A 121,067-nucleotide genomic window follows, 5' to 3' on the forward strand; every position below is an offset into this window, starting at 1 on the left:
CAGACCGAGTAAAAAACCAAAATTGACTATGATTGGACAAGAAAAGAAAACAAAGGAAAAGAAAAAGTAAAAACGAAAATTACAAAAGAAAGAAAAAGAGCCTGTACGCAAAATATTTATTCTTCAAGGCTATATTTCTTTGATGTGTCCCATTATTCACGTAACTGCGCTCATCTACAAAGTTACAGCTTTGGGGTACGTTGAAATTGAGTTGCTACGTGTACAAAATGAGCAATATTTGGTTGAGTTGTGATTAGATACATGAGTACTTTAACGAATTGTTTATATACATCAGATTCTACATAGACACTTTCAATTTTCATTTTCAATATCATTTTTTTATATGTAGAAGCACATCTAGCAAAAAACAAAATTTGAGATAAACATAACCTCTATCAAGATAACCTCTACAAGAATGAGCAACTTAAAAAAAAAAAAATCATGTGTCTCAAATCAATCCTGTCAAATTGGTTTTCCAAAAAGAAATATATACGCCCTTTTCATATAATCAACATATTATGGTAAAATAACAACTCTTGTTTATATTATTCACAAATAGAAGCATTGTTATTAAACATGGTTTAACTATCATAGTACTATTCATGGATCATGTCATGCTTTTGGTGATTGTTTGAGCTTAACAAAAATTTGAAAGGAAAGTAACTTAAATTAATGAACTAGTAAGTGGAATTCTCATAAAGTTTTTCATAATTTATAAGTATATCTTTTGATATCCATTTGTTAAATATTTCACTTTCTAGTTGAAATCTGACAATTATATTTGGGTGGATGAAAAGAAAAAGAAAAAGAACTAAAGAATGGAAGGGAAACAAAAAGAAAGGGAAGTAAAATGAAGGAGAGGCAAAGGAAAGGAAATATAAGAAACTATCATAAAAGCTTGTTTTCAGGTGAGTGACAGGTATTAATCCTACCACCCAAACAAGCCCCGAAAGCACCCCCCCTCCCCCCCCTACATTCCCCTTACCTTCGGAGTCCTGAGCTGCGTCGATGTCAACGATAGCAACGGTGCACCCTTCAACTTGGATGCCGCCCCCTACCACCTTAAGACACAGGAACATAGCGCCCATGGGAATCGAACTAGAGACCTGCCTTTATATAGGCCCCTAACTCGACTAGCTACCGTATGCCCCTTGAAGCATCATAAAAGCTTGTCTGGGAAAAAAAGAAATAAAAGGAAAAAATGGAAGCCAGATCTAACTTGAGCCATCTCTAACTTGAGCCGTCTGATCTATTTTGATAGACTGGTAAAAGATAAAGATAGAGAAAAAAGGTGATGATCATTTTCATTTTTTATTATTAGTTCTTTTTTTTTTCTATGTTTTTCTTTCAACCACCTATCTGCATTAACATGATTGGGTGATTTTGTTACACTTATGCCCTAGAACAACCAATACAATGCTCATTTTTTCCTATAAAAAAAATGAGTGGATCTTTCCCCGACCGACTGCGATTGACTATGAGTTGCACGAAGGAGGCTATCGCCTCCCCTCCACGGCACCAATGATGCCCTTCGGTCCTCGATAGTGGTCCAAATTTGATTTTAATCTTTCTCTACCAAATTATTTTCTTTATTTACTGTAATAATTTGATTGTACATATATTTTTTGTTCATTGTCATAATTTGATTGCATATATTTTTCCAAATAATTTTGACCAGTTTTAAACTAGAATTAGATGTATATAACTCTCTCTTTCTCTACTAAATAATTTATTTATTAATTGTAATAAACAAAATTTTAGTTTTTCATTTTTAGCAATTCAAGTAGCTGAAATGAAACAAGATTACAAGAGAAAGAAATATATAAAAGAAAATATATAATCTCACTATATATAAGAAAATATAAATTAACAATATATTTACTGGGCGGAGATAGGTGAGGCCTACATGGGACAGCCATATGAAACTTTGAATTTACATGTTTGACATCAGTCCAGTAATATGAGGCAGCCCACGAGACCCAAGTCATTGCCCCAATGCCAATTGAAAATTGGTTACCTATATATTATTTAGTGTGGTATGGAACAAAATTTTTGGCTCCGCCCATGTACCTACTACTAAATAAATAAGACTAAGAAAGAATGGTATAGGTAGAAACTGTGAAGTGGGGAGTCAAATTTCGAAGTAAAACTCCACGACCATCCAACAATTTAACAAATAAAGGAATGTCTCTCCCAAACCAGCAAAAACTATTCCTTCGAGAACTCTTACAAGCACTAGAAATGGAGGGCAACAGGCGCTTTAGAAAAAAAAAAGGCTCAAATGGGGACATTGTGCAACTTTTTTTAAAAATTGCACTGCATCGTAAAATGCTGATCGTATTGGCTGTACCTTACATACACCTGTGATACCTAAAAAAAACGCATATCATACATGTATCGTATAAGATTTGCTAACCAAAATTTCATTCATCTACAACTTAGAGGAGCAAAACAAAGAAATAAAAGAAGAAAGAGTAGCCCCTCAATCAAACAACCTGAATCCCAAAAACACAAAAGAAATTATCAAATCTTCTGCTCAAACAATTAAAAGCCCGAAACTGAAAACAGAAAAAAACAAAGTGTAGTCTGAAATTCGTACCTGCAAACTCACAAAATTTTCAATGCGCTAATTTTCAGTCATTTCCCTCTCTTTTAAGTCATATTCAAGTCATTTTTCTGGTAATTTTCCAGTTATTTCCCAGTTGTTTCCAAACTGTTTTTCAACAATTTTCCAATCATTAAACTATTTTCGCAGCCATTTCACGCAAATGGATTTATGGACTAACCAATTTAGGTTCCCTTTCGTGGCAGTTTAGAAAGAGGAGCACTTTCCATGTATATTCCCTAAAACGTGGGGCAAATTCAATGAACATTTGTACCTTAATTTTTGGGGCTGATGCATGCAACAACAACAAGTTGTTCCTCTTGCCAGACAGCCCCTTAAGTTTCACTTGAATTCTGGGTACTTTATTTCCATTAAAATATAATCAATATTAATTGTCAAAAAAAATCAAATTCAATGAATTTTTCAAAATTTTCAAATAAATTCCACGAATTTTCAAAGTCAATTCACACAGATTTTCAAATGATTGTATTCAATTTCTGAAGATTTGCCAACAAAATTTTTATCGATGTTCATGTCAATTTCAAAGGGATATTCAAATCAAATTCAACAAGATTGCTTGGCTTGAGCTCAGCTCCATTTTATAGGCCAAGTTGAAGCTTGAGCTCGACTCGTTTAAGCTTAAGTAGCAAATTATTCATTCATTGACATGCTCATTTTCATTTTTCAAACATGCCTCATTCCCAATATAAGCATGTCAATAATAAACCTACTTCCATTTCTAGTAAGTTGACCGTAAAACAATCTATAAAAGTTTGAATGACAATAATTTTTTGTCCAATAAGTATGGTCTTGTAATAAACAATTAACTAAGATGAACTAACGCCTGCCACTGAAAATATAAACACCATTACTATAAATTTTAGAGTAACAGTATAAAAATTTAAGTAAAACCCGATCAAAATATATAAAAATATGATTCGTTGATCCTTATGTTAGACATTACATCCATATACCAAAAAATGGGGATCCCCACAAAATTTGGGATCAGGCCAAACTCTTTACGTCAAAATCTAGGCACATGAGCCCAATAGACCATCCTAGAGAAGCCAAAAATCACATGATCAAAGGAAGTCAAAATTCATGAACTGGTTAGCTAGCTCTTAGGCTGGAGAGAATAGGCAGCGACATTGACAAACCTCCATTGCTGGACCGCTCCGCCCAAGGGACATCCTATCAAGATCAGGACAGAAGCAAGGGAACCGTCACATATGCTTCTTGATTACCTTGTTGAAAATATTCTTCCACCAGGGAAAATAAGATCAGCAACACTTCAACCGACTAGGTACTATTGTAATGCCACTTTTGAAAAAAATTTAGCCAGGAATCTTGAGACTGAGAGACTTATAAAACTATAAAAGAGGTTGTTAAATGGTTGGCTGGCGCTGTTCCTAACCTTCATAAAGTTAGAACCAAAGCTGGTAAAGGGCTGTTGGAATCCATAACCATATCGTTACACTTAGCCAGATGGTAAAATGAACTACTCTCTTCTCACCCAGAAATTCCCAGCTTTGGAGATCAAGTGGGTAACATGATGGCATCACTTCAGTCCTGCCAAGAAGATGAGTGTGGAAATCGGAAACTCTGCAAGCTTTGATTGTTCCACCTTCAAAACAAATGTTTCCTTTATGTGCATTTCTCATAAATATCCTTATTTCTCTTAGGATGTATTGGCCTGTCAGCTAGGTTATTAGTTCTTGTTTGACTGCGCTAAGTTTTACATCAATGGGCCTCAACCATATACTATATTATTCCATGAGATCCCGCTGACTCATATTTCAGACCTAAGTCACATGAACTGTTCCATTTAATAATTTCTATTGCTATGATTTGGGTATTGATTGGATATGTTGCTTTGATAATAGGTCCAAAATATGTTTAATATATGTTGAAGTTCCTAGTAGCAGTGTTGTTAATTGCTTCACCTTGAGCGCATCATCCTGTTCGACGCTTCGTGCTGTGGATGAGGCAGAAACTTGCCTGATATTTGCATTTCACCCTTGCGAAGCATACGCATCAGATTGATGCACCTCTGACACTTGATGCCCAGGGTTCAGGCAAAGTCTTTTTCATTTTTTTAAAAATTCTAAAAAAAACATTTTTTTTTTTTTTTGCAAATTGCACCTCTTTAATAAAGAGAAAGGATTAAGCTTGGTTCATTTTATTTTTCAAAAATCTCTCTCTCTCTTTCTCTTACTAATGGTGGCAGTACCCCTTTTTGTCATCTTGTGAATGCCGCTATTCTCCTGCTAGGCACTTATCTCTTTCTATTTTTCTCTCTCACCAAATGATGGGTAGTGCAATCGATTGAGTTGGGTGACATGTTGTAGTCACATCTTTAATTTGAATGTTAGAAGGTTATGGTATTGAAGAGTGCTGATCATGTCCCCCTCTCATCTTTTCTCTCTCTCTCTCTCTCTCTCTCTCTCTCTCTCTCTCTCTCTCTCTCTCTGCTACGTAGCTAGAGCAATCATTCGTCCCTTCACTGCCAGAGCTGCCGTGTTTCTCATTCGAAGGGGATGCTGCTGATCGTGGCTGCCTCGTTCAACGATTGTTTTTGCTGGAGCTGGTGATTGTGGCGAACAAAAATCTACCGGGAGAAGGGGTCCTTCGTCGCTTGTTGCCTGTCGTTCCACTTGCCAGGTGTCCATACATCATTGAGAGCAGCCAGGCGAACTACCGGTTTAAGTGCCGGAAGACGCTGAGGATGACGCTCATTTTGCCGGAGAGTTTGATTGTGTCCTTGCAAGAGGAAGAGTGGGGGGAGCAGGCCTTCGTGTTTGAAGGTGTCTTTGGAGAGAAGGATGACAATCCCATTGCTCTCAACTGTTTGATGAAATAACTAATACACCTTGTGCTCCCCATACTTACCTTTGGAGCTTTTTCCTGGCTGCCTGGTCCTCCTTTGGTGCATTGCCCTCACGTTGTGCTAAGTTGTGTCTCACCAGCCTACAGGGCCGTATTCAGCTTAGAGTTTGAGTGGGTCCGGACGTAGCTGCCCTCTGCAGTGGGTGGACACACATATGTACTTGGCATTGTTGCTTTTGACCGACCTCTTTATTCTTACACACGGTTGTGCAGACTGTCTGGAGGCTTCTCCTTATTCACGGCAGTGCGACTTTCCTCTATCATTGCCTCGAGAGGGGCCGGGTGGGACTCAGCAAGTCTGGTGTCATGGCTACCCTCCCTCATCCTCTGCCATTGTGACCGTCGCACGAGGCTTGGGTTTGTGGTCCCAGTCTTTGTGGTATCTGGCTGGATAACCCCCTCCCCCTTATTCGCTTGCTTTGTCGTGTTGTTGTCAATTTTCTCTGCTTGGCTGAAGGGGCCTATCAGGCTTTCTCATTGTCATTCAGTTGGCAATCTACCATCTTCAATTGGGTTTTCGCTGGCTCGTTTTAGCTACTAGACGCTCGCGGCCTCCTCCAGGCATTCTTCCCACCCGCACACTATGAGTTTCTCCTCTTGCATATGAGTGACTATTTCTTGCGGCCGAGGCACCCCAAGGTAGTCTCTGTTGGTCGGCCGTCCCCCCCCCCCCCCACACACCCTAGTTTGGTGTGTCCCCTCTTCCCGTCATGCTTCCAGGCTTGGCCACCTACTTTGGTATGTGTCTTTTATCCGCGTAAGATGGGGTCAATAGTGGTGTCAGAAGTGTACTAGCTTGAACAACCGCCGGGCTGCCACGTGTTTGCACTGCCGCTTTCATGCTTGCCAGAATAATTAGCGACTTATCGGTCGGTGGCATGGCTTTGCCGAAATCACTTCCTCCTTGTGGGTCCAGGTTCATCTGCTAGCTGCCCCTAAGTCACCTGCTTTTGATGCTAGCTCTATTTTCTTCGGCTCTATCCGACTTCCTTGACTAGGGCCTACTTTTTCTGATGCACGGGGTACGCCATTCTCGATAGAGGTTTCGCAGGTCATCAGCCCAAGTGAACAGCCGCACCAGTTCTCCTCATGTGCCAAGCTCCCCCCCTTGCTTCCCTCACTGCTAAAGTCGACCTTGCCTCCTCGGTGGTGCCTTGTCTGCTCTCCGTCGCGCTCCCTTGAGGTACCTTACTTGCATGTTCCTTTTTCTTCTTTGCAAGCTGAGGGTTCATGCTAGACTGCCTTGGGCTGCCCCGACCCAATGCTGGTAGCCGCTCTGTCTACTTTTCGCGACATCCAGTCTTTAGCGCCTTCACAGTTGGCTGCCCATCCGTTGGATGATTTGCCACCCTATGCATCGGAGGACCCACCTTCTTAGGTTTCTCCCGCTTATTTGTGTGCCCCTATGCTCCCGTGGACTAAGGGTCACCCCCTTGAGGTCATTGTGTTGGTCACTCTTCTTCAACTGCAACTTCAGTTGCTTTGGCCTCTGTCGATATATCACTTCCAATCAGCTCATCTCCCTCTATTGCCTTTACCATACTCTTTACCCTTGTTACCCCCCCCCCCCCCCCAAACCCTTCCCCCTTCCCCTCTACCAACCGGGACCACCTCTTTTCTTCACCTGCTCTAGTTTTTTTTTGTTTCCCTTTACTGTATTATTGTCACCTACTTACCCTCCCTGCATGCACTACTCCCTACACTCAATCGTAGCTCCCCCCTCCCCCCTTTTGCTTGCCTTGCCCTCCCCCACATCCTTGTTTTCTCCGCTCACTATTCTAATTCTGCATCTACCCCTGCCTCCCCATCCTCCCTTCCCTCTCCTGCTCAGTTGCCTGCTCCCACCACTAGACCATCTGTTTGTTCCTTCCCGACCGATAGGTTGCCACCTGTTTCTCTCTTGTTAGATGTTGAGTTGGGCATTCCCCTTCGGATGCTCTTGCCTCTCTTAGGGTCTCACTTCCACAAGGTCAACTCGATTTCTTGCGTTCATCATTTGTTTCCACTGTCGCACTGGCATCCCCTCCAGCCTTGCTAGGTTGCCGCAGAAATTATGAAGGATTGGGGCTCCGCAGCCTCCATTCTCCCTCCCGGTGCTGACAGGATGGCCAGGCATGCATCGCTTCACATGGTTTTCCCATGAGGGTTGCATGTTCGAATGTGCATGGCCTTATTGCTCGTTATTAGCATAGATGTCTCTCTTCTTAGGTCCATGAGCATGGGTCTTCCTTATTCATCATGGTGGAGACCAAGTTGTCTGTGGTCTCTCATGCATGCGTTTGTACCTTATTGCGTCAACCGTCCTTTAGATACCTTCTGTCTAATGGTGCTGCTAGCGGCATTCTGTTGGCATGGTCTCCGCCTTTTATGGTGGTTGTTGTGCATGTTGGTAAGTACTCTATCTTGGTCATCCTCAATGGTCTCTGGCCCAATGGCCCAGTTTTAGTTACTGCGGTTTATTGCTGTTGCGTTGGGGCCTTACATGACTAGCTGTGGTTGAGCTTTATCATGCTTTTGGCATAGGATTTCAATTGTCTGCTTAGCCCTGCTGACTCCTCATCCCCTACCACTTTTAGTCTGTCTATGTCTGTCTTTCGCTTTCTCATTGATGACTTCGGCATTTTTTTTGTGTCTTTGAATAATGGGATATTTACTTGGTCCAACAATAAGAATTCTCCCATTCTCCAAAGGTTTGATCGTGTCTTCCTCTTACCTGAGCTATTCTTTGCTTTTCCATCGTGATCCTTGGTTCTCAGGCCAAGGCACTTGTTTGATCATGCCCTGCTGCTCCTTTCACTTCTTTGAGGTAGGGTTGGAATCGGGCGTACTCGATTCCGCTTTGAGCTTTGGTGGCTTCAGGACGAGTCCTTTGTGGCTATCATCCCTAGGTGGTGGGCTGGCACCAACAATGGTAGAATGTCTACTTTTAGGCTCTCGCGTAAGATGCATTGCATTAAGAATGAGATTATTTCTTAAAAACACATATTAAGAGGGAGGTTATCCCCTTCTTTCTTTGTCACCTTCTATCAGGGTTGTCTGTTATCGCCATTGCTTTTCAACTTAGTTGTTGAATGCTTTTTTACCTTATTTCGTTACGCTGCAGTCGTTGGCTTCCTTACATCACATTTACTCCCTTACTTATAGACCTTCTCCACCCTCCAATATGCTGACAACTCCTATTTGGCAATGTTTATTGCCAACAGATTGTGAGAACTTGGCTCATTCTTTGAGTTTTTGAACTCATCTTGAGTTTTTCTATTAATTCCTCTAAATGTCACATTTCTCTCATTCATGAGGATCGTCACAATACTTCTTGTGGAAGCTTGTTTTGGGTGTAAGGCTGTTGGCATGCCAATGGACTACTTGGGTCTTCAGATTATGTTGTCACCTCCCGCACCCTCCTTTTGGGATGGAGTGGAGCATGAGCTTTTGGATCGCCTCTATTGTTAGTAGGGAAAGCTATTTTTCCTCATAGGTCGTATTACCCTTGCTAAGCATTGTCTTGCTTCTGTCCCCCTCCATGCTCTGGCAGTTTTTCGACCTCCTGTGGTTGTACTGAGAATGTTTGATAAGATTATTCGTAACTTTCTCTGTGATGGTAATTGGCCTTTGGATTGCCTTGCACATTGGGAATAGTTGCCCTTTCGCATCATCTTGGGGGTATCGAGGTTACCAACCTTACTCGGGCTTGTGAGTCTTTATTGTGTTCTTGGTGATGGCGTCTGACTACTAAGCATTTACTCATCACCCTTTTCATATGTTTCAAATATGACCTATCATCCCATAGTGATTGGAATATTTCCATCTCACACACTTCTCCCTCCTGGTATGGCCTACTTTCTGCCCTTCCCCTTTTCATCTGCCTTGTTGACCTTCCATCGCTCCCTCCCCCCCCCCCCCATCTTGGCCTCTTTCATCTTGTTGCGACGCTCCCACCTTGGTCCCTTTGGTCCTCCTGCCCCTCTTCTTATGCCATTGCTTTTGACTACCTTTTTCTTGCTTGCAACATCAATACCTTTGACCACCTACAGCACCTTGGCATTAGTTTAGTTAACCAGTGTCCCCTCTGTCTTGTCGCTGCTGAGTTTCAGGTTCACTTTTTACCTTATGCTCTTTCTTTAATAGTGTTATTGCCTCTGTTTTGTCTTCTTTTGTTAGTGGCCTTTCAGACCCACTCTCCATTTGCTTTGTTTTTCTCTTTTGTCCTTCTCCCCACCTGCCCTTTTCTTTTGTCCTTCCCCCCACCTACCCTTTTCCTGGGGTTGTGTCTAGAGGTTGTAGCTCATATCCTCTTGATGGTACATTTGGGAGGAGCGCAACAACAGGGTCTTTAGGGGGGACCTACTCATAGCCAGATTTTGTGGCACGCCTTGTGCAAAGGATTATCTACTTTGCTATTCGGCTACGGCACCATCTTTTGTTTGCTGCTAGGTGACTTTGCCACTTCGTCTATCCATTGGCTCACCACCCCTCTTATTCTATTTTATTATGTTGTTGTCTTATATATTTTGTTCCTCTATTTTGTTTTTATTGTTTGTTCTTGTATATAAGAGACTCCTTGTCTCCAAATTTTGTTATGCATTCTCATTTTATCGGCTCTATCTCTCCAATGAGCGCAAGCATCACTTGATTTTCTTGTCATCTTTTTCTTGATCTAGTGAGTTCCGGTCACCAGGTTTAGGCAGCCAATGGTCGCCATTTACTAGCAGCCAATACATGCATCATCATATAGTGTTGTTTTTCTTCAAATCGTACTATCATTTTCTGATCTCATAAAGTTTGAAAAAATTTACCCCACTTGTGAGTGTTCCTTCTTTCCAATTGGAGATCGACACTCTAAAGTTAATGTCCAGCTCTCAACAAGCTGTTGTCTTAGCCTATGCTCCAAAGTTAATTTCCAGCTCTCATTTTCAAGTGGTGGGTTGGTAATCACCTAATCAAACATTTATTCTTGGTATTTCCAAGTGTTGTGGAGGTCAGCATCTTCTTGCCAACATCTTATGTCTAATAGTTATCGACGGCTCCCGTCACCGTCAAGAGGTGAAACCCTGAACTGAACATAGTGCATGGGAAGAAAAGGCCATGCTCGAAAGACACCAACATCCAGCGAAAAGATAAGCCTACAGGTCAAACCAGATACAAAACACAATCGGATGGAAGTTTCACTGGGTCATATGAGCACGTTCATAGTTCAATACCATGAGTTCCTTCAACTAGATTTGATTGCTGGAAATAACTTAAAAACTAACGTGTGCCTAACTAAGCTTTTTGAATATTATAAATATTTTCTGCAGGTCCTGAAAGGAATGACGGTTAACAGCACAATATATGATAAGGATGCCAACATTATGGAAAGGATCGTTAGCATATGGTGGCAAAGATCAAGACGATGGATTATGAGAATAGTTATTAACAAGCAGTTGCTAATGCGGATAATGAATATCTCGTAACAACTTCTCAAAATAAGGATTTGTCTCAGTTGTCATGCCTATATATAAGATATTGGCATACTCTATCAATTCTAAGGCCAATGGCCTTCTATGGATAAATAAAACTACTCCACGTTAAAATTTCTTATGTTTTATGTTTTTCTTCACCAACACCACAAACATGAATTCATTTAGGAAGAAATAGACACTCGAGCAACCATTTTTTTTATGAATGATGTAAATATTTTGGTTCTAAAATGTACTCAACCATTGAAGACCATCAATTTGAAATCTTTGAAGAAATTTCCTATGCATGACAACCAATCAACCTAACCTAAAGGATAAGGGTTGAATGGGAGCTTCAGCTCTCTACCTGTGGTGGACAGGTTTGAACACCAGGTCGGGCCATCGATGGGTACCCAATACCCAACCCAGCGCAGGCCCAGGCCCGAGCAGTACTATAGCAAGTCGGATGAGCTTCACCATGGATCCCAACCCCGCTCGGCCTGACAACATAACAGGCCGGGCCTAGGTAGCCTAGCTTGGCCCATCATGGGCCCATCAGGCCCTTTTGAATTTCCTCTTAAGTTAGGAATGCTACTACCTCAGCGACCGAGTCCTGACAACCAACTCCGAACCTCTCTCCCTTTGTATTTAGTTGACTCAGTCCTCAGTCCTGACTCCCTCACTTGTGGCATTGGCCTCAAGCCTAACACCAAAAATCAATCACCTGTGGCATTGACGGTTGGCATCACGCCCGATGCCAGGAATCTACCTGCTGCTCTACTTTTCTTTCAACAATGCAGGGAGTCCCTTCTCTCTCTCTCTCTCTCTCTCTCTCTCTCTCTCTCTTTCTCTCTCTCTCTCTATTGGTAACCTTAGCTGGCTAGTGCTAGCAATTTGGGGTTTTCCTTTCTTATAAATCTTCTTCACAATTTGGTCTCTTTCCTTTAATCTCATGAGTACGTGGAGTGAATTTGGGGTTTTACTTATTGACTGCTTTTTAGATGAATGATGCTTCCTCTTCTTATGAGACCACCTATTTTCATTTTCTATTTTTATGTCCATCGACTCTATTGATTTTGCGTAATCTCTTTTTTCGAGAGCTAAAGCATGAGAAAATTTATACAGTTCAAGGAATATCAGAAAGCCACCTAGTGCAAGATCATGTAAAGGGTGTCGAATAACTGGAGTTGCAGCTTGGTAATTAATGGTTGTTGATGGGCATGATGGTCCTAAAAGTTTAATATAACAAGTAAAGAAGTCTACATGACCAAGTAAAGAAGTCTATATATTTTGGTCGAAGGCAAATTAAAACAAATATAAAATTTTAGCCAAAATGGCTCGAGATATATTAGCAATCCCTGCATGTACAACTACTTCAGAGTCTGCATTCAATATATCATGAAGCATTCTTAATGAATATTGTTGTTCAACCACTCGTAAAAATGTTTTGAATCATTAATTTGCACACAGAGCTGGATTCATGATGAACACAAATTATGTGAAGTGTATGATGTTCATCATTCAATCTAATTTGTTTTACACATTAACATAATAATATGCTTACATTGATATGTGTTATAGTTATCTCATCATGAAGGAGCAAAATTGTGATGAAAAATGATGACCAATGCATGATTATTGTGGTAAATTTTTTCAATTTATAGTGTTCAGTATTTTATTTATGGATTAACTATTGAAACTCTTTAGCAAATAATATCTTTTGTGATGCAGAGGAAGCTTGGTGATTTCTTTGATATGGAGCAAGTCTTCTTAATGTTATTATGTGTTGATTATAATATGCAAAACTATTGAAACTCTTGGTGATATCTTTGATGTAGAAGAAGTCTCCAAATTAATGTTATTATTGAACTTAAGATTTTGAATTTGTCTTTTGTATTGTTGGAGATGATGTTATATATTGATGCTCATTCATGTTGACATTTGTTGATGTTAGTAACTTAGTATTTGTTATTTTGATTGATGGCATGTTATATATGAATTTGACTGATAGCCTGATAGTAGGTTACTTTGATGATGTAATTGTGAATTAGACCGAGTCTGTAGACTTTGGTGTCACTCTAGGCATTTTGAGTATTTGACTCCACGAATAAGTTGTGTTATGTTCTATTGTTCATTAGTCAACATTTTGAGTTTTATTTATTGTTGGATTTGTTATACTTATACAACTCTTTTTGGAATATTTGAGAGCAAAAGTGGGAAATCATGTATTATATAATATATCCCGGCCCGGCCTGACCCGTCCCATTTAGGCCTCCTCTGCCATTTACGCATGGACAGGGCTGGGCTCCCATCTAGTGGCTTGAGGCCCAGTCCAGCCCATTTAAAAGTGGGCCAGGTAGTAGACCAGCCCAGTTCGAACCGGCATAGATTTTTCAAGCCAGCATGACCCAGCCTGGTGCCTAGGCCTAGCAGTGGATTGCCTTTACTCATCTGTCGATGAAAGGCTGCTGGGAGATAGGCTCCCCTCCATTTATTAGAAAGAATATTCTCTACAAAGCTTGAAAAAAAAATGTATACAAGATGCATTGCATCAAACCAGCCAAAACAAACCCTAGCTAACAAATACTCTGTTGCACCGACATCCAAAAACAAAAAAGAACTCTGGAGGAACCAGCAAAAGAGTGGTAACTAGAAACAACTTCAACCATTGTAATCTCAACATTCCTGCTCCCCTATTTTGTTAATTTGCCTACCGGCTTCCACAAAAGGCAAACAAGTTGAGAAGGTAATGTCCATGTTGCGTCTGATAAGCTTCTTTCTTTACCCACTCAAGGCAATCTTCCTTCAAGTCGACCTTTCATATGTCTTCTCCATCTATAATTGTTGGTGATAATAATGATCTTATCCTCCTTCATCTCCCTAAAGCACAACCTGTCTCCCAAAAGCTTCAATTTTGCCTCCGCTTTTCCTTCCACCCCCATTAATGGATTCACTATGGAGGAGTTCTCTTCGTGTTCGCATCCCCAAAATTTTTGGTTGGTTTTGGAGTTCTCCAAAAAAATGAGGTTTTTATTTTGAAATAGGAAAGAAAGGGACTCGCCCGTCGGTACGAGGGTCGACCGTTCTCGACGCCTTTACCGGGGGTAATCAACCCAAGGGCTATGTTTATTATTGATGCATTTCGTTTCAACTTGAACATCTCTTTGATTCTATATGCGGTGTAGAAAAATATTGAAAGTTTGATGTTTCAAACTTTTGAAAAGGTTCTTGAAGAGTTGCTTGAGAATGTGAAATGTTTTGGAAAAACTAGAAGGAAATCCTTGTGAATATCATTGGGAAGCTTGAAAAGTTATTTTGAAATCATTTTAGTGTTCTCTTAAGACATTAAGTAGGTTTGAGATTTTTCTCTAATTCGGTTACCACCTAGTTAGAGCTTCATCTCATCTTGCTTAAGTTTTTTTGGAGAGGCGCTTGTGATCATACGTGACATTAAGTGAGTGAAAATGAATGGATGCATTGATCCTATATGATTGAAAGAGAAAATCATTCATTCATACCGTAACATACATCTAAGATTTTTGTTTTTGTAAATATCACATATATGAAGGAAAAGTTTTTGAAAATGGATTGGGATTGTAGACCATCAAGCATGAATCCAATATTGGGTCTTTACTTAGTTTGTAGTCTTGATGAAGTCGGCAAATGAAAAATTAAAATCTTAAATGGTAAGATATTGAAAGAATAGAAAAGATGAAGGACTACATCCCAAGAGAGATATAGGAAAAGAAAAAGATCTTGAAAATCATAAAATCATATGTTTTGAAAAAAAAAAGATATGTATTTGTATACATATATGAAAGCTTATGAAAATGATGTTTATATCAAGTAGAGAAGAAAAGATCATTTTAGAAAGAGAAAGAGAAATTTTAAAATGGAATACACGTACATATATATATTTATATATACGTATATGAGAGTTTATAAAAGTATGTTAAATCATAGAAAGAGAAACAACAAAGAAAGATATTCATGTGCATACATACGTATATAACATGTATATACGCATACGTTTTCATGAATATGAAAATCAAAGAATGATTTGAAAATAGCCGACTTCAAATTTTGATATAGGCCGAAAGGGAGCTTGGACTCATGCAAGAGCCTAAGCTAAGTCTCCAAGGCCACATTAGAGAGATTTCTTTTGAAAATGTTTTGAAAAATATGATTTATATAAAAACATAGAATGTTATGATTTAGTTTGCCATAAGGGATATATTTATTCCACCGTTGGGTATGGAAGAAAATCTAGCAACACATCAAGGCACTCTTTAGGGTTCTTAATGGGATGATTAAAAGAAAACTAAAGCGAAATGTCATGCAAATGCATATTAACATGTACATATTCGTGAGGGTTTCCCCGGTTGGACAAGCCCCAACCTCAAAAATCAATATGAAGATAAAGAATCCCCAAACCACACTCTCATTCCCACCATACATTCACATATAAATGGAAGACCAAACAACTATGCATGGATAATATATAGACAATATTCAATGAAGGAAAGAGAGAGAGAGAGAGATGGAAAGAGAAAGATTCAACTAGGAGGGAGGGCATGAAGTAACTATGAAATGAAAGATCATCTCATCTTTCCATGCTCCCGGTGCACTTGAGCATAGCATCTTGTCTTTAAAAAGAAATTGAGTGTTATCTCCTTTGGCCATGGGGAGAGGAAGATGAGAAGAAAATGAAGAAAGCAAAAGAAGTCTATATTCAAGAAAGAAAAGAGCAAAAACAACAAGATTATATTTGAGAAAATGAATAACATGATTTAATCGTAGATTGAAAGATTATCTCATCTTTTCATGCTCCGGTGCTCTCGAGTATAACCTCTTTACTCTAAAATATAGAGTGAGAGCTATCTCGTATGGCCATGGGGAGATGAAGAAGAGAGGAAATTAAAATAAAGAATGGAGTGACGTTTGGATTACATACCTCTAAATGAGAAAGGCTTAGAGAAAATGAACACCGTAAGGGGCTTGTAACTTACTCCAAGTTGGAGAAGAAAAGAAATGAAAAGAGGAAGAGGGAGAGAGAAAGAACTCAAGAGAAACTCTACGTCTTCAAGTGAGAATACTCTAGGGTTTCTCCTAAGAACCACTCTTACCCAAGAGGGGAGAAGTGGGAGGTATTTATTGAAGATTTTGGAGCCAAAACCCAAAATTTGAATTTTTTTTTTTTGTAAAAGACCAAAATCACCCTCTAAAAGGAGGTTCTTTGTCAAAAAAGAGGGGCAAATAGGTCTTGTTTACAAAAAAAAAAACCAAAATTGCCCTCTAAAAGGAGGTTCTTTATAAAAAAGGAGGGACAAATGGGTCTTGTTTACCAAAAAGACCAAAATTGCCCTTAAAAGGAGGTTCTTTATAAAAAAAAGAAAGGCAAATGAGTCTTGTTTACTAAAAAAACCAAAATTTCCCTCTAAAAGAAGGTTCTTTATAAAAATAATGAGGGGTAAATGGGTCTTGTTTACTAAAAAGACCAAAATTACCCTATAAAAGAATGCTCTTTATAAAAAAAAGAGGGGCAAATGGGTCTTGTTTATCAAAAAGACTAAAATTACCCTCTAAAAGGAGGTTCTTTATAAAAAAGAAGGGGCAAATGAATCTTGTTCACCAAAAAAACTAAAATTACCTTCTAAAAGGAGGTTCTTTGTCAAAAAGGAGGGGCAAATGTGTCTTGTTTACCAAAAAGACCAAAATCACCCTCTAAAAGGAGGCCTTTTTGTTAAAAGAAAATGCAAATGGGTCTCAAATGCTTGATTTGGATTTGAACTTGGGTTTTTGGACCTAATTTGGATTTGGATTGTGGCTTTGGACCAATTTAGATCCAAAAATTAGGTTTTGTGTTTTTGATAAAAGAGGGCATTCTTTTTGAAAAAATTTGGGGTGATTACACTTCGTCATTCCACCAAACAGAAAGGATGATTATTCACTTCTTAGTCCTGAAGTTAAGGATTTGAATAATTCAAGCAGCCTCATGATCATTTGCTACTCTATCTTGGCATATAATGCCTATCTTACCCATATTTTCAGCAACTTTACTACTTTGGTCTTGCATATACTGTTGTAATTATCCTTGCATGTTCTCCAAAGTTCAGCAAAGACTTGTGGACACTTCAGAGCATACATGTTTTCATGGCAGACATGATTCCTTATGCTCCAAAGTTTCCAAATGACCAAATTGAATGTAACATCCCAATTTTTTCAACCATCTTAACTTAAATCTAGCTTGCTGCCAATATTGAAACTCGTTGTAAATGTTCTGCCAGGAAGTTCTTTCTTGCCAAAGGTATAAACAACTCTCTTCCATGGGTTATGGGTTACTTTGCAATTGATAAGAATGTGATTTATTGCTCTCTTCAGCTTTTTCACAGAGGAAACTTCTATTAATAATTTGAATGTCAGATTTCTTGAGCCTGTATTGGGTGATCAGCTTTGAGTGACTCGCTAGGTACATTACCCAGCTTGCTTCCGCATGGGAATTCTTAGTCCAAATTCTGTCTCCCACCTTTCAGAGTGATTTTTAGGTCTGATGCAGTCCCAAATATGTCTAGCGCTCAAACTTATTCATGTGGATAGAGCAGCTCATAAGTTGGTTATCTACAATTGGTTAGACGAGTCTGATCCACTTCTCTATGAACTGTAAGATTGGCTCCCCTGAGGGCTTGACCTAGGCTCCTCGCAGCAGCATGAGAAATGTTAAATTGATCTCCAATGCTGTTGTATTCTTCGCCACAGACTATTTGGATGAGAATGTCTTCCCTCCAGCGATCTAGCTACATTCTTATGTGTGTCCCATTGTCGAGCTTCCACTTGACTTTGTCTTTGATTTTTTCTCCAGGCCCAACCAAAGCTATACCCACCATGAGCCATGCCTCGGACTCTTTGAGAATCCATAAGCTTTTGCCCTTACTGAAGTACATTTTTTCTATCCAGTTTGCAAGAAATGTGATTGTTGGAGGAGGCATACAAACTGCTAGCTAACATGCCAGCATTGAAGACCTCCGTAGACTTTAATCCAGCACCTCATTCATCAGTGGCTTTGCCTAACAACTTCCAAGAAACTTTCCTAATACTTCTTTTATGTTTCTTGTCAGCCCACAAAAAAGTGACTATGCTTTTTCTCGATTTTATCAATGACTCTCTTCGGCAGCTTAAAAGCCATCATCCAATATATGGCCAATGCTCCCAAATTGTGGTTGATGAGACATGACTGCCCCACATATGATAGAAGGAGCCCTTTCTACTGACTCGGTTTCTTCTCAAATGTGAACACTAAAGTGGAGGAAAGATCATCAATCAAGTTACCAGTGAAAAGGGGAACTCCCATGTACACCACTGAAAGCTTAGCAACTCCCCATCCTCTGATTTGAGCCAGCATATCCTCCTTTGCTGCATTGTTAAAGCTAAAAGAAAGGATTTAGAATAATTAATGACAAGGCCAGAGTTCTCAATGGAATCCAAAAATCTCCTTACGTTACTCAATGAATTTCAAGTTGTTGCACTAAAGACCAAGAAGTCATAAACAAACATGAGGCATTTCAGGCCATAGATGCAATTCAAACATTTTGGAACTTGAATCAAGCGATTGTGGTTCCATTGAAGCAGGCTCCTATTCACGACCTCCAGGATGAGGAGATAGGGAGAGATTAGATTTCCCTGCCACAAGCCCCTCTTAGCCACAAAGTTATGCCATGTGTCGTCATTTAGCATGACATCAAAAGATGTGGATGAGATCCAAGTTTCCATCAACTGAACCCGTCTTGGTTGGAATCCAGGCTAAATCATGTTGTGTTTGAGAACTCCCAAGAACATCTATCGTATGCCTAGAAATGTCTAGTTTTAGGCAAACAGATTCCTCCTTTTGCTTGTTCAAGGTGGACCTATCCAAAGCAATTTGCTCTTGTATGAGTCGGGCTTTAACAAAAGCCCCTTATGATCTGTCTATGATGCAAAGTTAAGATCTTCTGCATGTGAACCATTACCTTGACAACAACCTTATATGAGCTGTCACAAAGTGTGATCGACCAAAAATCCTCGATCCTAGTGGCTCCTCTCTTCTTGGGGATGATCATAAGAGTGGTCTTATTAACAGATCTCACTAGCTTACCTATTCTATGAAAAGTTGAGACAACTGCCCACAAGTCTATTATAATCACTTCCCACATAACCTTGAAAAATGCATTCAAAAATCCATCTGAACCCGGAGACTATCTTAACGTTGGCTTTCAACTGCTTTTTTTTGCTTCTAACAGAGTGACTTCACTGAGGAGCATCCTATTTTCATCATCCGATATGGTTGCCCCATCGGCAATATTCCCCAAGAGTTCTCCAGTCGCTCCATTTTCATTCATGGACCTCTCATAGAACTGGGTGGCAGCCTCAAGGGAACTCTTTGTGGTCGTGTGGACATTTCCATCCACTTTTAGGTGAGAAGTCTGATTTTTTTTTCCCTCATATTGTTCACCACTATTTGAAAGAATCAGGTGTTTTTGTCCCCTTTTTTGAAGCCATTTGACCCTAGACTTCTCTCTCCACTTCACTTCCTCCAAACAGAGTTTGAAGCTTTGGCCTCAGCCACTCCTCTTCCTTTACTGCATCATGATCACCTCTCTCACCGGCCATCTGAATCTCATTCAATCTTTCAGACATAATTTCATATTACTGCCAGTTTTGCCAAAAGCTTGTTTGTTCCACTCTAGCGAGCAAATTTTTGCACTTCTCATCTTTTTGAGGAAACGAATCATCAGCTATCCATCCAAAGTAGCCAACCAGTCCCTCGAGATCAATTGTCTCACTTCAGGGACCAGTATGATAACACACGAAAGGAGGATGCTAACGCACGAAATCAGCAACCAATGCCAGCTCTTTCCATCTCTCACGAACCAGCTCATCAGCAACTGATGCCCCCTTCAACCGTTGTCGCTCTTTCCATTGATAAGGCGTCAGCTCACGCACAAGAGAAACTGACACCCTCCATCTCTCATGCACAAGAGAAACCGTTCGTCTCTCCAGCTCATAATGTTCCCACATCATTACGTGCAAGAGATAAAGATGATGACAATGGAAAGAAGATCCGTCGGTTTCAACAAGAGAGATTTAAGGAATCAAAATTGTAGATGGAAAGGAGCACAGAAAATGGCATGTGCATTGGATTCAAATTCATTTGTAAAATCTATATAAGCCCCATATGAAAGGGAACCAGTCCATTGAGAAAAAATTCAAGGACTGAGATCGTGGAGTAGGATTATTCCAAACCACGTTAAACTTTCTTTCTCATCCCCTTTCTTTATCATGGTATCAGAGCTATGAAAGATGAAATAACTGCTTTACAGGCTAATCACACTTGGGATCTTGTGCCTCGTACTTCAGACATGCATGTGATCGGTAGTCGTTGGGTCTTCAAAACTAAAGTCAAAGGAGATGGGCAGCTTGAAAGACTCAAGGCACGTCTTGTAGCGCAAGGATACACTCAAATTCAAGGTCTGGATTTCTTGGAAACTTTCTCACCAGTGGTAAAGTTTGCAACTATACAGTTAGTACTCAGTCTAGCACTTGCATTTGATTGGCCTCTCACACAATTAGACGTCAAAAATGTCTTTCTCAATGGTTATCTATGAGAGCTAGTATATATTGAGCAACCTCCCAGGTTTAAAGATCCTTCCAAGCCACATCATGTATGTCGCTTAAATCGAGCTCTCTATGATTGAAACAAGCTCCCAGGGCATGGTATGATATATTTGCTCTATTCTTATCCTCTATGGAATTTGTTGCTAGCATCACTGATCCATCTCTCTTTGTTCGACGGCAAGACAAAACAGTCACTATTTTATTTATGTATGTTGATGACATCATTCTTACAAGAAATTCTTCCTCATTTATGACATCCTTCCTTGCAACCGTCAGCCAACAGTTTGCCATGACAGATCTTGGGGATCTTAAATACTTCTTGGGGATTCAAGTTGATCAGACTTCATTAGGCTTATTTATGCATCACTCCAACTATGCTCTCGTCATTCTCTCTGGAGCATAGAGGCAAATGTGTAACACTACGAGCACACCCATTTCAGCCCATCCTAAATCTGACAATGCTCTCAACCCTACTCAGACCCGAAAGAATATCGAAGTCTTGCATGAGCTCTTTAGTATCTCACCCTCACTAGGCCGGATCTCACTTATGTTGTCAATTATGCATGTCAATTCATGCATGCACCAACAATGAAACACTTTCAGCTTTTGAAGCGTATTCTTCGATATGTTAGAGGCACTTTGACATATGGAATTCAATTTTCGAAATCCAAAGATTTGACCTTAAGAGCCTTTTCTGAAGCCGACTGGGCTGGCTGTGTCCTACTACCAGACGCTCCACGTCTGGATACTGTACATTCCTTGGTCCAAATTGTATCTCTTGGAGCTCTAAGAAGCAACCCACAGTGGTTCACTCATCGTGTGAGGTAGAATATCATGCACTTGTTGGAGTTGCTGCAGAGATTAAATGGATTACATTTATTCTTCAAGACGTTGGTGTATATCTCTCCAAAGCTCCAATTCTTCTTTGCGATAATATTTCTGCTATATATACTACCATCAAACCTGCCTTTCATTCTCGCATGAAACATTTGGAGTTTGATTATCATTTTGTTCGTGAGCAAGTAGCATTGGGCAACATGGAAACTCAATTTGTTACAACCGAAGGCCAGCTCGCTGATCTCTTCACTAAGCTGCTGCCACAACACTGTCTCCACTTTCTCATTCGGCATCTCAGAGTTCATCAGCCACCTTCCCTTCGGTTGAGGGAGAATGATAACACACGAAAGGAGGATGCTAACGCACGAAATCAGCAACCAACGCCAGCTCTTTCCATCTCTCACAAAACAGCTCATCAGCAACCGACGCCCCCTCCAACAGTTGTTGCTCTTTCCATTGATAAGGCACCAGCTCACGCACAAGAGAAACTGATGCCCTCCACGCCTCACGCGCAAGAGAAACCTTTGTCTCTCCAGCTCATAACCTTCCCACATCATTAGGTGCAAGAGATAAAGATGATGACAATGGAAAGAAGATCCATCGGTTTCAACAAGAGAGAGATTTAAGGAATCAAAATTGTAGATGGAAAGGAGGGAAAGGAGCACAGAAAATGGCATGTGCATTGAACTCGAATTCATTTGTAAAATCTATATAAGCCCCATATGTAAGGAACCAGTCCATTGAAAAAAAAAAAACAATGACTGAGATCGTGGAGTAGGATTATTCCGAACCACGTTAAACTTTCTTTCTCATCTTCTTTCTTTGTCACAGTAACCAAGGAGTAAAGAGTCGAAAGGATCTCTTTCTCGTAGCTGCATAAATGGTGCGGCTCATGCAAATGACTAGGGCATTGTGCCTCTTGTTATCACCCTCTCCTGAGCTCTCTCTCTCTCTCTCTCTCTCTCTCTCGCTCTCTCTCTTCCCCACTCTCTCACAGTTCCTTACTCTTCCCAATCTCTCGCTCTCATTCTCACCCTCACTCGCACTCTCATGTTCTCCCTCTCATTGTCTTCTTTACTGGTTGATGTCAGGCTTGTGAGAATTGATTTTTTTCCCTTCTCAAGGATGCTAGTTTTGGGTGCTGGAGTGCAGCAGAAATTGGGAACAGCAATAGACGTTTTATGGCGATCGGTGGCTGGAGGAGCGTTTGGGATGACTGTTAGAGGACTCCTACCACAGCTAGAGCTCTGCAAGAGTGGTGGGCAAGACCCATCAAGCTTATTTTATTGAACGTCTTCCTTAAGAACGTGGGTAACTATCATTTTATTCTATTGGACTTAAAGTTTGATGTGTTTTACGGTGCATGATAGAAATTATGCTTTAATGGTGTAGGCTTAAGACCAATCCAGTGGGTAACTGATGTATTTTATGTGGAATTGTATGTTGTTTTGCTGATTATGTCATTATGTTGAATGTTGATTAATTGATTAGAAACATGATTGAGGGCTAGTAGCACATGGGTGTTGGGGCGAAAAAATTTAATGATAGGGACAGGTTTTGGACCTTTTGGATTTGAGACTGAGCTAACGCCTAGATTGCTCCCTATTTTATTTTTGTGGAGGTATATATTGTGGTATAAATTGCTGAAAATCATGAATTTGAGGGACTGCTGAAAGTGGGAATATGAGACTAGCTCTTTTTTCCATTTTAAGAATAAATATTAGATGATAGAGAGCGTTAGGTAAGAGAGTTGTAAATTGAGTGGGACGGGTAAATTTGGATTCACGAATAAAGCTCATTGTTGTGAATGAATGAATAAATATTGTGCAATAATTTATAGGCTAATGTTATTTTTAGAATGCAAAAGTGATATTATTTCTCAAATTTCAGTTCGGGTAAGTTTATACAAAATTGAATCGGTTATTCAGCCTTAGCAATTTAAACTTGATGTTAATTAATGTGACCCGTGATTAGACATCACTTCTAAGCCTTGTGATTGTTTGACGAGAAAATTCCATGAGGACATATGTATATAAAGACTCGGGAAAGTTAATATCAAGTCATGCTTAGGGTGATCAAAGAAAATGTTACAAAATTAAGTACTTGGGCTTTTAGTTAAGGATTTCCAGGAATTGATGAGCTAAGAGACAGTGGAAGACTCCTAATTGACCTCAATTTTTCCCAAGGGTGTGTTAAGGTCGAATTAAGTTTTGTTTGATGTGATTGTCGAAATTGGGAATGAGACATTGGATTGGAATCAAGCAGCGGGATCACTCACATATAAACTTCTGATAGTACAAAAAGCTTGTAGGGTTGACAATTTTGCCTTCCCTCCTTTTGATGCATCAACTTTGACTTTGTTTATTCACTGCCTTGAAATTTGCACTATGAACTAGTGTTGAACAAGCCGACTCAAGAAATCATAGTTCTGAATTTTTGTACGTGAACCAAAAATATCGAGCCAACCCTGAGGGAGAGGATTCAAAGCTTGGATGATTTTTGTTGTTTGTAAAACGCACGTCAAGTATGATAGCATTCCAAGCACATCCCTACTTATTGCCAAATATGAATTGTCTTCTGCACTCCCCAAGTGTAGTTTTTATTTGGATAATCAGATCATATGAACATCTCCTTGTTTTGAATGACATGGGAAATAGGTGTTCTATGTGACAAATGAATGATCGTATAAAATTGTTGATTGTCTTAATTATTGGGTGACGGAATAAGCATGCTAGAAATGAAACTGTTTAGGACATTTTTAAGCAAGATATCGAGTCGAGTACCTCATTGACCCGATCATGCATTAGAAAGCATCCTAGCATGATTATTGCTTACGACAGCTATGTGTCAACTATAGATCGAGGCTACTCTGTGTGGCTCGCTTGGCTAAAATTCTCTATGAACTGAATGATGTACAAATCTCTTTTTCTTTATGATTGTGAAATGATTTGTATCAAATGAATTAAATGGTGAACTTCCCGTTTATTGCACTCTGATACATGTGTGAGTGTACTCTGCATTATACATGGTCAATGTAGACCTAGAATGGTAAGTTGAAAGTGAGGGGGTTACCCTTTGAGTTTTGTTCAGCTAGCTCTACAGGCAATGAGTGGATGTATGACCTCCTTACAAATGTGGTTTAGGGTTGGTTTGTGCTCAAGAGGTTGAGCCGACCTTGTGTTGTAGCCAAACATAATGTGTATGCATTTTTACATCACTAATTCCTAAGAAATGTTAATGTTGAATTGAGGTTAAATGGTATGTTTAAGATATATTTCACCTTCACCACTGGTCTTGCCTGCTTGGAGTGAAGACGGTGCAAGGCCACAATGCATCATTATGTATTGTACTTAAGAGTGTTGGGCTCTCGCCTTCCCAATCTAGATGTCTTATTGAAGGCCAAGAAACTCCCCTTGAAATATGTTCTTCCTTGGTGGATTGCTCTATCACTGAAGCAAGTACAGATCTGTAGTATTTTGGACCGCCACAAGGGCTATCTCCTGACCTTGAGGTTGCCCATCGTGTGCACACATCTGTGTTTTGCACTAACAAAAATAGTAAATTGAACATGAAAATGTGAATGAATTGATATAAGTAATAAAGTGTATTGTTTATGACGATTGGTTATGTCTTTATATTTTGTGGTATGTAGAAGGAATTGCATTGATAGTATAAGATAACGCATGTATTTGTGTATAGTTGGGGCTATGGTTCCTTGTATTCTTAGTTTCCATATTGTAGCCTTTATTCTAGAAGGTTAGGAGTGAACACTTATCTGGTTCGTCAACATACTTTGAAAGTTCAGCCTTTTGTTTTTTCTCCTTTTTGGATCCCAGCAAACCATGGCAACAAGTTTATTAGAGGATGTAGCTCACATCCTACTAGGAAGTTCTGTGCATTATCGTGTCGGTGTGCATTATCGTGTCGGCGCGTCGTGTCTTGCTTATATGGTCCATGGATGTCTTGTTTGGTTTGAAACATCATTGTTTTGTCTTGGGGTCACTTGTGATCACATAAAGTTGTTATTGTACGAGCAATCTTCTGTGCATAAATAAAATGTTTAGCCTCATTCTTATTTTAAAATTGTAACTGTACTTTGATTGTTGTGTCGTCGCACCTTGATGTCTTGTGTTTAAAAAAAAAGGTGAAAATCAAGGTGTGACAAAGTATGTCCTGCATAATCATTTGGTTAGTTAAAATATTTTGTAACTAGATCATGGCAAGCTCTTATTTCAGCTAATGACTGCCATAGTTACTTCACTTGACCAGCATTGCATATATGACAAATTAAAAAATGATAAAGATAGGAGCTGTTTCTCTAATTTCCTTTATGGTTTTCAAGATGTAAGAGTAACAGTTTAGAGAGAAACGAAAAATTAAAGCTATTGTCTGAAAAATACAAATAAAATATAAAAACATTCCAATTATTTAAGCAATCAAAGAAAAAAAAAGTACTTGCAAGCATGCAACTAATGATGGCCAACCATGGGTGCTTGGAGAACACAATCTTATAAGCAAGAGAAGGATCTTAAGTGTCACTCAAGCTTGAGACTGTGCTAAACAACAAAGAGTACTCCCGCCATTTCGCTGATTTTTGAATCTTAACCAGAAATCAACAGCTAACCAACTTAACTACCCACTGCCAACCCACTTGCACAGGAACCATGCAGCAGAAAATACACCACAAATATTACACTTGGGGATCTCTTTTCACTAAATACAGATGGGTGCATGTCGAAACATGACACTGGAGGATTGCATTTTGCAACAGCACAACTATAATTGTAAGTATTGCTAGCCATGTAGGCCAGTGATTTTACAGAAAAAAGTCTGGACAGGTCATCTACCAACGTTGTAAATCCCCTAGTACATACATTCCTCTCTCCTGTTTTAGAATTTCAATGAATTTCTTGTGAAAGAGAACAAGATCACTCCTGCAGAAAACTTCCAGAGGATGGAGATCTTTCATTTCTATTGAAATGTCAAGTATTAATCTCTCACTAGTATTATCAATGAACTTCATCAAAGACTTGTTTAATTAGATAAGGCTATTAGGAAGATTATTGTGAAAGAAAGTTTGCTGGGAAGGTAGTTACCTTGTTTTAGGCTAGCAAGTAGATGAGATCATATTCCCAGTCAACATTTCCACTCCTGCAGGCATGCCGACAGTTATCAGAAATGAAAGCCATGATGGGGTAATAGACTTCAGTTTGCAATTCTGAAGACCGATTTTTCAAGGAAAAAGTTATCAAGCATGTTACAAAAACCTCATAGAATTTGACATGTTAGTTCAACCACTACCAGGAAGAATGTAGAGAAAAATAAACCCAGTTCAAAGATGAACCTCACATTTGTATGGGCAGCAGTCACCTGAGTTGTCTTGAACCAGCAAATACATCCAAGCTGAACTATAATACCTGAGCACCCACAGGATCAACAAGGAAATATACAGCTAGTGATTTCCTGGTAATAGGTTTGAATTTCTTCAGCCACATCTGCATTGCAGCAACTACATGATAAGTTCATCTGTATGCAGATATGCATCAACATTTATTGCATACACTATGTATATTTATCTGCAGCAAAACAGCAATACATTTCCACACATTCCAATGCATTTAATCATCAACATGTGCAATGCACCTCCTGAGTGTATGCCCATAACACAGTTATTATATAGCAAAGAAGTAACCCCATACATCTGCATACTCTGAGCTTTCACGGAATTCCTCCAATGCTTCATCTGCAAAAAATCAAATATAAATAATTGACATAGAGGCAAGATAGTCTACTCTGAATTTCTTCTTATCCAAACAGCTTACAGGATGGAAAACGTATCACTACACCATGAGTATATTCACCATCATTAGTGCTGAATTTAGAACCTAGAAAGCAATAAAAATATTGTCAGAACTACAAACATACATATACAAATGTGTCCACGTAATAATCATCTTTCAAGTATGGAGAAAGGACAAGGAAAAGATGATGAAGACCAAGTTTTGCAATGCATTTATCATATGGATACTCCATCTTAACTCCACCCACATACCTATATAGAAACTATATTGAAGATTTCAACAAAATGGATATAACCCCATATCTTGAGCCATACCATGTAAAATAAGCATGCCATTAAGGCACATTTAGACATATCTATTGGCATGATCAAACTCAGATGCACATGAAACACCTCTGGAGTCAAAATTGGCTTCACCATGCAAATGCATCAACACTTTTCCACTGCCATCTATTTTACCAGTTCCGATCAGTTTCATGACTTGAATGACTAGTGCACTACTCAGTAACAGAAAACAACCACCTTGTTTACAGCTCAGATTTACAAAAAGGAATAAGTTCCAAAGCAATGGTATCAAATTGTTTTTGTTCCTTCTCAACTAAGCTATGATTTAACAACTTTAACTCATGGAGTGGTCACTCCTATACCAAACCTCCTAATGTACATACAAAGAGTCACAGACATACCTTGAGTGGACTGTACAATCAAGAAACTGAAGGCCTCTGTAAGAGTTACAAGGGCACAAAATGCATCTTCCACATCTTCAGCAACTGCATCGTCATAAACTGATATCAAAAGCAGAAACTCCACTCCATACTCAAAGGCCTGTACTTGTAACAATTCAACGGTTTGTTACTCAATCAAATACTTAATATTTTAGAAAATAGAAATAGGGGAACATTGTTAATAAATATTTTGGGACCCATAACATGGGTATATGGCATTTGACAAGAAAGAATGGAACATATCCTTCGACTTTGCTGCATCATTAAATGTTGATATGTACTGCAAGCACTGAATGTTAAATTTAATTGATTCTCTTTTCCTTTTTTCTTTTTTTTCTACTTCCAGGCAGAGTAATATAAAAGAATCTCATCCTTCCATGTATTTGATGATAAAGTGAATCATTTGCCAGGAGAAACTGTCAAATAAATGCAAATAATTTCATTTTTTCAGCTCTAAAGCAGGATTGCATTTCAAGCCTGGAGGCATCAGTCCCTTGATAGATTCTAAGATCATCAAGAAGACAAGAACTCTTTCTTTTTAAGATATAGTGGTAACTGGTAATTTATTGTGAATGAGAGACTACCTAACCTCTCCCCGTCGAAATATTGGCAGGATATCATCTTCCACTTCTGATTCATAGTCCAAACAGATCAAATCCTGCAAGCAAGCACATTAAAGCATTTGTAAGAACAACCAACCAAATAATCTGTAAATTGCACAGATAATGTTATAAAGGATTATAGGTACATAACGTGAGGCATACATGGCAGTGAGGTAAAACATGTTCTTCTAGGACTTTTCTGTATAATGGATTCTGATAGAACTTTGCCAGGTCCTCCTTCCTCTGGAAGCGCATATAGACTCCATGAGTGCAACCATCATCATTTGGATCAGCAATACGACCTGCAAGGAGCAACTTTACATTTTATTCTGGCAGATGTCCACCTGCACATGTTCCACAGTGCAGGGCACTATTAATATGGCAGTGTGCCACATGTATAATTGTTCTAGACTGATATAGTTAAGATTTAAAAAATCTGAAGCATTAGAGACCTGAAGAACTAGAAGAAAGGAATGAAATATAAGATAATATGTTTAAAAATTATCACATGGCAAAATTATTGTATTTACGAAGTGAACAAATTTATAGTGAAAAGACGAAGCGAAATACTCATCAGAATTCATTTTCTATTGAGCAATACTTGTCCTCAACCTTTGTGGATCACATGGCATTGTCAATAAGAAAAACCGGGAGACAAAACAATTTCCCTGATCTAGACCTTTTCTCTCAAAGGTTGAATTGAAGGATCCAGGGAGGGATCGCTTCGTGACCCTCCCCTATCTGATGAACCAGCAGGCATGGTCCGTGTTATTCCGCAATCCCACTCTAACAGGTTCTACGGCTGGTTGCAAAATGCAGCAGTGGATTTATTTATATTGCCTAAGCTGACCAATCATTTCAATTATGCCCTCATTCTAAACAATGCCATTGATACATTTGAATAAATTGATTTTTTACATTATGGAGAGCAAAATTAAGAAAATTTATATGCTTGGCCGATCAGGGAAACGGGCAAAAAAGAAGCTAAAGAGCATATAATTTTTACCGTATGGTTCATCCTTCCTCAGAGGGAACATGAGTAAGGAGAGCTGAGGGATACCTAAAGATATTGCCAGAATGCCACTCATGTGATACTGTGAGGTATAGAGAGAATCAAGCATATCCTTCTCATCATCTTCCAATAGATCGCTTTTTGCTTTAAGAAGAACAATATGCTCTACAATTTTTCTGTCACAATGACAAAAAAAGGATAGACACGAATTCATCTACTTCCATCAGTATTGTTATCCCCTTAAAATTTTGAAAGGAAAAAAATTTTAAAACTGCATTATGCACATCCATCTATGAAGCGAGAACCGATTTTAAGTAATAGATAAGCAGATCACCTCTTATTGGCAAATGACGATTCAGCCGCGTCTGCACTAACTTTCCAGCCATCTGAATGTGGAGATCGAAAGCTCCTGCCTTTCCTCCATTGCCAGTGCTTTCTGATTCTCTCAAACAATCGAAGATCTGAAGCGCGCAGAGAAGGAGAGAAAAGCAAGGGAATGAGAACACAAATAGACAACAATTCACGAAGCAAGGAGGAAAGCGACGTTCTCGGTGAAATGGAAATTCACAAGCAGAATTTTTGCCAAAAGTGTTGAGATCCCCGCCACATGAGCCAAGGGGCATGCGCGCAGCAGAAGAGAAAAAAGAGGACTGTGGCGGGAGCATCAGAGCACTGTTGAGGAGCGGGCGAGGGCAGCGAGGAAGTGAGACGGAAACGAAGGCAACGGGGTTTGAAGAGAGCACGCAGCAGCAGAGAGCCATCTCTCTCTCTCTCTCTCTCTCTCTCTCTCCGTTCATCTTTCCATGTCCACGAAGATATGGGGATTTGAAAGGAAGCGGGAAATGGGTGGACGACGAAGCGCAGCTGGTTATCTGGTACATCCGATCATCGATCGAAAGTCGGAACTATTTAAGCGGATGTAGGAACGAAACTCAGATCCGATGGGCTGAATTAAGATTTGATCGGTTCGCTGTTTCATAACAGACGTTTGAATTGAGCAGACAAAGGAGTTCCATCCATGGATGTCAATGGACGTTTATCGACGCAGAAGATTTTTTCAGCCGTGTGTGAATTGGGCAGACATTTATCTACGGCAATGTCCCCTTTCATTTGAATACAGCATGGACAAAAACTAGTTGAGACAAAAAGAATGACGGTTACGCTGCACAAATTGACAATGCCCAATAAGCAATCCACTTTTAACAAAAAATACATTTTTCTTATGCAGGAGGAGATACTATACAATTAGGCCGAGCGTCAGGTAGGATCAAACTAAACTAGAATCTAAAAAATATATTACGCAACTAAAAAATAAATTTTAATTTTTTTAATATATATATATATATATTCAATTAGTTGTGGTGGGATCACGACGTAGGCTTCCCCACCCCTGTACACAACAATGACTTGCCAAACAATAAGGTGCCTATTTGCACATAAAATTTGATTGTTCCATGTGTCAATCCTTTAAAATTTGACTCTCTTTTATTTGATTTGCAATCAGTCCGTACGAAACTTGAATATTCCTAACCCCTTTACTAAGGGTAGGCAAGCCAAGGACAATGCTTTACCCTTCTATTGTCTAAGTATTTGAATGTCATCTTAATCCCAATGCAAAAATAAAACAAACGTCATCTTAATCCTAATGCAAAAATAAAACATGCCCTAAATTCTAAAAGTAATGGTTTGTTAATATCTAAGTTTGACTCATAACTTAAGATTCATAATGGAATGTCATTAGATTATCTCCATTGTCATCATAAGTCATGCAACGATTTATGCTAAGCTATATGGTGCATGCATTTCAAAGATTTGATTATTAGAATTGGATCGTTAGGGTTGAAAAGTTGATAATTGGAACTAGATCAGAAATTTTTGATTTACTGATGCACAGATTTGAAATGGAATTTTGGAAGACTTGTTTTAGGTTGAAATTTAATATTTAAAAACAATGTTTTAAGGGTTCGAATTTTAAGTTGACAAAGTTTGGAATGTTTCAAGTTTGGGAGTTGGGATTTGAATTTTACGGTTTTTGAAAAAGATATGAACTTTAAATTGTGGCATGATTTAAAATTTTGTGCTTTGAAATATTAAATGTTTGGTTAAAAGTGAGGAAGGATTTATGTTTGAGTTGAGGTTAATAGTTTAAAATCTAAGTTTTTGCTTTATGATTTTGTGATTTTTTAGGTTTAGGCTTATTTCATGGTTTAGTTTAAGGTTGGAAAGTAGGTTATTGCTTTGGTGTTTTGGTCCTAAGTTTTTGGGATATCATAATCATTCAAATCTTTGAGGTTTTTAGAAAAGCTTGTTTTGAAATTCTTGTGCTTTTTGCATTCTTTTGAAAAGCATGGATGCAACTTAAAAACAAATTTTGAAGTAAGAACAGATTATTCTTATACCGAAGTTATTACTTAGAGTATAGTACTAAGTCCATCTCATTAAATTCTAAGTCGAAGTGAATGTGTGCTATTGTGAACAAAATACGAAATTTAAAATCAATGCATGCTTAATCAAAGTGAGTTTATTTGAGGATTTTAAAGATGATTTTTTATTTCCCATGGGGATTAATCATCTTAGGATCTCAATTAAACATGTGTTGTGTGTGTGTGAGTTGAATCCTAAAATAGAAAATAAACTAAATGAAATGCATGAAAATCAAAATCAAAACTAACAATTTAAAATAGAGAAGGAGGGGCATGTCTTTCCGCATATTATCGAGTTGACAAAGAAACTAAATGTAAGTGAACTTAGTTGAAGTCTTGAAAAGATGATTATTTATTCCCTATAACAAAGTTAGTAATGTTAAACCAAGCATGGTGTATGCAAACATGAGACAAAACAAAACTATGTAAAGTTGAAAACTACCAATTATCGTATTCTAAACATAAATTAGTGAAAGAAAACATGTCTAATCTAAGTGATGTTTTAGTAAAGCTTAAGAGACAATCGTTAGTTCCGTAATCCAAGATTACTACCGCGGTTAGGGATTGATAATCTATAAGGCTTTAGTAAAACATGGTATGTGCATTGTCTAGGTAAACTTACACCTAAGCTTAATAGAGTGACATATCTGACTTTTAAGTAATAAAAAAATTAAATCAAATTAGCATGCTTATTTGAAATTCCAAAACATAATTATTTTATTCTCTTAAATCAAGATTAGTAGCAGGATTGAGGGATTAATCACTCTTAAATTTCATCTAAACTTACTAATTAAAGATAACCAAAGTATAAGAGAGTGAGAGGCATACCTAACATCTTTTTAGGCCTAAAAAGAAATTTAATTATAATATACTCTAAATGCTATGAAAGTGAAAGCAGACTAATATTATGATGCAGAAAATTAAGAAGAAAATGGAAATGAGGAGGAACTTACCTAAGAGAGTGTTCCTTGGAGGCCAATGAGGGAGAGGAGATAAGAGAGAGAGAAAGAGAAAATGAGGGAGGAGAGGGAGACTCAAGGGATGAAGCAAATGGGGGGGAAGAAAAGGCTTGCCCTGCCAACATACGAGAAAAATAATAATAATAATAATAATCACCACATAAGGGCATTTTCATCGTTTTACATGCTAAAAAATAGGTCTAACTTCATGTTCAAATAAATAATTATTCTCAAGAAAAAACATAATTACCTTAAAAAGGTATTTTTGACATTTCACAAGGTAAGAAAGTTAGACGGACTTAGTTAAAGGTCATTTTTTACCATTTTGGCCTGGTCGGCCCATCCCTGGCCAGGCAAAATGCCAAAAGACCCCATCTTAGCTGTGCTGGTCAGCCAGGGGCGGCATGGCCTGTTTGGCGCAGGGTGCTGCGGCCAGGCCAGGGCCAGTGCACGGCCTGGAGCGACCCGTGCATGGCCTTGACGTGGCATCTTGCCTCTTTGTTCAAAATTTTAGGGAAAAAATGTGGTAATTTCAAAAAATTAAAAGGTATTTTAGGGGTACTTTGGAAAACTTTATATTTTGATATTTTGAAATGAAACCCAGGGTAATTTGAGAAAACCTTGAATGTGATTATTGATCTGACTTTTAGGTTTTGGATGTGATTATTGAGAACTAAATGGAGATTTGGATCCAAAACAGATAGTGACAATCTAAATGGATTAGAAAATGATATTTTGGATCGAAATGGATCCAAAAGTGACATTTTGGAACTGAATAGAGCCAAAAGTAAGAGTTTGGATCCAGAAGGATCTGAAAGTGATGATTTGGATCCGAATGGATCCTAAATGATAGTTTGGATCCAAAAGTAATGGTTTGGATCCGAAAGTGAAAGTGTCGATCTAGATGGATCTAAAAGTGATAGTTTGGATCCAGATGGATCCAAAAGTGAATGTTTAGATTCTGATGGATGCGAAAGTGATAGTTTGGTTCTTGATGGACTCAAAGTTGATGATTTGGATCTGGATAGATCCGAAAGTGAAAATTTGGGTCCTGTGGATCCAAAAGTGATAATTTGGATCGAAATGGATCCTAAAGTGAAAGTTTGGATCCAGTTGGATCCGAAAGTAATGATTTGGATCTATATGGATCCGAAAGTAATGGTTTGAATCCAGATGGATCCAAAATGACCGTTTCCATCCAAATGGATCCAAAAGTGATCATTTGGATCCAGATGGAGCTGAAAGTAAAAGTTTGGATCCAGATGGATCCAAAAATCATAGTTTGGATTCAGATGGATCCGGAATCAAACTTTGAATCCAAATGGATCTGAAAGTGAAGGTTTGGATCTAAAATGGATATGAAAGTTGGATTTGGGCGAATAAGGTCCAGAAGATACATTGGAATCTGAAATTGATAGTCTGGATCTGAAACGGATCTAGAAATAAGAGTTAGGCATAATTTTGGATTTGAATGAATGTCCAGTTCGGACTTCGATCCAAAATGGGTCTGGAGATGAGACTTGGATCTAATTTGAATCTGAAAGTTGATTTTTGAATCTAAGTTACTAGATCTTGAGGCTGTGAAGGTTGAGTCAATGTTTGAATTTGATCTCCAGTAGATGACAAAATAACAACGTAGAGGTGAAACTAAAATTATATATATATATATATATATATATATATATATATATGGTTATGGGGTGGCAAAAATTTTGGAGTGAAAATTTTGGGTGTTCACAACGCCAAAGCACAATAGGAACAAACAGTTTGTGGATGTGGAGAATTGCACAAAATTCATTTTATGAATACGGTTTAAATGAACTGCTCTACTTATATACACAAATAGATAAGAAGAGTTGTGTTACATGATTATCTACCTTGCACTCTCAAGACGGACATCATGGTAGCATGTCCCCGTAATGCACTAACAAATAACATACTCCATTTGAATTATCTAAACCTAATTATATAAAATCCAATTAAGTAAAATGCAATGAAAACTAAATCCAACATGTAAACGTTTATGTTTTGTAAGACAAATCCATCTCAAATTATTGTGAAATCCGGTGTTTTTTTGTCTCCGTGGATGTCATACGAGAGGAATTTGAGATCACTACCAAAATAAATTTGATGATTTTCCGGGAGATGCGAAAATTTTTATTAGTTTCACTTTTTTATTTATTTGTTTTTGAGTTCTCCTGTTGCTACTACGGTAGGCGAGTCATATTATTTTTTAATGAAATGAAAAAAAAGTTTGTTTTTCTAATCCTTGAGTCTGCAAGCATCCATTGACTTGGCCATTGAGGCAGAATCCAGGAATAATGACAAAGCTTGTTTAGCCAAATACGAAAAGAAATTCCTATTTTGATCCTTGCATGAGGAATTGAAATCAGTTAGTCACTAGATGTTTACAGATGGTAAAATACTAAAAAACTATCGCTAAAAGCGTAATGCAATAGAAGCATTATCAACAATTTATAGTCTAGTCACGGCTTATGTTACTATCAATAATGGTTTATGGTGCATTTGACCACAACTTTTTAAATATTTAGCTATCAGGCCCAAAAGATTTCAAATTTGAGCAAAAATTGTTGTGTTTATGATTTTTTTACAATAAAGATGAAATTTTTCACAAAACTTGCCAAGGGCTTGAAGTGAATCTTCATTCACTTGAAAAAGAAAAAAAAATGCTATGAGTAATTATTTTCAATGCTTCTATGCTTTGGAAATATGTGGTGAATCCAACACACATAATTGATTTCAAATATATCCAAGTGAAGATGATCAAACCACGAGCGAAAGGCCAGTCAAAGTAGTACATAAGAAGGAGCAAATAGTTTGGACCAAGTTAACTGTCAATAAAAGTAGAAATCGCAACGCCATGGCCGAAATGGATGTAGGTTGAATCAGGAATAGAAATAAGAATGAGCTTTCCCTATCTATTTGGGAAAAAAATGTATGATCTAACTTTTGTGGATAAAATTCTCTTTTTCAGAGTAAAAAACTAATATCTAGTGACTTTCTCAATAAAAAAATTCTTTTTCGTTATATTTTGTGAACAAGGGTAAAATGGAATTTCACGTGCTATATAGGCTATAGCAGCAATTGGGGGAGAATTTATGTCTGGTGAGCACTGAATAACTATTCATATGCATTAAAATTTATGCAAATACATAACTATAGAGATTAGAACATAACGGCACAAATAGAAAATTTTGAACCATAAAAAGGTAAACATGAAATATAGCATGTATGCAATGAACCCTACATAGAGAGAGAGGGAGAGAGAGAAGGAGGAAGAAGATAATAAATGCTAGCAAAGGAGGAGGAAAATAGTGACAGGAAGAAGAAGAAAGAAGAGGAAGGAAGAAGGAGAGATAGGAAAGAAGAGGTGGAAGAAAAAAAGGCTGGGTTGCTGCAGCCACAATGGAGAGATGGGCAGGCCAGCAAGGGAAAAAAAAAAAAGGGAGGAAAAGAAAAAACTTTTTGGCCTTTCCTTTCTAGCTTTGTGCTGACGAGTATACGAACCCCAAGCGCCTTGGTTCTCAAAAAAATGACACACACACACACACAGTAGTCAGCCGCAAAACTTCGGCTGCAATCAGCAGAGAGGAAAAAAAGAGATGCAGTGATGGGCAGTCATTGGTGAAAGTGGTAAAATTCAAGAATAGTTATTGGGTATGGCAGTTTCTCAGTCATGCTTGCCCTGTTGAAAGCTTAAGGAGTCCATGTTCCAATTGGATTGATCCATTTGTTATTCAAAGATAATGTGGAGATTGATATAATTTAAAAGTTTGATTAGAATGAAAACGATCTTATACATTAGCATATAAATGATATCTATTTAGGAGAGCATGACCTTGAGTTGAGATGGCCTCCTCGAAAAAAACCCATGCATAAGAAAGGATGACAAATTGCGTAGGATAGCTCTTTGTTGACTATGCATGTAAAATATTATTTGTTGGTTGGATGGAATTAATCCTAATTACAAAAATAAACCTATTATAAGTAAATTGGAGCTCCAAATTATTTAAATTATGACATACTAAATACACATATCTCTTGGGTAAACCTAGTATACACATATCATATTAGTCCACTTGTCCCAATGATTGGAATTTAGTATGAATTTCTATTGAAAAGCACAAATAGAAGTGAACATGACGATTATGGCTTCTGTATTATTTTGATCGAATGATGAGCCATTGAGTGTGAATGGAACTCATTGTGATTTAGGTTTAATGACAATTGTTATGCCAACATGAATGGCTAAAAATATGTGTAGTTGTTTATGTGTCCAATATTAGCTGGTTGGACTTGGCATTTAGTACAAGTGCACCTTATCTTTTCCATTGGCTAGCCTGCTCTGAGTGCAAGTAAAGCAAGGCCCCAGTGTGTGCTTTGGAATGTAAAGTTTTTGTTATCGTAACCTCTAACAGGGGATGAACATCAAAATGCATGGATGAACATACCATAATATTCATCATTCAATGCAACATGTCATGATCCATTAGAATTTTGGGCCATCATAGCGCTTCTATTAACCAGGATGTCATCTATGGTTTGCACACAGTTGTGTTTTGCATCATCAAGAAGTATGATTGAAAAGTAAAAATATGAAATGACCATAATACGATGAGTAATATGTGTTTGATTGAATGGTTAACATTGAAATGTGAACTCTGCTTTTATGAAAAATTACTTAATAGATAATTCTCCTACTGTCAATAACATTGGAAAAATTGCTTTTATGGTAACTGAGTAATGATATGTTTGATTGAATGTATAATTGAAAATTTTAATGATTGATCGAATACATTGTGATTGGGTGTATTATGATCCAATGAATCCTTGATCGATAAATGGTTGATGAGTGCATGGTGTCCAGTGATTCTATGAAATTGTATCACACAAGTTAATCTACTCTAAATGTTGAGTTCTATGTGGGAGCTATGGTAAAAGTCTCATATGTAATAAGAACTGTGGCAGGGAAGTTTTATTGTATTGGATAGTGTAGTGCCTCTAAATTAATGAGCGTAACTCATATTTTACTATATTTTACTGAGAAAAATGTGTCATGTGTGATGGTGTGCCATATACAATTTATGCTTTCTTTTTGTTGGTTTTGTGAAGCTATCCCATAAGTATAATAAGATAAGACATCTCTTTTATATAAATGTGTTTGTATATGTTTGTTTTCAATAAGTCTGATTCGCATTATGAGTTGGTTGTGATTTGATATGAGGAGTGAGGAGAAGTTCCCATAAAAAAGGAAGGATGCCTCATAAATACCAAACCAATGGCAAACAACATGATACCCAAGTGAAAGTCTACAAATGCAAAACTAGGGAAGAAACTTCAATGCTAAATTGTTGCCCTAAGGAACAAGAAGAAGATATGGCACTTGGACAATGGAAGAAGAGAACCTGTGGAGAATAAGGGGAAAAAACAGAAAAACAAACGTGAATCAAATCCTGTAAACAAATGCTAGCAAGTTGTGGGAAACAAAGGGAAGAAGAACATATAGGTCTGCAACTCCTTCAGCCTTGGATGAATCCATTAATGTTCTTTAAGAAATTTTAATCATAACATGGAGAATTGCTTAGGAGTACCATACTTTGGATGTTTGTGAAAGAACTCAAAATACCCATATTTGCACAAGTAGGGTTTGGTGCCACCATGAATAGCATTCTTTGTAATTTTTCTTAATCTATTTGGATGACAGTTTTGGATGTGGATTCATGTCTTGGTCTGGTCCAAGATCTATCATCTTCAATTTGGAGTGGTTTGGGATCCATATTCCTCTACAAAAAGATCCAAACCACAAAAATATCAATCATTTTAACATTGATTTCAATGCAATTCGGACTCCATGATCTTGGTGCCCAAAACCATGATATTGAACACTAAATTCATGGATGAATGCATGCTTTTAAGGTTCAGAAAGTGATGGATTTCTGCTTCCTTGGTAGGGTAATAGAATTCTCTTCCCCTTTTGCACAAATTTTTCATATCAAGCTTTCGAACAACACTTCTGTCCTGTTTGGCAATTGCAGGGGCTGTTGGAGGGACACTCTTATTGTATTTCTTCATCGAGAGGCAACCACCAGGCCAGTTTCAAATATTCACCTTGTAAGAAGAGAGGGAATTACCAAAGCAAAAAATAATGAACTTGTAAGGTAAAAATTTGGACGGTCACAACAAAAGATTGGAACCACTCAGCCCTAAGGAATCGTCCCAAGGCACGGCGAACTTATAAGGTAAAAGTTGAACGGTTTACAAAATATTGGAACCACTCAACCGTCCGGAATCATCCTAAGGCACCGAAAAATTCGAATCTCCTCAGAGACTTAATTTTCCATTTTTCCATTTTTTAAGATGGAGAAAAAACCATTAAACTAGACAAGAAGCTCCCCTTGAGGGTTGCCCTCCTCGTCTTCCTCTCTGTTGTCGACGTGCGGGAGCCTTGACCTAAGCTGCTTTCATGGTAGAGTTTCGGGTTTGTGACATTCTTAACTGTTCCATATCTTTTCCCAGGGATAATCTGCGCCTTTTTTTTTTTAACAATTTTTCGTCATTGGTTGGGCTTGCTAGCAATCGGTCTCCGAAAGGAATGCTCGATTGTCACTTTCTTGTTGCTTTTACTTTGTGATTAATCGGGCTCGGTTGGAAAAATTTTTACGTCGTTGATTGTGTTTGGCGCATTTTGATAGATTTAAATGGTTGAATTACAGAGGATTGTGGGTGATTTTCTGCCTGGAAAAGGAACCAGCACTTGGTATTAGCTCAGATTCTTGTCCTTTTGGAGTTTGGTGGACATGGAGGTTGCGTCCAGTTTCCTTCAGACTAGGGGAGTTGATGAAAGATGCTGTTTCAATCCATCTTCCACATTGGGGACCTGGTTTCACGAGCGTGAGTTTGTTCGGATTCGTGGTTGCCGGACGAAGTTCAATTTTCGAGCAGTCAAAAGGGAATTGAGCATTTGTTGCTGGTTAGGTTCGAAGGGGTTGATTGGGGGAACAGGAACTGGCTTTAGTAGGGCAAGACCAGCTAGGCTAAGCAAGGTTGTCACCTCCAGAGGTGCGCTTCTGCACTTTATGCAAGGAAATCTGAACTGTGTGCCTGAATTGAAGGTTCCAGGGCGGAGGAGAATGCACGTTGATTGCGGACATAATGGCAATGTGGTGGATGATTCTTTGTATTATGTTGATTCGGCGGAGAATTCATTGGAAGATGGCCGTGTGGAGTCAAGCAGCAGTTTGGTTAGTGGAGAAGGTCCAGCTACAAACAGCCAGTACTTGAATACATTGGGGGGAGTTGGTGAAGGCCAAACTAGTGTTTTGGGTAGTCCTGATGCTTCCTCTAGCTCTTCTGAAGAGATTCCAACTGAGGGAAATCCTGCTACTGATGATTTCTCTAAGTTGGAAGAACTCAGGGAATTACTTCGGAAAGCAGTGAAGGAACTGGAAGTTGCTCAAATGAACAGCATCCTTTTTGAAGAGAAAGCTCAAAAAATATCAGAAGCTGCAATTGCTTTAACGGATGAAGCGGAGAATGCGTGGAGTCAAGTTAACTCAACCATGGAGATCGTGCAACGGATGGCTATTGAAGAGGCTGCTGCAATGGAAGCAGTAAAGAAAGCAACCGAAGCTCTGTCAACAGCTGAAGCCAAGTTAAATTTGGCAGTGGATGCTGCAGAAGGTACTAAGTTAACAGACGATGAAAGCAAAGGTAATAGAGTGGCTGAAGATGAATTGTTACTAGCTTCATCCATTGACGCTGAGGTCACACCTGATAATGTTACCTTAGATCAATCAACGGATGAATCTGACAAGGTGAATGAGAAAAAAACTGATGGCATGGTAGAAATACCTTGGATTAAAGAAAAAGAGGCGTTGATACGGGCAAGGGATGATGTAAGGGATTGTCAAGTTACTCTTGCTAGTTGCGAGGCAGCTCTTAGGCAGATACAGAGCAGGAAAGAAGAGTTACAGAAGGAGGTAGATCGTTTAAGTGAGGTTGCTGAAAAAGCTAGACAGAGGACTGTCCAAGCAGAGGAGGATGTGGCAGAAATTATGCTTCAGGCTGAGCAGGCTGTTGCCATTGAGCTAGAGGCAACTCAGCGTGTAAATGATGCAGAAATCGCACTGCAAAAACTAGAGAAATCCATCTCTGATAATTCTCAAGCTAGTTCAGTTCATACCGTTGATGATGTACCATCATCAATGGTGGCGGTTTCAGATTCCAGATGTCAGCAAAAAGATGTTGAGGAGGACTGTGGAACAGAAGAGGTAGTGGTCATTGATGATGTTAAGAGTGACTCAGAGGATTTTCATATCGATGCCATGTTGACTACTCCGTCTCAGACACCTGAAATTGTGGAGAAAAGTGTAGAAAAAGATGAAACACTGTCTACATCTGAGGCTGGTGTTGATTTTGGAGAGAGAATGAATGTGCAGGAGATTGCTGAAATTGATGTTGATGCCCAAAGAGATGCAGAAATAGAAGATGAAAAATCACGAATTGTCTCTCTGATGAAAAAGCAGGAAATGACTAGTGAAAGCTCACCTTTCGGTACTAGACCAGAATCTGCAGCTATTGAAACTGATGCTGCAAAGAGCACAGAGTTGGAAACTGAAAAGGCAAAGACACTTTTCCAGTCCAAAAAACAGGATATACCTAAAGAGACTACACCGCCCAATGCCCCAAAAGCTTCGTTGAAAAAATCTTCCCGCTTCTTTTCTGCATCCTTTTTCTCATTCAAGGATGATGAGGCAGCATTTACTCCTGCCTCAGTTGTCCATGGGTTTGTCACTACAGCACGAAAAGAACTGCCAAAATTACTTGCTGGTTTGCTGTTTCTTGGGGTTGGGTAAGTCTCGGTGTTTCTCCATCCTATGCACATATCTTTACCTGCTTTGTGTGATTACTATTGGGCCTATTGGCTTTTGCTGGTGTCCTCCATTGTTTTCAAGAAATGCATGTAAGTCTCAAAATTACTTGGATGAGAGTAAAAACAAGCGCCAGTTAATCATAAACAGAGAAAGAAGGATTTATTCCACAGACTACTATAGTTCTCACCTGTTACATACTATAAAAAAGTTTTAGATGATTCCTTATTAATCTGAAAGAACATGTGATAGTGCTACATGAAATATCACATATGAGATCCTTGTGATGTACTGCAACTTGAAATTTCTGATTTCACTATGCAGTGATCATAGTGCAGCTTATATTATTCTAATGGATAGCTTTAGTAGGCTGATGGAATGTATCATGTCCATTCAGCATTATTTTAATGTGCTTGGTTGGAAAAACAAAAGCCATGTTAGACTTGTTGACTTGCTGTGAGTGTTTCCAAGGTTAACCACTAGTGCATGCACATTCATGGTTCTTTTGGTTCTTATCATGATTGTTTTTCTTCTAAACGTAAAATTATTTATTTTATTGGGGTTGTTACAGGACTTTGTTTCTTGTTATTCGCCTAGAGAGAAGTTCCCAGGTAATTCAACAACCAGACATGGTTGCAGGTCTTGAAGAGGTTACTTCATCAGCGAAGCCTTTAGTACGACAGCTGAAAAGGTTTCCTAAGAGAGTGAAGAAACTAATTGATCAGTTACCACATCAAGAGGTATGTGGTTACTATACACATAGTATTATGCTTTCTTATTAGCATCCTTTAGACATGCTTGATGCAGATTGGTTGGATCAAAGAAATAGAGAGGTGATTTGACACGTTTAATATGGTTTCTATTACCTTTTTATATGATGAACTTCTATTTTTCACATCAGTCTCTATTTCTTTGGATGCCTTCATATAATGTCCTTGTCTAGTGACTACTGAAATATGCTTCCGCAGATTAATGAAGAAGAAGCTTCTCTTCTTGACATGCTTTGGTTATTGCTCGCAAGTGTTGTCTTTGTACCGATGTTTCAGAAAATTCCAGGGGGTACGTTGATCTTAAAAGACTGAAGGCTTCTAAGTTGTTTGCAAATGCTACTTATGAAGTTGTATGCTAGATATTTTTAATTATTATCTACTATCTAGGACTTTCTCCATCCGGAATATTTGTAGATCCCATGCTTGTTTTGAAACTATCATGATATTAACGCCAAAAATAAAAAACAAAAAACGGAAAAAAGTCATGATATTTTGAAAAAAACAGGAAAAAATATTTATCGTGTTTTCTTGGTGATTTTTTTCATTTTTCTATCATTGATATTATCATGGATTCTTCAAATATAAACTTAAACTAAATTATTTTCATCATTTTTATTATCATTAAAACATTCCTTTTATCACTGTTATATAGTTTTATTTATGTTTTCTTATTAGCTTCTCATTTATTTCATTTATACCTATTTTTTTTTATATTTTTTTAATTTTTTCGAGTTTTTCCTGAGATTTCCCAAAAAAAAAACAACTTTTCCGTTAAAAACCCGAGAAAAATCTTGCCGTTAAAATCCTGAGAACGACTTTTGTGACAATGGTTTTGAGATACTGTGGACTTTGTTGTTTATTAATCTGTAGCTACTGGTTTATAACATTGTAACAAAATACATGATGAGTGACTATCTGCTTTGGTAACATTGCGTGGCCTTCCTTGTGATCAACGGGGCTATATTTACCTGTTGATAGAAGAAAGTCAGGTGACACAAGATGCTGAATCTGACATCTATCTTTCGAGCGCTTATCTCTGATTTTCTTGTTTTGGTTCTTATGGATGATTATGAGTAAAGGCTTAGCCTGTGTTTGAGAAAGTGGATGATTTTTATGCTTGACAATATTCATAATCTTTATGTTAATGTCTTTAGGACAATAATACTTTTGAAATCTGGTGTAAGCTTCACTTTGCTTTTCACCATGTACAGATTGTGCAGAAAATAGAGATAAGGAAGAGAAGAACACATGATAGATGAGAGGCTAAGAAACATGGGGCACACCTCTTGTCCCTAAACTTATATTAGAATCCGTAAATAAACACTAATGACTAAAACATAATATACAATATGAAAATTACAACATATGCCATTGATAAGTGATGTGTTAAAACATAAAAGAACATGTGTTTTGGACCCATATCCAAAGGACCAAAACACGTTTATTTTAACACCCTCCCTCAAGTTGTACATGGTCTTTGAGCATGTACAACTTGCTCTTCAATAACTAGAATTGTCACCCTGTTAGGCCAACCAGCTAGTACTGGATCTTGCATTCTCTTCGGCTCTTTGTTTTATGTTGATTTCCTGTTGGAGAAGCTTTGCATGTAGCTCTTCAAAAGAGGGCAACTTAGGAAGACATTGCAGTGCAGTAGTGAGTTTCAAACTCATGGCCTAATCCATTGATGAGTTGCTGTACTTTAACTTTATTTGAAACAACACTCCCTATGATAACCAACTGGCCTGTGATCCCCTTCAGGGGACCTATATGTTTCATAATTGACATTGAACCTTTCTTCAAATCCTGGAACTCCCTCTTAAAAACAGAACCCGTGCCTCTGATATCTAAGAATATGTCTGCAATAGATGATCCCATAACTGTGCGGCTGTATAATCATCTGAAAGTGTGGCTAATACTTCCTGAGAAACTGTTGATGCGATGTAAGTTCCCAAAGTTGATCACTTTTCCTCCAGAGTCCATATTGTGTATTCTGGGTTCTTGGTTGATGTTGTGGACGTGACACCCTTCACATCCTTTGTTTCCTGCACAATAAAACGTGGTGGTGCAGAAGCAGAACCATCAAGATGCTCATCAAGATACTGGCTCCATATAAATGGAATATTCGCCTCGTCCAGGTCAAGAAATTGGAATGAGAGATTTTTTCTGTAACCAATTGGTTTAGGAAATTGGCTGACGGACCAGAGTTCAAAGAAAATTCCATAATGAAAAGCAAAAAGATCTGATGGGCAACAAGGGTCAAGACTGAGAACCAGAAATCTCAAGGAGAAAATAAGAGATATAGAACCAACCAGCTAGCAGTACTTCAATGAGGTGCTGCAAAACTAGTACAGAAACTGAGAATAGGTTGCTTTCTTTTTTTTTTGCCTTCTTTTTTTTTTGGATTCAGTAGAATGCGATAATAACAAGGATGTTGTCTACTGAGATGGAGATATCCTTGAGCAGCAATGTTCTAAATTCATAGCAACAAAGAGGGCTGCTGTTGGAAGAATGAATAAGTTCACGTCAAAACAAGTAGAAAGGATAGCACATCAAAATAAGAATGGACAGAAGTAAACAGCAAGCAGCGTTAAAAAAATAGAAGAAAAGAGAGAAGTTAACATGCATATAATGGAAGAGTTTAAGGGCAGATGGGAACCTAGATCCTGGAAAATGAATATGAGCTAAGAGAGGACAGAATCTGAGAATAGGTTGCTTTCTCTCTTTTTTTTTTTTTTGGGATTCAGTAGAATGCGATAATAACAAGACAGCAAGCAGTCTTTCCAAAAAAAATCACAAGACAGAACAGTAATAAGTTCATGGTCTGAATAATAGAAGAAAGAGTAATCGATAATGATAGAAATGTAGCACCAATATCTGTAACCCGAAAACAGCACTCACGCAGGAAGATAGAGAGAGAGAGAGAGAGAGAGAGAGAGAGAGAGAATGAAAACAAGAAGAAACTGAGGAGAAGAAGCCGTAGCCAAAATGGTTTGCACGGCCTCTATTTATAATCTCATTTTCAGAATTCTAAGAGTCTCCAATCGTAGAATCCTAGGAGATTTCACAAGCTCCAAGGACATTAATTACATCATAGAAACCTAAGAGACTTCACATATTACAAGGATATTAACTACAACATAGAATCCTAGGAGACTTCCCATATAACAAGGATATTAACTATAACATAGAATCCTAGGAGACTCTTCACATGTTACAAGGACATTAAATATTTTAACACATTCTACAAGGAGGTGGAATCCTAAGAGACTCCTCTTCAACGTGCTGGTGAAGGATTTATATTTTAACACCCTCCCTCAAGTTGTGCATGGTTTTGCACCATGTACAACTTGCCTTTTAGAAACCAGAATCGTTCCTTTGTTAATCCTTTTGTAAATAAGTCTGCAACTTGTTCATCTGTACGAACATAAATAGGCTGAATTTCCTTGTCTTCCACCTTTTGTCTAACAAAGTGTTGATCAATCTCAATGTGCTTTGTTCGACCATGTTGTACGGGATTAAAGGCAATGTTAATAGCGCTTTGATTATCGCACATTAACATTGATGTTTTAATCTTTTCTCCAATGTCTTCTAGCAAATGTCTAACCCATGTAACTTCAGCAGTACCTGCAGCCATGCATCTGTATTCAGCTTCAGTGCTGGATCTTGCTACTGCCTTTTGCTTTCGACAACTCCAAGACACAAGATTACGTCCAATGAAAATACAAAAACCAGAAATGGACTTTCTTTGATCGGGATCTCCAGCCCAATCTGCATCTGTGAATGTCATAAGTTGATGTCCAGTAGTTATATTTTCACTCTTACCATAAACTAAGCCATCTCCTGCTGTCCCTTTAAGATATCTTAATATTCTTTTGACAGCATCCATGTGAGTATCTCTAGGTGCATGCATAAATTGGGATACTTGATTCACAGCATATATAATATCTGGTCTAGTAAATGTAAGATATTGAAGTGCCCCAACAATACTTCGATATTGCGTAGGATCTTCATATAACTCCCCATCTTGAGCACTTAGTCTTTGATTTAGAACACTAGGAGTTCCAACAGGCTTACAATCAGACATACCTGACTTTTTCAACAAATCCAACGTGTATTTCTGTTGTGTCAATGTGAGGCGATTATTGTGCCTATCAATCTCCACTCCAAGAAAGAATCGTAAATCACCAAGCTCTTTCATTTTGAAGTTTTGCATCATCAAAACTTTAGCTTCTTCTATGTGTTTTTCTGAATTGCCTGTGATAACAATATCATCAACATATATAAGAAGTAAAGTAAATATGTTTTCCTTTCGATAAATGAAAAGAGAGTGATCTAGAGGACATCTCCGAAAACCACATTCTTGAATCTTGCAAGAGAAACTGTCAAACCACGAACGTGAGGCCTGTTTAAGTCCATAAATAGATTTTCTTAGTTTGCAAACCCATGCATGAGAGTCTCCTTTCGTGTATCCTGGAGGTTGTTCCATATATACTTCCTCCCTTAAATCACCATGAAGAAAAGCATTCTTCACGTCCATTTGATGTAGTCTCCATCCATATTCAACTGCCAATGATATAATCACGCGAATTGTTCCCATTTTGATCACAGGGCTGAATGTCTCATCATAATCTTCTCCATATTGTTGTGTAAACCCTTTTGCTACTAACCTTGCTTTGTGTCTTTCTATGCTGCCGTCAGGTTTGTATTTAATTTTGTATACCCATTTGGAGCCCACTACGTTCTTTTCGTGTGGCCTCGGAACGATCTCCCATGTTCCACATTCATGCAAGGCATCCATTTCTTCTTTCATAGCCTTTCTCCAATGATGTGATTTTGATGCTTCATCAAATGAAGTAGGTTCTTCCTCCTTGCCAACTTTTGCCATGAATAACTGAAAATCAAGTGATAAAGAATCATAGCTAACCCACCTGTGAATGGGATGACGAATGCGTTGGGATCTTCTAAGGTGGGGCATGTTGTCTTCTTCACTGTGAGCATCTCTGTCCCTTAGTCGTCGACTGTAGATAAGACCCGAATACCGATGTGCATCGTTGCTCTGTTCATTATTGTTTTCGTGATGACTTAATGACTGTGTTGGATCTTCTTGATTTTCACTTTGAGCCATATCCGACGGTTGTATTGCTCTCTCTGAATCTTCACTTTGAGGCACATCATTTTCTATAACAGGATCTGCATTGAATAACTGTGTACTGGTCCAGGGATCATAAGATTCAATGGTCATAGGCATTTCATTTGTATTATCAAAACTATGTTCATCAAAAATGACATTTCTTGAAGTTTTGATACGTTTAGTTGTTGGATCATAGCATCGAAAACCTTTATATTCATCAGCATATCCAACGAATCTACATTGAATAGCTTTGTCTTGAAACTTGTTCCTCAAGGCAGCATCAACGTGAACATAGCATACACAACCAAAAACCTTCAAGTTCTTGTAATCAGGTTGTTTGCCTAAGAGTGTAAAATATGGCGATTTAGACATCAAGAGTGTCATAGGCAAACAATTTATTATGTATACAGCAGTATGGAAGGCTTCAGTCCACAAGGAAATGGGCACATTAGTATCATGCATCATGCTCATGGCGCTTTCAACTATATGTCGATGTTTCCGCTCAACTACACCATTTTGTTGTGGTGTGTAAGGGCAGGAAATTTGTCTAGTTATCCCTTTTTCACGTAGAAATTCAATAAAATCAAGCGAGGAATATTCTCCCCCTCCATCACATTGAAAATGCACCACATTGGATGAAAATTTAGTTTGAATCATGGCATAGAAGTTTCGAAATATGTGAGGTACTTCTGATTTGTGTTTCATGAAGTAAATCCAGGTGAAACGTGAGTAAGAGTCAATGAATAAGACATAATATCTTGACCCAGACATGGAATCAATAGGGGCTGGCCCCCATACATCAGAAAAAATAGTTTCAAAAGGTTTGGAAGCCCTTTGATTTATATTATGGAAAGGTAAAACATGACTCTTACAAAGTCCACAACTTGAACATTTTTTGACACTTGAAGTAAGAGGTAAACTTGATCTTGGAATGAGACTATCTGTGACAAGTTTTTCAATGAAATGTCGACCACAGTGTCCTAGCCGACTATGCCACAAATCAGACTCCAAAAATTGGTTAGGGCCCCTTACTTTTGATTGAAAATGGCAAGAACTTGGCACTGATGACGCATTATGAGAAAGAGAAAATGTCTTCAATCCTATATCAAAAGTGGATGAATCCTTGGGTAGACATTCCTTGAGGACGTACATATTCCCTTGACGCTCCCCTCTAGCGAACATTTTCTTCGTTTGGAGGTCCTTGACATAGACAGAAGAAGGTGTGAATTCAACAGAAGAGCTTGTATCATCAATGAGTTTAGAAATGGATATGATGTTCTTTTTGATATTGGGAGCAAGAACAACATTAGACAGTGATAGAGACGAGGATGACAATGGAATATGTGCATTTCCAATATGTGTAATAGGATGAGATTTTCCATCACCTGTTATAATGCAACTTCTACCGTAATGAGGGGATAAGTTAGTCAATTTACCTGCATTTCCTGTCACATGGGTAGCTGCACCTGAATCCAAGAACCATTCTCCCTGCTCATTTTGCTTTATAGTCATCTTTGAGAATGCGGCCATCAATAGCTGTTGCATATCTTCAGCGGTGGATTTAGAACTTTGTCCTCCTTGTTTATAATCATGTCTTACTCCTTTGTTTTTATTTTGAGGATTAAACCAACATTGTGCCTTCATGTGTCCTTTCTTGTTGCACTGAAAACAAATTGGTATTTTTCTTGAAGTATCCAAAGGAGACATACCTTGGTTATGTGGTGTTGGTAGAATGCCACGACCACCATGGTTGGAGTTCCCATGGCTCTTACCAAACTTTACATTCATAGCCAACACATTTTGGGAGTTCCCTTGATCAGTCCTTTCAATGACTCTTTTCATATTCATTTCATGTTGGAGAAGTTTACCATGTAGTTCGTTGAAGGAAGACAGAACAGGAAGGACCTCAAGAGCTGTAATAAAAGCATGATAATCATGCCCAAGTCCATTCAAGGTTTGCTGCACCTTTTCCTTATCAGAAATGTTATTCCCTGAGGCAGCAAGTTGGTCTGCGACGGCCTTAATACGCCCCAAATAATCCATGATAGACGTTGAACCTTTGCTCAAATTCTGAAATTCTTTCTTTAAGTACATAATTCGAGCTTCTGATATTTGGGAAAAGGTATCAGCAAGGGTTTCCCATAATTCTTCTGCAGTACAATCATCAGAAACTGAAAGTAACACTTGTTGAGATAAAGTGGACAAAATATACGCAACCAGACTTTGATCACGTCTCATCCACATAGCATGTTCAGGATTGTTGTCTTCATGAACAGCAATAACTTCTCCTGCCTCATTTTTTATTTCCTGTAAGACGGATATTGGTGGAGCCTTTGTTGAACCATCGAGATGTCCAAAGAGGCCTTGACTTCTTATGAAAGGCATGATTTGCCTTTTCCAGATCAGATAATTCTCATGGTTGAGTTTTTCGATAATAAGGTGAGGAAGAAAACTTGAGGACATGCCAGAATGCGAAAGGTTTTCCATGACAGCAGAAAGGAATGGTATATAGGTAGAAGATGAGAGGGAAAGAAGACACGATATAACAAGATGTGTCCTTGGTAAGCAAGAAGAAAAAAGGAACAAGAATTGCGCAAGAGAAAAGTAAATTCAGGATAGAGACAAGATGAGAAAAGAGTTCTAACCAGATCAGACCTGTTTGGGCATTTCGTTTGGTAGAGATAACGTAACCTGGCTCTCTGATACCATGATAGAAATGTAGCACCAATATCTGTAACCCGAAAACAGCACTCACGCAGGAAGATAGAGAGAGAGAGAGAGAGAGAGAGAGAGAGAGAGAGAGAGAGAGAGAGAGAATGAAAACAAGAAGAAACTGAGGAGAAGAAGCCGTAGCCAAAATGGTTTGCACGGCCTCTATTTATAATCTCATTTTCAGAATTCTAAGAGTCTCCAATCGTAGAATCCTAGGAGATTTCACAAGCTCCAAGGACATTAATTACATCATAGAAACCTAAGAGACTTCACATATTACAAGGATATTAACTACAACATAGAATCCTAGGAGACTTCCCATATAACAAGGATATTAACTATAACATGGAATCCTAGGAGACTCTTCACATGTTACAAGGACATTAAATATTTTAACACATTCTACAAGGAGGTGGAATCCTAAGAGACTCCTCTTCAACGTGCTGGTGAAGGATTTATATTTTAACAGATAAAGGGGACGTAGGTGCACAGTTAGAAACGGGAAGATAGAAAGGATGTATATGAATAGAAATAACAGAAGGAGAAGAGCAGATTTATTTTTTTGATTGAAAGAGGCAAAAAATGGATCCTTTTGAGCACACTTTTGGTAAAACCCTGTCACCATCCTTGCTCTGATACCATGTGAGAAATCTGGTATGAGCTTCACTTTGTTTTCACCATGTTTTGTGGAGAAGATAGGGATTAAGGAAGAGAAGAGCACACGATAGATGAGAGGCTAAGAAACATAGGGCACGCCTCCTGTCCCTAAACTTATATTAGAAACCAGAAATAAATACTAAGGACTAAAACATAATGACACAATATGAAAATTACAACATACGCCATTAATAAGTGCGTGTTTTGGATCTGACCCGTGTCCAAAACATGTCTACTTTAACATTTCATACACATGATCATGCCCCAAATGCAATTGTTTTATTATAAAAGACAACTTTCATTTTGTTTTTTTTTAATGTTTTGGTGTTTGTTGGCAGTTGTTTTTAAGTTTTCATGGAAACCTGTGCATACATTACAATGTCCTAATTTAATGCATGTTTTCTACAAAATAACCTATGAAAACTCTGTATGCTTGATTCCTGAAGCAAAATATGAACATTTTGAAGAACATTGGAGATCACCGATAGTCCTGTGTCCTTTAGATATTTTACTAGGCCAACCGATAATCTTACTAGTGCTCTGAAGTTTCTTTCTAGATATGTCATACAGGTGCAGGGTGCAGTGAGGTGTACATGCATAAATATATATTGTTTGTTATAGAATTAAATAACTGTTTAACACTATATACATAGTTTACTTAAATAATTATCTTTTTTTTTTAAAGGTCAACCAAAGGTAAAAGAAAGAGGGAAAAGAAGAAAGTGGAAAGTGAGTGTGAGAAAAACACGAGAGAGAGAGAGAGCCGGGATGATGCTGCCATGAGGTTTTTTTATTTTATTTTATTTTATTTATACCATCAAGAATGGGAGCAGGTGCGGTCTGCTCCATTGGTACTGCATATGCATCCACCCACATCCGCATCATGTTGATGCTGGTGCAGTGCAGGATGCTGTGTCCACATAACTTAGCTTTCTCAGTTTTGGAGGGTGAGATGACTTTTTGAGGAAAAATTGTAGGTCATATGGCTCTCTCTCTCTCATCTAAATGTACATTCAAGGGACAACTATTTCCCCTGTTTCCTTTGTTGATGGTGAGGGTCTTCAACTCTGTGAGGATCTTTATGTTGTGGTATTTTGCTGTCGGAATCTTCGTTGAAATGTCAATGGTTGTGTTATGAGTTATACAATTTCCTAAAACTTCACCTTACATTTTCCTTTATCTGATAGATGATGGGATTTTAGCATTTTATGAGATTTTTGGTTTAGCACTTTTGCTTCTGGTACCATGTCTGTGTATGCACTTTCTTCTTGAAATTTGGTTAGCTAAGTCTTCTAGGGTTTTTATTTTATTCTAGTCCTGTTTAGTATCATGGGTTCTTCTTCCTTTTTTTTTTTTTGTTTTTTGTAGGAAGTCCTGTGCTTGGCTATTTAGCAGCTGGTATCTTAATCGGGCCATATGGCCTCTCTATCATCCGTCATGTTCATGGGACAAAGGCAATTGCAGAGTTTGGTGTTGTTTTCTTGTTGTTTAACATCGGGCTTGAGGTGAAACTTTTATAACCAACCTTCCCAATTTAAATTGCAACTAAGAAAGTTTGATTTTTAGCTTGCAAACCATGAAAATGAGTTTGAATCTTGTTATTATTCTTGCAGCTCTCTGTTGAAAGGCTTAGCTCAATGAAAAAATATGTGTTCGGATTAGGCTCTGCTCAGGTATGCCATTTTATTATTATTATTATTATTTTTAATTTTATGGTGCGGTATTAACATTTTTATGGTATTGGATATGTAGGTCCTTGCGACTGCAGTAGCGGTCGGCTTCATTGCACATTTTGCATCTGGGCTGCCAGGTCCTGCAGCAATTGTGATTGGCAATGGACTAGCATTATCTTCCACTGCTGTCGTACTTCAGGTTATATATATTATATGTGAAATGCGCTGAACGAGTCCCATTTTGTGACCAACTATCTAACCTTCTTTTTTCTCTCACCCACTCATCTGCTCTCTCACCTCCTTAGACCTTTTCATTTTCCTCTTCACAACCATCCCCTCCACCCTAAGATTTATCGGCCCTAGGGAGGGCAAGGGACTTGAGAATCCAGCCCCAAAGTGGAATGGCTTTTCTCATTTCTCATATATATATATATATATTTATATTAACAAATATTATTTTTTTTTGCTTACTGTACCATAGAAATATGATATATATAGTGGGTCGTGTACTTGTGCTAAGATATTAGTAGCTGAATGCATGCTTAGGTGCTGGGCACAGAAGCCTAGGCTGAGGCACCTAGGTGGCTCAAATTATTATTTTTTTTATTTTCAAATTTCAACCTGAAAAATTTAATTTACTTCCTCGGCCTCACCTAGGCTTTTTATGTGATCTGCCTCCTAGGTCTGCCTAGCTCTTTTGGGTACATAGCATAAGATCTTGAAAAATGAAGGTCCCACAAATTATGCAGTCAAAAGCACTAGGTGAGCTTAGGTAGTGGACCAAAAGGACTAGCTGGGGGCCTAGGCAGTCTCAAAAAGTGAGAACAAGAAGGAAGAAGAAAAAAGAAGGAAAAGAAGAATAAGGGAAAAAGTAGTTGAAAAGAAAACAGAAACAAAACTTTAAAGGACTTTATTTGTGTGCCTAATAGGGCATTTGATTTGGAAGGGCGAGAACTTTAAATCCTGTCCTGCTATTCCAGGAACAGGGTTAATCAGTGCCCTTGGAGCAGGCCGTCAATCTGCTCAACATTTGCATAGGTTGAGACAACATACTGTTCTGCTGTCCTGCATTTGTGTAAGTTGGAACAGGAACACACTGTATTGCTGTCCAACATTTTGTTTGTGTCGGACAACCATGAGAACATGTATTGAACGAACGGATTTAAGATCCATATACTTTCTTGAAGCAAGATCCTGTTCAAATGGAGCATGGACATTATGAAATGGTTAGAGTTTGGAGAAAAAGTGAAAATGTTGAATTGAGGTACATCAAGTGAAGCCCGAAAAATGCTTGCTTTGATATGCATCTCGAAACATTTTGCTTTGTGTAATTGGTTCCATTAAGTTTGAATGGGCAACATAACTTCCATGGTCGATGGAACTTTTGGAGTATTTCATGGATTAAAATTCTAGGGAATAGGCTATAGTAGCTTACTTGAAACAAAGAAATTGTACCAGCAGCCCAACATTAGAGCAATTTGACTTATAGTAGTACAACCAAACCAGCTTTCTTTACTTGTTTTCTCAGTAATGAAACAACCACTTTCCTGAAAAAATGGGCAGCATGAATCAACACTGACACAGGTCCTTAGAGAAATTCAGCAGCTCTTGACGACAGCAGTAGCACAAGAGAGAAACATCCTGAAAAAAATAAAATCAGAGATCTAGCTTTGATACCATGTAAACGAAGCTGTTACACACACTCTTAAAGAACATAATCAATCGACACTAAAGCCAAAAAATCCATTGAACTGAAATGAATGGATAATATGCATTAAGCCCTCAAAAGCTGTTCAAAGACAGCATACATATGAAGTTATGAACAAATACATCACCTATTTATACAAAAGAAAAATTAGAAATAAAAGGGAGAGAGAGCAGCTCGAGAGCTAGCTGTTGGCTAGCTCCAGCTTGGTCAAACCCTGATTGACCAGGCTGAGCTCGCACAGAAATGGACATATAAAAAAGAATAAAAAACAAAAATAATGTACAGGTATACATATCAGTCATATATATATATATATATATATATATATATATATATGTATCTGTTTATGTATATGTGTGTGTGTGTGTGAAATTGCAACTATACATGCATTTAATCATATAAGATATAACCATTATAGAATATGCATGTGCACACACACATACATAAACTGAAAACATATATGAGTATTTACAATAATTCTAACACATGTCGACATGCAAGACGGAAACAAATTCAGAGAGAGAGAGAGAGAGAGAGAGCATTCTAAGGACCCCTCCTAGAAATTAATTGACAGAATCAAACCGAAACCCTCACCAAGGTAAACCTGCCAAACGATCCACTCCCAATTTTATGCCCTAGCTTATGATCGTTCCGTTATTAAGGCAAAAATAGAAGAAAAAGGAAAAAAATGAGCATGAGGGAGAACCTTCACAAGCAAGATCATGTTGCTCAATAACAGGGTGAATGCCACTCAAAACCGGAGCTAGTTGCTTCTTTCTGAAATACATTGAGGCATCAGTTTGTGCTTTCTCCCTCATGATTATTGTGAGGCAACCCCAAGTCAATGCCAATAAAAACCCTAAGTCAATGTCAATAAAAGTGATACAGAATTATGAACTAATGAACCAAAACTCGACCTCAGAAGTTTGTGCTTTCTCCTCATAATTCGACCAAGATTTTCGAGATGCCCCTAATAGCCAAAGGATGGCAAGTGCTTTGAAACAAAACCATTAATATTATACCTCCAGGCCCACAACTTCTGTCCATTATTGAAATAATTTGAGATGTTTTCCTTGGCTTCCATTGGAAAGAGGCTATATAGTTATGGTCCATTTCGCTTGGGATAGATACTTAAAAATTGGAAACAACATAGAGCCTTGAGCATTATATAAGAATGTGCTGTAGGTGGAGGAGACTTTACTAAACTCTAGCATCCCCTCATGCTTTGAGTCTTGGATAGGACTTTACAACACAATAGAACACCCTTATATTATATATTATGGATGATTTAGCTACGGAGAGGCCATTTTACCTTTGAATAATATCAATATAGTTATATGGATCGGAATTGCATGAATTTGATGTACCAAAAGGAACCAAAAGTAGAAACTTCAAAAACTGTCCTGGGTTGTATGCTTCGGTAGGTTGTCTGAGATCCTTTTGAGAATGCTGATCAAAGAGAAAATGGCGATGAAGCAAAATAGCACAAGATGGACTTGATACATTACTCACAAATAATGCTTTGAAATTCAAAGTTCAAAGAGGTGGTTTCTTAAAACTAGCTTCTGATATGAAACTTTGGGTCCACCCCATGGACCAAGAGAATTGGCTGGTTCCTTTGGGGAGATTATTTTTCTCTCTTTATGCCTAACAATGGAACAGCTGTATATATGACATAAGCCTCATTCTTCAATAGGCACACAGTCCTTGTTGCTGGCTCCCCTATCATCAAGTCACCAACTTTGTTAATGAATTGGTCCACTATAGAAATGGGCTTTAGAGGTTGAGGGACTTGCTATCCACACCTCACAAGTAGCAACTAGTTCGTAATAACCAAAAAAAACAAGTGCCTTTCCTTGTGTAGGCCTATTTCAATGGGAAGTGGGAAGTTTATGTGTCGGAATAGGTCAACCTTTGAAGGATAATGCATGTTGTATTTTAGCTAAATGTATAAAACAGATATACACAACATTGAAATCCACTCAGACAAATGTATAAGCACAGAACCTGAATTTATTAAAAACAAAAAAGGTCATGTACAAGAGTTGTTAGTGTATGTAATAATCCACCTGTTAATTTTGGTGACTTTTTTTTGTTCTTTTTCTTCTTTTCTGGCGATATGAAATAAGAACTTTGCAGTCATTCTTCTGGGCAAAAAATGTCAGGTAAACACAATTTATTATTTTTGTAGCTTGGATTATTCTTTTTTAAATACTATTGGTGGTGTGCTTTTACAGTTCGTTTTGGGGTCCAAATGTCATTTTTAAAGTTAGGTTGAAGCTGATGCTCTTTTTGTGAAAAGATGTAACCCTCACTTCCAATTAAATGCATTTCTCTAAGATTTTCTTCAGATACAAAATAATTCTATGTAAATCCAGTTGCTATGACTATTCTATTTGAGTATTACCCGTTCTTTTTTGTGAGACTGGAATTTCATCATTTTCATAAATTGATGGGTGGAGTGATCTGTTCCCTTTTTTGCTTCCCATACAGGTTTTGCAAGAAAGAGGTGAAAGCACATCACGTCATGGGCGTGCAACCTTTTCTGTTTTACTTTTCCAGGTATCTCAACATTTTCTCTGGAAGTCAAAGTTAGAGCATATCCTTGTAACCTTATTGCTGATTTCTTGAAGAATGTGATTGCAACACCTCTCTCTTTCTTTCCTTCCCTCTGTCCCTTCATCCGTCAGAACACAAACATATTTTATGTTATGTATCATAATCACACTTATAGCAATGTATTGAAACAATTGCCTTCTATAGATGCTTTTCAGGGAAGAATGATTTACGCGGGTGATATCATGATATTTCAAACGACAGTTCTTTTCAAATTATCAGAATACTGTCAGTTACACTAGATACTTGCAATCAAATCTACTTTTGCATTTGCATCTTAAATATGATTTTCTTATTGCATAACTTTTATACTTCAAATTTTCTTAGATACCTTATGTGAATTTCTTAAAACCTTCATTATCAAAACATTTATTTTTCTTGCTTTTTTTTTCTAGTTCTAATTTTTATAAATTTCCAACATTTTTTATATTCATCATTCATCATATACATGTCTAATAGCACAGGCTTTCACTTTTTGAGATATAGACAAGTGATACTTGTCTGTGCTGCTCATCTTTTTAAGCTTTATGTGCTTGTAGCTGTAAGTTTCCCTATTACTGTTTCTTATAGATAGATGGGTTGATCATTTCTTTATATCTTATCTTTTTCTTAATGTTGCACCAACTTGCTTAGTCACTGCACCTGTACCAATGCAACTCAGGCGTGAATCATACACAACAATGTGATAGTCAGCAGCGTCGCTGCACCAGACTATTTGTTTTATATCAAAGTCTAGGTGCACACCTGACCCAAGTTGAACCAGAGACTTATGTGGTAAAATGTAATATAGTTAATAGATCACAATTCAATCGTATAACTAATAACTTGGTAGTTTCTTTTTCTTTGTTTTAGTTGTTTAGTTTGACTTTGTCATTATTGCTCAAACATTGCAAGTGTTTAGCATAATGTGTCCTGGTGAGACCAATAGCTAGAAACCTTCATGAGACTCAATGTAAAAATTGCAAACTTATTTTTTTTAATTTGGAAGGTACAAAAAATAAAAAAATATAGAAAAATAGGATAAGATAAAAAAACCATTTCTACCAAAATTAAAAAAGCATGTCATTCATAAACGTGACAATATAGCAAATTAACAATCATTAGTTTGACAAACTAATGTTATGATCCAACAGTTTAACTGAAAGTTTTAAACATTGAGAAATAAACTTGTCAAGTACAAATTTTGAATGTATGGCATTCATTATCATCTTCTCGTTCCAATTCTACATCATCTAGAATTTTTTGGCATGATTACTCAAATGCAAGAGTGCATGAACAAAAAACTCATTGGCTTAGCAAAGAGAATGGACGACATTGATGATCAGATGAAGAAAAGGATGGAATCATTTGGGGTCAAACAAGAAGCTATGAAAAAGAATCACAAACAATCAACTAAAACCGAAAGAATAGAAACTCAACGAGGACATTCGTGAGAAAGAAGGTACCAAAATGATGAACAAGGTTATGAAGGTTGTATTCACTAGAGAAATGTTTTTGGTGATTGAACCTCGTCAATTTGGGGTGGTGAGAGCAACAGAAGATGAAGTAGATTTTGAGGCAACCGGTGAGCTAGCGTAAGTGGCACAACTATTGCAAAGCCCACCGATGTCAGCCAAAATTTTACCACATGATGCTAATTGCTTGGTTGACCCAGTGATGGGAGGCTTTTTCAAACACCTGGCAGCGGTGGCCACCGGGAACGTTCCTTGCATTAGTGGGACTAGCACTAACCAGACGGTAACTGCTATCCAATGCTTACTCAGGCTAAGAAAATGTTACATTACTTTCATGGCAAAAAACACCTCCGAGGCACTGAGTAGAAGCCTCTTTCTCCAATGTGAGAATGGTCTCCTACACGTGAATACAGCCTTAAATCAAAGTTTTCCTCCTCAAACAATATGTCCTCCACATTACTCTTGAAAATGCATATGCTTGGGGGTTGAAGGGTTCTTAAAACCCAAAATCCAAAAATCTAGGTCCTGGTCCCTCAAGTGTTTGTAAAGGCCTCATCATACGCTACAGTGTTACAACTTTGCAATATAACATAAATCCCAATCAGCACATTATGTGCCGTAATTTGTAGAGGCATTACCATATGATACTGTAGGACATTTACTGCATAACTTCTGATAATTGACAACTCACTAATTTACGTCCTATCACCTGTTACTCTTTTAAGTTTGATCCTGATGTGATTATATTTGTATAACTAATTTATGGCTGCAATTCTTGGTAGGGGTGGTTAATCTATAGATATGAGTGGCTAAGTGCATTTTCTTCTTAAGCAAATCGCATCCACCTTATCTGCCATTTGTTGTGTCATCCAGTATGACAACAGTTGCTATTCTATTTTTCCCAAATCTAATGTTTATTTGGATTTTAGATGTCCACCAGTGTTAAACACAAATAATGATGTTTGCAGCGTAAAATTTATTGGACTAAATTCTCTTCCTCTCCCTTTCTCCTTCTCCCAACTAGATATTAATATTTCAATAATTGTCTTCCTTTTTCATAAATCCAGCCTCACTGGTCTGACCAATGGAGTTTCTTTCTGTTGACATCATCTTTTGAATTGCTGAAATTCTATGTGTATCTAAGTTTTTTCTGGAGATTGAAAAATCAATGGCTAAAAATGCATCAAATATAGTAGGCTCAAAGGAACATATGCTTTGGTAAAAAGAAAAAGACCAAGTGAGCAGTTGATTTTAAGTTTCCAACCATGTTCATGTATCTAACCCCTCAGATCGGATCGAAACAATTTAAATTGTGCAATCCTTGGTTTATTGCATGTAAAATCATTTCTAGCAGGTACACTCAGAGACACACTGAAAGCACTATGTTGTGCGATGTTGTGCGACTCCTGCAGCTATGTTACTTATATTTCTTTGTTGGCTGTTATTTTTCTTGGAAATGTCTTAACCTTTACGGACTTTACAGGACCTGGCTGTGGTTGTGTTGTTAATACTGATTCCTCTTGTCTCACCAAATTCCTCAAAGGGAGGGGTAAGCTTTACCAACTTTATTAAACTTAGTAACTAAATAACATAAATATGAATGTAAGTATGCAGTTATGTAATTATATGTTGTCTAGATACCTTCATAGTTTTGCCCATACGTATGTGTACCTGGACGTATATTGCTCTTTCTCTCTCTGTTGTTACACACATACATATACACACACACACACTCTACCAAATGGCAAAAGATTTCAAAATCGTCACTAAGAACTCCATGCAACAGAAGAGCTAATAATGGTTTATGGTGTAGTGACGGATTATGGTGTTTTTAGTGACAGTTTATGTGGCATTCAGTTATGCCTTTTAAATATTTAGTCATCCAGAAACATCCAGCACCTGGCAGATTTCAATGTCCCTATTAGTTGCATATGTATGTATATGTATCTGTACCTGTGTACGTATCTAATGTATTTTTTTTGTTTATTTTCTCTTATTTTTTTTGTTTATTTTTTAAGTTTTTTCTGCTGCTTAAGGCACATTGAACTTAGCTGTTGGCTAGCATCAATGTCTAGTCCTTTTCTATCCTCTGTCAATAGAGGACATGTTTTTCCTTTTGTATTCCCTGTGTGGGATTTCATCCTTGCTTCTATTCTTTATATTTTCTGATTACATTCATTGAAGACTTTATTGAGGTCCTCCTGTCTGTCCACCAAGTATTTCAGATATTGTTTTTGTCCATCTTGTGCCTCAAAACTTTGGCGCACTGCCTGGGATTTCATTTCAATTACGTCACAGATCCTTACACATATATGTATATAAAAGAGTGTGTGAGTTTGTGCATGCATGTACACACACAGAGATATGTAGATGTCGACATATATATGTACTTGCACAACAACACAGACATATAGAACTTCACATAAAATAACTCTGCGATTCAGATTCCAGAGATCTGATGGGCATGCATATGAAACTAGTCATGCTGGATAATGCTGAAATGGCTGGAGTACATGTAAATTTTTACATAGTTGAAAACAAACAAGTTCCTAGCACTTGATCTCCAAAAGTAATATGTGCACACATAGTTAATAATACAACCTTGACAATTCAACCTTCAAAAGTTCAACTTCTGCAGCTAGGAGCAAATTTTACATGCTGATGAAAACAGAATAACATAGTAAACACTGGAAAGCAGAAACGGATAATAGAAGGTTCCTAGAAACTAATTATAATTTTGGAGATATTTGCAAAAGTCTGAAACAGGTCAGTCATTCCATTGGATGATGATTTTAATCAAAATTTCTACTGCAAAATCATGGATTTCAATATATGCTTAAGTGGTGCATGGAACCCCATACCTGTTGAACCTCTAAAGGATGTTGGCCCACATGATGGTGCAATCTACAATCACAGCAGCCTTAGAGAAGAAAGGAATTAAGGGGGGAGAAAGAGAGGGAGAATGAAAGAGAGCACTAGATTTAGGGAGACCTTTCTAAGGCCCTTCGTCAGATGTTTAGTAAAAAAGGAAAACAGAAAGGTACAAAATAGATAATTGTCATAGGGTAATTCTATGCAGGTCAGGAATTTTTTGGAGGGCTTCCCATGGCTCTTGAATAGATGGATCTTTTAGTACAAATGAAAACAGAGAGCTAGGAAAGAGAGAAGTATAGTCATATGCTCCAATTAAAGTCGGAGATTTCTGACCTTGTTGGTGGAGGAAAGAATTCTTTTTCCTTTTTTTTTTCTAGATAAGCCTCTCCAGCTTAGGTAGCATTTGCATGCACGAGATATGTAGAAATTTCAATTTAGTGAAAATTTAGTGAAGTTTCAGTTTAATCCCAAAGTTTACGAAATGACTACTTTTCATGTTTTTACTACAACAGTCAATCCTTTCAGAATATGTTCCATTAATGGGTTTATAAAATTTAGAAGTACATTCTCTTCAAGATTCTAATGTAACATGATATATATATATATATATATATATATATATATATATATATATATATAGACACACACGCACACACACACACATTATTGAATAAGTTTAGAATAGGGCTGACAAAAAGTCAGGATTAAATTTTAAATCTTTATAGGAACTGTTTAATGCATCATTGACTTACATAATTTATATCAGTACATATAGGATGGACTTTATGCACACACAACACACACATGGAGTAGCAAACCAGGATCGTTTGGCTGAGGGGCGCTTGAGTCACCAGCCCAAGTCTAATGTGGGCACCCCCATGTAATTTTTAATGCATCACAATGTAATTTTGAATTTTAAAAATGAAACTTTTGATAGGCTGCCCCATGTATCTCTGCCTTTGCATGCACGCACACACACACACACACACACACACACACACAAATATATCTATATATATATATATATATATATATATATATATGTATGTATGTATACAGGGGTGGAGCCAGAAAATTCTGGCTAAGGGACTTTAAGTATAAAATTTGAATTTTTTAAAGAGGCAAAAATATGTAAATGAGAAAAATTGCTCAGAAATATCAATATAAATCTAAGAGATTTTTTTGGGGTCAGTGTGAGCAATTGTCCACACATAGCTCACACCTGCCTATATAACTATACAGCTTAAAATACATGAGGTTAATGTATTTTTTGTGTAATCTAACCTTGTATATGTGATTTCATGACTGATTTAGTAGGACACACATGTTAAGTCTGCCATTTTTCAGGTTTAAATGTGTCTTTTGAGCCACCAAAAAAAAAAAAAAAGCGGCTCTTGTAACATCCAAATTTATGGCTCTAGAAGGGAATAAGAGCAAATGGTTAGAAGGTTAAATAATATGAAGGTTATCTTTTTTGTCGAGCACGGACTTGAAAACTTGGAAGCAGTCACAAGAGCTTTCCATTTAGCTTCTCTGAACAAAAATAAGTGCAATAGGAGTCTAGAAACAATAGTAGATTCTTTCTCCCTCTTTCTCAATGATTTAAGATGATTATATGTGTCCCTTGTTTTTGTTTCATAATGATCTTAGTTCTCTTGGTTTAGGTTGGTTTTCAAGCTATAGCAGAAGCCTTGGGGTTGGCAGCTGTGAAAGCAGTCGTTGCCATTGCTGCAATAATAGTTGGAGGCCGTTTGGTAATATTCAGACAAATATTCCTCTCACTTTCTATGCTCTATTGGTCTCAATGCTGATCACAATTCACAGTTGTTTTGATAAGTTAAATGTATTATAGTAGGATATTCTCAGCACATTGCCCTTTCTTATTATCTGTGACAATAGCTTGTGGTTTCGCTTTACCCAATGGTCCTACATATGTTTCTTTTGCATTTCTTTAGATTAATTTTTATTTGTTTTTATTTTTTTCTATGTGAATATTTCTAAGACATTACATCAAAATTTGAAACAAATAGTGCATATAAAAAGTATATGACTTAGTCTTTTGAACCAGATGGAAAATTGATGTCCAATGGTTACAAAATTCGCCGTCAATCTAGGAGACTAAAATAGTCCAAGATCCAGTAAGACCGAGGTGTTATGGTCATTGGTTAATGACAAACTTGTGTTTTTCAGATATGACCAAGGGTAGACTAGTAATTGGCTAATCAAGATTAAATTCTAATCATGATTAAGTTTAACTAATGACAGTTTAATAGTTTAAGCACCCAATTAATGACAGATTAGAATTCTTGAGCGAGGATTAGACACTAAGCTAAACCGGAACTGCAACTAATTATTTAAATCCGATTAATTAAACAAACCTCCTCAAAATATATTATCATTTTTCTAAACCTCCTCAAGATAAAATAAAATATAATATAATAAGTGATAAAAATAATAAATGTGGGCTATAAATAGGGGTTTCCACCCCTTTGGGATCCAACGTGAGGGAGGAGAGGAAGAGAGAGAAGAGAAAGAGATGAGAGGAGAAAGAGGGGGAGAGGTGGAAGAGAGAAAAGAAGAGAGAGGAGAGGAGGAAGAGAGAAATGAGATAGAGGGGGGAGAGGAGGAAGAGAGAAAAGAAGAGAGAGGAGAGGAGGAAGAGAGAAATGAGAGAGGGGGAGAGGTGGAAGAGAGAAAAGAAGAGAGAGGAGGGGAGGAAGAGAGAAATGAGATAGAGGGAGGAGAGGAGAAAAAGAGAGAGAAGGAGAGAAAGAGGAGAGAGAAAGTGTCCGTCGGCGATGAAACTTTGTTGAATCCTTTCTCTTGCGCATTGTAATCATCTAGAGCCGAGATTTTGCTATAATCTCAGATTCTTAGGTATGATGAAAGTTATTGAAATTTTTTTGATTACATGTAAAATTTTAGCTAAAGTTTAATTGCTTCTTTTAGGCTGCGCTCTGCAACTATTCTTCACGATTCTGATGGATCGGAACCTAGAAAAATCAGATCGGTAGATGAGATGCTGCCGAATGTTTGATAGAAACCTTGAACTCTCTCGTTTTGTGCATAGCACATACGAGCAACGAACAAACTGTGCCAATAGTGTTCGTGTGACTTAAGTGTTTAGGCTACCGAAGTCCATGTCGAACCATGCACCGGTTTGCCGTATCATGAAACTTGACAGTGAGCTAGCTAGGCCGTGGGACCCAGCTAGCCTTTAGTTGGCTATGGTTAGTAGCAGATCTTGGTCAGCTACCATCCGGCTTTGGTTAGACCACCTTGGCTGCACCTAGAGTTGAGATTAAGCCGGGCGGACGATTGACTACACAAAGTTTTAGTTAAGATTCATTAATCATAATATATAATTAGATTAATCACGTGGTTTACAGATTGTTGAGACTAGCAAAGTTGAGATTTAATGGCTTGAATTAATTTAAGTTTAGGTAATTGGCTTAAGCAAATTGAGTTAAGTTTAAGTTTTTGAATGCATACATGCATATTATTTAGTTGTATCTGATTTTGGAAATATTTGCCACACTCATATAGGGTACTCAAACTATGTTGATGATACACACTCGTAATTGAGTTCCAAGAGAGAGTTGTTTAATGATAAGCCTATGCTTTAGATCTGAGATGAGCGTAATGAAAGCCGGGTAGTGATGATAGATGTGAAAGTATGCTCATGCATTGAATTGATTGAGCATGATGGTTGTTTATTTACTTTACGCAATGTTTGCTTATGGCTTGAGTTGTCATTATAATGTGGGCAACGACCTAGGGCCGGTTTTATATTTCCAGGTTGATGGTATGAGGGGAAAGTCCGAGTATGGTCCAGTATATCAGAAATGAAAAGTCTGAGATCGGCCCATGTTGCGATTGAAAAGTCCGAGACTGGTGTAGGGGTCTGGGGACCCATGTGATCAGAACCTTCCGTGAATGCAGGGATTGATGTATAAAGCAATGTTATCCGTATCGTACGATACGGACGCGTATTGTACGATACGTATCGTATAGGTCAAGAAAACCTATACAATATGCTGTTTAAAGACGATACGCGTCCGTATCGTATATGTATCACACGATACGTGCGATATGGGGGCCATATCGTACGATACGGGCGATACACCCCCGTATTGTACGATACGGGTTAAAACACAAAATTTTTTATTTTTTAAAGTTTAAACACTCTTCCCTCTCTCTCTTCTTGTATTTAAAGACTCCAAGAGACGTAGGAGGGAGAGATTTTGCACATTTTCATAAAAAATAACCAAGGATTCATCGATTTGGAAAATATTATCGTTAAATCATGAAAGATGATAAGTTGATAACTATATGTTTTGAACTTGTAAAATTGTGATGTAATATAAGTCCTAAAACTCAAAGTCCTAAGACTCTAAGTCTTAAGATTCTATAAAATTTTCAAGTTTAAAATTGTGATGGATGCTTATTATGTTATTTTGAATATCTAATTTTTAATTTTTGAATGCGTTGTTGACACACATGAATGTTCCTTATGTATGATGATCTTTTTTATATTTGAATACATTTTTCTTGATTTCTGATTTTTTTGTTTATTTTTTCAGATTTTTAATAATTTTTCTCTATTTTTTCTGATTTTAAAATATTTTTTAAAATTAAAAAATTAATTTTACGATACGCTACGCTACGTTTACGATACGTTACGATACAGCGTATAGGTCAGCCCGACCGATACGCGATACGCTACACCTTTTATAACATTGGTATAAAGTGTTCCTTCCCCGTACTACTTAGAGGAGCCCATCCCCGGCATGAGGCAGTGAGTTGGGATGTAGTTATTGCAGTAACACAGTTGAACTCAGTGAAATGTGAGTCACGATAGTGGTTAGGATAGATCATGCCATGCACTAATTACGCAAGCAAGTTATCTGTGATCGGGCTTACGCCAATTATATAGGTGTGTAATGTTTTGCTTCCGCCACAAAAAAAGAAAAACTCTGTATCTATTTCCTTTTCATGTTTAATTGTGTATGACATTGGAGCGTTACACAATAGTAACACTTTGAGAAAAGAACTTTGCAAAATACCTCACGGAGAATGATGCTGGTACTATGGTGGTCATACACACTTTCTTCAGCAACTTGTGTCACTGGAATATTTTTAAAAACCTGGTTAGTGAAATCTCATTTAGTTGTACAGTTGTAGCTGATAAATGTTTGTAATTAAAACATGAAAGCATGTTTATACAGCCCAAAAAAAAATGTATGTGTATGTATATTGCATTAAGACAGTGGAATCTCCTTTATAATTTGTATGCTCCAAGGCTTCAAACACTTGTGAAAGAAGGCAATCAAGAGTTGTTTAATTAATTATTAGAATACATGTTGTTCACAAATAGAGTCAGCTATTCTTTTTCTATTTGCAATGTCTAATAAGAACAAATGGACCTTGTACTCATGTTCAGTACCTTTGTCTATTTATGGCAGTTTCTTCGTCCTATCTATAAGCAAATTGCAGAGAATCAAAATGCTGAGATATTTTCTGCAAATACTCTTCTTGTTATTCTAGGCACAAGCCTCCTAACTGCAAGGGTAAGCCAACAACTGATGGTTCCTTTTCCTGTTCTTCGTGTGCATCTTGGTTAACCTTTCCATAAAATGTTATCTGGACAGGCTGGGCTTTCCATGGCTTTGGGTGCATTTTTAGCTGGTCTTCTCCTAGCAGAAACTGAATTTTCTTTACAGGTTGAATCTGACATTGCTCCATATCGTGGCCTCTTGTTAGGTTTATTTTTCATGACGGTATGTGTTACTTTTATTTGTTTTCAGTTTCAATTAGCTGTTTCTTTGAGGATTCCACAGCTTATGGTATTTTTCATTAAGCAGGGCAAATACCTTTCTTTCCAATGCATTTGAGAGAATTGAACATAACATCTTCCAGTTTATTTCCCGGTTTCTTTTTAATTGCTGGAATCTAAAGTTATTAGTTAATTAAAAGTTAACAATAGCTGGCTCATATGTTTTATTTTGTTTATCAAAATTTCAGAAGCTACCATGTAATTAAGCTCGGTGAGACAGGATCTATGTAGTAAAAAATGTTAGGCACTGTCTAGGTCGTAGTCCTCAACCAGGAACTAATCTAAGAAAGAAACACAATAAATATCGAATACCAGCACACACACACACATATATCTATGTCACATAGGTACGGGTGCCGGTGCGGTTACGGACCATTTTCAAAATATATATATAAACAAGAAAAAATACTTAGAAAATATATATCAAAATAAAAAAATATATCAACATAAACAAATAAACAACATAGAAAATATATATCAATGGATCTTGCAGTCGTGTTCTTAAGAAACCTATGAAAAACTTTAAACATATGGACAACCGAGCAGCCCCCTAGACAATCAAATATAAACTTTATTCGAATTTTCATGCAGGAAAACAAAAATACTACTATGAACAACAATAAAAAGAAAAAATAAATCATGCAGAAAGGTCGCTGGAGGTTGTCGGAGGTCGCTGGATGTCACCCGCAATTTTGTCGAGGCTCTGCGTTTTTGAAAGGAAATAAGAAAACGAAAGAAAACCCTAAGTTTTGGACGAAAATGAACTCGGTCAACATTGACTGAGTCTGTTTTTGGATAGATATGGACCTGGGTATGTTGACTGTACTCGGTACCTATTGACTCGTACTTGAGCCACACCCGCCATCGTACCCATACCCTTGTTGCACCCGACTGGTATGGGTACTCCACCAAAATTAAGGTACCCATGTTATATATATATATATATATATATATATATATATATATATATATATATATATATATATATATATGCTTATTTTTGTATATTTATAATCCAACACATTAGAGTTGATATGCATGGATGTGGGTCATTGTGTTAAACTGTGTTCAATGCACCCATAGTTATTTTCATTCATGTATGGATTTGGTCAACCTTGATCAATTCTATTTTGGTTCATTTCTTAAAGATTAATTAATAAAATTTTAAGTTGAAAGCATTGTCACAGAAAACGTGTCTTATTTGAAAAAAAAAACTCATATAATACATGAAAAAACAGTCAGTCGTATAAAACGTGAAAAAAACATGTCTTTTCTAAAAAAGGCCAAAAAATAAATAACGTGTATTATACACATTTTTTTCGTATTTTTATGATTTTTTATTTTTTATAATTTTAGGATTTATTTAATGTTTTAAATTTTTTAAAAATTTGCCGAGATTTCTTGACATATTCTCGAGATATACAATTTTGCCGTATTACCATATAATACCCGTACATGATGTGTGATAATGGTTGAAAGTTAGAGGGACCCTTTTTTGCTGCTACCGCTGCAGGTTTGCAGCTAAGGTTGGGCATTGGGTTGGGCTGCCACCGGGTACCTGCTACTCGGCCTGACTGGGGCCTGGGCCCGGGTTCGGGAAAAAGGGACCTGGGCCAGCCCGGGTGGGCCCGATTCAAGCCTGATAATTGGCTTTAAATTTTTTTTTATTAATTTTTATATATAATTATAATATTTTTATTACAATTAATTATTTTATATTTTTTAAATTTTATCGAGCTGGGCCTGGGTCTGGTTTTTGGATGTCGGGTCGGCTCGGGCCCGACTCGTTATCGGGCAGGGCCGGCTCGATGCCCAGGCTTACTTGCAGCAGCCTCTTACCTCTAAGAAACCCTACTAGGTTTCTTTGTTTGATGGATCCAATGATATAACCAGCTACCCTCTTCTACTAGCTGCCACTACATTCCCTTTGGAAAACTGGCACAGGTATTCACTTCCTCTCTATTTCTTGTCTCTCAGACTCTCTCACAAGCATTGTTGGATGTATCTTTCTCCTCCTCACGTCTTTTCCTTCTCCCTCCTTCTTCTTCTCCTTCCTCCTTGTTCTTCCTCTTCCTGTTCTTCTGCCTCCTTCTTCTCCCTTGGGTTCTCTTTCCTTTCTTTTTTTTTTTGTTCAGCGCACCTGATGCCCCGTTTTGCATCCATTCTATCGGGTGCGAACTCCACACAAGTGTGTGATGTGTGATTCAGGTCTGGATCCCAATCCGTATCCGGCAACAAAATTTCTATTGTTTTCCCTTTAAAACACATTTAATTGAATTGATTTCAATGTGTGACCTTTAGGCTTTAACTCGCAGCCTCGTCCTGGCACTGTCACAAATTTTCCTGTACAATAATTGGACTAAAATTCATTTTCTTTTTTGCACAAATAAAGTGCCCAAAACGGCCACTCGTTGAGATTTAATTTCATCTCCCATTTTGGATCCTGAACTTTCTACTTCAATTATAACCCTTCTCGCATCATAGTAGATATTTTTTTCCACCTAGATTAGATTGTCATTGGGTGTTGGTAGGATTTATACTCTTTTATGATTTCACCTCCAGGGAATAAAGTTCTTTTTTTATGCCCAAGACCAAAAACACTGTTGTATTTCACTAATACAGTTAAAGTTTTAAGTGTCCCTTAGGGAAAATGCTAGGCATTATAGTGTTTAGATGAATCAATGCAGTTGTATCCAACGGAAAATCCACAAAGTGTGGGGGGGTGGGTGGTGGCATGGGCTTAAGAGCCCTAGAAAGACATAATAAATTACAAAATGACATTACATATATACAGGGCATAATGCTAGACATTATTTTGTATCTGATTGTTTAGATCCAATCAAGTCTTATTGCCTTCCGTCAAGTTGTACATTGTTCTAGGTCATGGAACAACTTCTTCTTTAGAAGCCAAAACTGATATTTAGATCTTTTAATATTTTTTTGTTTGCTAATTTAATTACTTGAAAAATATGCAGTTTATCTTTCCTGCCTATAATTTTTTCAGGTTGGCATGTCTATTGATCCAAAACTTCTCATATCAAACTTCCCAGTGATCACTGGGATTCTCGCTCTCTTAATTTTTGGTAAAACTATATTGGTAGCGTTAGTGGGGAGAGCTTTTGGGATATCAACGATAGCCGCATTAAGAGTTGGCCTCCTTCTTGCACCCGGTGGGGAATTTGCATTTGTAGCATTTGGTGAGGCTGTTAATCAGGTATGCTTATGATTTAACTTGTAGTTCACTAGCTCTAATTTTTTCCCTGGGACTATAATATGGATACCCGTAAATATTTACTTGTGTCACATATATTATTCTGTGTTGTATTATTGGAGTTTAAACTGAGAAAGGGAACAGGACACACTAAACTTTTTTATTGGAAGTCATGAACGAAACTTAATCTTCTCATGGATTTTACTTTTCCATTGCAGGGAATAATGCCTTCTCAACTTTCATCTTTGTTATTTCTGGTGGTTGGGATTTCAATGGCATTGACACCATGGTTGGCTGCTGGAGGGCAATTGATAGCTTCTAGGTTTGAGCAGCATGACGTCCGGAGCTTGCTGCCTGTAGAAAGTGAGGTAAGTGCTCTTTTGCTGTAGCTCTGTTCTATTGAAGCAAACTAGTCCAGGACCTGTTGTCTGCTATCAGGTGAGCTAATGAACAGACTGGTAGAAAATAATAATTTTGCTTGACTTCCACAAAGTGGAATATCACTGTTTTTTTGCCTCCTGAATATTATGTTGAAGTTGATGACATTTTATTCATATTGTCATGCGTGGTTGGTCTGAGCATCTGCAGTCTTCTGTTAATGGAAAACAACATTATTAAGCTTGTTGATTTTATTGTGTCTTATATAATCTTGATCGGTGTGGTACATTCCTTGTGGTCTTAACTTTTGTTTGTTTGTTGTTCCCCAATTTTGAAGCTTTCCCAAAGTGGAGGTGTGTGCCTGGCTATTCATTTTCATGGTTATTTGCATTTAAAGTTGGAACTTTTCCTATAAATCTCCTAAGCTTGTGCACCCAACGTGTAGTTTTTGCCTGTGCCAATACCCAGGCAGTTGCTGCTACTAGCTTTTTGAACTTCATTTTGGTTCAATTTCAACAGTTCACCTCCTTCTTGACTCATTCTCTTCTATGATGCTAAGGCTTTCGCTATCATGATTGCTGTGAAGGCACCCCTTTTTCAGCTGTTGAGCAACATTGTAGCTTGATTGGGGGAAAACTCAAGAGAAAATATTGTGATTGTTGCCTGGAAATGTTTTTTTCTTTTTGTTGCAAGTATTTTCTGTCAAGTCTGCAAATTTCTTGATTATGCTCTTTCTTTTTTTAAGGATTGCAATCTTATATGTAGGTTACCCTTTATATTCTCTAACCACTTCTATAGATTTCCAGTTTTTCAGAATAGCTTATTGTGCTTAGGGGATTTGATTGTTTGCAGACTGATGATTTACAAGATCATATCATCATATGTGGCTTCGGACGAGTTGGTCAGGTGGTTCCATGTTCCACTTTTCTATGCACTATTTTTCTGTTCTTTGGTCCTTTTATTGTTGATTTTTTCCCATCGTCTGTATGATTGATAGTGCATCCCGTTTTTCCTGTTTTAGATCATTGCGCAGCTGCTGTCTGAGAGGTTGATTCCCTTTGTTGCACTTGATGTGAGAAGGTAAAGTTAAGATTCGTGTGCAGCATGGGTATTAGACTGTAGCATTAAGGTCTGGGCAACATCAAGTAAATGTTCATATTTTCATTCAGCTACACCATTCGGTTGAGATGTGTCAGCACAAAAGGTTTGGGGTTGAATGCCATAGTCACAATATTATTGCAGTAACTGATTATTTTTGAATTCAAGAGTATTATCAGTGAGAACAGTCTTGACGCAATATCAGAACTGATTCTTTATTTTAATGACAAAGTATTTAAGAAGACATGAAGCTTCAAATCTCTCTTTCATTTGGAACACCTACAACAACCTTGAAAAATCATGAAGAAGAAGAAGATAAGATTGACACTTGCACTGGCTAGGAAATAATCTTGGCCTTGATATAATGACATGAAAGAGATTAAAAACCTGACTACTTGATCGACTGTCACTAGCAGAAAGGGTGCTTCATTGGTGCTTGCCAAGTTGACAGGCTTCACATAAAATGGACGAGTGATTTGAGGAATAATTTGACAAAGTTTTGACAAGGATTGGTGACACAATAGAAGATGCTACTGCAATGGAGTGAAAGGTGACTCTGGAATAGAATAGGTGACCCTACTAGTTGTTTCAAATGGTACATGCCACCTTCTTTATGGCCTCCACCAATCCTCCTCCCCATCAATAAGTCTTGAAAAACACAACACATTATGTAAGGTGACTAACTGATCACAAGCTCTTGGAGAAGCAGAACATGATTAAGTTGTAGTGTAGGAGACACAAAAACATTTCCCAAACCTACAACTGGAGAAAGACTACCATCGGCCAAACCACATTATGAGGTTTTGAAGTAGACCTCAACTCATTAAATCTCTAAGCGCCTCTATGGAAATGTTTAGAAGCTCACAATCGATAGTGGACCTCCTACATCAATCTCGTGAAGCATTATCTTTGGAGCAAGCAATGTCCACCATTGCTCTAAATGCTCCAGGATTAGGAGTGCAATGAGATAATATCTCATCAATCTCTGCCTGACTGAGAGTAACAAAATCATTGTCAGATCCATATGAACTTCCTGCAATCGAAGTGGTGGTAACCTGAGCAACAGTTTTTGTGGGGAGTAGATTGTGTCGAAGGGGAACGGCCATGTTCATCCCAACACGTGTCTTTTAAATGTCTAGGCTTGCCACAAAAGGTGTACTTCAGCATTCCTCTACCTCCAATACCTTTGTCACATCTTCTTCCCTTATTGCACTTTGATTCAGCCATGAAATGTTCACACAATTTGCTAGAAATAACAGAATGCAGGATTGATGTGGCTTTCACTTCAAGGTGTACTGCTGAACACACATACAAATCTGATATGACAAGACAGAATATATATATATATATATATATATATATATACATGTGATATGCTCGAACCACTTTCAACCATAATACACTCACAACATCCAACTCAACAACATAAACAAGTTGACAAAAAATCAGGTCCGAAGCATCTGATTGTCCAGAGAATCAAAACACCAGCAACACAACTAATAACCCACTGTATGCAGAAATAAAAATCTCAAAACTATCACCATTAGTCAATGGAAACTTTTGACCACATGACCTCAACTTAAATCAGAACCTCTTAGTCATTGGCAGGAAATAAAGGTAAATCTGATCGCTTTAAACTAATCAACTGCATCTCGAGAAAATAGAGAAATACAATTGATTTATCTTGGATCCGCTCAGAAAATAAAGCTGCGTGTGTTCAATCACCACATGTACACGACTGTCCAAACCAGAATCATGACAGAACTGTTAAGTTTGTACATATGGTTCGGCTCACCCAGACCCGACCCATTTGATCCACACGCCCAACACATCAGTGCGGTGACATACTTGTAAATCTTATTGTTATTTTGTGTATTTTATGATGTACCTTAAATCGTGATTAGTATATAATGATAACAAGAGGCAGACGTCATTTCGTTGCTGCTCTCTTTCATCTCTCTCTTGCTTAGACGTGCAGCCCACTTTTCTCTTCCTCCTCTTGCATCTAACTTCATTCGGTGGTTTGGTATTAGATATCAAAATCTTACATGGTATCAGAGCAGGTTTTGCCATTGAGAATGTTCGATAAGAATCTCTAATTTCTGCCCTAATCTTTGTTTCTTTTCTGCCCTAATCCTCAAATCTCTATTTTCTACCGTAATCCCCAAATTTTTGCCCTAATCCTAATCCCCAAATTTCTGCCCTAATCTCCCTTAATCCTATCGTCTACCCTAATCTGCCCTAACCCTACCATCTGCCCTAATCCTACTGTCTGCCCTACCGTCAGCCACCTACCCCTAATCTCAAAATTTCTATTTTCTCCCTATTTTTTGATTATTGCATTTATGGATCTCCACTTCAATTCCAGCATCTTGTCGTCCAATTTCCTCTCCCAACTCATCTCACAAAAGCTAAATCATACCAATTATTTGACATGGAAACGTTAAATAGTCCCGTTCATCAAGAGTCAGCGTCTCTATGGACATCTCAATGGCACCACACCTGCGCCACGTGAATGGATTATGCAAGAGGTGAAGAATGCTGCAGGGTAAGTTCAAGAGACCATTGCAGAAATCAATCTTGAATATGAGATGTGGATGACTCATGATCAATCTCTCGTTGCTTATATCACCTCCACACTATCAGAAGAAGTTTTGGCGGGTGTTGATGGTAATCTTTCAACACTTGAGTTGTGGAATGTACTTGCTACCACGTATTCTCAAGTATCAGAAGCGAGATTTCTAAAATTCAAGAGGCAATTTCATGATATCAAGCGAGGCACACGTTCAGTCTTGGAATATATACATGAGATAAAAAATATCAGCGATGAGCTTGCCATTATAGGGCATCTAGTCAGTGACAGGGTACAACAGGCTTTGAGTGGATTGGGGCCAGACTTTGATGTTTTCTGCACTGCTCTAGAGGTATTGCCTGTTCTTCCCTCTTTTAAAGACTTGAAAGCAAAATTGATTCAGCATGAAGCGAATCGTGTACCGCGACATGAATTAGTTCATTCTGGTGGTCACAATGTATTGGTCACTGGGACCCATGCTTTAGAAGGAAGTCATCCAAGAGTTTGGAACTCACAGACAGGGATGGGGCGAGGTATCATTCCTACACCTAACACAAATGCACAGACAAATGTACCACGAAGGATACCTACTTGTTTTTATTGCAATAAAAGAGGTCATGTGAAGTCAGAATGTTGGCATAACCCACAAAACAAGAGAAAATAGGTTAGGCGTGACAATAAGGCAGCAGGGTCATCTGTTTCGAACACGACTGCGACATCGAACATTTTCCCTGATGTGCAGCAGATTCTAATGACAACGTTGTCTAAAGTCAATCTCAAGCAAAATAAGAAAGGGCAATGGTATGTGGATTCTGGTGCTGCAACTCATGTAACTAGTGACATAGGTAAGCTTTCTAGTGCTCTTCCTTATTTAGCTAAAGGCTCAGTCGTCACAAGAGATGGTTTCCATCACAAAATATCACATATTGGAAATGCACACTTATCCATGGTTCATTCCTCAATACCCTTAAAGAATGTTCTAATTGTTCCAAATGTTAAGAAAAATATCATTTCTGTGTCAAAGCTTATTGATGATACCCATTCCTCTGTTGAGTTTACTCCTTTTGTTTATGTTAAGGATGCTCGAACCAAAAAGACATTCACTGAGGGTGTTTGCAAAGGAGACATGTACGTCATTGAAGAAGCTCCAAAAGTGTCTAAGTCTTGTGTTTCAGTTCCTTTCCCAGTCATAGTGAAGTCAATATCACATAGTATGATATGCCATCTCTTTGGCACGATCGTTTAACACATTGTAGTTGGTCTTTCATTCAAAGTCTTGTTGTAGACGGACTATTACAGAAGTCCAGTGTAAGTCCTGTCAGTGAGTCTAGCATGTGCTCAAGTTGTCATATTTGTAAGAGCCATGCTCTTCCTTTTCAATCAATAAATATGCGAGCTTCGAAGTTATTTGACACCATTTATTCTGATGTGTGGGGGCCTGCTCCTATTTCTTCCTCTTCTGGGAGTAAATATTATGTTATTTTCATTGATTCTTATTCTCGTTACACTTGGATCCACTTCATGAAAAACAAATCAGAAGTTTTTCGCTTGTTCACCCAATTCCACGCCTTGTTCCAAAACAAATACTCTAGTAATATCGTGCATTTCCAATGTGATGGTGGTGGTGAGTTCATCTCAAATGAATTTACTGAGTACTTACTAAATCATGGGATCACTAGACATATTTTCTGTCCACACTCACCACAACAAAATGGTATTGCTGAAAGAAAACATAGGCACATAGTTGAAAGTGCTCTTAGTATGATGCATAACACTGATGTGCCCACAACTTTATGGACTGAAGCCTTACATGCTGCTGTTCATGTAATTAATCGATTGTCACTATCCATGCTTGAAGAAAAATCTCCATTCTTTATTTTACATGAAGAACAACCAAATTATGATGAGCTACGTGTTTTTGGATGCATCTGTTATGTTCATGTTGATGTTTCTTTGAAAAATAAGTTTCAAGATCGAGCTGTCATGTGTAGATTTGTAGGTTATGCAGAAAATTATAAAGGCTATCGCTGCTACAATCCAAAAACTAGACGTGTGCATATTTCACGACATGTTTTTGATCAGCTCAGGTTGAAGGATTTGAAGGAGCCACATGCAACACTTAATGTTAGAAATGATGTATATGACTCATGGCTAAATGCTGAAATATTAGACCAAAGAGCTGATACACACCACGCGCAAAGTGACAGAACTATTGATGAGCTCGAGACAGCCACAAACACTCATATGGACAACATACCTTCATCTACTCAGACCAACAACATAAGCATGACTTCACCTAATCGGTTTTCAGGAGTGGTGTATAATCGACGATCAGTTCCAGCTGATCCAGAAACTGCCACTACTTGTCTACGTAGATCAGAACATGTGCGACACCCTATTGATAGAAGGGTAAGTTATGGTGATTTCTCTTTGGATTTTTAACTCCTCATGACAAAATTAAACAAAAAGGTGGAGCCAAAATGCTATGAGCAAGCGTGCAAAAGCAAACATTGGATTGAAGCCATGAATGAAGAAATGACTGCCTTAAATGAATGTCAAACATGAGAGATTGTTCCTCGTCCAGATGGTAAGAATGTAGTGGGCTCAAAATGAGTTTACAAACTCAAGTATAAACCTGATGGAAGCATTGATGGATATAAGGCTCGACTCGTGGCTAGAGGCTTCACTGAGCAGTACTGGGAAGATTATGATGAGACTTTCAGTCAAATCATCAAGATGAGAACGATCCAGGTTATCATCTCTCTTGCCGTCTTATATGGTTGGAATTTATATCAGTTGGATGTTAAAAATGCTGTTCTTCATGGCTTTCTAAAGGAAAAAGTTTATATGGAACAACCTCCTGGATATGTTTCCAATGATTCAACCAAATGGGTGTGCAAATTACAAAATCACTGTATGGGCTTAAGCAAACATCTCGTTCATGGTTCGATAGATTTTCCCTCTATATACAACAGGCTGATTTCCTCAGAAGTTCACTTGATCATTCCTTATTCATCTATCATTCAGGTGAAGTTACCACTTGGCTACTTATATATATCGATGACATAGTTCTTACTGGAAACTCTTCATGTCATATATCTCATGTTAAGAAGGTATTGCAAGAAGAATTCAAGATGAAGGATCTCGGCGGACTACGATATTTCTTGGATGTTGAGCTTGATATAAAAGGTGGCACATTAACTCTTACACAACATGAATACACTCTTGATATTTTGGATAGGGCAGGTATGACAAGTTGCAAGCCCATAAATACACCTAGTGTTCTCAACACAAAATTAAATGCATCTGATGGGACTGATGCCTACCCAAATCCTAGTTTCTATCGGAGTATAGTTGGCATGTTGTAATATCTCACTTTTACACACCCAGACATAGTATATGCTGTGAATCAAGTCTCTCAGTTTATGCATGCACCCACAGAAGGGCATATGGATGCTACCAAACGTATTTTGCGTTATCGTAAGGCTACTCTTGGGAATTGACTCATCTACACAAGACAGTCAACTGTTTTGCATGGCTAGAACATTTCCACTTATACTGATGCAGATTGGGCAGGTGATCCAGACGATAGACGATAAGTTTCCGGTTATTGTCTCTTCCTTGATTCCAACCTTATTTGTTGGAGTAGCAGGAAACAACGTGCAATTGCCAGATCTAGCACTGAGACAGAATATAGGGCAATGGCTGTATGCACAACTGAAGCTTCATGGTTACGTCATCTGCTTGGGGAACTTTCTCTTTCCATTGCTTAGTCATCTCTATTTTGTGACAACCAAAGCGCGATCAAGATTGCCTTTAATCTTGTTCTATATAATCGCACTAAGCATATAGAGATTGATCAACACTTCTTTCGTCATAAGGTTGCGGAAGACGAGATTGTTCCCACTTATATATCCACGTCCGAACAAGTGGCTGATCTTTTTACCAAGGGATTCACAGGGCACCATTTCAGGGAATTGAAGAACAAGTTGCGCATGATCAAACTCCATGCACAACTTGAGGGGGACTGTTAAGTTTGTACATATGGATCGGGTCACCCAGGCCCGATCCATTTGATCCACACGCCCAACACATCATGGGCTGTGGCATACTTGTAAATCTTATTGTTATTTTGTGTATTTTATGATGTACCTTAAATCGTGATTAGTATATAATGATAACAAGAGGCAGACGTCATTTCGTTGCTGCTCTCTTTCATCTCTCTCTTGCTCAAACTTGCAGCCCACTTCTCTCTTCCTCCTCTTGCATCTAACTTCATTCGGTGGTTTGGTATTAGATATCAAAATCTTACAAGAACACCATTAAAAGGCTGCGATACATCAATAGCAGCCAATAAAAGAGCAGATAATGCTCCAGAAAATTTAAAACATCGACATGATGTCAGACCATGGGTAGTCTGATCACACGTCTTTTGTACCCTATCATGCTGAAAAATAGACCTCCACCACAGTAAAGCATATTGGATTTTAACTATAAGTAGGAATGGCACACCTTTTGGTTTGTCAGCTCATTACATGATGATGTAATTGCTGGAAGATGGCCTTCAACTGCTTCAACATGACTTTCACTGCTGATCAAACGGCATTCACGTCCAAAGTGTGACTGATCTACCTACATCTGTACCATGATCGGCTAGTTTGTTGCTTACTCCTAAGCGATCATGAGAAAAGGCCACTGCTGCTTTATTTCTGCAGCAGGGACCAAATCTCATATCTCCACGTCCTTATGGTGCACCAAGTGAATGGGATTTGAAGCTAAATAACATGAACTCTTCAAAAGGTTGCCACACCCATGTCATGTCGGGTGTTGCTTCAGTGCTTCTCGGGTGCAGTTTGGGTCCAACAAGAAATAAATTGCTTTTTTTCCATTGAATTGTTGATAAAATCATAGTTTATTAATCATTAGTTGCTACTCTTTCATTACTTGGGAAACAATTTTATATTATGTATATATGTATGTAGGTGCAACCTTTTTTCTGGGAAAATGCAGCACCTCCACTCACACCAGCACCCAAACCCGTGTGACATAGATTTGAAGTGATGACAAGCTAGTTAGGGCACCATTTGAGAATTTCAGTCCATGCTGGAGAAGGTCTTAGAATTGGTTTGGCTCTGATACCTTGTACAAACCGATTGAGAAGGGAATCTAAAATCACTTTTTTATTACCTTGAGTCTCTATTTAAATAGAGATTAGTAAGAAATTACAAGGAAGTCGTCCTTATTATAGCATGTTCATTAAATATTAAAATTCTAACAAATTGCAACTAACTTCCTAAAATAGTAAATATTTCTCTCAACATAAAACATAGGTTGGTTGATAAATGGCTCAGCGGATTGGCTGGGTTGAAGAAAATTATTAGTCTTTCCTTTGTATCCTATCCTCCTGATACTATTTGGCAGGTTTCTTCACCAACAGACTATGTTCACTCTTTTTTTTTTTTCTTTTTTCTTGGCAAACATTCTGTTACAGCACCATAATTTTGAGGAAGGGTGCTAATGTGCGCATATGTGTATGTGTGTGTATATATATCTTGTATGTCTATATAAATATGTATACACACACACACATTGAATTCTTGTATTTTATTGTCTTGTGTAATTTTATTTATTTTTTATTTTCTATATTGCTGTTAGGTCAACCTTAGAGTTTAGACATTGATGATGACTGCACTGGTTGTTGGGCTAGCTCCAATGGCTGGTGATCCAGTTAGCTGAATCTCTTCCCCTTGTATATAAATTAGGGATGACTCCTCTTGTAAATGTGTGCTTGTTCAAAGCATTATTAATATAATTCTGTTAATTTTTATTTCTGTTTTATTGCAGTTGCACTTTTGTGTGATAAGCCTTAATACTTGAGCGCTCTAAGCCTTGTATTCTGGATTATATATTTATGTTTCTGAATACATTTTACAGTTCCATGATCTGGAAGTGTATTGAGCGAATTGTTGTTTAGGTTTGTCAAATGTCTGTAAATACGTACATGCATGTGGATCATTTTGATGTCTGAAAAGGTTGTGTTCCATCAGAGGTGTATTACTAATACCAGGCAAGTGTTAGCAGAGTACTGAAGGCTGTAGTTCCTTCTTAACGTAATTGCTTTTGAATCCTCTACATAGATCTAGTTAAAAACGTTGTGCTTAAAGGCCAAGTCGATCACATAAGCAAGATTATTGAGTTGTGAGAATCGGTGAATTAGACTGAAATGCATAGAACAATAAGGATTATAGAAAACGACAACCGGAACATGGACAATTTTGCAGGTATCTAAAATGGCAAAGTTGCTTTTTGTTAGTTCCATATGATGGTAGTGCTAATCATGCTGTTTAATCTTTGTTTTGGCTTAATGGGACCTGAGTGGTTCGGCTCCTACCCTATTCTTGGACTTGCTTTTTTTGATCTACTTGTCCTTTACCACTTTCAATCCTTGGGGATGGAAAAACTATTTATGAGTTAGTTTCACATGATAATATCCAGATTTTGGTTGCTAGTTAGTTTCACATGATAATATCCCGATTGTAGTTGCTTTCTGTTATAGTGGCATCTTCTGGTATAAAATGTAACTTTCATTTGGTATTTGTTGCAGTGACCGGGTTGCGGTTGGTCGTTCACTTGATCTTCCTGTATACTTTGGTGATGCTGGAAGCCGAGAGGTGTGGGCAACTAGAGAATGTTGACAGGGTTTTCACTTTTTAATAATTTTGTGATATTCCTTTGTGTGTACATAACTAGGTCCTTCTCAAAGTTGGAGCTGAGAGGGCATGTGCGGCTGCCATTACTTTAGATACTCCTGGTGCAAATTATCGGACAGTATGGGCCTTGAGCAAATATTTTCCGAATGTGAAAACATTTGTTCGTGCTCATGATGTAGATCATGGCCTTAACTTGGAGAAAGCGGGAGCAACTGCGGTAATTCCTTTAGTAACATTTTGAAAAGTATGCTTGGAGGGGTCCGAAATTATATCGACATATGGTTATTTTCAACGTTGTATATGGTGGTTTCCAACTTGTACTGGAAACCTAGTCAATATGCTGTATGAACCAATATGCATAGGATTGTGTCGGCCTGTTTTAGGTATTGTTTAAATGAAAAAGGAATAATTAGTTTTTTCTGTGATGGTGTGATTTTGTTGAAATAATTGCTGATACAGAGCTGAATGAGCTCCATGGGTGGACATTTGAAAGGGCCTGTTACAGCCACTGTCTCATTTTGGACAGTATGATCCATGGCTGATAGCCTGCTACAATTAACTGATATTTACAACACTTGTATTTTGTTGTTCAATTTAGAAAGTACTTGCAAACTCTCTGTGTGTGTGTGTGTGTGTGTGTATATATATTATATTATTATATATATGTATATATATATGTATATTTAATATTTAATATGTTTGCATTTCCCAGTTTACTTGATCTTGGGATAGTACCAATGAATGTCAGACACTTATTCTTTCAGAGTAGCAAAATTAGGTTGTGGTTTGAGTTATTCGTTGGATTCCGAGCACCACCATGGTCAATCACTGGTTCAAGTGCTTGGAAAAGTTAAAGCAAATCACAGACTTTTTTCATATGAGAAATATATAGCTGGCTTTAGATAGTCCACCAATTGCTCTATTTGCACCATCATGCCCTCTTTTCTATCCTTTCTGTTGGGTCTGAGACCTTGTTGGAGTGCAATTAACTGTTCGATTGTTTTCGAGATTCTGAGTTGGAAACTGATCGTTGATTGGCTTTATTACTTTCATAATTGTTGTTATTTTTTTGGCTTATGTACGGTATGTTTTTTTCATCTATCTTAGTAAATGTGTCCTAATTTGTCATTGTACTTTCAATTTTTAGGTGGTGCCAGAGACATTGGAGCCAAGTCTGCAGTTAGCAGCTGCCGTGCTTGCACAGGTAATGGCTTGAGTTGGCAGAACTCAAATTGACATGTTTTAGATACATGTGAAAAGCTTTCTTTCATATGGTAGTTATACATGGCATGAATGAAATTATCATATTCCCTCAATTGGATGCAAAATCAAAGCCAAAAAGAGGTTACATGGAGATGTCAAAGAAAAATTCGTATATTTGCATCGAGCTTTCGAGGAGTTCATTCAACGCTTACTCGAACCGTGCTCTTCTATCTGTGATTCTGGCCTTGTTAGTATGAATCTCTTGATGGAGTCCAGAAATACTACTGGTAATTTTGTAATTATACAGTGCTGTAATATATATATATATATATATATATATATATATATATATATATATATATATATATATAATTTCCTGTGTCATATAAATTACCATAACACTTACATCTTCATTAGTGGTCAATGTAATTTATGAAGACTTGTTATCTTTTATTGGTATGGTTCACACATCTGTTGATATGGACAAGTTAGACTGTTTCCAAACTGTCACTTTGCTGTTTGGATGTTCTGACTGCAATATTTATTTTATTCAGAGACCATTGGTTTCAACTAACACGGCATTGAGGAGGCCTTAATTTTATTAAGTTTTCTGACACCTACTTGAATGAGTGGTTTTTGTGAAAACTAGGTTGCCTGTCCACCATGGGCATCTTTGTTGTTGAAGGAAAATTCTAATGCACATCTAATTCCATACTCTCCAAGAAGAGCCGTTGTTCATTGGCACAAACATTGCAATGTTATTGTGAAAATAAAGAAACCATTTCTACTGCAAAAGCGTCATGGTACTTTCAAACTATTCCAAAAAATAAATATTGTGATATCACGGTGCTGTCCTCCTGTTCTTAATTTTTTTTTGTATGCACTTTAAGGGTATGTTTTCCCTATTTCATTTCTCTTAGAATTTTAACATTTTTTTTGGGAATCGGTACTCATAATTTGGTAAAAAAATGAGTAAAGAACACATAATCTCATTCTTTTCCTATTATTCTTTATATACATTATACGTATGTTATTTTTTGAATTTCCAAGACTTTTTTGAAAATTCTCTGGGAAAAGAAAATTAAGAGAACTTTTGAAAAAAAAAACCTCATGAGTAAAATCCCAAGAATGGTATTCATGGCTCTTATGTTGTTGAATCATGAATGTCATGGTGTTCATATCTGACATCCTTAACCAAACGTAGAACTGCTTTGTGTTTAAAACATGACCGAATTTCATTTTGCTTAATGGTTGATTTTCATGGTTACCTCCATAATGCATATGTGGAGCAGATCTCTCTCTCTCTCTCTCTTTCTCTGTGTGTCATATGTTCAATCACAAACAGAGACATAAACTTAACAATTAACATCTTATCCTGCTTTTGCATTTAGATGATTTCATGGAGTCATCATTTGGTTATTCTTTTTGCATTCTTTTGGTCGTCTTTTGGTTATTCTTTCTGCAGTTTATACACAGCCATATACGCTGGGAGGTTGAGGCTGATTTATGTACTATCTCCATTCTTTAGGATTGGCTGTGCACATAGATTATATTTATTTTTCTTGTCTCTGATCATTGTATCATATTCTATGTTGTCAAGGCGCTTGAGCGCTGCCTGGCACTATGCAGCGCCTAGCGCTTGGGCGTGCCTAGGCAAAAATGGCAGCTGATTTTTTTTATTAATTTTTTTAGGTACGTTAACTATTACATAATAAAATTATATACTTACTGACTGAACTGTAAGCTTCTATTGCAGGTGTGCCTGCCTATCACCACTAACGCTGACTTGTGTAGTACAAACAAGCAAAACATGAAAAACTATTCTGTTATGTTCTCATTGAATGATTACACTTTGTAAGTAAAGCCAAAAAGTAAAACATGAAAAACTGTTATGTTCTTGTTTACATGTCAGATTAACAGGACATTTCCAGCTTGTTTACATACTGGAAAACTGTTCTGTTCTGTTCTAGCCAATGTCTTAGTTTGATGCACAAATGAAGACATGTTATTCTTGTTTACATACTGGACACAATGTTTGCGTTTCTTAGGATCCTAACAGAATCCAGTGCCAGACACATACCTAAAACATTCTAATTCTAAAACGACAGTTTCTCTAGATAAAGTATTGCAATAGAAAAGCTAAATATGAATTCTGTTGCAAATAACTGTATATCCTGTTATGAATTGAAATCCATTTTATGTATTACCTTATAGACTGTTTCATTTGAGTCACTTCAAACAAAAATTGTATCAAATCAGTACATATAATGTACGTTACAACAGATTGTATATATAACATATAATATAAATTATTAAAAATCATTACATACCTTCCCATGGACTCATTCAACGGGTGTGAACTGTTGCCTAGTCCACGCCCATGCATGGCTTAGGTGACACCTTGACAACATAGGTCCTATTACTTCTGAAGTGCTTACCTTCTTGCTAGGCTGCTAACATTGTTGGGTTGTGTTTATCATGTTCATAATTACTGAATTATCACACTCTTCTTGCAGGCAAAGCTTCCAATGTCGGAAATCGCTGCAACTATTAATGAATTTAGGTCCCGCCATCTTTCTGAGCTTGCAGAGGTAAGGCCGCATTTTAGCTTTTGTCTTGGGGTCATATCTATAATTTTTTCCAAGAAAATTAGATTTTGTGCTGTGCATTTTGTTAAAATGTTTGAATAGGCACCTCTTGAGTTACATAAAACTTAGCACATAACGTGTTCCTCGTGCATGCATCTTTTCAAGTGCATGGTTATCGGTTATTTCATTTTTGCTTCACTTCTGAAAATGTCAACTGAAATGAATGAATTAACCCCTTTGACAACGTTGTATTTATATTTCATGATGTTAACTTGCCTGCATCATTTCAATTTGTAATCGTATCTTCTAGTGTAAGAAGAGCTCATTCGTTGTGTTATACAGCACACATTCTCTTGGCTTATAGCATGAACTGCTAGTTTTCCAAAACGATGTCCAAATAAACTTATGTTTAAAAACATAATGGCATGCAACTTATTCCTTGTGATAGCTTCTTTTGCATCTTATGCACTAGAGTGCTATTTTTTCAAAAATAGTATGTTTTTCGGTACAAAAGTAATTTAATGGTATTAGTTATGTCCCACATTAGAGTTCTATTACAGGAGGGGTCTACAAGGATGTGTGAGATCAAACTGTATGATGACATCTGCAGCCTTAGATTACTAGAAAGAGGGGTAAAAAAGAAGTTGCCAAAAAATTGGAGACCACACTTTAGGCATGCCCTAATTTCATTTTTGCTGTACCACATGACACTGAATTAGTAGTCCATAAAACAAAAATAGATGACAATCCTGTCACTATATGCACACAGAGGTATAATTTGTAAAGAAGACATGTATATATGTTCTTGGCTCTGGATCTGATTCAAACTTTTTGCTATAAGTGTGTTATAAGACCCTGCATGTGTACAAGGTTATACCTGTTATTTTATAATTTACTACTGTACTTTTTGGTCCTTTAGATTATATCTCTAAGTTTTAATAAGATTACACATTCCTAGACCACGAAGGATGCCTTGTATACTGTTGGAAGAACAAGACAACTTGGTTTACATATATTCTTAAGTTTTAATACCCATTGTATTTCTTAAGAAGAAATTTCACCTGCTTAGGAGGGATCTATGTTCATCGTGGTATGTTTGAACAAAATGAGAATGATTTTGGACCAGCTTCATATTTCCTTTTTGAAACCATCAATATCTTCAATTAGATGGGGCAGGTGAGTGTTCTTCTGGTGATTTTATTAGCTTCCTCCAAAATAATGAAATAGGAAAAAAAGATGTCTTGGTCAAATGCGTCCTAATAGAATGAGATTGCTGAAAGAAAACATCATCATTGTTACACCTGATTGACAGAGAGAGAAAAGTATTATTTATTAACCCTAATCTACCTTAAGCAGAGATTAAGGGGGCCACAAACGTAATTACATAAGAAGCCTGATCAAACAATATAAAGAATAAAGGAAAGTTCTGAACTTTTCTAAAATTGTTAATAACCATCTATTCTAACTTTATTTTTCTTTCAACACTTGCCCTGAAGCTGGAGCATATATATGTCAAGCTCAACTTGTTACAATATTTAGAAGATCCATACATTAAAAGGCTCGGTGAGCACATTAACAACTTGTTCTTCAGTAGAAACATGAGCTGTAGATATTGTTCCAGCTTGAACCATGTTCCAATTATAGTAACGATCGACTTCAATGTGCTCTATACTTTCATGGAACACAGGGTTATTGGCCTATATAAATGGCTGCCTTGTTGTCGTATATCGTTTTCATAGGAAAAGAAACTGACATGCCTGGACAGGTTCACATAGTTTTAACCCACTTCATCTCTCCAGCAGTATGTGTCTTGGCCCTATACTCTGATTTCACACTTGATCTAGCTGTACCCCCATATTTCTTGCTCCTCCAAGTGATCAAGTTATCATCAACAAACATACAAAACCTAGGGTAGATTTCCTGTTCTCAACTCATCTTGCATACTCAACACGGTTATAACATTATAAGCAACCGTATCAAGTGCATCACTTTCTCAAACAAGAGTCGTGTCCTTGGAGATGATTGGAGATATCTGAGGACAATCAAGGTTGTTTCCTGATGAACCATTCTTGGTTTATCGATGAATTGACTTAGTTTTTCCCACAACTAGAGATATAACTGGATGAGTCAGAGCCACATATAACATTTGCCAACTAGTGACCATACAATATGCTGTTAACTGGTTCAGGTTCCTCCTCATACAGGTGGAGTCATGGATTCATAGGAATACTGACAGGTTTGGCACCAAGCATCCCTGTCTGCTTAAGAAGATCGGGGACACACTTCCTTTGGGAAAGAATAATACCTTCATTACTCTTTGGTACCTCTATCTTACGAAAATATCTGAGAGGACCAAGGTCCTTTGTGAACGAATGCATAATGAATGAACACTACAGCTGTGGGCTTTGTTGCTAGGATTCATGTTCCAGTTCAGTTTTTTCTCTCATGTCTTCTCTTCATTGAGATTGAAACATCTTGGTTGCATCTAAGTCTAGCACTTGGCTCATGCATCAATTGTGGAATTTGGTTAAAACAAACAATGTTCGGATGGGTGAAGTTTAGATGTTGAAGGATCACGACTAAGTTTATGCTCCACTAGTTGAGCCCTGTCTTTAGTTTAAGATGTTAAGAGTATTTGTATATGGCTATTTGAATTTCCTATAATGATCATGTCATCATTGGTGTATATGAACAGAAAACTACTAACATCTATATCCTTGAAATTCAAAAGTGAATGGTCAAGGGAGCATCAGCAAAAACCATAACTTTGAATTCTCAAAGAAGAATGCTCAAAGGATTTTCAAAGAATGAAAATCCTTGCTTCAACCCATAAAGCGACTATGATGGAAAAAAAAAACCATTAGGTGACACATGGGGTTTACAATCTCCTTGAATATATCAAGGGTTATTCCATATATACTTCTTCCTTCAAGTCTCCATGTAAGAACACATTTTTCTCATTTAACTAGTTCTGCTATCCATAATCAACAGTCAAAGGGATAGAATGTGAATGTTTCCCAGCTGACCATAAAGCTGATTTTTGTCATAATCTTGGTCGTGATCCCATCTAAATAACTCAAAAATTTCAAAAAAGTCGCCACACTTGAGTCAATACTGTTCAGGTCTGGTTTGGTCATGGATAGTTTGCTTTACTTTTTGTTTTTTGGTGGTTCAGATGATCAACATCAATGAAGTGAAGACATTGTAGCACAAAAGATTTAAGATAAAGGATCTTGATGTACTCCATTATTTTCTTGGAGTTGAGGTTGATAGGGTAGGTGATCAAATGATAGATAACCAACACAAATATCTACTTGATGTTTTGAGTGGAGCAGGTATGAAGGATTGCAAAACCCTAGCTACTCCTAGCATCCTAAATCACATGGTAGCAGTCCGGAGTGGTGAACTGTATGATGAACCCATTGAATATTGCAGTATACTGTATAGGTGGCATATTGCAATACTTGACTTTTACATGCCATAACATTGTGTATTCAGTTAATCAGGTGACTCAGTTCATGAATGAGTGGACTGCACATATGGAAGCAGTTATGTGTACCATAGAATATTTAAGAAAACATTTGGAGATGGACTGATCTATAAGCAAACATTGCTCGAAGGAGGAAAGCATGAACTTGTTGTTTTTACTGATGCAGATTGGATAGGAGATCCTGATGTGTAGTGTTTTCATAGGCACAAATTTGTGTCATAATCAATAAGAAGCAGAAAGCTGTGGCTGGATCTAGGGGCTGAATATAGGTCAACGGCTGCTGCCATCACTGGAACCACATGGGTTGATTGTTGTTGACTAAAGTTGGAGAGTGGATTTCAGGATGTATCTTATTGTGTGATAGCTAGAGTACTATAAACATCTTTCAATCATGTTCACCATAGTCATGCCGAACATATCATGATTGACCAAAATCTTGTGAGGCAATAGGTAGTTGAGAAGGAGATCGAGCATGAGTTTGTTCAAATAAAAGAGCGGGTGGTAAGGCCGGCAAGTTGTTCATAATACAAAACCATTTATAACTTGAGGGGGGGGTGAAAGGACGTGTATGCTTATGTTGTATTTGGAGAAAACTACACATGTTCTTTTACATTGTATTTTATATCCTCTGTGTGTATAGTGGCAGGCCAGTTATTTCGTGTATACATGTTACTTTGTCCATATAAAATAAGTGATTAGAATAAAATATTATTAGGGCACACCCTACATCTTTGAGATTGCTGTTTTTGCTGTTGAGGTATCCCCTTAGATCTTGTCTCCTCTTCTTCCTCATTGGTAAACAAATCTGGACACCATAGTCTTAACACTTTGAGAAGCTATATGAAAGATATCTGGGAAGAACTTTATTTTCAGCATCACCCATGCCAGGATATGGTAAATGCTATATGGTGGTAATGTGCATTTCCCAGATGCCATGCTTCAAAGCTCAGCATGCTGGGCAGCACTCTGTTGTTGCTATGGTTAATTGGAAATTTTGAGGGCTAACAGTGTGGTTGCAGCTATCTTAGCAAGGTCAAAGATTTATATTACCTTTAGGATGTGTTTGATTGCCTAGGATCTTAGATCTGAGGTTTGATATCCTGGGATCTAAGTTCCTATGATTTCAGATCAAGGTTATTAGCAAGGATCAAACTTTTTGTTTTGAAGCATAAAGAACTACGCTTGGGGATTACAGATTCATTGTGATTACACCAGGATACCAGGATCTTAGAACCGTGAACCAAGACCTCAAGATGTCCAACATGAATTTGATAATGCACCATGTGAGTGATCAGTTTCCTTTAACTAAATGGATGATATCTAAACATTTTAAACTGACAATCAAGCACCTCTATTTGCTACAAATTTCTGATTCAAGGAAAAAGAATGCCATAGCCACTTGTAGTGTCTGACTCAGAACAAAGCCAAGTAACTTCCATAACTCATTCTGAGCTTGGTTCCATTTATTCTGTGTATTCCATGAGAACTGAAAGTTCTTCAACCTTGGCTGTGTATAAAGATAAGGCTGAACATGATGACTCCCATCTAAAAGCATTCTTCACAGTTCCAGTCATATAGCTAGGATGTGCATTTACAAAAACATGCAAAGGAATAATATAATATATAATTTGCTGAATGATAGATCACATTTTATAGGCATTTTACAGTTCCGAATGTGAAATTACTTGTGAAATCAAGTCCATATAACAGAAAATTATATGCCATTTTTAAATCTTCAAGGTCTTAGACATGAAAATATATAGTTAATTATGTTAAAAATACATGCCAACAAAGATCAGAATTTTGGGTGTCACAATGATTGGAACTCTCACCATGTAATGCTTATTTGTTCAAATTTTGCTTGTAGCAAGGGATGCATATGTCTGGGTTTGGAGCTTTGCATGGATAAAATCACCAACTAAAGTATGCTGAGCCTAGAAGGGTTGCTTAACCTTTGGCCTTTACAGTCACCACATCAAAGAGCTTTAACCAGTGATCCCCAAGCCCATCTTGATACCCACATCTATTACAGTCTCAATCTCAGAACTACTCTTGGTCTTGCTTGCCGTTGGTGCTATTGGAGAAAAGAATGCTACCATCACTCTATCTTAGCCAAAAACTTACAGCAACCAAAGCTACACGAAGCTAGGTTTTTCAAACTTGTTGCTTCAAATGAATTAAATGATTTTAGTGACAGCCATCATCTTGTTTATTTTAATGTGAATAGCTACCTGCACTGAACTAAGCTAGAAGTGGTGCTGAAAGATTTTTAGAGAACTTACCAAGTTTCTATTCATGATATAGTTCATTGGGAAAAACAAGAAAACAGATCATAACTCGTGCATCATGTGAAGGAAAAAAGAGTTTCTTCCTGTCAGAGATTCTTCTGTTTCAAGCCATTGAATATGTAGGTTAAACCAGTCACAAAAAATGTATTATTTTCGAAAAAAATGCGAGAAAATGAAATGCCGTTTTAAACTAAAAAAAACACTGTTTTTTTGAAAAAAAAATTAAATTTTCTTATTTTTTTCACTTTTTTCTCATTTTTTTTATTTTTTTAATGCCAAACATTTTTTTTTCATTTTTCATTTTTTATTTGTTGTAAATATACTTATCTTTTGATGTTTGTGTTATTATTTTCTCACTTATTTTATTTTCCCCATTTTTTTCTGTATTTTTAAGCCCGTCGTATTATATTCGAAAAAAACCTCGCCGTTTAAAACTTCGAGACATTATTTGTGACTATGGGTTAAACTAAAGAAATGTGTAGTTAAAATGATTTGATTATAATACATAATTCTCTTTTTCCTCTCAAACCTTTGTTGATTTTAATAAAAGAAGAGCTCAGTATGCCAAGTGACAGACTAAAAGGTGATCCAAGTCTTCAGATCAAGTTGTTTCAGAATTTTCCTGGTATCACATGCCCTCTACCTGTTGCATCAGGATCTTCCACATACCCATTTTTCTTGTCGTTACTTTGGTAAATATCATATGGATAGATGGTAGTGGTAGTGGTTGCATCTTAGTGATTATTTAAATTGATTATAAATTATTTGACCAACTAATAATAAATTCCAGTAAATGCTGATATTAAAAAAAAAAAAAAACCATGGCTGTTTTGGTTATCCAAGGACCAAAACTTTGAACAAGTGGTGGTAATCACTGGTTTTATGCCTTGGAATTGTGGGGAAGGGACAGTGACGATGATGGCCATACCCTTTTTGGCTCCACTCTGTTAACAGTAATGGCTGACCCACCATGGTTCCTTCCCATCTTCTGGACTGGTGGGTGTTCTATGTTTCACCTCCTCACTTTTCCCTTTTCCAAGTTGCCAGTGTTCTCTTCTAGTTCTTGTTTTGGCTCACCCTACTTAAAGAGAAAGTGGCGTTTTTATGTGATGTGAGAGAGAGAGAGAGAGAGAGAGAGAGAGTTTAGTGCTGAAACCTCTGGACAACACAGAGATGCATGAACAGTTCTATCTCCCCCTTTCCCCTTTCTGAGTGACAGAGAGACAGAGTGTGTGTGAGAGGGCAGATTACAAGAGATGCATTAATCTTAGAACCACACATTTTACATCCAAAACCCCCATACAACAAGAAATCCGTGGTTTCTGGCCTGCATCTGCATCCACTACTAGTTGCAAAAACATGGATGAAATTTAATGTGATAATAGTGGATTTCAAGCAGGCTTCCTCAGATCTGATATCGAGGCAATGAAAAACAACCTTTGGATTTGACATCTTTACCAACTGGCATCTCAAGATTTTGCTTATTTTCTCTTCTAACTTGATGAATATGCTTAACAGGAATTCCATTTCTTGTAAGATTATTTGGATTGGGTCCAATATAGGTGAGTAATATGGCCAGTGTCTGTTGCTTTGCTCTTGAACCATCTGACAGATGTATATATGTTTTTGCATCTTTCTGTCAACGAAGACTTGGAAGTGCTTTTTGTGGGATACACTTTCAAGCTTTTTGTTTTGGCCATAATTTTATTATTTTGAAAATCATTGTCTTTCATCTTACATAAGCTTGCAGAATAAATGGGAAAATGTAAGCATCTGGAAGGCTCTGCAAATCATTTAGGAATTGTATGTGCCTTAGATGCATCATAAGTACTGTCGTTAACATGTCCAATTAATTCACAATGGTTATATGATTGATTATGGCTCTGTGATTAGTTACTTGGATTTATGTTTAAGTCACCCTGGGAATGATTTATGGATCGCAAGTTAGACTACATGGCTATTTTCATTGAGTGGATATGCACTTTTTAACTTTCTCATTTAATTCCATCAACTTGTGTTGATCTTTTGATATTTTGGTTGGTTATCCCCTTTATCATTGTGTTCATATACACATACACATATGTGCCTATGCTTCTCAATTAACATAATGGCTTCTTGGCATATTTCAGTTGTGTGAAGCAACTGGGAGTTCACTGGGTTATGGGTTCTCACGTATGGGGACTAAAGCTAAACCTCAATCTCTGGATAGTGATGATGATCGGGTCATTGAGGGAACCTTGGCAATTTGATTACAAATGCTGTTGGCAGATCTGCATCGAATTTGTACAGTTAGTTCATATAGAATGTACAAAATTCCTGGGCAGTGATCGTTTCTCTTCATTTTTGACACATTCAATCTCCATAATTCTAATAGTTCCTCCCATGATAGCAGAGTGGAAGTGAAGGAATAAAGAAAAGACAAAGAACGTTGGCTGCCGGTGGAATCAAAGAGGAACCTTTTTTCTTCATCCTCTTTGTTTCTCTTTTTCCGTCTCTCCGTTCCTACCCTTTAAGGGTTCATATTAAAGGAATGTATTGTATCACACGGATGTGATGAATGCTAAAATTTTCATGATTATCAGTTCTTTTATTGTGGGATCACAAATGCTTACAGATTTCAGACACATAGAAAAGCGTTCTTCAATGAGATTCAACTTTGAACTAGTCCATGTCCACGGTCCACGACACTCTACTTCTCTTTTTCTCTGCTAGTGGGAGAGATGCATTTAGCAGGAATAGTTGAGAATACAAATCCTTGATTTGGGTGGGGTAACTCTCTTAGTCGTCTGTTTTTCATACTGTTGCACGGACAAAATAAGCTGATGAACCAAAGTCGGGGGGATGTAGTCAACTTTCCTTCATACATGTGCCCCATTGTCGTTATATGATTTAGACTGTCATTTCATGTCAGATTCATTTAAATTGTATATCCAAAGTTTCAGACAGATTTATCTATTAAAGGTCCATGCGGTAGGTTTCTGCGTTGTTAGTGGTATTTGAATCAGATTTTGGATTTATCAATAATAATTGACTGCTTTATCGCTAGGCAATGCCACTTTTTTGTGTTTGTTATTTCAAATGATTAATATATGAAAAAACTATCGATATTTAATACCTAAGGGATTGTTCAATGTGATTATAAGAGACTGGCGTTTGTGCTGCATGTTCGGCCCCGAACATGAAAAAAAAATTTCTAAACCTAAATAATCGTACTTCTACCTAAATGCTGTTGAGCAGATTTCAAGGCATGTTTGGTGCTGTTACATAAATTCGCAAGGCATTTTCTCCCAAAGCATTTCCCGCTTCTGAAAGTAAATGATCCACTTGTTTTGCCCTCGTGGAGAAATCCATCGGTTATGTTCATACCTGCATTGGTGAAAGCGCAATAAGGAGTTTGAAGATTGTTAAAAATGCATTTTCCGCTTTTAAATTGAATGATCAACCTGCTCGACTTTGGTGGATAGGTTGACATGCATTAGTGAAGAAGTTGGCAAGTTGGTTCATCAAGTTACTACATAAAATGACAAAATTTCATGAAGTAGGAAAGCATAGGTTGCTGCAACTCATGTTAATGAAATGAACATAAAACAAAAGAGTCATTTGCAAGTCATGAGTGCACATTCATGTCTTGGTGCTTTTGTTAAAAAATCATGCACAATTTATATATTTCAGGTTCAAAAGGTGATTTTCAAGGTTTCATGGTTTAAAATCTGATAGGAAATATACCAGTTGACCAATTTGACTAACACAAAGATAAAGAGAAAATGTGTCAACTATGGAGCACCAAAAATTAGTCCAGCCATTGGTCATATAATTTAAATCATTATGGTACATTAAATCGGTTACCAATCATTTTATTTTCCTTACATGATTATTGAAAAATTATTACGTACATTAAATCTTCTTTCTAGGTTTTATTACATTGATAAATTTGTAAACTCTACCACAGTCACAATGATAATGTTCTCACACTTAAATATATTGAGGACAACAAATCTAAATTAAAAGCAAAATATTATTCCCATGAAATAGTCATACAAGCTTAGCTTCAAAAGCCATATCATTATCTTAGACTGATATAATATTTATAGAGGGAAAGAGACAAGTGATATAAAAGCTAGCTCTTGGAACTCAGGAAACTAGCTGTTAAAGCTCTCAACAGCTAGAAAACTAGCTTTTGGAGCTCCCAACAATTAGAAACACAAAAAAAGATAAAAACAAAAAAGTAAAAATATTACAAAAACAAATCATACTGCCGCCATGCATACACTTATATATGCATAAATATATACATATTTTTATAACCACTAAAATATAGTGATGTATGTTGAAACATATACATATGAATATATAAGTGTACTTACATATAAACTAGCACTCCTTCGAACTTAAAGTGATATCACTGAAAGTTTGCCAAGAAGCAAATGAAATCTATTTGATGACAATGTTTTGGTGAAAAAGTCAAATTTTAATCATCTAAGTACACGAAGGACAACTTGTATATATTCTTCTCGAATAAAGTGATGGTCTATCTCAATGTGCTTTGTCCTTTCATGAAATGTATGATTACTAGCAATATAAATTATATTTTTGTTGTCATAATATAATCTAGTGGCTTCTTCAATGTGAATCTTCATATCTTTTAAAAAACTCTTCAGCCACATAATCTCCATACTTGTAATAGCCATAGTAGGATATTTTGTTTCAGTAGAGGATAGTGAGACTTTATTCTTTTTCTTGTATCACCAAAAGATCATTTATTTAGTTAAAAACATGCAAAAACCAGTGGTGGAGTGTCAATTATTTAGGTCTTCGCCTCAATCAATATCTGTATGTGCAACCATATTATGTGAGGAAGAAAATGATAAAAATAACACTTTTTTGTGGTATTTTTGATATATCTAGTGATCTTCACAACTATTCTCGTATGTATAGATGTTGATGCATGTTGAAAGCAACGTGAACATCATGAGCTATGTCAGGCATAGTAATAGTAAGATAGGTCAAGGCTCCAATCAACTGCCGGTATGAGGTAGAGTTCTCCAATGGTTAACCATCACATGTTTTTCTCTTACTCCCTAGAGCTTCACGTGCCTCAACAACTTTATTATCTATTAGTCCAGACTTGTCTATCAAATTATTTGCAAATTTGACATGTGAAAGTAAATAACCTTTTTTGCTATATGCAACTTCAATAACCAAAAAGTAAGTAAGAAACCCCAAGTCAGTAATTTCAAACTCATTTTTCAAAAATATTTGACATGCTTATTGCCATGATCATCACTTCCAATAATAATCATATCATCGACATATAATAGTAAAATAATACACTAGCAATAGTATTTTTAACAAACATAGCTATATCAAAATAATAAGATCTAAACCCTTGATCAAGCATTACCTTACTGAATCTATCATACCCCGCCTTAAGATCTTGTTTTACTTAAGATGTAAGATCATACTTTTAGGTGTTTGATAACCCGTTAGAGCATCCATGTAGACTTCCTCAGTGAGATTACCATTAGGAAATGCATTCTTGACTTTCATTTGAAAAATGACCCAATTTTTAATGGATGCATCTGCATCTAATGTTCTATAAAAGGTCACCATAGCAACAAGTGTAAAAGTTTCCTCATAGTTTATACCAGACTCTTGGGTATACCATTTAACCACCAATCTAGTTTTATATCTTTGAAGCGATTCATCACTTCTGATTTTGACTTTATAGACCCATCTGCAACCTATAGTCTTTTTTTCTATAGGCAAACCCATTATTACCTAGGTCCTACATTTTTCAAGGGCATGGTTAACTTTGAGCTTCTGCAAATGAAGTAGGTTCTTCATAAGAATGAATATCTAAGAGACAGATCCTATACGTAGGAGAAAAAGATTCATAGGAGACAATTTTTTGTGGTTATCTTATAGTTCTATCATATCTTTGAAGAGTATGTTGCATTTCTTTATCATTTGCCTTGTTTGATTTCTTCTTCTACAAGCAAGAATTTCCCTAGCTGGCTCATTTTTAAATAGAACATTTTCTTGTTTCATGCAATACTATTTTCATTGTTAAAGCATTTTTCATCATCATGACTACCTTTAGAACATTCATCATCAATTAGCTCAAAAAGAAAAGTATAATAATCACACTTCGATTTATTTTTCTGAATATCCCTTTCAACTAAAAAAAAAAACCAACATTTCTTCTTACATATATTTTTATCTCTTTCAAGATCATAACACCTATACTCTTTTTTAGTTTCAAAATACCCAATAAAACACATTTAATTGCTTTGGATAAAAGTTTATCACTTTTATACCTCAAATTAAAATATTTACATCTAAAAAGTTTTAGCCGATTATATTTAGGTTCTAAATGATCAAGCTTTTGAAAAGGAGAAATATCATTCAAAGCTCTAGAAGACATTCTATTTATTAAATATACGGAAGTAAGACCTTCTTCAGCCCAAAAATTTTTAAGAACACTTTTAGAAGTTAGAAGTGCTCTTGTAGTTTCAATTATATGTCAATGTTGTCTTTTAGCAGTTCATTGTGTCGAAGGATGTCACAAGATGATTTTTGGTGAACAATACCCTTTCCTTCAAAAAACACATGAAATCATTTGAAAGATATTCTATTCCATACTAACTCAAGATTTTATATTACCATCAAATTGAGTCTTGATGATATTCTAAAAACTCCTAAAGTGAAGGAAAAATTCATATTTATGTTTCAAAAAGTGGATCCAAGTAAATCTGGAGAAATCATCTATGAATATCGCATAAAAAGACAACTCCCCGTTTGACATAGCAAGAGCAGGTCTCCTGCACCAATTCAAAAGGAGTTTGTGTAACAAATGTTCTTTGGTTGAAGGGTAAAGAGCTCATTTTTGCTTTGCTACAATTTTATACGTGATATTTTTTATACATGTCTTTCAAAAAAAGATATATGATATTTTTCCAAAGCTTTAATGCCCCAATCTTTGATGTCAAAGATTTATATTGGTTTTCTTAACTAGATTACAAAATGGTCTGGATAAATTCAAATAATCCACGTAATATAGATCTTCCCTTCTAATACCTTTCCAATTGTCTTTTTGAAAACTTAGTCCTTTATAAAACATTCAGTTTGTGAGAAAGTATTGTCACAACCATGATCAACTATTTGAGATATAAACAAGAATTATGATTTAATTTGGTACTTTTGATATTTTTAACATTTTGAATGAAATTTTTGATCAATATTTTCAATAAATTCAATAGAATGAGGTTTTTTATCGGCCGTTTTTACAAAAGAACTAGAATGATCATTGGTGCAATTAGTAATAAGGGGTCATGTAAAAGGATGCTCCCTTCAAGCTTCCAAGAATACTTAATTGAGGATCTGGATGCAATCATGGCTGCTGATATTGGTTCTTTTCCCTCTTTTTAAGAGAGGTTGAAGTGCATCCAAATAGTTCCAATAGTTTCGTCTCTCTTCTTTATTTTTGGATACTTAGGTTTTATGTGTCATTTCTTTTGGCAATAGAAGCAAATAATGTTCTTAGTTCCTTCATCATTTGTCTTTAAAGTTTGGTGGTCGATATGGTCTATTATGAGATCCTGGACATGAAGTTGCAAGAGCACTATCATTCTTTTCTTTAAAAAAGTTCAAATGGTTTTCCTCCATTTGCAATTCAACAATGTTTTCATTCGTAGAAGGAAGTTTAGATTGATGAAGTACGGAAGTGTTTACACCATCAAATCTTGATCTTAATCCAACAACAAATTTATAAAACTTTTCCTTTTGAATTTGCTTCTCTTTTAGGACCACATCACGTGGATCCATCCAATTTGGTTCAAACATAGCCATCTCATCAAACAATTGATCCATCTCACAACATGCTCGTTAATAGTTTTATTTACTTGTTGGAGATTAGTAATCTTAATTCAGATACTGCACATATAGGCGACATCCTTCATTGTGCGAGTCTTTATTAAAAAGTTCCCATGCTTCATGAGCATAGTTGCGTTAGAAATTTGTCTTCTATTTGCATTATCCATACAAGTAAGGATCCAAGTATTAACTTTGTATGGCCAATACTCCATTCACCCCATTTCTTTTCATAATCAGCTACAACTTCTTTTTTCACTGCATTCTCATTCTTTAGCTTGACTGTCAACCACTTTAGTCAATATTCAAGTAATCCTCAAAGCCCCTTACTTCTAATAAAATGCTCAATAGATCTAGTCCATTGAGCATAATTAGTAGAAGTAAGTTTGGGCAGGGAATTGTTGAGACTTTTTCATCCATAATGGCCACAAAAAAAAAAAAAAAGAATTGGTGCAAATTCAGCCACAAAGATTAATCAAGATAACTGTAATCCAATGGCCAATATAAATCCCATAACTCCTTATAATATAATCATTGAACACTTGGTGGAAAGAAGCATAAGATGATCAATTTCTTCAATAAACACTTGATTGTATTGCTATTATCATATGAACAGCCACTAACAACCGAGAGAAAACTTTCACTGAAAAAAAAAACAACAGTTGATCTTCAAGTAGTAAATTCACTTAAACAATTGGTGATGAAGAACTTCAAGTAAGTTTGAAGACACATCTCCAAGACGTATACAGCTTGGAGAAATAAGAGAGAATCATATCGAACAAAGTCCCAATCTCTGTTACCATGTAAACTCTACCACAATCACAAAGATAATCTTCACACACTCAAATATATTGAGGACAGCAAATCTGAATGAAAAAACTGAACATTATTCAAATAAAACAATCATGCAAAACTGACTTCAAAAACCATAGCATTATCTTAGAATGGTACAATATTTATAGAGGGAAAGAGACAATAGAGAGAGAAGCTAGCTGTTGGTTTGACTTCCAACAGCTAGAATCCTAGCCATTGGAACTCCCAATAGTTAGAAACACAAAAAAAGATAAAAACAAAAATTAGAAATATTACAAAAACAAAACATACTGTAGTCCTATGTACACTTATATATGCATACATACATATATTCATACAGCCACTTAGATATAGTAATGGATGTTGAGGCATATATACATACAAATATATAAGTATACTTACATATAAAATAACAAAATTTCCATCATTATTTCATATTGGTAAATTGTTGCACTTTTTTTGGGTAAGATGTTGCAACAGTACTTTTATACGGTGATCCTGCAATGTTAGTCACTGGTCTTCAATTGCTACATGCATCTCATAGATTGTTGTGGACATTTTGTTGGCAAACTATAAATTGCTTCAATTTTTGTATGCATACATCCTTAGGTTGGTTCATACGATAATTGCTTATTTACAATGATAACATATCATTAAGCAATGGCATAGAATTTCCTTGCAGCAAAAAAAATCAAATCTTTATATGTTGGAAGTTTCAATAACAAAGAGAACATCAACATAAAACATTACACAGGAAGGCAGATCTCTACACGTGAAAATGTTCACGTCAACAATATGAACGATGTACCTCAAAGTTACCTTATTCCAATGATAATAAAGGTGAAGAAGATAATGTTTTTGCCTCATTGCAAGAGAGATAGAAGTGCACACAACTATAGATATTGTTGACTCTTGTATTTCAAGAGAAGGAATGCAATCCGAAAATGAGGCAAAAGCATGAAAGTTTACAATGTGTATGCTCTATAGATATGGTTTTGTTGTTAGAGATTCTGCTTAGGATAAAAATGTATATGGTGTCATCATAAAGATTCATTTCAAGAAAGGTTAGAAAAAACCAAGTGGAAATCCAAGTTTATGTAAACAATATTCATACTGAGGTTGTCAAGAGAGAATGGTAATAGCAAGGCATCTGGATGGAAAATTTTGTGTAAGTACGTTTTTTATATTATCATAATTATGTTTTGACACTTCCAACTATGCAAATCATTCATGTGGCCACATCCTAAGGTGACATTAAATGTTATACATGAAAGAGTTACAATTGCTTTGTACATGTATATGATGTTCACACAAATGTGCTATTCACAACTATATATTATAGAAATCACTTGAAGAAAAAGAGGACAAAGATCACCAAAAATAGTGAAATATATGCGTTGGTTGAATACTTGCCAAAAAAAATTAAGCAAGGTCCTTAGTTTCCATAGTACAATGTGATTAGATGATGGACATGCTAGACATATTTTTTGGGTAAGCCTGGGGTTAAGAGTAGATATCCTTGTTTTTGAAACCACAATGGAAATCAATACTAATATGAAGCCATTTGTGTAGTTTGTATGCAAGAACCCTGACTCATAGAGATGCATTTTGGTGGCATATTTTTGTTTGACATGACTATTGATACTTCCAGATTATTTAAAGTCCTTATAAAAGAAATGAATGACAGATACCCTATAGTTGTACTTATAAATGGTGATAATGCAATAGCAATTACAGTGATTCATGTATAGACAAATGACATCATCATTTTTATTTATGACATGTTCTCCAAAGTACAACAAAGAACATAAGTCAATATTTAATCAAAAAATAAGCTTCAAAGAATGTTTTAGAAGGTGCATACTTCAGTGTAAAAACTATGACACTTTCCAATCTCCATGGGAACAAATGGTCCGTGTGCATAGCCTCAAAAAGAATATATGATTTCAAATGTTATACAAAGTTAAAGAAAAGTAGACATTGCAATATGGAACACTCATTTTTGTGCAAATATAATACACGTACAAATAGCTGAGTGTATGCAAAGCTGTTTATTGTTATTGAACAATCTTCATATGAAACATTTATCTTCAAGAAGATTTGAGAGGATTCAGCATGTACCCCATAACCTTAGGCATGAAAAATTGATACAAGCTATTGATCTCTATGCCTTGATTGCATTAAATGGTTTACGAAAAAAGCCATCTAGGCCATAAATCTTAACATACAAGTAAACATGCAGGTGACCCACATGCACAAGTATCACATGGCATGGGAGGAGAAGAGCTTTCTAAAATTCAGAAGACATACATTACATAGAATTTTCCAATGGAGTGGTAAAATGGATTTGCAAAAAATATGAATTCAAAGGTATGTTGTCTTGGTGTGCATCAATGACAATTGATCATTTAAAACATGTATTACATGAAGATGGATGAAACAAACAAAGATAGAAATGTTGATTACAATTTAAGTAAGTTCTTGTTACCAACATTTGTATGAATTAGTTATGCATGTCGTAGAATTGGCACAAAAAATTGAAGAAGCCTATAAATACATAAGACAATTAACAATTGATGCACTCAAACAAGTATATATATTTTCCATTAGTCCATTTTAGCTTATGAAGGCCAGTCTTAACAAATGAAAGCATAATGAAGATCTTACAATCCCTGACCTAGAAAAGAAGCCGACCATCCATAATAATAGCCAAGCTATACACATGAGACACTAGAGACAACTAGCACAAAAAGGAAGCAGAATAATGTAAATACCGAAGAACAACAAAACGATTCATAGGAACAACCAATGATATTCATCCAACATAAAAGTATCAAGAATTTTATCATTTTTTTTATTGTAAATGTTGCTCAAAATTATCAATGTAATTATTTGTATAAACAATTTCATCAATTCCCATTTTTATTATATCAACAATTTGCTTTATTGATTAATCATTATTAATGGAATACACATTGTAGCATATTATTTTAACATACATTGCAATTATTTTCAACAATTGACCAATTGCTTTGTTGAAAAAGACAAATCTTGCATTAGCAAATCAAAGTCGTGGTTATCAAGTCACTTTCATATTCATTAAATCATTAACCAATGAATCACACTCTTATATATAATCCTCACTACTAGTGATCATTATAATTGCTCCATTTGGTGCTATAACATGAATCACACTAGTGATCTCAAATTGCACTTGTTTCCAGATGCTCCATTTTTCACAATTGATAGGTCAAATAGTCCTATAAAGTTAAAGCACAAAGGCTTGATATGATTCTCTTTATATCCATTCTTGTTGATGGCAAGAAATTGCTCATGTAACTAGCTTTACGTCTTGTTTAAGCTATTGATTACATGTTTCGACAATGACTGTTTAACAATAAGTTAAGAACTCTATGAAGTTGTATAAGTATGAACCAAAAAAGGGTAACCTGAACTTTCAAAGAATGAAGTATAAATTATTTCAAGTTTAAGAAACACTTTAAAATGCTAAAATCAACCATGATGGTGTATGATCCTCTTATACACTTTTTTCTCTAATGAGTGCATAAAATGTGACTTTTGAGCTGACCTTTTTTTATGACAAAATCCTTTTGAAAAGATTACTAATATGCATGGCCAAGATATTTGTGGTAACATTACTGAAAACCCTCATGAGACCTTACACATACATTTGGGTGAAATCTAATTGTTTAGATGGCTTGTTGCATGCACTATAACTGTAATTCCTCTAATAGTGATAGTTAGGTTTGTTATATAATAATTTTTACAATGAGTTTGCTTTGTTGCTTTTGCACACACTTTGTTCAACTTTTACTTCTTCCTGCTCAAGCATGAACCAACATTGATGCATGGGAAAGTTTGACAATGCATAAAGGACAACATATTTTTAGATAATTTTGCATGCATTCATTTTCATGTTAAAAGTTTACAACTCATGGATGTGTTGCTTGTGATGACAAGGGCTCATGTTCAAAGTTCATGCCAAGTAGAGTCAGAATGCGAAAGTTACAACAATTTTGGTGCTTCAGAGCAATATTTCAAGAGAACTGAATCAAAAATCCAATTCCACACTTCAAATAGGGTTCTTAAGAGTGTGGTGTTCATCAACTCGTGCAACAAGTATTCTTATGGGTGGACATAATTTTTTTTCTCCCTTTTCCATTTTTGTGTTCATCATTCCTGTGTCTCTTCTCATTGATTTTTTTTGGCAGGTGTTAGAGATAAGGTTGCCGATCCTATTCATCCATTATTCTTGCCAATCTTGCAAAGTAAATCAAATTACTTGGATCAAGTCAAATATGGAAGAAATGTGATTGACACTGTAAAGAACAAAGCAACACATGCTCCAACATTCGAAGATATCAAAATCAGTTCCAAAGGGAAAGAAATTCAATTTTGTAATCAAGATCCAAAAATATCGGATCTTGACATACCAGCTTGAAAATTCCTATTTTGCTTTCTTTCCTCTTCTAAAATTTCTGTCATTGTTAAGAGAGAATTAATTTTACAGAATTTTAAAGGAGAGAAACTATTGTGGACGTAGGTCGATTTTGACCGAACCACGTAACTGCTTAGTGTGTGCTCTCTCTCTCTCTTTTGTCTCTATACTTTTACATGGTGTCAGAGCCTAGTTCACTTCAGCAATCTACCATGACAACCATCAGTTCTCAATGGAATGCTATTGCAAGCCTCGTATCTATCAAGCTAGACAAAAACAACTATCTCCTCTGAAAATCGCAACTCAAAAGTGGCATGTATAGCCAAGATTTATTAAGGTATGTTGATAGCACTTCCACTCCTCCACCTGAAAAATTGAATGATAACTCCACTGAAATAAATCCAGAGTACATCAAATGGAAGAGCTCTATACTCACTCAAATGATCTCCTATGATACAACTCGTGAAGCCTGGGTGGCCCTGGCTAAGGCTCTTGCATCTCATTCAAATATTTGTATTCTTCAGTTAAAGAGGGATTTGCAAAATTCCAAAAAGAATGACAAAAGTATGTTAGAATATCTCAACCACGTGAGGTTTTTGGTTGATTCTCTTAGGGCTGTGAATGAGATAGTATCTGGTTTAGATATGGTCTTGTCTTGCATACTCTCAACAACTTGTCAAGTGAGTATGAGAGTTTTATTACAACAGTCACCATGTCCAAAATCCTACCCACCTTTTCCGAGTTACATGATCCCTTGCTCAATCAAGAGTGTCGACTTCAATTACTTGCTTTTAAAAGCCCTGAAAAAGTTGAAACCTCAGCAACTGTTTTTTTTACTCAACAAGGAAGCTATGGTGGTCATGGAAACTATGGTGGCTATGGGTTAAATAGTGGCCATAGTGGTCATGGTGGCCGTAGCCACAGAAGGAATTCTTACCCAGCTAGATGAGGCTCTCAAGGGCAAAAGAATTCTGACACTCAGCAGATTATATGTCAATTTTGTGGGTGTAGAAATCATATTGCACAGACGTGCTATGACATACCTAAGGCCTTTATGGCCATGACTCTAAATGGAGGGTTGAGACAATGCTTGGTACCCTGATAATGGTTCGCCCACCATGTGACTTATAGTGATGACTTTATGGAAGACAAAGTCGATTACCAAGGTGGAGAAGAAGTTCTTGTAGGCAATGGTGGTAAGGCACCAATATCTCATATCAATAACATATTTCTGAACTCAATCTTTTGTTCTTTTCAGTTAAAGAATGTAATGCATGTGCCAACGATCAGCCAAAATCTTATATCTATCTCTCGTTTTACAAAAGACAACAATTGGTCGGTGGAATTTGATGCTAATAGATTTTTTGTTAGAGATTTGCAGATAGGGGTAGCACTTCACAAGGGGAAAACTAAGGATGGTCTGTACATATGGACTAATGAAGCCAGCAAAGGAACAAAGCATGCTCTTATTGCGCAGCATTCTAGAAATCTTCCAATTAATTTTTGACATCAACGACCGGGTCATTCTCACTTGAAGACATTTAATTTACTTAAGAAAAATAATTATGTGCATGTGGATGATAAAACTTGATCTCTGTTCTAGTTGTGTTGTGGATAAGATGCATCGATTGCCATTTGATTTTAGTTTAAGCACTAGCATTCATCCTCTTCATTTACTTCACGCCGACCTTTGGGGGCCTGCCCCAACGTGATCTAGAGAAGACTACAAATATTATCTATTGATTGTCGATGACTTTTCATGCTTTAGTTGCATTTTTTTCCTTGTTAAAAAATCAGACACACTGCGATGCTTTCAAAATTCTAAGATGCTTGTGGAAAAACAATTGGGACATGAGATAAAAATTTTCCATAGCAATTATGGGGGTGAGTTTCTAAGTAATGATTTCTCAAATTTTCTTAGCCCAAATGAGATAAAGAGAAAACATAACCATGTTGTTGAGACTGGCTTAAGTATGATGGTTCATTCATCTCTTCCTCAGCGTTTTGGATTGATTCTTTTAGAACAACAGTTCACGTCATCAACTGATTGCCCAGTCTAGAACTCGAAAATAAATCTCCATTTGAAATTATTTTCAAAGCTACTCCTCAACATGATTATTTTTGAGTTTTTGGATATACATGTTATCCCTTTCTTGTACCATATAGAGAGTTCAAAATCTCTCCAAAATCCAAAGCATGTGTTTTTCTTGGCTATAGGACATGACATAAGAGATACATATATTTGGATCCTATTACTAAGATGGTCTTTATTAGTAGACATGTTGTTTTCAATGAGACAAATTTCTTATTTCATGGATGTGGTTCTCCAACCACTGAAAGGGATATTGAAAAATGGATTTCCAATCATCTAGACACGCCTCCAGTTGAGTCTCAAAAAGAAGACAACTCCAAGAAAGCTGGATATGGTCCAAATGGATCTAAATATATATTTTACCCAATCCAAATTCATGGGAAGAAGATCAGACTCAAAACAACCATTCAGTCAATTCAATTGATGAAAGTTATGCTTATAATCATGGGATTCAAGAAAATACTGTTGATCAATCTCCTCCAAATCTCACCATTGATGTCTCAAGTAGGACTCACCCCATGATCACAAGGTCCCAAGATGGAACCAGACGACCCAAGGTTTACATGGCTGCTACATCTCTAGAAGAAAGAGAACCAAAAAGCCTTGAGGAGGCTTTAAGAGACCCACAATAGATTGAAGCTATACAAAGTGAAATGGATGCGCTTTACCAAAAATCAAACTTGGAACCTTGTCGCACCACCTAAGGGAGTTAATCTAATCTGATGTAAGTGAGTTTTTAAAATCAAGGGATGTTCAGTGGGACAATTGCTCCCTACAAGGCCAAGCTTGTGGTGAAAGTTTATAGCCAGAGGGAAGGAATTGATTATTCTGACACATATAGTTCAATGATAAAACCTACCACTATACAGGTTATCCTCTCTATTGTTGTGTCCAAAGGTTGGACTACCTATCAATTGGATGTTAACAATGCATTTCTTCATGGGATTCTAAGGAGGAAGTTTTTATGACTCAACCACCAGTATTTGAGAATAATGCTAAGCCTCACCAAGTGTGTCACCTTAAAAAGGCACTTTATGGCTTAAAGCAAGCGCCCTAGGCTTGTTTTGAAAGACTCAAAGGATATCTTCTTGAAAATGGGTTTAGAGAGTCATTAGTTGATATTTCTCTTTTCGTTAGAAAAACCCAAGATAAAATCATCTTTCTACTTACATATGTAGATGATATAATTATCATCAGAAATAATTCTCAACAAATTCAAAGGATTATACATAGTTTTGGACAAGCCTTCTCTATAAAAGATCTTGAAAAATTACATTTCTTCTTAGGCATTGAAGTGTCACATCAAAAGGACAGAATATTTCTTTCGCAGGGAAAATATATCAAAGATATTTTATGGCGAGCAAACATGGAGAATGCAAAATCTTGTGTTACGCTTGAAGCTCCAAATGTTCCTTTATCTAAACTCGATGGTGAAAAATTGAAAAATGAAACTTAGTACCGGCAAATCATGGGAGCACTTCAGTATATCACTTTAACATGCCCAGATATTACTTTTGCATTGAATAAAGCTGTCTAGCTCATGCAGCAGCCTATTTCAACTCACTAGACTCATGTCCAAAGAATTACCATGCAACACGGTTTTTTGAAATATCAAAATCTAATTCTTTCATTTTATCTGCTTACTATGACGCAGATTGTGCTAGGAGCCCGAACAACCTAAAATCCATTAGTGGCTATGGTACGAAAATTGGACACAATATCATATCTTGGACATCTACCAAACAACAGACAATGGCAAAATCTAGCAGAGAGGCAGAGTACAAGGCCATTGCAGGAACTCTTTCAGAAGTGATATGGCTAAATAACTTGATGAAAGATATGAGAGTTCACACTGAGGAAAAACTAATTTTGTGGTGAAATAAAATTGGAGCAACATATTTGGCGGCCAATCCAGTTTTCCATTTACAAACGAAACACATAGAAATTGACTATCATTTTGTTAGAGAAAAAGTAACAGACAATACAATTGAGATTAAGTATGTTCAGTCAGAAAAGCAGTTAGCTGATATTTATACTAAGCCATTACCAAGACCAAGGTCTCATTATCTCAAGGAAATGCTAAATATCCTTGAAATGGAGATTGGATCGAAGGGACATGTTAGAGAGGAGGTTGCCGATCCTATTCATCCATTATTCTTGCCAATCTTGCAACGTAAATCAAATTGCTTGGATCAAGTCAAATATGGAAGAAATGTGATTGACACTCAAAAGAAGAAAGCAACAAATGCTCCAACGTTCGAAGATATCAAAATATGTTTGAAAGGGAAAGAAATTCAATTTTGTAAGCAAGATCCAAAAATATCGGATCTTGACAGACTAGCTTGAAAATTCTTATTAGCTTTCTTTCCTGTTCTAAAATTTCTGCTGTTGTGAAGAGAGAATTCATTTTCCAGAATTATAAAGGAGAGAAACTATCGTGCACGTAGGTAAGGGTGGGTATCGGGCCGGGCCAAGCCGGCCCGACCCGGTAAGGTCCTGCCCGATCGGGCCTGTCAGCCCGGCCCGATCCTTACCTATAGGTATAATAAAATACTTTTTTTAAATATAAAATATATTTGTTAATAATAAATATATATTATTAAAACAAAAAATTATTTTTTAATACTAAACGGGCCGAATTGGGCCGGGCCGGCCTATCAGCCCCGGGCCCAGCCCGGCCCGACTACCAGGCCTAGACGTAGGTCGATTTTGACCAAACCACATAACTGCTTCGTGCTCTCTCTCTCTATCTCTTTTGTCTCTATACTTTTACAGTAGATATTTCGGCACAAACAGGAATTCCTAGTGCCATTTGTGCATAATAAATTAAGGGTTTCTATGGCCCATCCTCTTTCTTTCTATCCTGCTCCTCCTCATAGATTGTTAGAGGCATCAAACATATTGTGGATGTGTGGAGGTGCATTTTCTCAACAATGGACCACTAGATCAAGTTTTTTTTTTGTTAAAATATTAATTTGTAATTTTATTTTTGAGCCCACTCCCCATAGATTGTTAGAGGCATCAAACATATTGTGGATGTGTGGAGGTGCATTTTCTCAACAATGGACCACTAGATCAAGTTTTTTTTTGTTAAAATATTAATTTGTAATTTTATTTTAGATTTGTCTTCAAAATTCAGACGTGATATATAAATAAAATAGTGCTTTAAAGAGATGCCTTTTCCGGTGAAAATTTGTAATATGATGCTTCATTTTGTAAAGGTGCAACCTTTGTAAATGGTTGTACGATTACTTTTAGGGCTCCATGTAAACCTCTTTTCTCTTTGTAGGAATGTTCTTTCATTGTTTTTTCAATAAAATATTATCCTTAAAGCAGTTAGATAAGAGTGAAAATTCCATTTTATTTCTTCTCTTTTCTATCTTATTTTGTGGCTATTATCATTTTTTGCCGCATAAATGAAATATTTAAAAATTCTAAATGGTACTCAAGCTAAGTTGAAAAAGGGTTGCTAATCTTCCTCAAGTTCAAGTTCCAGTATTTGATGGTCAAGTTTACGATTTTTGGAATCTTAGAATGAAGACTCTATTGGCCTCACAAGGGCTCTGGAGGGTCGTCCAAAGCAGGTATGAAGAAGTGGCTGATAATGTAATTCTTGCATCATGGACATCAATAAAACAAAAACAACTCAATGATAACAAAAAGGAAGACACAAAGGCATTTCTATTATCCAGCTTTGGGTAAGTAATACAATCTTTCTTTATATCATAAATGAAACTTCATCCAAAAAAACTTGTGAGGTCTTAAATAAAAAGGTCCAAGGTTACTAAATAATGTTCTTCAAGCTTCAAGGACTATGGAGAGATTTTGATGGTGTCCAAGAAAGAAAATGAGTTTATGAAAAAGTTGTTTTCCAAAGTTATTGAAATTATAAATTAAATCAGGAATTACAGTGATAAAATTCAAGAAAGAAACATAATTGAAAAATCTAAAAAATTTGCTATAGAGGTATAATTATGTTGTAGCTGTCATACAAGAAGTAAAAGATTTATGAATTCTATCATCCCAAGAGTTGATGGAACTTGTTGAGGGTACATGAGAAGCGAATTGCAAGGATCGAGCCTCAACATATTGAACACACATTCTAAACATGACTCAATATTGATGAAGAAAAAAATATATGTCACAAAGAATAACAATTTCTAAAATAAAATATAAATTTCTAAAATGAAAAAATCAAAGGATTGTCAAAGGTTGTGATCAAAGGAAAAATTATTCTACACAATGAAGACAGTGTAAGCAAAGAGAAAAATGTTGCTATGTCCACCAAAAATTTAGATACGAGTCTGAAGACTATAGATTCAGATGTATGAGATACTAAGTACCAAAATCACTCTAAATCAGATTGTTGGTTTCAAGAAAATCATGAAGCCTATTTCTCCAAAAAAAAAATGATGATGAAAAAGATAAAATTGTTTCATCTTGCATGTATGATAAGCAAGAGCAAATTAACATGTGTATGGAAACAAAAATTGTGGAAGCTATACGATTAAGAATAATAAAAGGGGTTCAACAAACTATATAAGACTGCTATCACTAGAAAAATGATGAGAGATGAAATATCTCAAAATGATGAAGGCAAACGAGATGCTGCAAAAAAAAAAAGAGATACAGAAGAAAAAAAGAAGTCAAGCTATAGTTCAAGATAAGCAATAAGCAAACTGCAAAAATACTTACAAAACTATTATTTTTAGACAAGTTTGAAATTTGATATCTTTTTCAACAATACAAAATAAGGGGGATGTTAAGGCATTAATTTATAATTGTTTTGGGTTGATATCCAAAAGTCCAAATAAAAAATGAAAGGATATACAAATGAAAAGGTGTTTTAAATAGATACCTTGTTGGTGAAAAGTTACATGTAACTATATGCCTTTTTAGAATTTACCAAGAAGTGTGATGCTTCATTTGAAAATGTACAACCTTTGTAGAAGATTATACAGTTCCTTTTGGGACTCCATAAAAAATTTTCTTCTCTTTGTAGGAATGCATCCCAATTGCTTCTCCAACAAAATAACAACTCTAGTGCACATGTACAAGAGTGAAAAAGACTTTGCCATACCTTCTCTTCTCAATCTTATTTTGTAGCTATCATTTTTATGGCACATAAATAAGATATCGAGAAATTCCAAGATTTCTCACATCTCTCCCCAAGATAATGGGTGTGTAAAGAGTTCCTTCTTCACCCTTGTTCTTTAGGATCAATCTTGTCTAGCTTAGCGTCCATACATTGTCTATTTAGTTTCTGCGTTTCCATGTTTTTTTCATCTTCTTGCAATAGGGAGCTGAGTTCTAAGGCTAGACAATGAGAAAAGAACTGAGCAGTAGCATATGCCCAAGTAGCAGTTATTAATGGAGAAACATAGCCATAGTGCCTGCAATGAACACCACTTTCTATTTATTGCAGAACTAACCCACGTTTAGGAGCACCCTAGGACATCCTCAGGTTATATTTTACTATTCTTTTATGTGTACCACACAGAAAATTGTAGATTGAGCAAGAGGGAGAAGCTCTTGGCCAGCAGTAACTTCCTCGTTGCTGGCTGGTTCTGATTTTCAATCTTGGCTAGCTGTAGCTTCCTCATTGTTGGCTGGCAAGGGCCCAACCAGAAATTTTTCATGAGGGGGGCTGAATCAAGGTCTCTAAATTTTGATTAGGACTGAAATATCATTTTTCAAAATTTTATATAAAACAAGTGAATTTTTTTAACATTTACATATAAATTTTAAAAAAAATTGAGTGGGACTAGGGCCCATGCGGTGCCCTACCCTGGCTCCACCCAACGCTGGCTGGTTCTCATTTTCAATTAACATGGTGCAACTCAATGTGTCAGACATGTTGTCCATTATTTTTGCTATTCAATAAATTAAGTATCCTTCTTGAATGTTTTTCATAGTTGATATGATCTTTAACTGCATTAAAATAGATATTTTGATGTTTGAATTTAGAATGGGAATCTTAATCGACAGTGGTTGTTCGCATCCCCAAAATTTTTGTTGGTTTTAGAGTGCTCTAGAAAAATAAGGTTTTGTTTTGAAATAGGAAAGAAAGGGATTCGGCCGTTGGTACGAGGATCGACCATTCCCGGTGCCTTTTAACTAAAACATCCTTTTGATTTTATATGCGATGTAGAAAATATTGAAAGTTTGATATTTTAAACTTTTGAAAAGATTCTTGAAGAGACGCTTGAAAATGTGAAATGTTTTGGGAAAAATGGAGAATTAGTAAATATCGTTTAAAAAACTTGTGAAATTATTTTGAAATCTCTTTAGTATTCTTTTAAGATTTTAAGTAGGTTTGAGATTTTGCTCTAATTCGGTTACCACCTAATTAGAGCTCTATTTCATCTTGCTTAAGTTCTTTTGGAGAGGTGCTTGTGATCATAAGTGAAATAAAGTGGGTGAGAATGCATGAATGCATTGATCCTATATGATTGGAAAGAAAAATTATTCATTCCTACGATAACATTCATCTAAGAGCGTTCCTAACATAAAATTTATCTAAGATTTTTGTTTTTATAAATATCAAATATAAGAAGGAAAAGTTTTTGAAAATGGATTGGGGTTGTAGACCATCAAACATGAATCAAATATTGGGTTATTACTTGATTTATGGTCTTAATGAAGTTGGTAAATAAAAAGTCATGAGGGGAGAATATTAAAAAGAATACAAGAGATAAAACACTCTTATGAAAAGAAAGAGAGAGCGATAGAGAAAGACATTTATATATGTGTACATACCATCACATATACACATATATGAAAGCTTAAGAGAAAAAGATGTATTGATTTGAAGAGAAATAGAGGATTTAGAGGAAAAGAAAAATATAAAATTTCATAAGAGAAGATATTTGTCTTGAAAAGAGGAATAAAATATTCGAAAGAGAGGAAATATAGCACATGTGCATGCACATTCATGCACATATGAAAATTTGTAAAATAAAAAGTGAAAGCATAGAGAGAGAAAGATGGGAGATCATCATGTATGCATAGATGTATATAACATGTATATACATACGTACCTTTACAAGATTAGAAATCAATGAATAACTTAAAAATACTAACTTCAAGTTTAATGTGAGCTGGAGGGGAGCTTGGACTCATGCAAAAGTCTAAGCTAAGTCTCCAAGGCCACATTAGAAAGTTTCTTTTGAAAATATTTTAAAAAATATGATTTATATATAAACATAGAATGTTGTTACTTACTTTGTTACAAGAAAAAATCTTCCACCATTGGGTATGGAAGAAAATCAATCATAACGAGACACTCATTAGGGTTTCTAATTGGGTGATTAAGAAGGAAACTATATGCAATGACATGAGAATACATTTTTAACATGTACATATTCGTGAAGGTTTTTTCGGGTTGGGCAAGTTCCAACCTCAAAAATTAGTATGAAGATAAAAATGAAGAACCCCAAACCACACTCTCATTCTCATCATATATTTACATATAAATGAAAAACCAAACAACTATGCAAGGATAATATATAGACAATATTCAAGGAAGGAAAGAAAGAGAGAGAGAGAAAATGATGGAAAGAGAAAAGTTCAACTAGGAGGGAGGACATGATCTAACTACGAAATGATATACCATCTCATCTTCTCATGCTCCCATGCGCTTGAGCATAACCTCTTGTCTCTAAAAAAGAGGTTGAGTGCTATCTCTTTTGGCCATGAAAAGATGAAGATAAAAGAAGAATGAAGAAAGAAACAATGCAATATTCAATAAAGAGAAAATATGATTTAATCATGAAGTGAAAGATCATCTTATCTTTCCATGCTCTCGGTGCACTTGAGCATAACCTTTTGTCTCTAAAAAGAGGTTAAGTGCTATCTCCTTTGGTCATGGAGAGATGAAAATGAAAGGAAAAATGAAGAAAGAAACAACGAGACTATATTCAAGAAAAAAGAAATAGTAATAATAATAAGAACATATTAATGAAGAAGGAGAACAACGATAATAAGAATACTTGAAAGAACATGATTTAATCATAAAATAAAGTATCATCTCATCTTCTCATGCTCCTGGTGCACTCGAGCATAGCCTCTTGTCTCTAAAAGGAGGTTGAGAACTATCTTATATGACCATGGGGAGATGAAGAAGAGAGTAAATAAAAAGAGAAATGAGAGGGATGATGACCACCTTCACTTGAAGATCCCCTTGGATGAAGCTCTAAAATGATGCCTTCAAGAGAGTTGTAGCTTGCTCCAAGTTGGAGAGGAAAATGGAGAGAGGAAGAGGGAGAGAAAGAGAACTCAAACCCTAAGTTTTCAAGTGAGAATACTTTAGGGTTTTTCCCAAGGACTACTCTTGCCCAAGATGGGGGGAAGTGAGGGGTATTTATAGAGGATTTTGAAGCCAAAACCCAAAATTTGATTTTTTTTTTAATTTTATAAGATTTTCATCCGAATTTCACAAAATTTTGAATTATTTTGAAAAAGAAATGGTTTGAAATTGGTATGGTTGGTCATTAGGCCTGAAAATTCGTTTTTGAGGTATACGGAGGGCTAATGCCCACTCAAAATGACCCAAAATGCCCCTAATGGTTTTTTTTTTTTTAAATGAAGCCTGCACTTGTGATAGGTCGGTGTCGCGATAGCGCGGTCAGGCGATGCGCTATCGCATGCGACCGAGCGCGAGACAGCTCTGTCGCACGCGTACGAGCACCTACGCGAGCACACAACGCTTGTTAGCGGGCGCGCTCGACAGTGAACGAGTGTGGCGCGCTCGTGAGCGAGCGCGCAGTGCTCGCTTGTGCAAGCACACTCTCTTTTTTTCCTTTTTTTTTGAAAATGGGCATTCGATTCCATTTTGAGCGACTCCAAACTCACTCCGAATCCGATTTTGGTTTAATTGGTTGTGGACTCGTTCGAGCGTGCAACTTGGGTTTAAAACTCATTTTGGCGTGAGAAATGAGTTTTTAAAACAAAGGGAAGGTCTTTACACGCGTGATGCTCAAATTTCGTTGTTTCGAATGCAATTCGAATTTTGGATCTGAAATGCTCGATTTGGAACTGAACTTGGGTTTATTTCGGATCTTCAAAAAAAAATTTAGAAAAATGTAGGGTGATTACAGTGGTCCACCACTAGCTAGTAGGTTTCTTGCTTTGATTCTCCTTTCAAATTTTTAGTGTTTAATTTTTAGGGTTTTCATCATGCTATTGATGGTGTCAACGAGTCTAGCTTTTTTATTTAGGTTTTATAGCTAGCTAGAGTTGCATTTTCTTATTCTAGAGTTTATATGGTTTTTGCATCTTGCAAACTGATTTGTAGAGGTTTTAGGATGTGTATTAGATTGTTCATGCATATGGCTCTTGATATTGCATCCATTTGGTGCACAATTTAGTTTAGAAATGTATTTAATTCATTACAATTTATTTTAGGTTTACTAAATATTGTAAATGCATTTTATCCATTTTCACATAACTCCAACATGTCCACCATTATTTTAGGTCATTGAGTCTATTTCCCTGAGTCTAAATGTGTTTTTGTTTACTTTCCTTTTTACTTACAAAGTCTTTGGCTTATGCTTTTGTTTACCTATAACGAAGCACTCTCCCACCGGCCACAGTGCATGTTGGAGATTCTATGTTTGGGGTGGTCAGCATCTGAATCTTGTAAGAGGCCTCGGCCATCCTATGTAAGTAAACTTGAGATTTCTTTTCAAACCCCTTTGCTTACATTGCTCTTGTGATCAATGTAATCTCTGCCCATTCCAAGAGCATCCCTCCATTTCCTTGCGATATTTGATTTCTGCACGCCCTCGCTATTCTCAAGTCTTCTGCACACTCTTGAGCCTCTTTAGGCATACGGCGAAGGAGCTATCATCGGGCTGCATGGGCCAAAGGAAATGAGCCCATGACAACTGGTATTGGAGCCAGGTTTGATCATCTGGCACAATGGGGCATAGGGAGCTAAGTCGGTGTCGAGCTATTCGACGAATGGCTGCTATCTGCGGCATCGTGGCTGCAGATGAACTGAATTCTATAGCAAAGGGAGTACATACTCGTTAGCAGAAATAGCATTTGATGAGTGGGACCAACGGAGGAATGGAAGCTCCACTAGTTGTGATCGACACCATTGCCTCCTTAAGTCATTCGATGACCAAAGCTGCACGAATCTTCGAAGACTACAATAATGGGATAAACCAAAATTTGAACATGGTGAACTTTCCGTTGGGAGAAGTTTTAGCCCATTTAGCCATGATGGAGGATGAGATGCAAGTCCTCAGGATGTGAAACAGGACCCCAGGGAATCTGCTTGCCAGAGGGGGTGAAGCTGAAGGCGTAGGTGTCACGCCTCATATGAAGAGGTATAAAAGTGTTCAAAATGCCAAGGAATTCAAGAACTTCCTTTATTATCTTGAAAAGTACATGAAGGTGAACCAGATCTTCGATGATGACATGAAAATCATGACCACATCAACGTTTCTAGCTGATGACGCCATGTTGTGGTGGCGGAGGTGGGAGAGTGTTGTCGAGTGTGGCCTTTGCACTATCGACACTTGGGAGGAATTCAAGCACGAAATGCATGAGTATTTGCTGCCTAAAGACACAACATATATAGCAAGACAGCGACTGATGGATCTCAAGCAAACCAGATCGATCCATGACCATGTACAAGTATTCACGGCTAAGATGCTTGAATTTTTGAAAATGTCTAACGAGGATTGACTATTCCACTTCATAAATGAATGAAAGTAGTGGGCGGAGCAGGAACTCCGACATTAAGATCCTAAAGACTTAAGCAGTACCCTTGCAGCGGCCAAACACTTGGTTGATACATCAAGGCTGCCGAAGTTCGAGTATAAGCCCTACAGCTTCAAGAAGGGTGAAAAGAGCAACCACAATAGTGGTAGTAACAATCAGAGAACTAGAGTATTAGAAAAGGGAAACATTGATGCAGCTATCTAGAAGAACAAAGGTAGAAGTGGGTGAGATGACAACACTTATAAGCTTTTCGACCACTGCTGGGATTGAAGTGCTGGTATTGTAGTAGGAATCATTTTGCATCAAAATGCTCAAATGTTGGGAGCAACCACACTAGCTCTTTCAAACAATTTGCTTATGTTGTGTAGGATCAGAAGGATGAATCCCCACATATGCGAGCATTCCAGCTCCTCAGTGCTTTGAAGGAAACAATAAAGGTGACAACAACAACGACTACATGACTCATTTACCCACACATCCTTGTGAATAGGAACTCCATAACCGCAATGGTGGACACAGGTGCAACACACAACTTTGTCTCAAAAGAAGAGGTGAAGAAATTGGTTCTCTCCCTAGAGAAGGGAGAGTTATGCATGAAGGCGGTGAACTCAAAGGCGAAGCCCATCCACAGAATGACCCGGGGTGTGACAATGAAAATTGAGAGTTGGTTGGGAAAAGCCAATTTCTCAATAGCAATGATGGATGATTACATAATGATTCTAGGCATGGAGCTCCTCAGTTTAGCGAAGATGGTCCCGATGCCACATCTGCGAGCTATCAGTATTTTTGACGAAAGGTCACCCTGCATGATTATGGCACTAGCTTCAACTTAAGAAGGGCTTGAAGCATGAAGATGAAACACACTTGGTGGCAATCAGGGAAGTGTCTGAAGATTACCTTGGTTCGGTCCCAGAAGAGCTTGTGCCTATCTTGAAGGAGTTCGCAGAAATGATGCCTGTGGAACTCCCCAGATGACAGCCACCTTGACATGAAGTGGACCACACCATCAAATTAGTCTCGGGCTTAAAACCATTCGAAGTCCACATTGATGCTTCTTACTTTGCTATTGGTAGAGTATTGATGCAAGAGGGTCATCCAATCGCCTATAAAAAAATGAGAGCCGAAATTGATGGAAGCAGAATGATGCTATACTGTGCATGAACGAAAAATGACTACAATTGTGCACTGCCTTCACATATGGAGATATTATATGCTAGGGGCTCAGTTCGTCGTAAAGACTAACAATATAGCCACAATCTATTTTTAAACGAAGAAGAAACTCTCTCCCAAGCAAGCTCGTTGGCAATAATTCCTAGTTGAGTTTGACTTTGTTTTGAAGTGCAAGGCAGGAAGAACTAACGTCATGGTAGACGCACTGAGTCACAAGACAGAACCTGCAGCCACATGGGCAAAAACCTTTGAAGTACAACTAGAGGGTGACTTTTAGAACATATTCGTGAAGGCATGCAGCAGGACTCCACGGCGGAGCACCTAGTAGCCCTAGCTAAGAGAGGCAAGACTAAGAGATTTTGGCTGCAAGATTGATTTCTTCTCACCAGGGGTGGATGTATATTCATGCCGAGATGGGGAATCTTCGGCGACAGCTATTGAATGAGTGCCATAACACTTTATGGGCAGGCCATCCTGGCCAGAATCAGACCCTAGCCTCCTTGAATGTGGCTACTATTGTCCACGAATGCGGGATGATGTGGAGAAACATCTGCTACAATTTACATGAGAGCAAGTCTTTGAGACAAAGTCCGTTCGAGATAGCCACTAGACAACAACCGTTGATGCTACACACCCTTGCTGTTCAAGAGAAGGGAAGGCCAACCTTTACCTACCAGTTTGTCAAAGTTTGGCAAGAACAGACAGAGCTAGCAAAAGTATTATTGGACAAGGCGGCCAAGAAGATGAAGAAGTGGGCTCAGAAGAAGCGACGTCGTACAGAGTTCAGAACCAGAGATTAGGTCCTAGTGAAACTGTATCCAGACTGTACATAAATCTTTCATGTGAGATCTATGCCCTGATATGAATGTATCAAGGACCATTCACAATAATCAAGAAGATCGGCAAGTTGGCGTATAAGTTAGATCTACCACCACACTTCAAATTAAATCTGGTGTTTCATGTTTGCAATTTGAAGCCTTTCCATGTCAATGGAGAAGACCCAGAGAGGACCACACTGCAGTGGGAGCTGATCCTACAAAGAGTGCCATCATCAACAAAGTAAGTAGTGGATTGACTGATGGAACAGGTTCTTCGACACAAAATTAACTATTTTGGAGAGTCAAAGTACTTAGTGAAGTGGGCAGGTGAGGAGCAGTCGACGTGGGAGTACGTACACCTTCCGATTGAAGCAATGATATCCAGAAAAAACTTGGACTACCATGCACCAGTTGGCACCGAGGACGGGGTATGATTTGAAAGGAAAAACCTATTCCCCGAAGTTTGAATCTGTTTTTGCTTAGTTTACTTTTTGTTTACAATATCTTTGGTTTATACTTTTGTTTACCTATAACGGAGCACCCTCCCACCGGCCCAGTGCATGTTGGGGATTTTGTGTTTGGGGTGGTCAGCATTTGAATCTTGTAAGAGGCCTCGGCCATCCTATGTAAGTAAAGTTGAGATTTCTTTCCAAACCTCTTTGCTTACATCGCTCTTGTGATCAATACAATCTAAGTCCATTGCAAGAGCATCCACCCATTTGCGTGCAATCTTTGATTTCCATGCACCCTTGCTATTCTCAAATCTTCCACACACTCTTGAGCCCCTTTAGGCTTATGGTGAAGGAGTGGTCGCCGGGCCACGCTGGCTGAAGAAAGTGAGCATGTGACAGAGTCCATTCATCTCATTAATACGACATGTAGGAGCAAAGAGGGCAAAGCTTGGATTGAGTTGAATTGGCAAAAACACTTGCAGAAAATAAGTCTAGGAAGTTTTTGTTTCTCAAACATAGACCTTTGGTAGTTACACTTGTCAATTAAGTCAATCTCTTGGAAACTTGGCCAGTTAGCGATGGGCAAGCTGGTCAAGAAAAGTTTGGTAATTCTCCTAAAAGGAGTAAACTGAAAGTTGGGACCCACATACAAACTATGCGATGACAAATCTGACATGAAATTCAGTGAAGTTAATTCTTAAGATGGAGCCTTTAGCTCTCAGCTAGGTACTAGGATGAAATACTCCTAATGCTAACTGGAAAAAAATCACTAAAAATCCAGTTTAAAAGAAGAGAATACACTTATTGATTTTGAGAGTTGATCGCCTTTCTTGTTTTAATACCAATCAATTAGGGAAAGGTAATGTGGTGTTAGATTTGAAGGAGCATTTGGAATGATGTTAGCTGGAGTTTGAAAAGAATCAGTCATGAAATTATCTAAGAAGAATGAAGGAAACTCACCTAAAAGAAGCTGCCTGGCTTTTTAGGAAACCAAGTAAACTCTTTTGATATAGGAAGTTGCCTTCCTAGTTGGTACCACTCGGATCTCTTCCAAGGGGTGCGGCAGCTAAATGGGACCCCTTGGTCTCGTTTAGGATAGTATTAACCATTGATAACTAAGAAAAAGTTTAAGTAGTCATTGATTATATTAAATCGGATTAGGTTTAGAACTCTCAGTACATTGCGTCCACCTAGGTTACATGTCCAGCCCATCTAGAAGCCATCCACTTTTGGAGGGTCCCACATCCTTCACGTCCAACCTTAACCTTTGGATGGATGGAAATGAATGGAAGGGTAGTGGAAGGAAACAGGTTCGGGTACTTGGATGGAGGGAGAGAGAGGAAGGAAAGAAAAATAACATAAGAACGTGTTTGGGTAGAAAGGAAAGGAAAGAAAAATAACATAAGAACGTGTTTGGGTAGAAAAGAAAGGAAAGAAAAGGAAATGAAGGCAAATGAAATGGAAGGGAAATAAGCTTGTTCTCAATCCCTTTCAAAATGGATGGATTCGGACGGAAAGATGGGGGACCATTTTCAATGACTCGTATGCCCTTGCTGTGCTTCTTCTCGCACTGCTTCTGCCCCTCCATTCACAGCATCTTCCAAGCACTGCTTCTCACCTTCCACTGAGGTAGAATACATTGAGCAAGAACAAAACAAGTATGCTTGCTATCTCTCTCAGGCCAGAAGGAGGTCACTCACGATTGGTGGCTCCCACTGCTGTCTGGCTGCCATCGGCCGCCTTCACTGCCGGAAGGCCTACTTTCTAAGTCCCTCGATGAGCCAGGGTTTGGGCTCCCCTACTGTGCATAGAAGGGGTGCTGAGGCCCCCAATGGAGCAGCAAATGGCTGCCCATCTCTTTTGTTGCCGAG

General features: G+C 37.1%; 2 protein-coding genes across 9 annotated transcripts; one reads left to right on the forward strand and one right to left on the reverse strand.

Moving 5' to 3' along the window:
• Positions 1–25,884: 25,884 nt before the first annotated feature.
• LOC116265138 (stress-response A/B barrel domain-containing protein UP3) lies at positions 25,885–30,624 on the reverse strand. Of its 7 annotated transcripts, none has more exons than XM_031645657.2 (11): positions 30,119–30,624; positions 29,885–30,011; positions 29,545–29,726; positions 28,701–28,840; positions 28,526–28,594; positions 27,898–28,036; positions 27,234–27,296; positions 27,111–27,154; positions 26,761–26,906; positions 26,508–26,562; positions 25,885–26,345 (listed from the first exon to the last, which is right to left on the reverse strand). In XM_031645657.2, exons 1-9 carry the CDS (start codon positions 30,429–30,431, stop codon positions 26,820–26,822), a joined length of 1,164 nt encoding a protein of 387 aa, XP_031501517.1. In that variant the 5' UTR covers positions 30,432–30,624; the 3' UTR covers positions 25,885–26,345; positions 26,508–26,562; positions 26,761–26,819. The 7 variants fall into 7 exon arrangements, with proteins under 7 accessions (XP_031501517.1, XP_031501516.1, XP_031501515.1 ...); XM_031645656.2 differs by having other exon boundaries at positions 25,885–26,355; XM_031645655.2 differs by having other exon boundaries at positions 25,885–26,382.
• Positions 30,625–39,233: 8,609 nt separating this feature from the next.
• Positions 39,234–93,456, forward strand: LOC116266483 (K(+) efflux antiporter 1, chloroplastic-like). 2 transcript variants are annotated; one of them, XM_031647739.1, is made up of 21 exons: positions 39,234–39,431; positions 39,667–41,804; positions 42,395–42,563; positions 42,792–42,882; positions 52,462–52,598; positions 52,707–52,766; positions 52,846–52,965; positions 56,968–57,036; positions 60,028–60,093; positions 63,083–63,172; positions 66,884–66,988; positions 67,070–67,198; positions 70,259–70,468; positions 70,684–70,833; positions 71,696–71,749; positions 71,865–71,923; positions 81,118–81,184; positions 81,264–81,440; positions 82,371–82,427; positions 84,943–85,017; positions 92,922–93,456. In XM_031647739.1, the coding sequence occupies exons 2-21, from the start codon at positions 39,751–39,753 to the stop codon at positions 93,039–93,041; spliced, it is 4,059 nt and encodes a 1,352-aa protein (XP_031503599.1). In that variant the 5' UTR covers positions 39,234–39,431; positions 39,667–39,750; the 3' UTR covers positions 93,042–93,456. The 2 variants fall into 2 exon arrangements, with proteins under 2 accessions (XP_031503599.1, XP_031503600.1); XM_031647740.1 differs by having other exon boundaries at positions 39,234–39,419.
• The last annotated feature ends 27,611 nt before the right edge of the window (positions 93,457–121,067 follow it).

Source organism: Nymphaea colorata, chromosome 12 (assembly GCF_008831285.2).
Source record: "Nymphaea colorata isolate Beijing-Zhang1983 chromosome 12, ASM883128v2, whole genome shotgun sequence".
In the NCBI taxonomy this organism is placed as follows: Eukaryota; Viridiplantae; Streptophyta; class Magnoliopsida; order Nymphaeales; family Nymphaeaceae; genus Nymphaea; species Nymphaea colorata.

Coding starts and splice junctions, on each gene's coding strand:
- LOC116265138 (XM_031645657.2), bottom strand. CDS start 30,431: ATGTACCAGATAACCAGCTGCGCTTCGTCGTCCACCCATTTCCCGCTT. Junction 28,841..29,544: donor GAGGAAGGATGAACCATACG/GTAAAAATTATA, acceptor TGCTCCTTGCAG/GTCGTATTGCTGATCCAAAT. Junction 27,155..27,233: donor AGTGATACGTTTTCCATCCT/GTAAGCTGTTTG, acceptor GATTTTTTGCAG/ATGAAGCATTGGAGGAATTC.
- LOC116266483 (XM_031647739.1), top strand. CDS start 39,751: ATGGAGGTTGCGTCCAGTTTCCTTCAGACTAGGGGAGTTGATGAAAGA. Junction 70,469..70,683: donor TTGGTGAGGCTGTTAATCAG/GTATGCTTATGA, acceptor TTTCCATTGCAG/GGAATAATGCCTTCTCAACT. Junction 81,441..82,370: donor AGAAAGCGGGAGCAACTGCG/GTAATTCCTTTA, acceptor TTCAATTTTTAG/GTGGTGCCAGAGACATTGGA.